This window comes from Ruditapes philippinarum, unplaced genomic scaffold, assembly GCF_026571515.1.
Source record: "Ruditapes philippinarum isolate M1 unplaced genomic scaffold, ASM2657151v2 ctg1914_1_1_1_1, whole genome shotgun sequence".
Taxonomy (NCBI): domain Eukaryota; kingdom Metazoa; phylum Mollusca; class Bivalvia; order Venerida; family Veneridae; genus Ruditapes; species Ruditapes philippinarum.
The window spans coordinates 32,208-154,103 of NW_026853824.1; the positions used below are offsets into that span (position 1 = coordinate 32,208).

The 121,896-nt window shown below is 32.1% G+C and overlaps 6 protein-coding genes across 7 annotated transcripts in view; 3 read left to right on the forward strand and 3 right to left on the reverse strand.

Moving 5' to 3' along the window:
• The window catches only part of LOC132738071 (uncharacterized protein CFAP97D2-like), a 4,890-nt gene extending 2,158 nt beyond the window's left edge, over nucleotides 1-2,732 (reverse strand). Inside the window, exons 1-2 of the mRNA XM_060725497.1 lie at nucleotides 2,474-2,732; nucleotides 1,040-1,110 (exon numbers count right to left, since the gene is read on the reverse strand). Of these exons, the coding sequence (XP_060581480.1) occupies nucleotides 1,040-1,110; nucleotides 2,474-2,576 (174 nt within the window). The 5' untranslated portion in view covers nucleotides 2,577-2,732. The remainder of the gene's footprint in view (nucleotides 1-1,039; nucleotides 1,111-2,473) is intronic.
• A 23,867-nt stretch (nucleotides 2,733-26,599) lies between these two features.
• On the reverse strand, nucleotides 26,600-34,185 carry LOC132738076 (ras-related GTP-binding protein A). Its single transcript, XM_060725501.1, has 8 exons — nucleotides 34,054-34,185; nucleotides 32,698-32,797; nucleotides 31,516-31,582; nucleotides 30,585-30,807; nucleotides 29,839-29,934; nucleotides 29,123-29,245; nucleotides 28,273-28,480; nucleotides 26,600-27,660 (listed from the first exon to the last, which is right to left on the reverse strand). The coding sequence occupies exons 1-8, from the start codon at nucleotides 34,063-34,065 to the stop codon at nucleotides 27,566-27,568; spliced, it is 924 nt and encodes a 307-aa protein (XP_060581484.1). The 5' UTR covers nucleotides 34,066-34,185; the 3' UTR covers nucleotides 26,600-27,565.
• A 1,371-nt stretch (nucleotides 34,186-35,556) lies between these two features.
• Nucleotides 35,557-54,793, forward strand: LOC132738077 (protein AF-10-like). Its single transcript, XM_060725502.1, has 18 exons — nucleotides 35,557-35,786; nucleotides 40,986-41,065; nucleotides 41,361-41,415; nucleotides 42,936-43,045; nucleotides 44,009-44,115; nucleotides 44,714-44,807; nucleotides 45,488-45,580; nucleotides 46,934-47,129; nucleotides 47,685-47,860; nucleotides 49,399-49,517; nucleotides 49,754-49,978; nucleotides 50,494-50,567; nucleotides 51,110-51,199; nucleotides 51,716-51,812; nucleotides 52,264-52,352; nucleotides 52,812-53,074; nucleotides 53,688-53,804; nucleotides 54,470-54,793. Exons 1-18 carry the CDS (start codon nucleotides 35,666-35,668, stop codon nucleotides 54,548-54,550), a joined length of 2,187 nt encoding a protein of 728 aa, XP_060581485.1. The 5' UTR covers nucleotides 35,557-35,665; the 3' UTR covers nucleotides 54,551-54,793.
• Nucleotides 54,794-63,186: 8,393 nt separating this feature from the next.
• Nucleotides 63,187-98,398, reverse strand: LOC132738078 (serine/threonine-protein kinase OSR1-like). Of its 2 annotated transcripts, XM_060725503.1 has the most exons (17): nucleotides 98,261-98,398; nucleotides 87,951-88,063; nucleotides 86,696-86,804; nucleotides 85,329-85,470; nucleotides 84,776-84,831; nucleotides 83,982-84,091; nucleotides 83,054-83,155; nucleotides 82,259-82,392; nucleotides 81,787-81,835; nucleotides 80,897-80,956; nucleotides 80,178-80,303; nucleotides 75,179-75,226; nucleotides 70,045-70,250; nucleotides 69,592-69,644; nucleotides 67,819-67,887; nucleotides 66,979-67,040; nucleotides 63,187-65,182 (listed from the first exon to the last, which is right to left on the reverse strand). In XM_060725503.1, the coding sequence occupies exons 1-17, from the start codon at nucleotides 98,316-98,318 to the stop codon at nucleotides 65,102-65,104; spliced, it is 1,578 nt and encodes a 525-aa protein (XP_060581486.1). In that variant the 5' UTR covers nucleotides 98,319-98,398; the 3' UTR covers nucleotides 63,187-65,101. The 2 variants fall into 2 exon arrangements, with proteins under 2 accessions (XP_060581486.1, XP_060581488.1); XM_060725505.1 differs by lacking the exon at nucleotides 75,179-75,226.
• Nucleotides 98,399-105,401: 7,003 nt separating this feature from the next.
• Nucleotides 105,402-111,133, forward strand: LOC132738072 (uncharacterized). Its single transcript, XM_060725498.1, has 7 exons — nucleotides 105,402-105,525; nucleotides 105,763-105,976; nucleotides 106,377-106,566; nucleotides 106,972-107,153; nucleotides 107,484-107,580; nucleotides 108,194-108,386; nucleotides 110,852-111,133. The coding sequence occupies exons 2-7, from the start codon at nucleotides 105,764-105,766 to the stop codon at nucleotides 111,069-111,071; spliced, it is 1,095 nt and encodes a 364-aa protein (XP_060581481.1). The 5' UTR covers nucleotides 105,402-105,525; nucleotide 105,763; the 3' UTR covers nucleotides 111,072-111,133.
• A 6,268-nt stretch (nucleotides 111,134-117,401) lies between these two features.
• LOC132738073 (adhesion G protein-coupled receptor L4-like) lies at nucleotides 117,402-119,847 on the forward strand. Its single transcript, XM_060725499.1, has one exon. The coding sequence runs from the start codon at nucleotides 117,459-117,461 to the stop codon at nucleotides 119,178-119,180; it is 1,722 nt and encodes a 573-aa protein (XP_060581482.1). The 5' UTR covers nucleotides 117,402-117,458; the 3' UTR covers nucleotides 119,181-119,847.
• Nucleotides 119,848-121,896: the final 2,049 nt, after the last annotated feature.

Here is a 121,896-nt window from a genome sequence, read left to right on the forward strand (position 1 = left end):
AAAGCCTTCATTTAATTAAAACAATTGTTATCCAAACAACTTGTCATTCAAGTAGTTCTGGGTCACTCAAAACAGTTCTTTACATGTTTGATAACTTATATTAACTGATTCTTTTTTTATGGAAACATAAAGAACGTATCATTTTTTTTATTGATGAACAAAACAGAAACTAAATGATGTTATTCGGATTGCCTTTGATTCGGATTGCGTACATATACGGTATATAAGTTGAAATCTTATATCTTAATATATGAGCCGCACCATGACAAAACCAATATAGTTCGTTTGCGACCAGCATGGATCCAGACTAGCCTGCGCACCCGCGCACTCTGATCAGGATCTATGCTGTTCGCTTACAAACCCTATTACAAGTAGAGAAACTGATAGCGAACAACATGGATCCGGATCAGACTGCGGGGATGTGAAGGCTGGTCTTGATCCATGCTGGTCGCATTCCCATTATGTTGGTTTTGTCGTGACGCAGCTCATATATATATATAGAAATTCAGAACGAGTCTCTTCAATTTTCAAGCTAGGCACTAGGCGGATTTATGAAAGTCATCATATTAATTGTTAGGGCCTAATACATTATCCGGGATATGCAAATGTTTTTATTTACTTCAGAGAATACTGCATTTTTATTGTCAACCATATTACACCTGCCCGTGAATAACTAGTTATACTTGCAAATTAACTCTAAAACCAGAAACCCTTATGTCTGAAATAATAGATTGTGACTTTTTTATGTATACGTTACAATTTTGCGGTAACCATTGCGGAGAGAAAATTATATGATGCATAAAAATTGTATTGATTTATGTGATGTGAAATTAGAACAGATGTACTAACAAACAATTATATTGACTTATTTATCATTCCGATGCAAGCTGGAAAACCTTTAGGCATATGATCAACGTAATAAAAGTTCAACCCCGGTTGGCACGAACTACCGATCTCTCGAATAAATTTGCACAGGCCCTCCCAAGTTCGGCTGTACTTCTTATAGCACATGGCTTTTCATTGTAAAGAAATGTCTAACCTGATGTTTTTTAAGTTTGATAATCACATGACGATATTCTCTTGGAGTCTTGTTGTCAATCACAGCCTTCGCTAAAACAAAAATTTGTTTTTGCCATGAAAATTGGAACAAATGGGGCATAATACATGTATAATGTGGCCAGATAATGATGCGTTATCTATGTCAAAGAGAAAATGCAGCAGAGTTTTGCATTATTTCAGAATATTACGTATCATACAGTTCCAAATAAAATAATGTTCGGATAATGCATTAGACATTTCAGTATATTTGTTTAGCTGTCAGTCGTTTTAAAGACACATAACGTTTCAGAATTGCTGTTATTTTTCACTTCTAAAAAAGTTCTTTATTTTTGGTTTGCAAAAAATTAGTTATTGTCCAATTATGTGAACATGTTTTTTTCTATTTGTTGCTTTTTGAAAATAAGGACAGTTATAGTGATTAAGTATTTTGTATAACAGTTAAATACTACTGTGTTAACCTTTTGCTACTTTAATAACACATTATTTCACTTTATAGCTACTTACTTCAGGTACCAAGCCAGCTCTTAAATTATCATTTAGACGTTATAATACTCTTGTTTGCCCTTCCTAAAGTAGTAAAAAAGTATTTGCTACTAAGGCATAATGTGCCTTTAATATGAGAAACGATGAATCGTTAACTATTTTTCTGTACAACTAGTTGTAACTGATTACAGGGATACAAGTGATCTTTTCCGTTACAGGTTGCCGATTATGAAGTCTCTTTTAAGGGTCAAAATGTTATATTTTATACCTGGACAAAAACCGAAACACACCTTGTTTTCAAAATGGAGCTCGACAGGCACACTTATATTTTTGAGGCCTTCTCACCTGTCGCCAATTGATATCATGAATTTTTCATAGTTTAAAAAAAATAATATGAGCCGTGTCACGACAAAACCAAAATAGTTGATTTGCGACAAGCATGGATCCAGACCAGCCTGCGCATCCACGCAGTCTGATCAGGATCCATGCTGTTCGTTATAAGTTTCTCTACTTGTAATAGAGTTGGTAAACGAACAGACTCAGACTACCCGGATGCGCAGGCTGATCTGGATCCATGCTGGTCGCAAACGCACTATGTTGGTTTTGTCGTGACGCGGCTCATATTATTTTTTTTAAACTATGAAAAATTCATGATAACACATACTTGATTAGTTCCGGGGTCAGCTTATTAGATTTTATCCTTAAGGACTATATATAATTTATAGTTTCTATCATTACTATTGCGTAAAATCAAAGTAACAAATTACATTCATGTTGCACAGACCTACTATATTTAAGGTTACTTACTGTAGACTATAATTAAGACGGTTACTTATCAGAATGCACAGATTCAAGCGAACCCAGAATATATTTGGCAGAATACGCGAATATAAATAATTTACATATTGAAGGAAGGAAAAGAAGTATATACCTGCACGAACTTTCTTTCTGTGGCTTTTAAAGACAACATTGTCCCATCTTTGTTTCAGAAGAACACAGGTTACAGGCGAATATGGGATATACCTCCTATGCATGCTCGTCTGTATCCCTGGTGCTATTTCACACGGAATAAATATGTTTTACAGTTGATTTTCAAAATAAATATGAACAAAAATATTATATAGAAATGAATATAAGTAGATTTAACGAAAGGAAAATAAAGTAAACACAGAATGACGTCAGCCGGAACTTTGACGTCAGCCGGAAATCATGGACGTGCTATAATTTCGCGGAATAACAAAGCATTGTTGTCATTTTTATGTAATTCTATTGCTATATACCTCATAAACTATGTCTTCCATATCAGATTATTTATTTATGTATTTATTTATTTATTTATTTATTTATTTATTTATTTATTTATTTATTTATTTATTTAAAACATACATTATGTACATATTTAGTAAATATATACAGAATGTATCCTTTTTTTCTTTCAGTCTTTCTTCCTTCTTTTTTTCGCTAAATGTCCAATAACCTGCAGTACATAATAACTATAATAATAAACTCTTTTTTTAACGAAGGTAACTTATTAAGAAAATACATCAAAGCATTAGATACAACACATATAATGCAAAATCTTATTTTCAACAAGGCCTTCAACAAAACATAAACGTAGCAATGGACATATTATATTACAACATTCAGTAAATCTTAATCAACAAACAAGACAGACATAATATTATAAAACAGTATAGGTAAATTGTCTATAATTCATCTTTAGATAATAATAAAAGTTGGAAATGTAATTTAAACAATTTAAGACTTCAATTTAAGACTTGAAAAATTTCTTTATAAAAGGAATAATGTTCCATAACTCCATGCTAGAATAATAAAAAGTTCGTTTCAACTAATTTCTTTTAGGTCGTTTATATGTGTTGATCTTAGTACGTTTTATTTTGAGATAACAGAATTAGATTAGAAATATATGCTGGTGATAATTTATTCATCGCTTTATATACCATATTTCCAGACAAGTATTTACATCTAGATGGAAAAGATGGAAAACCATTTCATATTTTGAAACATTTAAGAAATTTTTTTTTACGGGTAAAAATGATAATAATAATAATAATAATAATAAACTCTATTTAACGAAGGTAACTTATTAAGACAATACATCAAAGCATTAGATACAACACATATAATGCAAAATCTTATTAACAATGGACATATTCAAGCAATTCTTCAAATGGTATGGTTTTCAAAGTGAGCTGTTGTGGTATAAGTTGCTCTCTGAAAGAGCCTGTTTTATAAATGACAATAAATATTTGATAAATTAGCTGATTTGATACCGACATGGCACAAACTGTTTCTCATTTTTAGTATTTAATATTTTTGTTCCTCTCAAATAATAATAAATTAAATTTTTAAATAGTATACCACATTATAGAAACATTGCTCTACCTTTGTTTAGCTTTGGATTTATTATTGTAACGTTAGAATACAAATTGTTAATTCCCCTTTTTAAATGTTTCATTTTAAAATTTATGAAAACCTTGACTTGAAATTTCACTTGATCTTTAAAATAATGACTTATTCTTTGAATGCAATAATATGATCAAACCCTTGTTATGATGTACCACAATATATTGTGAAACAGTCAACCTGTAATGCAATATATTGGTTGCTATGAAAAATAATGTTATAAAAATGGTTAAGTATTAGCTATGAACAGATGTTTGAAATGTTTATATAATTATATCACATTAAAAGTTAAAACTTTATCAAAAAATAAAAATATTTGGACTATATGTGATATTTACTGGGGCCAATGGCTGAGTTAGGAGTATGTGTATGGTCCATAGACTTACTTACTGAAATTTTAACCCATGAACCGATTTATTATGTATAGAATCAAAAATTCTACATGATTTTGGAATGGAAACAAGTTAAAATGATAAAGAAAATTGAAAAGCCTTTAACCTTTGTTTTTATTATTCTGTTACAGTGTAAAATCAAATTCAGCTGTTGGTTTTCTGCCATTATTAAGCATTATGTTCAAGTCTGACTTTCTGAAGAAAAATTGTAGAACTAAATGTTTTAAGGGTTTTATTCAAAACTTTAAGTTATTAGAATTTTGATTAATATTTGGTTTGAATCAAGATCCAGTGATCTTAGATGTAACAATTATACCGGAACCATATTAATGTCAAGCTCTGAATTTTAGTCCAGTATAAGTTACAGCCCTACTATTGATACATGTATATAAAATTCATCAGTTTGTTGTTTTATTAACACTATTTTTAGCATACTTACACAACAGTATAGGAAATAAACCAATTACAATTTTCAATATCAACAAATTTCCACATTATTTTAAAGTTCAAATATTGAATAATATGACATTAATATAGAAAATTCACAGCTTTAACATGTATAGAACTGTAATTTAATTCTATGTTTAAAATTTGTTAACATCTCTTTCATTTAATCTGGACTGGGTATTGCAATGAAAAATTTAATATTGTGATATATTGTAATATATACAGACATTATTGCATATTATACAAATATGGACTTTTTAGCTGGTGAATATGATGTGTTTTTATGTACTGAAAAAATTAATATTGACCGAGGCGATAGCCAAGGTCAATATTAATTTATCACTACTAATCACATCGTATTCACCAGCTAAAAAGTACATATCTGTTTTATTATATAATTTATAAATAGCTTTTATATGGCTTATTAAATCTGCCATTGCCTACAGCGGAAATCGACATTTTAGTTTGTCTATTTTTTCCATAAATTGGCCCTATCTTTTAAATGAGTGCATTAGCAAGCTTACTTTTAGTGTTCTTTAAAATGTAAAGACTAATTTGACTCTTATTTAAGAATCATCCATTTTTTCCCCAGAATAATATGTACATGGTACAACAAACTTGGCGTGACGTCACGTCATCTTAGTCTCGTATCTTTCAGGAGGAAATTTCCAGAAAATCTATTTTTAGAAGAAAAACTGGTGAAAATTTACTCTGAAAATGTATTTTTTAGCCATCAGGGAAATGCATTTTAATGCTATTTATAGATTATATAATAATGTGATTTATCACATACCCGTGCCGCTTTTTCAACTCGGTAAAAATGATATTGCACCTGACATCATTTGCATTATAAAAACATAGAGTTAAGACTCTCTCTATATATATATTCAATCTTTATTTTAGTCTCATCAATGTACATACATACAACAATATACATAGAACACATATAACATGATTTAAAAAGTACATTGCCACTCATATATTGATTTATAAGAGACTTTAGTAACAATTCAACGAATAAAAAGACTTACGTAATTACTGCTATATATACTACATGTATATGCATGCTTATATCGTTAGAGCTAAGAAGCAGACGCTAAACGTTAAATAAAAATCATTAAAATACACGACGATAAAAAACTGAATGTGGAAAAAAGTCACTATTGCGCAGTTCTAAAAAATGTGTTAAAGAATCAGATATCACCCCGATCAGATCGTGGATGAATAGATTAGCATCTATACTTCCTAGGAGAAGTTAAAAGATATAGATATCACATAAAAAGAAATTACATTATTTACACAGATAAAATTGTCTCTTATTTAAAATATCATTACAGGTTTTGGCACAAATTCTAATAAGTGAATGATTTGAAAATACAAGTTTCAGCTTATCAATATCCTGCATATCGTAGAAGTTTGGTTCTATTGACAAAATTGTATTGAGCAAAGAAATTCTAAGGTCATTGTACAAAGGGCAATCTAAAATAACATGACTTTCAGTTTCAATTGCTTGACAAAACGGACGTGTTCTATTTTCTATATTTAAATTTTCGAATCTCCCAGTTTCAATTCGAATAGGCGCTACCCCACAACGAAATTTACAGTATGCTGAGCGATGCTGGGGAGGCATAATCATATTACAATAGTGCTCTGTGGTAAATTCTGACTTATATGTACAATAATTCTAAGCTTGTTACCACCTCTACCAGTAACACTCGTGGTCCTATTGATAATATCTATCAACAATATCAAGAGTTTCATTACCACATTTGAAAACAAAATCAACCTTTTGTACAGAGGGTGGTCTAAAGTGAACAATATTACTTTTTGTACAATTAATTTGCAAATCGTTAACATTGCACCATTCACTCAAAGCATTTAGCAAAACTTGCAAATCATGTTTATTTTCAACTAACAGAACAATATCATCTGCATATAACAAAATGCTTATAATTTCACTTTCTATAGACACACCAATATTCAAAGACTTAAGATACACAGCAAGGTCATTAATGTACAGATTGAACAGCAGAGGGGACAGGGTGCAGCCTTGTCCAGAATGTACACTGAACCAGTCAGTTTTATAAGAATTTACACGAACACATGACGAGACATTAGAATATAGTGATCTTACGGCTGTTAACATTTTCCCTGATATACCACTATCATGAAGTTTTTTCCATAACTTATTTCTATTAATATAAGCTTTTCTAAAGTCGATAAATGCACAAAATGTTGATTGCTTTAGCTTTTTCCTAGTATCTATTAGATTACTCAATGAAGAAATTTGATCAATAGTTGTGCGTTTCTTTCTTAACCCATTTTGCTCGTCTACCAGTTTTTCATTTTCTTCAGCCCAGGTACTAAGACGATCATTAAGAACCGAACAATATAAGTTGTATACTGCAGGAGCTAAAGATATACCTCTATATGAAAGAGGATCGCTAGGGTCCGCAGAAGAAGACTTGGGAATTGGGTTAATAATACACTTTCCCCGGGAACAACTCCACTGTCAAAAATAACATTAAATAATACATAAAGAAAATACACTGTCGTATCATTTTTCAAAACCTCGGTCGGGATATTATCAGCCCCACAAGCTTTTCCTATTTTTGCACTAGAAATGGCCTTTTTAACCTCAAAAATTGATATTCGTTCATTAAAAGAAACATTATCAAAAGAATCAGGGTCTTGCAAAAAATCTAAAAGAGGAGGTGCATCATACTCTTTAAAGAGAGAACTATAATCCGTTTTCCATTTATGGAGTACATCTGTGACAGTAGACGATATATCACCGTTATCCAAATGTACTTCCATTGGTATTTGTTTATTTTTCGAATAGCCTATCCCAATTTTTCCCATAGATTTCCAAAACTGATTACTGTCAACTTTACAATCGTTTAACAAGTTATTCTGCATAGAATACCAATAAATACGTTTGCAACGCTGAACCTCGTGATCAAAAATTTTTCTACTAGAAATATACACAGATTTAAGATGTAGCTTATCACTTCTATTCTTACAATCAAGCCATTTGCGTTCATTATGACACATAATATTCCATATATATCTATATGTTAGCGTTAGACAATAGGCACATTATTGAAAAATTATTCTTTTTTCAATTTAAACACTCTTTATTTTTGGTATGTGATAAATAGAATATAGATTCATTTAAGTTTAATACTAAATTTAATAAAATAATATACTCACCAGAGGCTCGCATAATATAATTTCATTTAACTTGCCCAATGAATTTCATTATTAAACTTACACTCATTCAATATCCTCTATATAATTGCGATATAATAACAGACATATTGCATATTGTGATACATGTATATTACATAATTAACAGACATATTGCAATAAGTTATGAACTATGTAAAATGCTTAAAATCAAGGGTAAGATCTACATAAACTTGACTTCATAGTTTTATTCTTATAATTACCGTATCTATTTATCTAGAGGCCCTTTTATTTAAGATTTTGCACTTTGTTAAAAGTGATATTGTTTGTAAAAGAGTTTTAACAACTTTATGCAATATCATTTGAAGTCAAGCAGAGAATACTTCTTATTTTTCTTATTTATAAGGGTTTATAAAAAGATAACCAGATCTGTTTTATTATAAAATGTAAAAATTACTTCTATATGCCTTTTTAATCTGGTTCTGAATAAGACACAATTCTAGATTTTTAATTTTCCATAACTTTGGTTAGGGTCTGTCAAAGAATGCACAGGATAATCTAAATTCTTACTAGTCCTAAATTAATATGCCAAATTACAAAACAATGCTTCTTTTTATCTTTCATTTTAATTCATGACACTTATTTGAACAAAACTTCTTTACAATAACAACAACAAATGGATGTGATGTCAAGTCATAACAGCAAAAATTGTAGACTTCTTGAAATAGCTTAAAATGATGTCATACTAATGTATGACCACACTGATTAAAGGCTTTACAATATTCAAATGCTATTGGAGTCATCAAAACTACTTCAAGTTCAAAGCAGGGGGGTACAAATTGTAACTTTAAAGGAATATTCTTATATTGAATGTTGTAAAATTTAAAAGATAAAGAACTTATATACTGTTAATTCATAATATTACTTAGTAAGACAAGTTGGACTAGTTTTGCACTGGTGATTTTTTTGTGGGTTGAAAAAAAATGGTGCAAAACTCATACTAACTTGACTTAATCCAGTTTTGCAGTAACTAATTTGATCAGTTTGACTTAGCATGTTTACTTAATATTTAAATAAAATTACTAGATTTTAATACAGGGAATATGTTCAAAATATTTTCAGAGATAAAGGGATGTTTGATTAGCTTTCAGTATTTATCAAAAAGTCGAATTTGGTGAAATATGGACTTAGCTGAGTTTTGCGCTGAGCCATCGAGATATTTTGTCTTGCATGTTTTACTAGATTAATTATTTCATACTTTAAATAGTTTTATCTCAATGAAGTAATTTGTCATGGAAACTAATGTCATTTCATCCGCAACTATTGGTGATTGACGTCATCATAGGCACACAGTTTCATTCTACAATGTGCCGAAATGTCATCATTTTAAAGCATTTCATTCACGAAATACTATAATATTTAAAAAAAAGAATTAATATTTCGTAAAACGAATAAAGTCTTAAAGAAAAAGGTGTGGAAAATGTCACCATGGGGCTCTGTTATATGTATCAAACGATGGTGGTTTTAAATTCATACTAAAAATCACCAATTGAATCAGTCCGTTTAGTGACGAAATTACTCAAAAATCGCGTTTAAGAGCGCAAAGTGGTCTATACGGATAATAGAGTGAAAAGGTGACCGCTTTCTTTCTCTCTTCATCATAACAAACAGAAAAAAATAGTTATGGTTATATGATCCGGAGAAATAGAACAAATACACTAGAGACATTTTTATTTTTCGACGTCACGAACTCCATTTTGTTTTGTTATGAGAGTGAGCCGGATCGCGTACCCCTAGTTATTTGTAATTTTCACAAAATTGTTATTTGTAAACACAAAGTATTGATTTTTAAAATTAATTTTAATATTCTTCGTTTTCTTTGGACTGCTAGGCTGACAACTTCACCAAATTCGAAGCTGCAGAATGAACACTTCAAGTTCAGCATCTTCAAGTATAAAGAGCATGATGTTAAGAATAAGCATATAATTATCTAAAAAATGTCTATAATGCATTTCCAACCGTTTTCATGTTAGTAATATTCTTACTTTTCCTTAGGCTGTTAGGCTGCTAGCGCCACAAATTTCGGAGCGTCAGAATGGAAACTTTAATGTTCAGCATCTTAAAATATACTAGTAAAGATCAAGATATTACAAATATGCGTTGATGATCTAAGAAGTGTTTATAATGCATTTCCGACCATTTTCGTGTTTGTAGTATTCTTTGTTTTCTTGAGGCTGCTAGGCTTCTAGGTCGCTAGGCTGCAAACTTCACAAATTTCGAAGCGTCTAAATGGAAACTTTAAAGAACAGCATCTTAAAATATAAAGATCATGATGTTTAAAATAAGCGTGTAATGACTTAAGGAAGTGTTTATGATACATTTTTGACTGTTTTCATGTTTGTTATACTCTTACTTTCTTTAGGCTGTTAGGCTGCCAACTACACACATATGGGATTGATTGATTGATTGATTGATTGATTGATTTATTTGTGTGTGTATATATATGTCATATTACAAAACAAATTAAGACAATTTATCACAGATATATCTATCACATTGTTTTTAACACAGTAATTAATTGAAAAATAATAACTTTACATTCATAATTAAATCAAAGATCTTGTTGACTTCAAGACAATATATACAACACAGGATAACCCATGAAAGTTCAATATAAAATAGAGAACTTATTTCCAATGGGGTCCTTTGATGGTAAAGAATATATTTTCTTGAGAACTGGCATTCAGGTCCATACTTAGAGATGATATTCTGGACTGATGTTAAATTTCTAAGATCAAATAATATTAATTTCTATTGCACATTATGTTAATTACATATATCACATATTTGCAGAAATAATACTATGAATATGACTAGTAAACACACCAATGAAAGATATCTATTTATATATATCACAAAACCAATCACAAGATACATTTATATAAAACATACTATATTGATAAAAACAATTATCTCTAAAACTAATAAAAAATAAAATCAGCTTGTTCAAATTGTTTCATATTTTTGCTTAGTTCAGCTTTTACTTTCTTTTTAAAGTTAAAAAAGTTACTTTCCTTTTTAATATCAAGTGGGAGCATGTTCCAATCCCTAATACCCTGGTAAAAAATGTACTTTTTGTAAAACTATTAACATGGGGTATATGAAAGTTCCCTACACTGTTTCTACTATTATAACAATGAACATCAGACTTTAAAGAAAAGTTATCATACATATAAGATGGACACTTTTTGTTAAATATTTTGTGTACATGATTGAGTCTTAACTGTATGACTCTATTTTCTATATTAAGCCACCCAATACTGCTAAAATCAATAACTTTCAATGATTTTCTAGAGGAATACCCATGAATATAACGAGCAACTTTGTTTTGTGCTACTTGAAGTTTATGTTTAAGTTGTTTAGTAAGGCCACTATACCAAGATGAGCTGGCATAATCGAAGTGACACTGTATTAAAGAGTTACATAATAGTTTTCTTAGCTCCATATTCAAACTGTTGCCTTGTCTATACAAAAATTTTAATCGAGAGTTTACTTTTTGTACTATATTATCAACAATAGAAGTGGCTGAGAGATCATTATCCAATATAGAACCGAGATACTTTACTGATGGCTGAGATTGTATGGTGTAATTATTACAGTGTATTTTAAACTGCTCTAGTTTTGACAATTTCCTCTTAGAACTAAAAACAATACATTCTGTTTTACCAAGATGTAATGATAGCTTATTATCAACAAGCCATTTACTACAATTTTCTAGTTCCTTACCCAAAACATTACAAATAACATCTGGATCTTTATGTGAATATAAAATTGCACTATCATCTGCATAAAGAATAAGCTTACATTTTTTACTAATACTAATACTCATATCATTGACATAACATAGAAACAAAAGAGGACCCAATATACTTCCCTGAGGAACACCACATGTAATATTCATAGCTTCAGACATAGTATTATTTACATTTACAATTTGACTACGACCAGTTAAATAAGATTGAAACCATTCTACTGACTCCACACCCATTTTTTGTAACTTTCTACACAAGATGTCATGGTCCACAGTGTCAAACGCCTTTTGTAAATCTAACATAATCATACCGGTGAGCAGTCCTTTGGAAGTTTGACTTTTTACATGGTCAGTGAGATGGATTAGGCAGGAGTCAGTAGAATAATTACATCTAAAACCACTTTGTAATTCATATAATAGTCCCTGCTTAACTAAAAAATTTTCTACCTGATTATATACAGTTCTTGCTAAGATTTTTGAAACAATAGATAAAATACTGACAGGTCTATAGTTGGAAACATCAGATCTGTTATTCTTTTTGAATAATGGTTTGACTTTAGCACATTTCAGTTCATTTGGAACTGATTTAGATGTAATAGAATTATTCACTAAAAAAGTAATATGTATCTTTAAAAATGGTGCAGCATCTTTAAGAAATTTTGCTGGAATTTCATCTAATCCTGTGCTTTTAGAACAATTTAATTTACAAAGCTCTTTATATATATATTCTTCACTAACAGTATGTAATGAGAAAAATGAGAATTTAGTATACAATCGATTTTTTTTCTTTTCAGGTTACAACAAGACCAACACAAACTCTGTTGTACATAACGTGTAATTAATAAGTAAGAATACATTACACTTTAGACAATACATTATCAATTTAGTTCATCAATGTATATGGAAAGTACATGTCTTGAAGCCTGAGATATAGAATGTTACAATTAAGTAATATCACTCCAGTGGTAATATAATGTGATTAATTGTTCACCAGATAAACAGATTCCATACAGCGATAAATTATCCTGATCAGAAAAAAAAACTGTATATATCTATGGTGGCATATTTCTGCCACCAGATAACCTGATAACTAACAAGTAAATTAAGAGGTTAACTAGTTACGTAACTAGTTAACCTGATACCTAACTAGTTAATTAAGAGGTTAACTAGTTACGTAACTAGTTAACCTGATACATAACTAGTTAATTAAGAGGTTAACTAGTTACGTAACTAGTTAACCTGATACCTAACTAGTTAATTAAGAGGTTAACTAGTTACGTAACTAGTTAACCTGATAACTAACTAGTTAATTAAGAGGTTAACTAGTTACGTAACTAGTTAACCCCTTAATTAACTAGTTAGTTATATGGTTATCTGGTGGCAGAAATATGCCACCATATATATCTAACAAAATGCCTCATATTTAGTCAATGCATACATATGTTACGGTTTGAATCGGAAAATCCGTCCCTAGGGTACCCATTCATAGCCGAGTTGCTGACTATGGTCGTGTACCAGAGCGACGGATTTTCCGATCTGAACCGCAAATACAAAGTCATATCAGTTATTTTGTCTTGCATGTTTTACTATATTAATTATTTCATACTTTAAATAAGTTTTATCTCAATGAAGTAATTTGTCATGGAAACTAATGTCATATCATCCGCAACTATTGGTGAAATGACGTCATCATAGGCACACAGTTTCATTCTATAATGTGCCGAAATGTCATCATTTTAAAGCAGTTCATTCACGAAATGCTAAAAAATGACATTTTCAGACACAATGACTCATTTTGAACTCCGGCCCTAGCCAGATGGAATCACCGGCATGGGTAAAACTAACGGAAACACCAGTCTGATATGCAAGAGCAGTGCTTATCGGCTTACAATGTCTAAGATATCAACAGTAAGAATAGCCAGTCTAGTAATCTAATAACATGTATGTAGACAATTGATGTATTCAATTCCTTCAGACATTTTGAACAGTTATGCTATATAATTCCATACGCATTACTTCTATTCTTTTATCAAATATATTACAGGCTTTACAAACAGATCTGAACATTACATATCTGCATTCTTTAAACCTCCAGGCGTACAGTACTGGGTTCACTGCACACATTATCAACATAAAAATAAATGATATGCTGGTGTTTTCTCCATTATTTTCTTTGAACATATTTATACAAACTGAGATAAGCAAAGGAATGTGCACTAACTGAAAGACCGCAATAATGCACGTGATGTTTCTTGTTGAAACGAAGTGTCTGTCAGTATACTGGTTTCCGGTTGTGCGCAGATTTCCAGTTGCTCTCATCAGTTTCTTTACTACAAGAAAGATGGCGATGTAACATACAGTGTTGATGAATATGCAGGCACCAAGGAAACATATTATTAACCGACCATTTTTAATAGTTGCTTGTATGAAATTGAATTCGTCGTACATTATAAGAGGAATAAGTAAATAACGCACAGATAACTTGATGCAAAGTGTCAAGCATATACTCACGATAACTACCTTTGTAATAGTTCGTTTATTTGCTATTCTTGTATATAGGTACGGATGATATAGGCACATGACACGTTCAAGCCACAAGATGGTCACTGATGACCAAGACACTACTGTCACAATCCGTACAAGTTCAGTTAAAATTGCCCAACTAATTGGCTTAGTAAATCCAGCCCCTTGTGCTATCATACAAAAGACGGGAAACAATGAATTGCAAATTAATGTGATACTTATCAAAAGTTTAGCAGCAAACGGGATACGTTTTGTTGATATGATTGCCACTATCGTGAAAACGTCACACATTAATATAATTAAGACTATGCACATCACATATTTTGACATATCAATGCTGAGACAGAATTTATCTATCTTCTCTCTCGGATCAGTGGTAAATATTCGTTCAAAAGTAACACCGGAAATATCTGTTGCTGTTGCATTTCCCACATACATTTTTATCAAAATTCCATTCACAAAGCAAAAAGTCAAGCGTTCAGTAAGATATCATTTATTTCTCCAGCATAGTCCAAAAAAAGGTTTGTTCTCAGAAATTGTAGATTGACACACATGATTCAATGCCGTTTTGTCTTCTATATGCGTATTTAGATATTTTTTGTATATTATTGATATAATTGATATAATATGAGGTTTCCTTAAATCAGATAATAAGGATTAATAACTTTAGCAGCTTTTTGGGGAGGTGATACAATATTAATACGATCCATGCCTAAGGAGTATAAATTTAAAAACTATCTTGAAGTAATGTTTACTAATAATACAATTAATGCAATGGGTTTAAAGCTTATTGACCTGTGTTTGGGAAACGACGTTAACGGTTCATTTACATAAGCAAACAGCCTCGGGTCAAGTACGATTGACTAATTATTATTGAATGATAATAATTTTGAATGTATTGATGATTTTACCGTTCAGCCTTTTAATGAATGGTCGGACCATTGTCCGTTATCCTTCATATTGATTTGTAATCATATAATGTTCAATATTCAAAGACACTATTTAAATACAAAGTAAGCACGTATTCACAGAGATCAGGTACCAAATAATATATGGAACAAAGAGCAGATTAACTAGGAAGTGATAAGTTACATGGACCAAGTGTTGCCTTTTATATACCTAGTTAAATTGTATAAACATTTTTTTTATTAACATCTGACTTTTTTTCTTATACCAGCATTTATAAAACAAAATCATATTATAACTTGTAATTACTACATTTTAACTACATATTTTACATAGTCTGATTTCTCTTTTATGATTCGACCAATTGTCACATTCTATAAATCAAATGTCAGATTCGGCTGTCATATTTGATGAGATGTCTTTCGACGAAATGTCATGAAAGCCGTTTTAATATGTACCAACTTCAACTTTAATTTATGAGGACACAGTGTAATATATGAGAGCATAGTTTTAATCTAGCTAATTGATTTCTTAAACTACAATTCCGTGTATTTTTCTAAAGATAAATAAGCGTATATTTACAACAGGAGTTCAGTCATGAAAGTAATATTTGATCGCCATTCTTGAAGAAATTAATCCCTCTTTCAAGACCAAATAATGACAAGATATCACTTCTGTTGTACATTATAAGAAAGAGTTTTGACAAGTCATTACCACATTTCGACAAGATATCACGATTATTTCACATTATAAGACTATTTAACAAGTCAACAAAAAAAGCACTCAGTATATCATAAAACGGCATGATTAAGTCCATTCAACACCACATTTTTGAAAGATGATTGAGTATTTGACATAATAAGAAAAATTCAACAGTCGACGTTGGCTCATAAACACTTCTGTAAATTGACACAATAAGACAATGTTGTTCCTGGCATATACACGTGAGGGCTTTGTCTGCCTGTCATTACACGGGAGGGCTTGTGTCCGCCTTGTCATTTTTGGACGGAAGGCTTTTGTCCAGGAGGGCTTTTGGCCTACACTCGAATATAAAATGGGTAGAAAAGTTTTTTTTTGCAAAGTTATGTACCTTTTTTATTTAGATTTTTATATAATATATATACCCGGGTATTTTGCACATACTTATGGTCCTGTACATAACTCTTAGCTGGGACATACGATAATTATCGTATATCCCAGCTCTTAGTAAAGTAGGATGCTTTGAATCTTTAAAAATCTTCAAACATTTTACCTGAAATTGTATTCAGTTTATGCATGAGTTTCATTTGCTTTCTTCCCATTAATTTAAGGTGAAATAATGTTTTTGTTTGGGTTTTTTTTTGGTCACAAAATGCCAAGAAGTTTGAATTGTGATTGTCTCCAAAGAATTTTGAATTTTGTTTTTATGGAATAGGTGCTATATTTTTTATCCTAGCCATATGGTACAAGATTTATCAAAGTTTATTTTAAGTCCTGAATGTCATGAAAATTGTTCGAGTTCATTGAGTGTTTCGTAAACAGACTTATCACCCTAAATCTAATCAATGAAAAACAAAACTTATTAACTGTAATGTGATCTAGATATTCTTGAAACTTGAAAACTGCTATACGTATTTCTATAAAATAATGCTCGTGGTTAACTTGTATCCTATCATGCCAGTTTTGAACTAAGTTATCTTTCGATCTTTGCTTTACCCATTCTAGAAATATGTCTGCATTTCCTACATTTAACCAAACTTCATAAAAGCCTAAAACACATAAAAATTTTCAATCGTGAACACCAATTACTTTTGGTTGGATTTGATATATCTTATAAAGATATAACAGAGCAGTGGGCTAATTATTTGTAAGATCTGTATAAACCTACAGCTTCAGAACAGTTTGATAAACATTGGTATGATTTTGTAGAACAAAATGTGAGTGAGTCTTTTAATAAAATGAATCTCAGTTATAATGGGACTATAGTCAAGGAAGATGTAAAGTCAGTCATTCAGACTTTATCGAGAGGTAAGGCAAGCGGACCGGATGGTATAGCCCACGAACACTTGTTATATGACGCGGATATATTATCACCGGTATTAGCGAATTTCTATACATTGACATTAAGAGGTGGTGAAATACCAGATTCGTTAAAACGCGGTAAAATTATTACTCTTCATAAAGGTGGCAATAAGAAACACGACGACCCCAACAGTTATAGGGCCATTAGTCTGACTTCATCAATACTTAAAGTGTATGAAAAAAATTTTGCTTAGGGAATGTAAAAAACACATATTATTCTCCATTAGTTCTCAACAAGGTGGGTTTCAGGAGCACCTCGGCTGTTTAATGACCTCTTTTTCATTAAGGGAGTGCTTACATTTTGCACGTGAAAACTCTTCATCGGTCTACATGTGTTTTCTAGACTGCAGACAGGCTTTCGACCGCGTCTGGACAAATGGTTTATTTTATAAATTACTACATACTATTTCTGACAACGAGGAACACATTAATACCAACATTTTAAAGTCGTTTTACAATATGTTTAAAAATGTATACAGTTATGTACAGTACAAAGGCACAGCTCAATACTGCAAGGTACTCGACATGGGGGATCAGTTTACCATTAATGTATCTTGTCTTCATAAATGGATTGATACGCGAGTTGAAAGACAGCGCGAATGGCGTTTGCATTTACAATTTAAATATGTCGTGCTCCACCGTTGCCGATGACATGGTACTGGTATCATTCTCAAGCGCTGGTCTAGATAACATGCTGAAGATTTGTAACATTTACTCGAGAAAATGGCGCTTCCTATACATCCCTTCAAAAAGCGCTGTTATAACGTTTAACCCAGATATTCTAGTGCATGACTCGGTGATATTTTCTCTTGGAAATGACGTCATACCTATTAACGTCACATATAAGCATTTAGGTGTTGAATGTGATCAGCATTTGTCAACGATGAAGTCAATGAAAGACGCATGCGTTAAGTTACGTGGTACGTTACTAAGCATTTGTAGCAGTGGATTGCATCCAGGCTACACTCAGAAAAATATACATGACAGTTGTTGTACCTAAATCGCTATATGGTTGTGAAAACTGGGCCTGTCACTCAAATAAAGACATATCCAATTTAGAATTAGCACATAACTTCTGTGTTAAATTTATACAAAATTTTCATAAATCTATTTCCACAAAGTTTGCATTATGTATGTTGAATATACCAAACATACTTACTATGATAAATTACAGGAAATTACAGTTATTTGGTCAATTATGCCGATTGCCATCTAAATATCTCGCTAAACAGATATTTGTTAATAGATTGATTAGATATGTGAATGTGGATAAACAGAAACATGGATTTATTCCAGACATATATAGAATACTACAGAAATATGATCTGTTGTACGTCATTTATACTTTTATTAATACCGGTTTGTTTCCATCTAAATTAAAATGGAAGAAGTTTTTTCGCAAGAAGGTAATCAATGAATCAACAAAAGAGTTATTCTTAGAAACTGTAACACGACAAGTGCCAGCATTAACATTTCTACTTCATCCATATAAGATTTCACCTTTGTGGGTTATTATTCGACAAAATCCGGGTCTAAAATGGGTTGCTGAAATACTTGCCAAGGCAGTTGAACACAGGATGTGTTTTTCATATGTGCGTCGTTGTAGCATTTGCAATCTTCTTACAAATGACATTACAGAACATCTTATGTGTTTTTGTCACAGGAAAGAGACTGAAAGACGTGCCTTCTGGAACGCTATTATATCACATTTAGGTTTTGACCAATACAGCACATTTATTTGCTATGACTACAGATATCAATGTGAAATGTTTTTATATATCTCATGTAAAATTATTGATAATGTACTTGTCAACTTTCATATTGCTATCGCGCTTGCAAAACTTTTATCTTATCGTTAAAAAAAAGAAGCAGGCAATTTAATCGCTTTATAGTACATGTAGTATTTTTCTCAGACATAAACTGTATAGTTATTTTTTTATTTACCTGCTCCCTGTTTTTTTGTGTGTTTTTTTTTTCAATAATTAAGATCATTGATTTATTTAGGAATAATGCTAATGACATCCGTCTATTGATAGTCATTTATGAAGCATGGACACAAAAACCGTACCTTCACTTTCTCTTAATTTTTTCGTTTTTTCGATTAAGATTCAGTTATTGGTACGGAACTTAGTAACTTTGTTTATTTTTGTCACCTAGGATGAATATACCAATGTTCATGTTTAAAATGAATGATTTAAAACATAGTCTTAATTTAAGACAACAATATACACCCATAAGTAATAATTTTACAATTGTAAAAGAATTTCATGTTATTGTATCTTTTATATAACAATGTAATGCATTTGTATATAATTCTCTTCTGTTGTATGTACATTATAAATACTTTGTAAATATGTTACGCTCTCCAATTTTGGGGGAAAATAAAATATAATAAAAACCTATTCTCGTTACTTCTTAAAATTTTTATCCAGTATTTAACTATTTAATGATATTAAACATGTGCCTACACTGAAAAAATATTCTTCCAAGTTCGTGTCGTTTTGGGTTGTTAACACCTAAAACCTGTTTACAAAACTACAAATGTGTTCTTTCTATTGACTGGCTTACACTAAAACCCATAACTTTAGTACCATAATTTAATAAAGGTGCAATTAAAACATCAAATAACTCGAACTTACGTCTTGGTTTAATGTATGTAAACTTATATAAATACTTATTTAATTTGAAAATGGCTTTCTAAGCCTGGCCTGATAATTTAGTTTGTGCAGTGGCAAATGAACTGACACACGTAAAAACAATACCTAGATATGTAAACTTATTTACAACTTCAATAATAAAAGATGAGGTTATCAGGAGGTCTTCCACCTTTCTTGAAAATCATTATTTTTGGTTTCTCTACATTAACTTTTAACTTCCAAGTGTCACAATAATCACTTAAAAAATTGATACAATCCTGTAATTCAACTGCTGAGTTAGCAAAAATAACAATATCATCAGCATATAAGAGCAAAAATAATTTAAGCATGCTTATATCAAGGCCTTCAACATCACTATGTATACAACTATCTTCAATGTCATTAAAAGCATAGAAATAAGGAAAGGAGATAAACATTCTCCTTGCCTTACACCAACAACACATGTGAATTCAACACTTAATTTATTTAAATATTTAACCCTTGATTTAACATTTCCATACATTGCCTGAACAATATTCAAAATTTTACCACGTAATCATAGTTTTATAAGCCTATACCACATATTTTCTCTAACTACATAATCATTTAGTTTGCTAAAATCAACAAATAAACAGAATAATTGTTGATTAATGAAATGTGAAATTAAACCATTTAGTACAAAAACATTAATTTGAGTGCTCATTTCAGACCTAAAACCAGCTTGCGCTTCAATATATACGTTATATTGTTCAGCCCAACATTTAAGCCTACTTTTTACTAACTTGTAAATAACTTAATAATGTTATGCCCCTGTAGTTTTCAGCATCATCTAATTTTTGCCCTTGTCATGTAAAGGAATAACGTAACCTTCGGGCCAGCGCTGTGGAAAATATCCTTAATCAAAACTTTTATTAAATAACATATGGTGCGAGCACGTCACTGCCAGCAATAAAACATTCATTAAGTAATAAATCCGGTCCGGCAGAGCAATTATATTTTAATTTCTTAATTGCTGCTACTATCTCGTCCCTAGAAAGTTCAATATTTAGCTCTTCAAAAATGACCTTAACTCATTGTTCTTATATCTGTTATAAATATCTAAATATCCTCGTCTGGTACAAAAAATCTATTTTCCGGATTATTTACAGCTTTAAAATATCTCTCAAAAACTGACTGGAATATTTTTATTTCTTACACATGTTCGAAGATTCCTTAAGCATGTTCCAATAAATTAAGTCGTGCATGTTTTAGCCTACAATTTTCAAATTCATTGTTTTCTGCTTATCGTAATCATACCTACATTTCTCAATAAATGTTTATAATCTGATATAATATTATTCTATTTTCATCACATGGATTAATGCGGAAACAATTCAAACAACTTAAAAATAGATTTTGTCGTGACATTCCTCTGTATACCAGGATGTATCCCTTTTAGTTGTAACATTTACAAGGTACCTATTTACAACGGTAAACTACGGTGACGCGACACTTCTATTATGCTTTCAAAATTACACAAACATGCGTCAATATTACTATTATCAGTGCACAATTATATACTTATTATTAGGGTAGTGGAAACCGAAAATACAAATTGCCAACCTGTTTAAAATAGTCGGATTTGTTTAAAATTGTACATCGATCAGAGATTATATTCAAATTAAAAATGGTTGTCAAACATATTTTCAATCATAATTATACTTAAATAGACTTTATTCTCCTTCGTTTTACATTATCGAAGATTACACTCTCTGTTTGTGTTTATATCTGCAACCACGTGGTAGAACTACTTTCAATCCGTATTGTTTCCGAGGTTATTATAGATAATAGCCGACAACGTTCAAATTTCTAATTTTATTATGCTTTTCAACTTCGTGCATTTCGCTTACCTCCGATAAAAAAGTATGCCCGCGTCGGATCTAATGATTGCTAGCCGCTTGTTTTCAAACCCCGTCAGGTGCAAGTCGTTGTTTCTTTGAGCAAGAAACTTTACACTCATTGCTCAGTACTGGTTGCTTCCAGGTGTGTCTATAAGTTTATAGCTTCCTGCACAATCAAACTTCAATAAATTTTGTATAAAGCAAAAGGGCTGTTATTTCAAGTGCCCAGTAAGTTATCAATGGAGGCAAATAATTTTCATGTAATGCATGGTTTGATACAACTTCCTATTATTAAGACATAGAGAACATATTTAAAGTGAGGGAAACTCCTTAAACTGTCCACAGCGCCTCGATCTATCCATTCTCTCAAATAATGGACAGTTTTCGGAGTTTCTTCTTAACTTATAAAAGTGAAGTATTGGGTTTACTTACGGCAAGGCCGTACAATGCTTACATATGCAATTATGCAAAAGACTATTAGGAGTAAAGAAAAACACACAAAACGACTTTATTTATGGTGAATTAGGAAGAATGCCTTTACAAAAATATGAGATATTATAACATTATAAAATTTTGGATAAAATTGTTGGCTACAGATGATTACAAATACCTGAACTTATTACGATCGTTTTTCAACAGTATCTTGATTTTGTAAACGTTAAATAATTCCGTGGTTGTTTATAAGTTGACGCTTATCATCACATAGACTTTTCATTGAAAGTGGCCGATGGATTAACCCTGCAATCACTCCAGTAAAAGAACGGAAATGTACTTTTTGCGATACATTAGAAGTTAATTAAATACTATTTTGTTAAGAATGTTTTTATGTAACACAGAAAGCGATTTGTACCAACCCGTTATTACAGACGACCAAAAATGCAAAAATGTGTTGATTTAATTATTACAGAATGTAAGCGTGTCATAAGAAATTTAAGTACATAATAATGTACAAAAAAGCATTTACATTAAGAACAAACTTTACGTAAACAATTATTCTTAAACTTATCTTTCAAGATGTAATGATGTGTGTTTTGTTTCGCATGACTATTGTATTGTATTGTATTCAACTTGCTACTTTCGTTTTTGAGCAATTGAATAAGACTTCATTAGAATGACATGTTCAACCTGTAGCGAGACATATGCTATGCTTACATGTAAAAGTGCATATTGCGTTTATCATTTAAAAAGTTTATAAATATATGAAATGAAATCCATTGGTCACCAACTTGTCACTTTCTTTTTCGAGCAAGTCGTGATATATATGAACACATAAGTTCATTGAATGTTAAAGTGTATTCTGCTTATTATGTTATAAAAATGATGGAGGCTTTATCCTTGGCATATCAATATTACCATTCAAGTTTATTTATCAATGACATAGGAATATATAGTATTGGTATATAAACATTTAACCTACCTTTACAATCCTTCCAGCAATTTATTGTTTTGACACATGGATTAGCATTTCAAAAGAATCGCCATAGAAATAAGTACTTTCATCATATCATGTGTGTTGGAAAAACAATAATTTGCAATAACTAAATGTGATAGTAGCAAGTTTTAGTTTGTTCTAGTCGTCGGCCGCATGCGTATGTGGCCTTTTGGTGTTTTGAAATTAAAATCTTGAATCTTATTATTTTTATTCATTTCATTTATACATTTTGTACAGTTATGTCATACACTTCAATACGCATTACTTCAATTTTTTTATCAAATATATTAAAGGCTTTACCAACAAATCTGAACATTACATATCTGCATTCTTTAAACCTCCAGGCGTACAGTAATGGGTTCACAGTGCACATTATAAGCATGCAAAGTGCTGATATTCTGGTGTTCCATGCATTGTTTTCTGTGAAGGCATTAACACATACTGAGATAAATAGAGGATTGTGCACTAACTGAAATACCACGATAATGCACGTGATATTTCTTGTTGAAACAAAATGTCTGTCAGTAGATTGACTTCCGGTTATGCGCAAACATTCTATTACTTTCATATGTTTCTTTACCACACGAAAGATGGCGATGTAACATACAGAGTTGATAAATATGCAGGCACCAAGAAAACAGATAATTAACTGACTGTTTTTAGTTGCTTGTATGAAATTGAATTCGTCGTCCATTATAACTGGAATAAGTAAATAACGCACAGATAACTTGATGCAAAGTGTCAAACATATACCCACGATAACTACCCACGTGACAGTTCGTTTATTTGCTATTCTTGTATATAGGTACGTATGATATAGGCACATGACACGTTCAAGCGACAAAATGGTCACTGATGACCAAGACACTACTGTCACAATCCGTACAAGTTCAGTTAAAATTGCCCAACTAATTGGCTTAGTAAATCCAGCTCCTTGTGCTATCATACAAAAGACGAGAAACAATGAATTGCAAATTAATGTGATACTTATCAAAAGTTTAGCAGCAAACGGGATAAGTTTTGTTGATATGATTGCCACTATCGTGAAAACGTCACACATTAATATAATTAAGACTATGCACATCACATATTTTGACATATCAATGCTGAGACAGAATTTATCTATCGTCTCTCTCGGATCAGTGGTAAATATTCGTTCAAAAGTAACACCGGAAATATCTGTTGCTGTTGCATTTCCCACATACATTTTTATCAAAATTCCATTCACAAAGCAAAAAGTCAAGCGTTCAGTAAGATATCATTTATTTCTCCAGCATAGTCCAAAAAAAAGGTTTGTTCTCAGAAATTGTAGATTGACACACATGATTCAATGCCGTTTTGTCTTCTATATGCGTATTTAGATATTTTTTGTATATTATTGATATAATATTGATATAATATGAGGTTTCCTTAAATCAGATAATAAGGATTAATAACTTAAGCAGCTTTTGGGGGAGGTGATACAATATTAATACGATCCATGCCTAAGGAGTTTAAATTTAAAAACTATCTTGAAGTAATGTTACTAATAATACAATTAATGCAATGGGTTTAAAGCTTATTGACCTGTGTTTGGGAAACGACGTTAACGGTTCATTTACATAAGCAAACAGCCTCGGGTCAAGTACGATTGACTAATTATTATTGAATGATAATAATTTTGAATGTATTGATGATTTTACCGTTCAGCCTTTTAATGAATGGTCGGACCATTGTCCGTTATCCTTCATATTGATTTGTAATCATATAATGTTCAATATTCAAAGACACTATTTAAATACAAAGTAAGCACGTATTCACAGAGATCAGGTACCAAATAATATATGGAACAAAGAGCAGATTAACTAGGAAGTGATAAGTTACATGGACCAAGTGTTGCCTTTTATATACCTAGTTAAATTGTATAAACATTTTTTTATTAACATCTGACTTTTTTTCTTATACCAGCATTTATAAAACAAAATCATATTATAACTTGTAATTTACTACATTTTAACTACATATTTTACATAGTCTGATTTCTCTTTTATGATTCGACCAATTGTCACATTCTACAAATCAAATGTCGGATTGGCTGTCATATTTGATGAGATATCTTTCGACGAAATGTCATGAAAGCCGTTTTAATATGTACCAACTTCAACTTTTAATTTATGAGGACACAGTGTAATATATGAGAGCATAGTTTTAATCTAGCTAATTGATTTCTTAAACTACCATTCCGTGTATTTTTCTAAAGATAAATAAGCGTATATTTACAACAGGAGTTCAGTCATGAAAGTAATATTTGATCGCCATTCTTGAAGAAATTAATCCCTCTTTCAAGACCAAATAATGACAAGATATCACTTCTGTTGTACATTATAAGAAAGAGTTTTGACAAGTCATTACCACATTTCGACAAGATATCACGATTATTTCACATTATAAGACTATTTAACAAGTCAACAAAAAAAGCACTCAGTATATCATAAAACGGCATGATTAAGTCCATTCAACACCACATTTTTGAAAGATGATTGAGTATTTGACATAATAAGAAAATTCAACAGTCGACGTTGGCTCATAAACACTTCTGTAAATTGACACAATAAGACAATGTTGTTCCTGGCATATACACGTGAGGGCTTTTGTCTGCCCTGTCATTACACGGGAGGGCTTGTGTCCGCCTTGTCATTTTTGGACGGGAAGGCTTTTGTCCAGGAGGGCTTTTGGCCTACACTCGAATATAAAATGGGTAGAAAAGTTTTATTTTGCAAAGTTATGTACCTTTTTTATTTAGATTTTTATATAATATATATATCCGGGTATTTTGCACATACTTATGGTCCTGTACATAACTCTTAGCTGGGACATACGATAATTATCGTATATCCCAGCTCTTAGTAAAGTAGGATGCTTGGAATCTTTAAAAATCTTCAAACATTTTACCTGAAATTGTATTCAGTTTATGCATGAGTTTCATTTGCTTTCTTCCCATTAATTTAAGGTGAAATAATGTTTTTGTTTGGGTTTTTTTTTTGGTCACAAAAATGACATTTTTCAACTAACACAGTTGTCTTCAGCAAACTCAACTGAAGTTTGTGAAGGCAGTGATTTGAGCGAAGCTAAGCACTAGGCACTGTAGTTGCTGAGAAGATTTATTAAAGTCTATTTTTATGCACCAGACTGACACCATTTATATAACTTTTGTAGAAGACCACCTCATGATCATTCCTGTGAAGTTTGATCACAATCCATCATGTGGTTTAGGAAAAGATGTTGTTTAAAAAAAAATGCTGATTCCAATGGACTAACACACTGCCATCACAAAAAGCTCACCTCTGAGGTGAGATAAAGAATAAAATGCAACATTTTGTCATTCAATTTTTATCTATTTTCATACAAATGTATTTACATATTTAGATTTTATATACAAATATAGCAATATGTGTAAATAAATTCAACATGATTGTGGTAGCTTATTAGAAGCAAATTTTTAACAAAAATTTCGCACTTACACAAAAACAACAAATGTCTGTCTGTAAGACAGCACATGCGACAACTCACAGAGACATAGATGTTACATACATCTCTGCTATACAGTAAGAAAAGGGGCATAACACTGTAAAAAAGTAACTTAGAGTTATGAAACCTGAAGATTAACTGTATATTATTCATAAATTTAACAGCACAGTAATGCAAACTATTTGATTGAATATTAATTATTATAATGGTTGCATTATCAAATTTCAAGCATGATTACCATGTAGGTTTCTATATAAATTTCAAAAGCAAATACAATAGCTTCCTGCAATACAGAACAGGTGTTCAAAGTTTTGGCTCAAATCCTAGTCTAAGTGCTAAAGTTAGTAATTATTCATACTCAACTTTTAGAAAATGTTATTATACATTCTGTAATCTATAGTTGATGACTGTGTAAACAATGCATTGGCTGAACAGTGCTCTTGTTAATTCAATGTGGCTTACTGCTGTTATCCGGAGGAAAAACTACCAACACAACCACCCAAATATTTGGGATTCAATAACAAAGCATGCGTGTTGTAATATAAATGGATATCATGAGTTAGGGAATAAGAAAAGTGAATGCGTTGAGGCGAAATAATGCATGTCTCCATCTGTCTTTCTTGACATAGGAAAACCTTTATATAGTTCACATGTATAAGAATACATATTATAATATCTGACTCTTTACACCTGCTATCAAGATGGTCCAATTCAACATAAGTCAACCATACATTGCCACTAGAAGCCAACTTTAGAAAACTTTGCTGTCAAACTATCAGGTTGCTATTATTCAGGAATCAAGTAGTCAACTACTAGGATGTTATTGAAGGATGACCGCCATCAACTCTTTCCAGTTTTTCAAAATGTTTGCGAGCATTTTTTATGTTGATAAGTGTGGCTGCCGATGCTGAAATAGAGAACAAACGTTTGTGTGTGTAACTTCTCTTTTTTTTCTTTTTTTTAAGTTTTAAATCATCTTACTCTAGAAAAAGTTCAAAAGTTTACAGCTGCATTAAAATATTCAATGTTATCAGTGATGCCTATACTGGTATGACTGACAAATATCACAACATAAAAATAAAAAGGTTCATAGAGATTAAAAATCTTACTAAATGTATTTGTTAACAAGAGGATATGGATGATAATTATACAATTTACATATACTCGTAATAGTTATACAATAAGGTATCTAAATATAACCCTGATGCATGATGCATCAATATATAACTTTAAAAAAAAATATTTTATGTATAAATAACTGTACGTTTAAATAGAATAATTACAATAGAAAACAGAGAACTTAAATCTTTCAATCTGAAACGTGAACAAACCATTCTTATTCCTATCCAGAAACTTAACTTAACCTTTAATCTGTTGGCGACTATATAATCTGCCCATGTGACCAGTGCAGACCATGATCAGCTGGTACAACCGTGCTGTCTGATCATGGTCTGCACTGTTTGCTAATCAGTTGGTACATATAAGTATAAGGAAAAAAAATCAAAAATATAATACTCACGAATTCCTGGATCCGACATAACTACCATTATATATGTGTTAGGTGTGAACACGTCAATAAAGGCAGCAAAATGTGCATTCCTCACTTCCATACTTTGAAACGAGGCAGCTAATTTACTACAACTCAGTTTGAATTGTTTAATTATGTTACTTATCTTCTCAAACCGGTGTATGTCTTTGTGTTGTTTTCGTTCACAATGTGATATCACCTGTTAAAAGACAGAGACAAAAATTGCTTTTAAATTAAAGAAACTGAAAAAGATGATTTAATATGATACAAAGCTTTAAAAAAAAAATCAGCTATATTTATAAAAGGTCAAAATGACCAATGCATAGCAAAATGGTATTGTTATTTCATTTTGTTTTTTGGTGGCCTTTGTTCTGGCTAAGTGGTGAAAGTTTCTAATATAGAATCACTTGCCTCTCACCAGTGTGATTGAGAATCCAACCAGGGGCATTGAGATTTTTCATGTGACCTAGCTTAAGGAAGGTTGGCAAATCTACTCAGATGCCTGCTTGAGATCATGCCTAAAATAATACACATATGAGCACCTGAGGTCTTCCTCCACCAGTAAAGCTAGGGAGTCACAGAAACCTTCTCAGTGTTAAGCTAATGTAAGTAAACACAACTTAATAATGGCTGTTTACTATAATTACATAGAACATGCTCATTTGATGCTGCATTTCTCTAAAACAAATAAATTATTTTATTACTTGTTTTGACACATTAACCACTCAGCCTTGCTGATGCTCCAACTACCAGTGTAACAACAGGTAAATTTTATTGTTTTAATTATTCAAAACACACAAAAAAAACAAATGACTGAAAAATAAGCGAATACTGTACATACCAAAAATGTTGCTTTTTCAAAGAGTAAAACTTCATCAGCATCAATGATGCCTGTAAAGTTAGCTAACGTGTCCTCAAGTTGTTTAACATTAGGTATCAATTGATATACCATTGATGACCATGCCTGAAAACATACAAATACGGATATACAAATAAACACCACAAATAGCATTACATAAAATTGTTTTTTGTATTATCTTCCCGACCTATTGACATGTATTGTAGCAGTTTAAGTCATAGTATATGAACTGATGAAACAAAAACACAAAATTTTAATGTGTCTGTTCACTTCATCTTATAAAATTTATTTATGCACATTAGAGTCTGTGCTAGCTCTTGTTATATCAAAATGACTTGGAATGCAGAAAACTTAGAAAGAATTATTTTTTTGGTAAAAGATTGTTTCTTCTTCTTAAGCAGATACATTTGAAAGCTGAATTAGACGGTCTGGCCTACTTTATTCTTCCTCTTTTACCAACTAGTTTCAGGAAGTTTGTTTCACTCAAAATTGCTTAAAACTGGCCAGACTACTTTTATTTCTTATATCCAGAAGAAATTTGAATAAAGTAACTGAAATTATAAAGATTTTCTACCCTTTTTGAAAATTCAGCTATGGTAAACAATGTGTCTATATGTTTGGCCAGACTCCATATAAATTGTTGACCAACTTCCAAATATGGAGCTTGTTAAAGTTTCAAATAGATTTCATTACTTTACCTTGTACAAAGTCTCGTCCCATATTGATGTTGCGAAGCAAGTACAATCTAATGGTTTTGAAAGACGTTTTAAATCATCTTCGCGCTCTCTTATAATCTATGAAATAAAACAGTATTTCAAGTTTTAAACAAAACATATTCATTAAAGTTAAATCACTTTAAATTAAACAAACATGTATTAAGTTGAGCATTTTTTACCAAAGTGATGTTGTCATTGGAGGAATCATGGCCTTGATCGCAGCAAAGCCCGAACCAATGATCCGTGCGTTGAAAGGCAGACACTCTCACCACTAAACTACCCTCCCACTCACCTTTTGGGGGAATCAAACAACACAGATTTTCAAAATTAAGTCTGTTATGTAAGTTTTCTGTATTAATCAATATGAAGGAAACTTGAATGAAATGAAACCCATTATTCCTTTGTTGTCGCTATCCTGTCCTCATCATCTTTTTAGATCAAATACTCAAAACATGTGCTTAATGATTACTATTCTTTAACTAATTCTTTATCATTTGAAATACTTGACAAACTAAGAATTTACTAAATTTTAATTACTATTAAATCTGGAATTATTTGGGGCCTGTAATTTACAAGTACTTGACAAAACAGAAAATAAACAGTTTAAAGACTAAGTTAAGAACTTGCACAAACAAAGAATTAACATTAAATAATGACTAACACTCAGAGACACTACATGTGACCTATATTCAATATATTATTCTATGAATGCAGTATCTAAAACCTACCAAATCTCTCTGATCATCTTGGACGAGATCCATTTTATGTATGAGACAGAAAACTTTGGCTTCTGGTGAGTTTTGAAGTATCGCCTCCAGGCATGACTGATAATAATGCATGTCTTTTTCTAGCTCACGACTTTCTACATCAAACACATATATCAAAACTTCAACATTCCTGAAGATATTGTCTCGTTGACTAGCAAAATAATTCTCCATGAATGCCTCTTGACTGAAATAACAACAACAAATTAAATGACATGTAGGCCTATTTAAAAGGCAATGTATTGTAACCATACCAATATTTGTAAGTTACGGTACTTAATTTATTGAAAAAAATCTCAAAAGAAAGCATGAATATTCGGCTGCTCATGGACATGTTAATATTTATTATAAAAGTTTTCTTATTAAAATACAATGATTGTCAATAAATAAAATTCTACTATTGACAAACTTTTCAACAAAGGCCACCAAGGGGAAGTGTAAAAGTGACCTTTGTCCAGGGAGATAATACCACTATTTTTAATGAACATGTTTCTTTGTTTCTAAAAGACCTTTTCAACATTGTGAGAAATCAATAATCATGATAAAGGGCAGTAATCCTGCATGTACTTAAATATCTGCTATCCAAACCCTTTTCATTCTTATAATATACTTATATTTTCATACTTCAATCTGCCAAACTGGTTTAAGTATCACATAACATCTAAAGATGAACTATTTTCTATCAATTTCATTATAAAGATTTCGCTTGATTGCATTTAACTATCAAAATTGCCAGTTTTTTTGGCTAAATTTGTTTACACTCTAGTCTCTATGATAACTCTATAATAACGAAAAAGATATGTTATGCATAAATGTTCATAATTTTTGCTATAAGAAATATAATCATATGTTTTTACACATTATTTAAAAATGAATACAGTAAATTGACAATTACCCTCCACAATCCCACAAATTGAGGACAAGGTTTCCAAGGAAACGTACATGTGAATGCTCAACATCAACTGAAATCATAAAGGTTAACTATTATAAACATACTATTTCAACCTACAACTAATAGTACAAATAATCAAGAAGAACAAGGGCAGCTAGACAGACAGCCTGCTTGACTACCTGTATTTACAGTAAAACAAAGCAGTAGAACATTGGAATAGATAACAGTCATGACAAGCGGTTAAATCATTTGTGCAAGGTTATTTTAAAACTATTAATTTGTGTTAGTTATTGAGCGGGCACAAAATATGGCCTTTTTTACATTTTACCTTTAACAGTAACCTTAACCTTGGGAGTAGCAACCTTGTCATAGTGGTGACTATTTGGGGCAAGTTAATTAAAAAAATTCATTAGTCTAAAAGTTATGTAAAAGACTTAAGAAATGTGGACTTTTTTACATTTGACCTTTAAGAGTAACCTTGACCTTTGGGAAACAACCTTGTTAATGTGCTCTGCACATTGTCTTATAAGGGTGTTCATTTTTGTAAAGTAATTTTTATTAACTTTTCATAAATTTAAAAGTTATGGAGGGGACACAACACAGTTTTTTTTACATTTGACCTTTAGTAGTGACCTTGACATTGGGGGTAGCAACTTTATTGTTTCACTCTGTATCATCTCATAATTGTGGTCATTTGTGCCAAGTTAATAAAAAAATTTTCTTTAACTTAAAAGTTATGGGGATGGTGACCTGGTTGTTGCACTCTACACATTGTCTGATAATGGTAATTATTTTTGCCAAGTTATTTTAAAAACTTTTCATTAGTTATAACTTATATAGTTATGCAGTGGACACGACAATGTTAAGGACAGACAGACTTTCTGTTATCGCCTCCCAAGTTCCCAACTATGCTGCAGGGGATTAAACTAGAGAGAGAGAAATAGGTACAAACTCTGACAACTGCATCAGAAAATCAATTCTTTGGCTCAGCTGTCTAGAGTAAGAGGGGAAGGGCAAGTTATTTAATCACAGCCATGGCTGCATCATTTCTGATTCATTTGTATCTTTCTGTTACAAATTAAAAATGTAAGAAAACCACTGTGTTTTTTGTTTGTTTTTCTAAATGTATACTTACTTATACATATTAGGGTCTGCAGAGATAACTTATTATAGTCTTATACTTACTTGTTGCTCCAAGTCTCCTTGTATCTCTAGCAATATAGTTTGCAAATATAATAGACCTCATACTTGTCTTTCCAGACCCACTCTTCCCCATCAATAACACCTGTAAATGATACATACACATGTATACTTTAGTATTTTTAATTTCTTCCATTGTTTTAACAAAGAGGTGGAGTACTGTATGTGACATGAACTTTGTTAAAGAGGTTTTACTTTACTGTACCATATTACATTGTATGGGCAAATAAGAATACATAAAATCTTAAATAAATTGTAATGTGCATGGTGATATTGATACATGTCAATGTATTAACAAAAGTCAGTAGACTTCTATTTCTATGTGAACTGAGATGGACTGCCTGCAGCTTTCTTAAATCTGTCTAGAGTAAGACAGCAAGCTGCTGTTGGTCTGTACAAGGCATTTTGTTGAAGCATTGTCAGGTTTTTCTGAGAAAAGAAACTTTAACTTTAAATTTAATCTAATTTACAATGTTTGAATCTATAAAATTCAATTTCCACAATTAGGATATCTGCCTCTGGACAGACTAAAAAGTAAACATGTGTAAAGTATTTGCCAGTCTCCAGGATTTGCCCCTCTGGACAGACCAGCAAATAATGGGAGAAACCTGTGATAGTACATCTTATAGCTTTTTTCACCTTTTAGCCATAACTCAGCCAAACAATTTTTCAACCAGAAAACCCATTGAATATGGGAAAGTACTTAATGTATCAACCAATCCTGTAAAGTTTCACTTGAATAACATTAGTACTATAAGTTGTCTGGACAAAAAAAGTTAAAGGGCCATAACTCTGACAAAAAAACATTGAATGATATGCAAAACTCATTTTAACTGATAATACTTAGTGCTGATCAATCCTGTAAAGTTTGGATAAAATTGCACTAGTAGTTTGTGAGAAGAAGTCCATACAAGTTTTGTGACAGATGGACAGACAGACAGATGGACAGACAGATGACTAAGAAGAGATCACTACAATGCTTGAGACTGAATCACTGATTTTCAAGCTTTTTTTTTAAACTTTAAAATGGAGGTATTTTAATGACAGCACATGATGGTGATATCACCTTCCAAAAAATAATAATAATTATTATATATTTTCTTCTTCTTCCAATACTGTACATAACCCACTCTGGGCCATTAACGTGCACTTTTTAAAAAAAAATCATGTCACTGTGTGTGACTGACTGGATAAGACCATATAATAGCAACTAAAGTGACGTGCGTAATACTTTACAATATTTTAGACGTAATAGGCCTATAAACAGTTTCTAATTCAATTTCATTTAGAATAACAAAATAAATTATGCTTTAAATCATTCCCATTTATCATGTTTCTTACCTTCTTCTTCATATTTTTGTGTTTCAGGACGATTTTAACAAACAAAATATGTTTTTTGCAGTAATAAGAAAAACGACACTAGTTTTCAGACATCCGCCATTTTGTTTGTCACATGACAAACAAGCTTAGGTTGAAGCCTACTATTTTAGAATAAAAAAATAATATAATTATGGTACATTACAAAAATTTCATATACTGGTTACCTGTCCAACTTAGCGTACCTACGTGAGTATTGTAGATAGTTTAGATGTATGAATTAGAATCTAGTTGGTTTTTATTTAATAGAAAATAACAACTTCAAAAAATAACAACTTAAAAATCATAAGATTTATATATAAAATGACATAGGCCTAAGACCCAGAGAAAGTGTCTTGCTGATATACACGTCAAGGTCTCTCAAATAAAAAAGCCCCTGGTTAAATGTAGAAGTCAAAAATTAGCAATTACGTCTTAACCATGTATTTAAAATTATTAATAAACAGTGTCGTTCATACATGAAAAAAAATAACCATCTTTTATAGTACGTGCAATTAAAGATCCTGTAACTTATTTTTTTATGGTTTTATATAAAATAAAAAAAAATATAATGCTCAAATAAAGATTTATCAATATTGTAAGTTCCAAAAAGCGTTATTTGTAAAGATATTAACAAATTTACATTTCATGTTAATAAAGGGAGGTAATTAGAAATCTATTTTCTATTAAGTCTAAGTCATTTTTTTTCAAAAAGAAATGAATGCATATATTTTAAAAATTACATATATTGTGGACAAATATTTGCAGTAGATCTACATATTTTACATATTCTTCGATGTTTGAAAATTGTTTTAGAAGCATAATTATATAGGCCTACATATATAAAATTTCACGTGTGGTAACAACCTTAATTACAATATACATGATCTTTAATGACTGGAATTCTTTGCATATCTATACATAATTTTTTTTACAAAAAAGGCCATTTTAAAAGCCCTGTAAAAAAACATTTACCAGAAAAGGCTGGGAACTCGTAATTATTTGCACTTGTTTGACTACATATATACATTGTATTAATGTTTGTTGCATTGTAATGCATATCCAAATGTGCTTGTGTCCAAGAAGCCTTCGGGCTTTCGTGGGCAATCTAAAGATATGCCCACTACTCCATATATGCATCTAAATAAAAGCTGTCCGGCGACAGCAAATAATTGCTAGAGTACAGAAACTAATTTGAAAATTTCTCATGAGGATTGCCCAGTTTCGGAATACATTGTGTATACGGAATTGCAAGCATTTCTGTTAAAGAAGTCAGGGATAGCTCACCAACTACTTTATCCATGAAACCTTGAACATAAAGTTATTTAATGAATATAATTTTGGTCCCAGATGAAACCTTCTTTTTTAGATTTCATTAATTAATTAATTTATTCATTTATTTAATTTTGAACAATAGCACGTAAATTGCGTGCTTACACATCACGAAACTAAATTCACAAAAAATACGTCGTACCAATTCTTACAGAAGGCCGTTTGATTGCACATGCGCAATGTATATGAAAAATATGGCGGAATCAAAACAATTTAACTTCTTTTGACAAAATCTACGTGATTGTGTCAATACATAGATTATTAAATGCGCGCAAAAATGAAAGAGATGGTAGGAGGTTGCTGCGTTTGTTCAGATGAGCGGGGTTGGGCCGAGAATCCGCTCGTCTATTGCGATGGACATGGGTGCAATGTTGCCGTCCATCAAGGTGAAAAATGCCTGACAGCTCAGTCACTGGTCCACAATCTACTTGAACATGATTAATTTCTCTTTTTTCTAGCCATAAAATTATCTTTTTTAAATCTTTTAACAAGTCTCAACTGTTGATTGTCCAGAATAAACATGTAGATAACTAACATATTTGAAAAATAAACTTAAGTCATTTGGGTCAGTGGCTGGCCTAGTCCTATAACATAAGATGTTTCCGTTCATACTACGTACACTCCAACGATACAAAACCTCTAGTAGAGTTCTGGCTTCCAAAACTTTATAAGCCCCTTTTTAATATTTTTGTTTTTCATCTGATGCGGCATTAAAGTTTTGGATAAGACCCATTACGAAACGTAACCAGAATAACATAAGTTGATTTAACCTTATTTTTCACTTGCAAATACACTTGACCCAATCAATTCTTGTGCATTTTATGATAAAACAATTATTTTAATATCGTTTTATACCAATTAAAGTATCAAAATATAAATACTGTCATTAAAATTGCCTATTTATAATTTAACTGTAAAACATGAATTACACCGACTATAGTCGGCCATGACATTTAGGTGCCACACGAGACTTGTATGACGTCATTTGTGGGAAACGATTAGAATAGAGTTGTGTAATATATGTAGAACATCTTTGTTGACATGATTTCGATATTTTTATTCAAGATAATGTTTTTATTTATTTTCATTAATAATTTTTTAGTATTTAAATATGATTTTATTGAATACAAAAGTCAGTAAATCACCTTTTTCAATATCTTTAAAAAGAATAATTTAGAAAAATATTGGAAGCACATGGGTTCATAAAGGTCAATCTCGTAATCACGTGGTCAAACTTTTTGGCAATATGGCAGCCAAGTGCCGAAATTTTTACCTGCCGGAAACTATTAGGTACCGGGTAGTTTATGTTCGTAACAAGATTTTTATTTGTCCATCCTTGGCTTATCAACAGATTATATATAGTTTTATCAAGGTATGCTTCACTTTACTTCATGGCATGTTCGATGAATGAATACGAGTGTGTCAGATTCCTGGCACGAGTATTTGTTGACTTTCCCTACGGGGTTGTCTTCAGCGTTCACGTCATGTCATAGTATATAAACGGGTACCCTGAAGACTTTAAGCTAAACCTCTAGCTGAGTCTATCCATCTTACGATTCCAGTAATTTCAAACCCCTTGCAGTCTGTCTGCCAATAATGTTGAACCACACTCAGAGAGTTAGGCAATCACGTACAAGCAGATGACAGTTTAGGATAATGACAATACATGTGGATCTTAAGGACTATTGCATATTTATTGCATATATTATTATTTAAATTTATGGGTTTTGATAAGCATTTTAAAAAAATCAGTTGCATATTTTGTAAAATGAATGGCGTAAATAAATGAATGGCGTAAATAGGCTACTTATCTGCGCTGAGCATAGCAGGGTTTTTTTCCAGTATTTTGGGAACATGACCCATACCCTTGAGATTGGGATTTTTAGCGGCATTTTGCCAAAAATTGGGAAAAAAACAAAACATTTTCAAGTTTCCTGTGGCAAAAATATTATATTCCTTGTCTAATAGGATTTAGTTCACTAAAGCAGTCTTCGAAATTAACGCCAGTTCGAGGCCACTAAATTCAGCATCGATCCGGTGATTATTGCAAGGTTGGTGGTCCGATGGTCCAGTAGATTTTTTGTCATGAAAAATTATTATAAGAAAAATTCATCAAAATAATAAAGCAGGGTTCTCTAAAAGATTGATCTTTTTGCCTTTTTTGCAAATAAAACCCATCAGTTCTGTCCTTAATGTTCAAAACACTGCAAAAGATGTCTAAATTGTATTGAGTAATGGAGGCCGCCATTTATTTTTCTTGGATATTTTCCGTACCGCACCGTACAATTACGGAAATTAAACCATTGTTTATTAAGGTCATTATTTAGCTATGATTTTGTGATTATTGAGTTAAAGTAAATATTTTGTGTGAAAGTGATTTGTTTGAAGAAAATTGCGTTGTTCATGTTCAATTCTAGTCAATTTTTGCCTGAACATTTGGTCCTTAATGATTTTTCAAAGCCCAGAATACAAGATGTATTATGCTTCTTTCAAAATTCAAGAAAAACAATAAAAGTGGAACAAACAATCAACACAGGATAAGTTTTAAGGTTTATTTAATGATGATAACCAACGTTTCAACTCTCATGAGTCTTCATCAGGGTTATAAAATCAGTCTTTCAAAATTATCAAGGGAAGCATGATAAAGTGTTTTCCTGTACCCATCAATTTATTACCTATCTATGTATTTGGTCCGGCTAAAAATCACCAGGTCCAGTAAGATTTGATATTTTACTGGCCCGAATGTCCTGTGCTTTTTTGAGCTTTTCGTGAAGACTGCTAAAGTAGGTCTCTGGTTTTCATATTTTTAAACTGTGTTATTGTATAACCTGTAGTGTACCATTCATGAAGATGTTTTCATCTGTAGCTGAAAAAAGCTTGCACAATTTGCAACGATACCCAACTTTTGCACCACTATAATACAACAATTCATACTTCAACTCATATTTTTTGGAACTAAATAACCTTTGATCAGTGACAAGGACAACTGTATCTGACTTAGACTTGTCGCTAGAACTTTTAAAACCCCCAAGAAGAAACATCATAATTGTGGTAACTCACGGTCGCCGTTGAAGGCAATTTCTCACTAGTACTTGCAGTTTCATTTGCCGTTACTGTTTCCGAAGTACAACTCTTTTCCAAGAGCGTCCCTTGCTTAAACATTAAATCAATTTTTCTGTCTTTATCAGTGCTTTTTTAAGTTTTATAACGTAATATTTTGAATTGTGATACATTTTGATCTACTTTCACTTTTGAAGGTCGTCGATATCGTTAGACGCTCGATAAACTTATACTGAGAAATCAAGCGTCTACTAACACATGGGTTGTTTAGACGCCGGCTATTCACACAATTTTACGTTCCCCAAAGATCGATTTTTAAATTATTTTTTTTAAGTTTTCGATTGGGAATTTTTGTATCAAAATTGGGAAAAAAACATACTATTTTCAATTTGGAATATGGCCGAATAACGGCTATAAAATCGGCCAAAAAAAAACCCTGCATAGTATTAATATAGTAGCATGCACACACTCATTTAGTACTAGAGGAAGACTATTAAATATTATCCAAACCAAAGGTGCTAGTGGCATTGATTTGACCTAAAACGTGTTTAACCTTGTTATTTATGCAATAAATATATTTTTTTTACTGTAATATTTTTATAGACAAGGTATGCAACACCAGAGTACGAAATTGATAGGTATGTCAGTTCTCGGTGTAAAATTTTTCTACAGGGTGCTAATCTCGTCGAATTTTCGCATGTAATTAATGCAATATATATCATTATCAGGGATATTTATAAGGATTTTGGGAACATGACCCATACCCATGAAATTGGGAATTTTAATTTCAGCAGTGTTTTGTTAAAACTTGGGTAAAATGCATGGCTGAAATTTTACAGTGATTAAATGGATACAAACAATTACTGTCTATGATGGCATCTTCAAACATTTAAGCACTATTACAGTGAAGGAGCCCTAATTTTCGGATTTTTTATTCAATAATTTTATTTTGTAACTTTCAATTGGGAATTATTTCCTGTGGATTGGGAAAATTATATACTATTAAAAGTATTTTCAATTGGGAATATGACCCAATATCGGCTATAAAATAAGCCCAAAAAAATCCCTGTATATTTTTCTATCAAAACTAACTATGAACAGATCTTTACTTACACGCAAACTACTGCAGTAAAGCCCGAAAGTCAGAAATCACCCAGGTTCGAAAGATGAGACCGTCATGACATGTACATTGTAGCCTTGTATTTACACTTGAAATGCATCAACAAAAAGATCAAATGAGTCCAACACATGCAAACAACTGGATTTTACATACTTTTAAATGGTTATATCAGTCAATGCTAAAGTCAAAAAAAAATTCCAGCCACAAGGACTGGGATCCTTAGATTTATTTCCGGCCCTGATGATTTTTTCCCGGCCCGGACTCTGAAAGGTATTTTTTGTAGGGGTGGGGGAAGGATACTGCCATAATTATAAACACAAATATTTAGCAAATATAAATTATCAGACTCAACTATAAGATACTATGAAAAAAATATACAGAAACATAATAAATAAAATAAAACATTAATTAGCATAATTCAAAAGAAAACGATACATTTTTCAAAGATTTAATTTTGAAGATTGGAAAGAATATATGTTTCATGGTAAGGCAAGATGGTGGCTTACATTACAGTACTTAGCAAAAACTGGTCGTATCCTGCAGTGATTTTGTTATCTGGGTCTGTGAATACAAGCAAAAATGCAAAAAAAAGATCAATCTTGGAAGTTTTGCATATTTTAGAAGGCGAAACATTGTTTCAAACTGGCTGAAATGTTATTTGGACATGAGGACTGACTGTATCAAAATTTCTCTCGGCCCTCCTGATTTTTAGTTGGCCAGGTCCGAGGACCGAAAGACTTTCGCACTGACTGGTTATATCCTCCACGAATGGCACTAAGTCCTATGCTATGTGCCTGTATTTAAAGAAATATTCTACATGTAGACAATATTTTTAGAAGGTAATTCCTACCGGAAGTATTTTCTGGCTTCCGTTTCACATACATTTACATAGAGCGGAACCGGGAACCATGCACATGTTGCGGAGAACACTTCCGATTTAGGAATTACCGTCTACATGTAGATTTTTTTCTTTAAATAAGTTGAACTTGTTTATCAATATAAAGAAATGCAAAGTGTTTTTTTTTTACATATTGTACACCTTATGTTTTTCAGAATTTGCATTTTACCCCTCGCTCTAGATTTTGAGGGGTAAAAACCCCTTGACCAAAAAAAATATCTGGAGCTCTGTAATATGTGTGGGTTAGTGCTTTAAATAAAAGACAATCGTCCCAGGTGATAATTACCCAATTAAATTTTGAAACATTGAGTAAGAATTGCATTTATAATCAGATGAATATTTGAAATATCAAATAGGGTGGTATTACCCATTTACACGTGAAAGCTTATCTGGAGCTATTTATAAAACTTCTCAATTCACTTACATACATGTACAAATATTTTTGCACTGTAAATATAACATTTTCTCATCATGAATGTAAAAAATCTATGTTCTGAAATTTTTCAGCCTGTTATGGAATCATTCAGGTACCAACAGGACCTTGGTTTTGTAGAAAGTGTGAATCACAAGAGAGAGCTGCTCGTGTTGTAAGTTATTCAGGGTTAGGGTTAGATACCACAAATTACATTTAAATGATCACACCTTGTCACTTAATATGCTTATTAATTGATATGTTTTTTCTCACATTTGATATTAAAACATTATTAAAGTCCTTCTCTGAAATTCAAAGTAAGCAGAGTCATGGTAGCAACTTTGGTTTACATAATTATGAAAGAAATAAATAGTAGATGTAATATCTTATGAGCATAGTTAACTTTTTAGATATATATGCATACAATATGAATGTCACAAATATAATTAAGTTTTTCTTTTCTTTTTCAGAGATGTGAGCTGTGTCCCTTAAAGGATGGTGCTTTAAAAAGGACAGATAGTGGAGGTATATTTCTTTTTTACAATAAAAAAGTAAATTTAAGAGTGATTTTCTAGTTGAAATGCTCAGAGTTTATTAATTTTTTAGCTTGACTATTCGAAGAATATGAGAGCTATTGTAGTCGCCCCGGCGTCAGCGTCCGCGTCAGCGTTGGTTAAAGTTTTTTGTAAAGTCAATTTTCTCAATTATTACTTGAGATATTTAATTGAAACTTACAATACTTATTTATAGTAACAAGCTACATCAGATTGACAAGTTGGATAACTCTGCCTACAATATTGACAGAATTATTCCCCTTTTTAACTTAGAAATTTTGGTTAAAGTTTTTTGTAAAGTCAAATATCTCAATTATTGCTTGAGATATTCAATTGAAATTTAAAATACTTTTTTATAGTAACAATGTACATTTGTTTGCAAAATTGCATAACCCTGCCTGTAATATTTACAGAATTATTTGCCCCTTTGAAACTTAGAAAGTTTGGTTAAAGGTCTTCAAATATATTTACTTGAAACTTTACACATGCACTTAGGGTCATAATTTGAGGGTCATAATTGTATGTCACTGACCAAGTTCCATAACTCTATCTTGCATTAAGGCTGATTCATATCCCCTTTTCTACTTAGTCTCTTGGTTAATGTTTACATGCAAGTTTTACATATCTCAGTAACTATTAAAGATATTTATTTAAAACTTCACATATGCATTTAGGGTCATAATTGTTGGTCACTGACAAAGATCCATAATTCTATCTTGCATTAAGGCTGATTTTTCTCCCCTTTTTCAACTTAGAAATTCATGGTAAAGTTTTGCTTGTAAGCTGTTATCTCAATAACTACTGAAGGGTTTGTGCCTTTTTTGGGACAATTTTATGCATTCATAATAATAAAGCAGTTATTTACTTGATAAACATCTTAATAACAAGCCTTTGTACCTTTTCTGTCAAATTTATGTATTCATAGGTAATTAGTATTATTATACTCAATAAAACACCCTCGTGACATTACCTTCCGAATAGTCAAGCCAATACTGTATAATTAGACTCTCTCTAAGGCCTATAACATGAATTTATAAAAAAAAGTTTGTGAACTTAAAAAATTAGACATTATCAAGGCTCTTTTACTATCAAGCACTTAAAATAGTCGAGCGTGCTGTCCTACCGACAGCTCTTGTTATTTATCTATATTCTTTTGAGAAAAATTAAAAACAAAATGCTTTTCAGTACCTTTGCCAATCTTGGTGTTGCTGCAGTTTTGAAAAGTTTCATAATGAGATTTTTCTGTCTCAATTTGGCTTTCTTTGTTTTATAAGTTAAAATATATGAAGAAAATATCTGGTTTTCTAGATCATTATAAAGTTGACTCTAGTTTATGCAAAAAAAGTGTTTTGTTTATCACAAAGATCAGGTTTGATTCATGCATCTTGTACTGTTACTGTCCTGAAAGTATTTGTTTTTAAAAAACTGATTTCACAGCATTTAGCAGTGATTAACTTGTAATACAGGAGATATGTTAATCATATATTTTAGGATGGTGTCATGTTGTATGTGCTTTATTTATTCCGGAGGCCTGGTTTGCTAATGTACAGACTATGGAACCTATAATGCTAAAAAATGTTCCGCCAGACAGATTTAATAGGGTAAGCATTGTTTTAACTTTTGACTTGCTGGAATTAAAAGTGAGAAGCCTTTGCCACACCAGCCTGACCAGGCTTAATACTTTTGTTAGCTCAATGTTTCAGCTTGTCTGTTTTAAAGGAAAAGTCAAGCTATATTGTTCAATGCATTATTGTTGTTGTTGTGCAAAAAATCAATCTAGCCCATTACTCAAACAATTTAAAGATATCAGTTTGAAATTTGGAATACTTGCTTATCATGACAAGTGGTAATTATAAGACAAGGGGCATAATTCTGAAAGCTTTATTTTTGGAGTTACTGCCCCTTTTTAACTTTCAATTTTTGTCAAAAGTGGTTATTTAAAAAGACAAGTGTTAACACTGCATGCGGTGCTCTTGTTATATTTTGATATTGAAATCATGTAGACTTTTAATGGACTGTAACAAATTTAAAGCAGGGCAAATCTGTGACACAGATTCAGCAGATTAAGGGTTAAATAAGAATTTAAGAAAATTTTAACCGTTTACGAAAACAGCATGAAAATGCAAACTTAAAATCTATTTCAGCAGAATGTTTTCAATAACAAAGTGACCATTAAGCTTGTTCGCTAAACAGCGTGTGATATTTGTAAATTATTGTGTGTTTCAGTTTCCAATTATACACTGAAGTTGTATCAAATATGTAATTTTTCCTGTTTTGTCAAATTTAAGGTATTTCCTAGAGCAGGAATCCAAGAATTCCAAGCCACTGTTTCAAAGTTTTAAATTTGATACAGTTATGAAAATGTAAATATATAATAAAGCTGTTGGTGCATGCATGAAATACCACTGACCATATTAAACAGATCTTGTATGTAAAATAAACAAAAACACCTTTTATTAAAACTGTACAGACCTCACATGGATTTGACCATTAAATTGTCAGAAACAAGTGATGATTTTTTCTGTATATTTCTCTAGTATAAGTGGTACACTATTTTATTACAGATGTGTTATATATGTGAAGAGCTAGGGAAAGAAGTTTCAAAGGCCTCTACAGGGGCTTGTATGCAGTGCAATAGAAATGGATGTAAACTTAATTTTCATGTTACATGGTAAGCATAAATTAATTATCTACAAATCTCATAATCTGGTATAAATTAATCTCAAATTTAACTTAACAAAAATAAGGTATTTTAATGATAAATTTACATGGCATACCAATGTCTTGGTAAGTGTCCTATTATTTTTAATGGCATTGTCATACTGACACAAACAATCTTATGGTAATTAATATAAATATTCTCTTGCATTTCAACACTCTTTTTCCCTTCTTCCATTTTCATACTGCAAGAAATTAACCCGTTCTTAGGCCCAACAATCCATGGTTTTACCATGTTATCTCCTTTTTTATGTGCAAAAACATTATTTCTTCATTATCCCTCTATCTTTAACACAAGTGTTCCGTTTTTATGCAGAAACTAACCCTTCTAAGACCCAACAATTCTTTGTTATACAATGTAATCTCCCTTTCTATGCCCAAAACATTCTTTCTTCATTATCTCTCTCATAAACACAAGAATTCCATTTTTATACAAAAACTACATCCCTTTACATAAAGTTTTGCCATCAGTGTTTCCTCTTCATTATATACTTACAGCCAGCCTTTAATATTTGAATGATATAACCTGACTTTATAAACCTTCTTTTTAGTGCCCAAGCAAATGGGTTTTTGTGTGAAGAGTCTGGTAGTTATGGTGACAATGTGAAGTATTGTGGTTATTGCAGCCATCATTATAAGAAACTGGTGAGTTACGAACATCTGATTTTACATTAATTACATTAATTTGTGAAGTAACTATGAGATTTAGTTAGGACGGGACTACTCTTTTGACCAAGAACTTATGAAAGTCAGCGGATGAACGCATGATTTGAGATTTTAACTTTTACTGGATCAGGAAGGTTAGTCAGTTGTGTTGCAATATTTATCTTCTTTAGAGACAAATACATCTGAGAAAGAGAAATATGTGTATGCTATGACAATAAAAGTCTAGATTTACCAATAAGAACTAATATTTGAATATAAACCTATAAACCACTAAAACCAAAAAGTGATGAGCCTTTGCCACCAATGTAGAGCCAGGCTTGCCTGCAGTTTCACAGAGTCAGAGCATGCTCTATAACTATTGGCATACTTTGTTAATGAAATCCCATAGAATTCTAATAAACTGTTCCAAGTTAATAGCAAGGCCATCTATTACACAAAGCATGTTAAAGGTTAAATTACAAAGATCATAAATTATATTATTCATAATGATTACTTGGAATTAATCATTTTAATGGGTCATTTGATGAAATTATATAACTTAAAAGGTAAGCATGACGATTTTTACCAAATACAATGGCATATTAAGGAGCCAAACTTTAACTAAACTTGTCTGTCAGTGTCTGAAATGTGTTTGAAAGGAATTTGTCTTTGGATTTCAGAAAAAAGATTCCAACATAAAGACCATTCCAGCATTTAAACCTATCCCAGCTGATAATGCTACCCCAGACTCTACGCCAGAGAAAATGAATAGTGTAAGTTGTTGACTAAATATGATATTACCTTTTATTATCCCTACAAATTATAATTTATAACATTTTTGTAAGGTGTCCTTTTCCACTATCTTTTCTACAGGGTTCATACAGTCTTAAAAACTTAAAGTGCTTAAATTTGAGTCCCTTTCTTAAAAAATGCTTGAAATTAAAAAAAAAGTGATTTAAAGTCCTTGAATTTTATTATTCTCTTGAAAAAGGCTTAGAAAGTGCTTAAATTTGCTGCAAATATGCTTGAAAATGATTGAAGGACATAGTGTCGGTAAAAGTCGACAGTTAACTAAAACAAAAACGGTCCAGTTTAGTACTAAAATCAATGAAATATTTGTTCAGTGGTAACAAAGGGGAAGAATTGGTTTGGGTACAAATAAACATAGTTGTGCCTCTTTTTTGTTCTTTTATAGAAACCGTAATATGGAGACTAGAAAATATAACAATCTATAAAATGAGGGTAGATATGGTATATAAGGTTAATGATTATAGTTGCTAGTCATATTACTGATATTTGTTACACTATGTATGTATGTAAAGAGAGTAGATGAGCAGTGATAATAGTTGAATTTGCTGGTCATACTAGAATATTGTAGTGAATACATGAATACATATATTAAATCACATATTGTACAGTGCATGTTATTAACCACAAGAATAAAGTTTTCAATGTTTTATAACTGTTTTAAAGTTACTTTTTCATTCCTTACAAATGATATATTTGCAACAAATTTTGATTGAAATATGGGAAAACATGCTTTAAAATGCTTAAATAGTGCTTGAATTTTGCATTGTATGTCTGTACGAACCCTGTAATCTACAATGATTATATATTGATGAATTCAGTCTGGTCATGTTATTCTGTCAAGATATTAACATTCTATGGCATGTGCTTAGAATTGGCTGTTACTGGTAGAAAAGATTGAAACATTTAAGTATGTTTACTAAAAACATAAGCACTTACATTGGTAATGTCCTGTGGGTATGTGACTCACAACTTGCCTTTCACAGCTGTAAATTTGAATCCTGGCAGGGAGTTTGGATTCTTTCATGTGAGGAAGCTATCCAGCTAGCTTACAGAATGTTGGTGATTCTAATCAGGTGCCCTGTTGTGCTTGAAATAATAATGCACAAAGGGGCACCTGAGCTCTTCTGCAAGTAAAGCTGGAAAGTCACAATATGATCTCTACTATGTTGGTGCAATGTAAACCCAACCCCGCAAAAATGTTTATGACTAAAATATGATAAACTACAATAGTCAAGTACTGTCGAATATCATTATGAAAAAATAATATTGATTAAAACAGATTTGTGAACTAATAATGTAATTATTCATTATAACAGGACATAAAGATCAATATATCAGCAGAACACAAGAACAGGGAATCATTGGCTGCTCGACAGTTGTCGGGTTTGTCAGGACCCCCGTTTGATCCAAAGGGCAGAGACTACAATATGTCTATGAGGTCATATCATCATAAAGGTCAGCCACCACAAGTACAGACTGTCAACAAAACAAATACTGAGACAAAATCAAAAGGTATATTATATAGACCTTGGCTAAGTATCAGGAATGCTAAGAAATAGGTTTTGAATAAGGAACTATCCAGCTAGCTGATGGCAGACTGGCTGCTGTATTTGATTGCCCAATCTCTGGTTATATATCACTTCTATTGGGAAATTAACCCTTACCATGCTAAAGATCTTAAATGGACTTGTCAATCTTTCAATATGGAAAAGACCATTCAACATTTAAAGAAAACATTTCAAAATGTGTACAAACTGAATAGGAAACAGTGTAGGCCACGATGAGAGGGTATGAATGTTCAAGCTGATCTTGGTCTGCACTGGTCTCATGAGTAGATTATGTAGCCACCTACAGACTTAGGGCATTAATGCTTTAATGTTTTGTAATAGATGTTTGTAAATCCAGAAGTTTTGTCAACCTACCATTTACCAAATGAATGTTAGACACAAAAATGTTTAATATATTCAAACTACAAGTGTATTGCTTTGGGTTTAAAGTCTAAAATGAAGTTTATAATTTTGGGAAAATGAGATAAGTGAGATTTTGTTCCGATTTGTCAATTTACAGATAAAACAAGTGATAAATCATCAACATCATCATCGGCTACAGAGACCCCTACATCATCATCCTCATCATTGACACCAGGAACAGTAACTGAGCCTAAACCAGTCACAGAGACTGGCAAGTTATTCTCTCCCTTACCTGAAGGTCAAGTTACACTTCCATTACCTGTCACCACTCATGTAAGTAAAAATATGTATTTTTTCTTTGTAACTTATGTAACTGAATAACAAAGAATTATTTAGCTTTTGTTTATTCACCTTAGCTTGATTTTTAGCTCGACTTTTCTATGAAAAGGGGAGCTATCCTACTCGCCCCGGCGTCGGCGTCGGCGTTGGCGTCACACCTTGGTTAAGTTTTTCGTACCACCCCACTTTATTTCAGAAGTATTACAAGTATGGCTTTGAAACTTACCATACTTGTTCACCATCATAACCTCCATCTACAGACAAGAGTACATAACTCTGTCAAGGTTTTTGACAGAATTATGGCCCTTTTTTGACTTAGAAAGTGTATTGAGCTTGGTTAAGTTTTTGTACCACCTCACTTTATTTCAAAACCATTGGAGGTATTGCTTTGAAACTGACCATACTTGTTTACCATCACGACCTTCATCAACAGACAAGAGGACATAACTCTGTCAAGGTTTTTTGACAGAATTATGCCCCTTTTTGACTTAGAAAATACATTGAATATGGGTAAAATCCACTTATTGCCTTAACCCTTTTAGATATTGCTTTGAAACTTTTAATGCTATTTCACATCATTACCCCCATCTGTACGCAAGAGAAGGTAACTCTGTCAAGGATTTGTTTTAAAAATTAAGGCCTTTTATCGACTTAGAATCTTGGTTAAGTTTTTAGTACCAGTCCACTTTTTGACTGAACTGTTTGAGATATTAATTTGAAAGTTGGAATACTTGTTTACAATCATGATTCCCAAACATGTCCAGGAGAAGGTAATTCTGTCAAAGATTTTATTTGAATTATGGCCCTTAACTGTCAATGTTTTGTATTATAGGCAAGCACTAAAAAACTTAAAAAATCTAAAAAAATTCAGTAAAATAATTCTTCACTAAATATCTTAATGCTCATGGCCATTGTTCACTTTAAAAATACAGAGATTCTTGTATTGCCTTTTACTGCAAAAACTTTTTTTATTGGCAAGCAATAAAAAAGTCGAGCGCGCTGTCTTACGGACAGCTCTTGTATATAATTTAGTTTGTTTTTTGCCTTCATAATATGGTTTTATCAAATTTAGATTCATTTAATGATAGCTTTAATGTATTTTTTTACCCAAGGTTTCTTGACCTAACCAGTTTTGGTTCAGGGTTTGAAACTAGGGTCAAAAATTCATTATCCTTTGGCTGAAAAAAAAGGAAATTATAATTACTGATCCCCATAGTTATAGACCTTTCTAAGCCACTGGTTAACCTTAAAAATGTGGATATTTACTATACACAGTGCTGTATGTAAACTTCATCTAGTGGCTGTCTGCTGGATAATTTACTACTGACTTTTTTTGGTAAACCATGATATATATAAAATGCTTAAAATTCACTCAGAGTTAATTGGTCTCAAATTCCAGAGGCTACTTCAAAATGTTAGTTTGTTGTTTCTATATAATTTAAAGGTATTCAGAATGCTTAAAATTCCAGTACAAAATTGATAGGAATTGACCATATTATAGTATATTGTACATGTTGTTTTCTTGTTTTTAGGTAGCATTCCCAACTTCCCTAGATGGTATGATATCCAGTATGGTGAATAGCACCACCCCAACACCTACCACTGATACTGAAAGTATGACTGTAGGTAGACCTAGAAAATCCAGAGCAGGGTAGGTGAACATTGTTTCTAGTGCTTGTTGACTGTAGAATGGATCTAAGCAAGAAGAAAACTGCATCTATTAAAAATTTCCTGTATACGATACAAACACTTAATACAATGATATGTTTAAAATATGTTAATTAAGGATAGCTGCAAAAATGTCCAAATGAATGGAAAATCACCGTAGACAGGAAAAAACTTTATTTAAACATTGTTGTTTACAGCTGTCAGTTCTTATAATTTCAGTTCTCTAGATAAGGATAAGAAATCCCGCCGTGGCAAGGCTAGCTTGTCAGCTCGACATCGAGCAATGAAATCTTCATTAAGTGAGGATAATGAGGAGGTGTCGCCACCTACAAACAAACGTACACGGAAGAAATCTGAGAGTACTCCTACCATTTCTGTCTCCACATCGTCCACAATTGTCTCTGTTTCATCTATACCATCCACAACAACTGCAACACCTCTCGGGTAATTACTTTAATAACATCTTTATGGCCACAACATCGACAAGTTTAAGGACAAATAATATTTAATATATACCCAGTACTGTATATGCCTAACACATATGTAATGATTGGAATGGGAAGTGTAAGGTATATAGATTTGCCTTTGACCATCAATAGACTGCCAAACCAGTGGAATGTGAGGGCTTCTAGGTCACGGACATTTCTAGTGTCTTACTTTTTCTAGTGTCTTACTTTGTAATGTTTTACTTTTCATTTATGTAACATCAATCGAAGTAAAATACTGATATAATAATAAGGCAATATCAAGGAAATGTATACCGTTTCTTGTTAAAATGTTCTTTTAAAATAGAGTGAAATTTGAAGTTAAAAGTTAAATATCCTTGTGACCTGTTTTATGTCAAGTAGACATTGCAAGTGTTACTAAAATTATTACAACCTGTCATAGTCTGTTTTCAGAAATAACAAATTGCTTGACATATAAATATGTAAATTTAAAATTAATTCTTTTCCTTCCAGACCTCAGAATCTTAATGTATTTGGCGGGGAACCACATTTCCCGAATCCTATTTCCAGAACACCTTTCTCTCACAGTAAGTTTTACTTTCTGTAAACTTATCATCAGACTGATAGAATTTTGTGACTTATATTGTAATGTGGGGGAGTGGGGGCTGAAATTTTACTTTGACTTGGCTGTTGTCAAGTCATCACTAGACTCGATACAGCAGTTGTTCTAGGGCATCGTTGCAAATGATTTGTGCAGTACAAGTTCAAGCTTCAAAAGGTTTCATTAAAGTTTTAAATTGTATAAAAGAGCACTTTCAGAATAAAATTCACTCAAGTGGCTGGAACTGAGTTAAAGTAGAGAGAATAACCGTCTTCTGTAAATTAATTGGGCCAAATTTTGTTTGCAGACATATTCTTAACAAACTTTAGTTAAGATTTGGCATGTGCTAATAATAGGCCTGTTCTTGTGCATATACATATATATAACTTAAGTTTTAGCGATTATCTTCCCTCAGACAATATTTTGTAAATTGGAAAACATTAATATGGTGTTGTTACACCATAAGATATGCTCTTAGATATTTCTTTTGTAACTACATAATTATAATATTTTATTTTCCTCTTGCAGCTGAGACTGGTACATTGGTTTCTCATTTACCTAAGATGGAGACTAGTATAACTGAGGGAACCAGTCAGGTCTCGCCCCTCCTCCCTACAGGTTGGTGTCTTGGAATGTTTTTTTTAATTCGTTCTTAAGATATATTGTATTATATGTGTCTTCTAAATAGATAGATAACATTTATTGGTCTGTACAGCTGAATTGCAAGTGAAAATAAGAAATTGAATAGCTATGAAAGCAGTACAGTAGATTTTATAGATGCAAATTTAGAAAATGATCATTAAACAAAAATCAGTAATTTAGGATCATCGTTTCTAGATCTTTCAATCTGGATAAGTAAATAAAAACATCAAGGCCATTACCCCATTATTTCTTATTTTATAAAAGCAGTACTCTCTGTAGATTTTTCAGATGCATATGTTCTTTACAAGAAGGCTAATTTGTAGGTAGCAATACCCAAAATTGTAAGATGCAAAATTTTGAGGCTATGTCAGGGAAAAAATCTGTTCAAAGTAATAAATAGTAAAGAATTTTTTCTTGTTTGGGAAAGATAATTGAGCTGTAGTAAATATAGTAAAATTAACATTTATATGGTTATTTATTTATTTATTTTAGGTTTAGTAGGGACAGAGAAGATAACAAATGGTCCACTAGTAGGTCCACCTAAACCTTTTACCTCCTCATCTTTACTTGCTACTGGCTCTAAATCTAGGTAACTATATCTATTTATTGAAGTTTTATTTTGTTGTACGCTGTTTAACACATTTAGTTGTTAAAAACATTTAAGCTTGTTATTTATAGCAATTTAGTTATTTGATTGTTAACAGCTGTTATTCCCCATTGATTGTTAACATTGATAATGACTGTAAAATAATTTATGTATAGTCATAAAAATAGTCCAAAGTATCTATAATAAAGAAATAAACCTTGTAAAGTTCTGTGAAAAGGTGCATCATTTTGTTATGTTTTGAATATTTTGTTTAGGAATAATCTTATATTCTGGTTACTCATAATATTCACAATTATAAAATTCAGTAAAAATTGATCATAAGAGTAAATAAATACACATAATCCAAGAAATTTATAGTGTACCTCCCCAGTTATAGCTGAAGTAGATTTTCATGTTATCACACTACAGTATGGTAATGATTTTGTTTCTCCAGTGAGACACCAGGTAGTATGGAGGAGCTTTTAGAACGACAGTGGGAACAGGGCTCCAACTTCCTTATGGAACAAGGGCAGCATTTTGACAGTATGTACATTTTTACTTAAAATCTTTTTAAGTTATCTAATCTCAGTCCCCAAAAGACTGAACATTGTGAAATGATGTTTAATATCATATTACAAGTTATGCTAATATTTTTCAATAACAAAAAAATGGATTATTTTTTTGGAGTGAATTATATTGCTTTTCATGATAATTTTATTTGGATATGTTTAGTTAATGATTGTAATAAGTTATAACAAGCAAGTAGCCCATAAATTGTTAAGAACATAACCATGTTAAATGATTTATTGAGGAGAGAATGTTTTGTTTGTTTAAAATATAAGAGCAAAATTTAGCAAGTTTGCCTACCTTAATATAATAGGCAATGTATGGGTATACAGTATAATAATAGATGAAGAGCATTCATTGTGTGCAATACATGAATTATTCAATACCTGAAAGCATTATATATTTAAATTATTAAACTTCACTGTCTTATTACAGTTGCATCATTACTGAATTGTCTACATCAGTTAAAAACTGAGAATACACGTTTAGAGGAGTATGTACGGAACCTGATGTCTCGCCGCGACCACTTGCTAGCAGTAAATGCTCGGCTGTCTCTACCTTTCAACCAGAATCCAAACCCTGCAGGAGTCCAGGGTGATAGCATGGATGTTCCTGGGAGAGGGGAGGTTACTCCCAATCATTTAGAACCAAAGATTGATAATATTTCAGATGACGAGGGAAGCCCGATAAATGTCGTGGTATGTTTTACCTTTGTAACATATTAATTAAGCCGTGCCATGACAAAACCAACATAGTCCGTTTGCGACCAGCATGGATCAAGACCAGTCTGCGCATCCGCGCAGTCTGATCAGGATCCATGCTGTTTGCTATCATTTTCTCTACTTGTAATAGGGTTGGTAAGCGAACAGCATGGATCCTGATCAGACTGCGCAGATGCGCAGCTGGTCTGAATCCATGCTGGTCGCAAACGCAATATGTTGGTTTTGTCATGGCATGGCTCAATTATTTACTTAATAACGAAACTTTATGATAAATGATATTGAAAATTTAAAAAAGAAAAAGATATTTAAATGGAAAAAACGATTCTTAACATGTGTTTTCCAGTAATTCAATCAATTTTGAGATAGATGAAATAAATTTGGCCGTTAAGCTAGGTGAATGAGTGTAAACAACTTCTTCTATGAACAAATTCTACATTTCTTAATGGAATTAAAACAAATTGTCACTGAATATTTGAAGTCGAGTATCTTGGCACATATTTTCAAGATTTTGTGAATTGACTCAACCTTCGAAATTTTGTATAAAAAGAGTGGTAACTCAAGTGTATAAAATGTTAGAATATTGTTACAGGATACACCAGGAGACGGTACATGTAGAAACAGCCCTGTGGTTGGTGTAGGTCAGGGTGGACATGACGCAGCATTACGTAATCAACTCTTCTCATCACAGACTGGTGTAATGCCACAGGTATATACATGTATATCATGTAATTAACATGGAAATTGATTAACGTCATTCTGTATACTTGCAAAGTTAGGCTTGTGCCTATTGGATACAATAGAGTCAATTGATACATCATGAAATACAAGGCCAGATCCAAAATTAATCAGAAACAAGAGCACTGATTTATTAACAAGTATTCATTATTGTATATATATATATATCATAACATGTATATTAGTTATTTACTAATTGCTTTATTTCTTTTTGGTTTTGCTAGTTGATTTATTTATGTATTTGATTCATTTGTTAGCTCGACTATTTAAGAGTCTGAAGAGCTATTGTAGTTGCATCACCTTCACGCAATAACTATTTGCATGTAAATTGGTATCTATGGAATGTGTTTAAACTTCACACATTTATTTGAAAGCATAAGAGGAGGTCTCTGTCTAATACTCGTAACTTTAACATGGAATTGACAGAGTTATGGCCCTTTTTTGAACATAGAAAATGCTAAAAAGCTGAAATGGCAGCCAGAGAGTGGAAATTTGTCTCAATGGTTATTCTACATTAATCAAGCTGTTGGTTTACTATCAAGCACGGAGATTAGTTTAGCATGATTTCTTACTGTCAGCTCTTGTTTTTTTACTTATTGATTGATTGTTTATTTATTAATGTAGTATATATTTCAGAATACAAATGAACAGCTGACAAACTCTACCTCTACTAACGGCTCATCTGTGAAAGATCCGACAGCCAAGGATAAAACTTGAACTCATCTTGTGCCATCATATGTTCTATATATAAATATATCGAAACTTTTTGTGTGTTCCTACATGGAAGCAATATGGAGTCAACGATAGGCAATACTTGTACAACTGAAGACAAGTTATGTGTCACATGGTATCATTTTGAATGATTTACTGTGAATTCAACTTGCTGAATTTGTGTAATTGATTTACCCTGCTTATAATGAGAAACAGTCCATTTGAAGCTAAAGGGATTTCAGTATCAAACACAAAAATTGAGCTACCATCAGTATAGAGCCAGTTCAAAACTTCATGGATTAACTGGCTGGCCTGGCTCTATACTGGTGGCAAAGGCTGATCATGTTCCAGTCTGTTAAGGGTTTGAGAATAACTTATTATTTATGCTCCTGAAAAAAGAAATTTTAGTCACAAGTTTGACCTGCCCTCCTTCACATTGGCATACTGCTCTTCACTTCAATTACTTACAGATATATCTGAGATGTTCTTTTCCCTTGCACAAGAATTGAGGTCAAGCAGATGTCACAGTCAATGAGGATTTTTCTATTTTCCCATACAGCATTTATTGACCATCAATTTAAGATGCTTATGAATTTTTTTTATATGGGGTCCTTACATAGACTTACACCCTAAGTTGATGGAATCAAAAGCTACAAAGGTTAAAAATACATGTTGATATATTTTCAACCTTTTCTCATAGAACCTACCTTGCAGGGATCCCTACACTTTGGTGGCATTAAAGTTGGAGACTTAATAATAGTTTACCAATATTATTGTCAGGGAGCATCTATATGCTTCTGTAGAAAGTGCAGATTTTATACATGAAATTTTGAATGTGTCGCATATTAACATACTGGTAGAGTACATGTGTTAAGATCGTCTGTAAATTATCTCTGTCTCCAGTGGATAACAAATTTGGCTATGTAATGGCTTAACCCACAAAATTTATATATATGTACATTTATATATATGTACAAAGTTACCAATTTTAGATTTTTGAGCTAAATTTTGCAGTGAAAGATAAAGACTTTAGGCAAGGGAATGAAATTACCAATTATTAATTCACTGTAATATGTGTGCTATATTACTGTATATATATTTATATTTATAGAAACATACAAAGTTTTCATTATTTTGTAAGAAAACAGTTTTAGCGAAGGAAAAGAATATAATTCTTTTTTTTATTGAGGAATAAAATAACAGGAAAAAGATTCTGAATGTTTTGATTGGCTTTATAATGAAACACTCGAGTAACTGATTGAAAAGTTAAATACATAATGTATGTATACCTTGGTTGGCAAGAAAATGAGCCAGGCTAGGTATTTCAGACAAGACCTTGGTACACAGATGTGGCTTAGTGATAAACATTGGTCATGCTACAAAAGTTCTTCATTTAGGTAACTGGCTGGTATAACAGCCATGTTTCCGGGTAAAATTGCCAGTACAACAATGTATTGTGTATCACTCTAGGAAGTTCTAAAAATAATATTGGCAGCTTTAATTGATCATGGAATTAAATGAAAAATGTTTTGCCTTACCATAGCTATTAATGATTAGCGTTATAGGACAAAAGTATAGGGCCTAACTTAGGTTCACAAACGAGTAAATTTGTACAAAAATACTCAGGGCAGATAACTTTATTTGTTGCCTTTGATGTTTTAATGGTATTAATGTTATTGTCATGTGTTATGTTTGTATTGTATATTGTAAATTCTAAATTTAGTGCTATTAACGAAATAAAACTTATTGATGATTCTTTTTACAATTGTTTTCTTTATTTGATACTTTGATGTTACAAAGAAAGTCTATGATTGTATTCTCTAGAAATTTAAATATTTCTTTAACCCTTATATAAAGGGTTAGTGATTGTACTGTAGGAAAGGTGTGAGTCAGTATTTGGAAATTAAATAGCCCATACCCTTGTTTCATCACACAACAAACAGGTCTGCAAAAATAAATCTTAACAAGCCAGTGTACAGTGTTAAAAAGATGTTGAATGATTATTCAGTATTTGAATGAGAACATGGGGAGTGTTGACCCTATATATTGAGCTGTTGGAGTGAGAACTGATGTTTGGCCGTTGGAATCAGAATTTGTAGTGGTTGCCCATTTTGAACGTGATTGCCCCATATTTGGTTATTGGAATGAGAACTCTGGTACTGATTGCTCCTAACTGATTGTTGGAATAATAACACTGTAATTGATTGCCCAATATTTGTCTGCTGCAATAAGAACACTGCTTGCCTTATGTTTGGTTGTTTGAATGAGAACACTTGGGGTGATTGCCTCGTATAGGTCTGCTGGAAGGAATGATTACCCCACGTTACGCTCTTGGAATGAGAACACAGGGAGTGATTGACTCATATATGTATATGGCTGTTAGAATGACAACTAATGATTTCAAACATTACCTTTTCTGACAATGAAGACAACATGGTCAATTTCAAAACAGTTACATGTGCACAAATTTATTAGGATTATCTACAATAGTACACATGTATGTTGAAGAAAATCACTGTTCCGTAAAGTGACGTGGAATCTCTGCAGCCAAGTAGTAAAGGTCCATAACTTTGAATATTTTGCCCCTCACCACAGATTACTAGTATTTCACTCTGGTTTTTGGATTTTTTTCACAATATGCTAGTTTATGTGTCATCTAATAAGGTTCCTACTCGTGCCTCAAACCATGCATGGATTGACACCAGAGGTCTACCTCCTGTTTGAAAGTTGTCACATGACCTTCACAGTGTTGGTGTGACCAAATAACATTAATCATGACAAACTATATTAACAAAAACAACATTAAAAATGTCGCTATTTCACGATTAAACTGGCACAATATTAAAATTAGAATGAAACAACAACACAGTTACTTTTTTACTGTTTTTATTTTATTTCTTTACAAAAACAAATTTGACAACAATTCCTTCTAACTTCCTTAGTTTCTCATCTTTCAACAAAATATTCTGGAAAATTAAATAAAAATATTCACATTTTACATGATTTTATTTTAAAGTAATTATAATAACAGATATAACAGTACAACCCTCTGCATAGCAACAATTTAGGAGACACAGATTAGGTTGTTGCTATGAAGTTATGCTCTCAAAATGGTCTTGCAAAGTTTTACTGTGATCCTTATGCTGTAGAGGTTAGTGCTATATAGAGGGTTGCTTTGCAGTTGTTGTAATGTATAATTAATATAAATACCATCTTAACAGTTTACTTCTTGCAAGAAAAATTCTCTACATATAACACTTTTCCTGGTAAATTACTGTCAAAATAATTTTATTTTTATTTTAGTTCAACATGAAAATTGTGGACCACACCTGTCAAGTAATGGTTACATTTTCGAACTAATGCTAATTAACATTTCAAGGGATTTGGTGCAAAAGGGTTGAACTCATATTAAATAAAGGAGTTACGACCCTTTCACACCAAGCTGTTGATTTGTTCTTGAAGAAATGCTATAAATGTATTACAATGAAATCAATTTTGTTTTACAAGTACAATATAAGCAAATTGTGTATTCACAAATGCTATATAATACAGGCTTTTTGGTGTTAACAAGTCGATAATAATATGTACCTTTAGGGTGTAAAATGTAATTATAACTACTTTTTCATTTTTTAAACTTTTATCCTGTGTTGATTGTTTGTTCCACTTGTACCATTTTTCTAAGAATTTTAACATTCAAAAGAGAATTCCGTGGAGGGGTTGGTTGCTTTTACAGGTTGAGGCAGCAGAACTGCAGCTCTGTTTAACTCGGCATGATCTTAAGAAGCAACTAAATGAGTTTGAATAACTGGAGTCTGTGCATCTCTTACCTCCAGCAGGTGAGGTTGTTTTTACACCTGGTATTGCTTTAAGTTTGTAATACCTGACGTTAGCCAAAAACATCTTTCCTGTTTCAGCGCCATATGACCTTAATTGTGTTGGTGCACCATAAAACCAAACAAAAACAAAACAATGTCGTAACAATTGCTTCTTGTAAATGTAGCGTTATGTTAAAAAGTTCTGGAAATAAGTAGCATTTTTTACACACAAATACCTTATTGGTATTGTGAAGTAAATCTATTGTATAAATACATCATGTATGTGACCTTTTAGCACTGGGGAAAAATTCGCTTATAAATTAGACCTACCGGGTATATCTGATTAATTACTTCGCAATAGATAGATAAACAAGATTGTCTAAATGCAATTAAATTTCCAAAATATACAGATAACTGGTACAAGAGATATAACTTCAATAAATCTGTAATATATGTAGTACTATGTGAATAGAAAAATAATGAAGAAATGAAATCCCTTTTTATGCATTTGATACAACAAAAGATTCCATTTTGAACATCTCAAATTTTAAATGTCTAAACAAGAATCTTGATAATATTAATATTCTTCCAAGACAGGTGTAACCAACAAACATGTAACAATATTATCTTTTTTTATTATACAAGTTTTTGAGGTTATGTTTGATTTTTTTGGTTTCTTTGTTTTTACAGTCTCACTAAATTTAAGAACATTATTTCATTATCTGTTTTATCAGTAATTTACTTTTCAATGAAGACAAACAATTTCAAGCCAACATATGCTTTAGACATTATTTTTTGAGAAAAAAAAAACAACAGAAACTTAGAGGTAGATTTTGTGAATACAAAAAATACACATTACAAAATAAATGCTGACCAATCATTCAGGCTGATATAAATTCCAATGAGGTTTAAACATTGTGAAAAAAAAGGATGTGGAAAAAAGCTAGGAATTTACTGTTACAAATATAAAAATTGCAGGTATTTGCTTAACCAAAAATACATTTTTTTTAAAAAATGCATGCATGCATTAGGAAGCCCAAAACAACTGATATAAATATGGGATAACAGCACAAAGCACTCTTTACTTAAATGAACCATATTTTAACCTTAGCCATCCCTTATACTTGATATTAACCTGTACCACACTAGATTTTTAAAACTTAAGACTTGTATGGTCTTGATGATGTCCGTTGTTCATGTTAGGGAAACAAATATCAAAATTCTATAATTAGAACAAGTCAAAAACTAGAAATGTGTCCATAGGACACGGGTGCCCCCACCGCGACACTGTTCTGTCAATCTTTTTACTAAGTCAAGGGAAATAACTCTACAAATACTGGATAAATCCACAAGCGAAACCCCAGGTGCAAATCTAAAATATGCTGAGCAACCTGCCCATAAGGTTTATTGACTATGTCAAATCCTTTTTGAGAAACTTGCGACACAAGTTGAAAATTGCCCAAATTTTTTTAAGTGAAGGGCAATAACTCTAAAAATACTAAATAAATCCAGACGAAAATACCTGGTGCACAACTGCACATGCTGATCAATATTCCTGTAAAGTTACATGACTCTAGGTCAAATACTTTTTGAGTTATGTGCATCACATGTTGAAAATTGCCAATTTTTACTAAGTCAAGGGCAATAACTCTGAAAATACTAATAATATCCACACGAAAATACCCAGGTGCACATTTACACATGCTGATCAACATTCCTGTAAAGTTTCATGACTGTAGGTCAAATACTTTTTGAGTTACATGCGACACAAGTTGAAAATTGCAAAATTTTACTAAGTCAAGGGCAATAACTCTGAAAATACTAAAAATATCCAGACCAAAATACCCAGGTGCACAACTACACATGCTGATCAACATTCCTGTAAAGTTTCATGACTGTAGGTCAAATACTTTTTGAGTTACATGCGACACAAGTTGAAAATTGCAAAATTTTACTAAGTCAAGGGCAATAACTCTGAAAATACTAAAAATATCCAGACCAAAATACCTAGGTGCACAACTACACATGCTGATCAACATTCCTGCAAAGTTTCATGACTGTAGGTCAAATACTTTTTGAGTTACATGCGACACAAGTTGAAAATTGCAAAATTTTACTAAGTCAAGGGCAATAACTCTGAAAATACTAAAAATATCCAGACCAAAATACCCAGGTGCACAACTACACATGCTGATCAACATTCCTGTAAAGTTTCATGACTCTAGGTCAAATACTTTTTGAGTTACGTGCGACACAAAAGTGAACGGACGGAAGGACAGACAGACAGACGGACGGACGGACAAGGGTAAATCTAAATGCCCGCCACTAATGTGGGGGCACAATAAAGAGCTCAGTCACGCTGCTGGGATAAGCAGGATGGTCTGGTTCTATTCTAATGACATTGACAGCATATAATCTGTACAAAGTGCTATAGCAATAGTCCGTTCTGAATACGAAAGTACTAAAATCAGTGCCGTCTGGTCATGGTCGGCACTACAACAGTCAGTACATTTTTTTTGAAAATTTCTCATACAGTGATGATTGTTTTGTCCAGATTGAAAGATGTTTAGCGTGTCCATTAAAGTTATCTAGCCTGGTAAGGGTAAACTGGCTTGATATCTAGCTCATGTAAACAGATGATCCATTCTAGAACTTAAATAATGGAGGAATACAACTTGTTAGGTTTGGTTTTGATGCCATATCATGCATAAGTTATGTAAATGGCTAGGTCTGAATTCAACAAACATTAACAATCCGCTATAATAACTAAATCACATTCGTAAAGCAAAATTAAATATATATTTAAAGTGGTTAGTATAAAAAGCAAATGATAAATGGTTATGGTATCAATCATATATTTTTTATTTTCACATCAATTTCCATGTATCATGACTAAAGGTGACACTGGCGGGCAAAATAACATTTCTGACAAAGTATTGTTGAAGTTTAAAATATATGATAACAAATGTCAGAATGAATACAGAATAGTTTTACATGTAAATGAAAAATGGTTACTTTTATTCTTTACAAATGTATACCTTTCAAGCAAATCAACAATTATCATGAAACCATAACCAACAAGTAATAGCAAAATCCAAATCCTTCCACTTTTTATCTTTTGATACATAAAAGTATTAATGTAGCACTTTTTTATAAAATAAATAATCACCTTAGTGCACGTGTTAACAGTTTATAGTATAACAAGAATTAACCAATCACTGCAGTGACTGCACTAAGTTGACAAAATATTGTTTAAATTATGAATTATTATTTGACTATTGTAAAACATGTATAGTTCATAGAAAAAAATGTTTGACTATTGTTAAACATCTATAGTTCACAGAAATAAATGAAGAATTTCATAGAAAACAAGGACATCTACATCAAGTCTACATTTTCTTGGCAAGAAGACAGGTTACAGAATCTTAAAGAAAAATGTACACACAAAGTAAGACTAACTGCATATGAAATGTATATGTGCCACACATTCACAATAAAACTGAAATTTTGTCTTACTACAATGTTGGTAATATCTGCAGAAGTGAAAGTGACTAGTGCAAAAATTCAACTGAATAATAATGTGAAAAAATATATATATATACACTAATGATAGTAAAGCGAAAAGCAATTTTGTATATCTATCTCGTTTAAGCTGATATAACTAGAACTGCCACTATCATGGCGTGAAAACCCCCGCATACCACTTTGTCAGAATCAACAGTGGCCATTTAGAACTCAAGGACAACCACCCTGCCAAATCTGAGGTGACTAAGCCAGTGCATTGCTAAGTTATGTATTCTACATGCTTCAAATGTGAAAATGTCAAAATCAATACACTCTGGACAGGCATTGGGGAAAAGCTTTATTTTGACAAGGTCCCTGTAACCTTGACCTCTGACCCAGTGACCTCAAAATCAATACGGATCATTTACTAATCATGACTAACCTCCATGCCAAATATGAAGACTGTGGGTCATAGGAACCGTTAGTTTTTGGGCGGACAAGCTTTTTGAAGTCAAGGCCCCTGTGACCTTGACCTTTGACCTGGGGATTTCAAAATCAATAGGGGTCATCTACTAATCTACTAATCATGACTAACCTCCATGCCAAATATGAAGACTGTGGGTCAAAGGAATCTTAAGTTATTGGGCGGACAAGCTTTTTGAAGTCAAGGCCCCTGTGACCTTGACCTTTGACCTGGTGACCTCAAAATCGATAGGGGTCATCTACTTATCATGACTAACCTCCATGCCAAATATGAAGACTGTGGGTCAAAGGAATCTTAAGTTATTGGGCGGACAAGCTTTTTGAAGTCAAGGCCCCTGTGACCTTGACCTTTGACCTGGTGACCTAAAAATCGATAGGGGTCATCTACTAATCATGACTAACCTCCATGCCAAATATGAAGACTGTGGGTCAAAGGAATCTTAAGTTATTGGGCGGACAAGCTTTTTGAAGTCAAGGCCCCTGTGAGCTTGACCTTTGACCTGGTGACCTCAAAATCACAAGGGGTCATCTACTTATCATGACTAACCTCCATGCCGAATATGAAGACTGTGGGTCAAAGAAATCTTAAGTTATTGGGCGGACAAGCTTTTTGAAGTCAAGGCCCCTGTGACCTTGACCTTTGACCTGGTGACCTCAAAATCAATAGGGGTCATCTCACTAATCACGACTAACCTTCATGCCAAATATGAAGACTGTGGGTCAAATGAATCTTAAGTTATTGGGCGGACAAGAATAAACCGACGGACGCCGGACGGCCAGACGGCCGGACGGACAATCTGATTCCAGTATACCCCCCTTACAACTTTGTTGTGCGGGGGTATAAAAACTTAGCATAATGGAGTATAATAGATAAACACAAATATCAAAAATGAAAAAAAAAAAACCCAACACACATTGTAAGTATTTGTATTTCACCATAAATTAATCTCGAAAAATTATTTCCAGTCTCGTCATGTCAAAAAACCTCAGTAGAGTCCCTTTAATATCAGGTATTAAAATTTAAGAAACAAGTATTATAAATATTAAAAATATTGGAAATAAGTGGTTATCATGTAAAAAAGATTTACAGATTTATGCAATTATGCCAAAAGCAACAATCTGCAGAATTTGTTTGATGAATAGCAGGAAAATGGAGACAATGTCTTGCATAAATGCACAAGCTAATCAAAAACAGGCAAACTGACTTTGTTCTGTTTTGAACAAATTAGGCCCTAAATGATATCAGGAAGAAAGAAAACAGTAAACTAAAGATATATAACAAAAACACTCTACAGTCATCATTTTTTTCATGATTTTTAAGCTATCATGGCAGATTGCGGAACAACCCAAAACCAAAATGCTTAAATTTTGCAATGCACCAAAAGTTTTAACAAATATAAAACATGCATTATAATAAATAAAAACAATTATGAGCATATTAAGCACTTATAGAGCATTTATATGTCAGGCATGTACCACAACATGAGTTTTGTACAAAACTTTTCTGCAGGTTTCATTACAAATACTATGATAAATGCATAATGTCCCAGACTTCTGGGATTGTCCCAAATGTCCAGGATTGTCCCGGACAATACACACAATATAGTTTTGGTGTTCAGATTTCATTTTGCCCTGATTATGTAAGCTGCAGAATTTGTGATAACATGTGCACCAAAATGTATTATATACATGTACCTTTGAACGTAATGTTTCAAATTCCCAACATCCATTTTCTATCTCTTGGTTATATTACCATCCTCCATAAGTTGTATACATGAATGATTTTACACAGTGTAATAATTTATGTAATATCCTATGATACACATATAAATATGTTTAGAAATGAAGTTTTATCTATCATTCAACTATCTGTTTACACAGTAGCCGTTAAAAATACAGTTAAAGCAAATTCTTTAATGTCTCAACTTAGTGACAATTCTTTTTTCTTTTCTGTGATGCAACAAAAATTACTTTCAAAATTTTAATGGTCCATTAGTTATGACAGCTGTAAAATAAATTTTGTGCCATTCTACTTTATAAATTAGATATTTTTGAGAGGAAATAATTTACTCCATTTTTAGCTTTCTTAATGGAAATTCTATAAATTCCCTTTGGAATAAACATTTTTATTTATCATTTTTCAAGAACAGTGTATTTTCAAATTCCACAATTAAAATATGATTTAATATATGTATATCTTTATAAAATAAATGGAAGAAAGGTTGTTTAAGTAGCAAATTATGGGACACAATAATAAACAAATTGTATTCAAACAATTGCCCCTGTGCAAGACCATTACACATGAAAATACTAACAATCATGGACGTATCCATCTCAATACTTCTGTACAGTAACAATATATCAATTCCCAGACCTAAATTTAGTGACAATGTGACATATATCAATTTCCAGATCTTATCATTGTAAAAATGTATCAATTTCATACCTAAATACAGAACAATGTAACAATTTTTAGACTTAAATTTTATCAGAAATGCATACAATAGCTAATTTATTGGACTGCCCAGGTGTACACTAACTACTTATTGGACTTGGCTGGCATTCAATAACTGTCTTATAAAACTAAACAGGCATGCAAAAACCATGTTGGCATCCAATAATTGATTTATTGGACTATACAGGTGTACAATAATTGATTAATTCGACTGTACAGGTGGACAATAATTGATCTATTGGACTGAGCTGGCATACAATAACCGGGTATGAAGCTGCATTGGTTATTTGATGTTTCCACTTATCCATCATTTATGGTGAGCTGAGCAAATCCTATCAGAGATTTATCACATGGGGCTTCGTTTTGGGCACAACCAGAATTCTGTAATATAAAGAAATAACAAGAAACATGGCAATGCCATGAAACCAGGTTTTCAATTATCACCATAGTAGATAAATATGTTGTAGTTGAAATACAAATAAAAGCAACAAACAATGTAACTATGTGCAATGTAAATCATGATTAATGAATTTTCTATTTTTAGTAACTGTAACCTTGACCCTAGGAGGCCAAAAAGCCATCCCAAGTGAGGTCTTCATAAAAACTTGCTTTACCAAAAATTTCATAATTCCAAACAAGTTATTGACCTGAAACCTATTTTCTATTTTTAGTAACAGTAACCTGACTGGAAACAGATTTTCTACTTTTAGCAACAATGACCTTGACTTTGGCTCTACAGGACCCAAAAGCAGGCAGATGAGCTGGCAGGCATGCAACAACCTAGATAGTTTCTGTTTTATAACTAAATAAAGTTTGTTGTGATTAATAGGATATATTACACTTATAATTAAATTTTATGGAGAAACAAAGGGCCATAATAAGGTAAAAGGTAAAAACTTATCCAATCATTAAACCCTGACAATACACAGCAGGGCACTTGTAGATAAAGCTAATCTGTGAAAATTTGAACAAAATCCTTTGAGAAATGTAAAAGCAGTTGGGCAACAGAAGAAATTGTTCACTATATACTCTATATAAGGGGAAAAAAAACAAAGGGCCATAATTAGGTAAAAAATTATCCAATCACAAAAACCCAAGAATATGCATCAGGGCACTGGATAAAGCTTCTGTGAAAGTTTGAACAAAATCCCTTGAGAAATGTAGGAGGAGTTTTGCACAGAAGAAATTGTTCACTATATATTCTGTATAAGGAAAAAAAACAAAGGGCCATAAATAGGTCCAAAATTATCCAATCACAAAACCCCAACAGTATGCCTCAGGACACTTGATGACAAAGCTTCTGTGAAAGTTTGAACAAAATCCTTTGAGAAATGTTGGAGGAGTTGCGCACAGAAGAAATTGTTCACTATATATTCTATATAAGGGATAAAAACAAAGGGCCATAATTAGGTCAAATGTTATCCAATCACAAAACCCCGACAATATGCACCAGGGCACTTGATGACAAAGCTTCTGTGAAAGTTTGAACAAAATCCTTCGAGAAATGTTGGAGGAGTTGCGCACAGAAGAAATTGTTCACTATATATTCTATATAAGGGATAAAAACAAAGGGCATAATTAGGTCAAATGTTATCCAATCACAAAACCCTGACAATATGCACCAGGGCACTTGATGACAAAGCTTCTGTGAAAGTTTGGTCAAAATCCGTTGAGAAATGTAGAAGGAGTTGCGCACTGAAGAAATTGTTCACTATATATTCTATATAAGGGAAAAAAAACAAAGGGCCATAATTAGGTCAAATGTTATCCAATCACAAAACCCTGACAATATGCACCAGGGCACTTGATGACAAAGCTTCTGTGAAAGTTTGGTCAAAATCCGTTGAGAAATGTAGGAAGAGTTGCGCACAGAAGAAATTGTTTACGCCCGCCCGCCGACATACCTCAATCTAATAACCAGATTTTTCCTTCGGAAAACCTGGTTATTAACAATTATGTTTCAATCAAAACTACATATTTTGACTACAAAGCAAAGTGTTTTTTTTTCTTTCATTTTGTTATACATTAAATGTATGAAATAAAATTAAATGTTTTCTTATTGTTTCTCTTTAATCCATACCACCTATATGTTGCATGGGAATTTATTCAAAACAAAGAGTTCCTTTTTTAAATATATTGTGAGGTTAATGTGGATAATAAAAATTTTAAAAACTTACTAAAGCAAATGTTAGACTTTTTAACATTCTATTATCAAGAATTTTCTGCAAATTGGCAGCAACTGAAAAGAAAACAAAAATTGATAATTTGTAATGTGTGTTTTTTTCCCCGATATGCTTTCTTTTTTATTTTGTTCAGGTTATTATGAAAGGTGTAAACATTTGATATGATCTATTAATCATACTAAATATGTTATCAAGTTGTGGGACTTGTCCATTTTGTAAATAAATTGTGAAATTGCAAATTGAAATTGACTACTTTACGTGTATTTATTTTGGTAGGTTTTAATTAACTGATGATGACATTAGGTACTACTGTAATATGAGGCACAGGTATTCTTTAATAACAGTCAATTGTACTTGATATAACTTCAAACAGGGCCAAGTGAAATTTAAATTGATCAAACCTTTTGAGGATTTCATAAATTTTATCAGTTTCATATTTTTCAACATGTCTCAATATAACAAAAGCTATTATGTATAAACAAAAAAGACATTTATTCGCTTTCCAAATAACCAATGACTGTTTTACTGTTGTACTGTGTCTGATCACTTCAGACTTCTTGTTTCCAGAAAATTCAAACATTATTGGCTAATGAAAATAGCCCTATTAAGTATATGTGTTAAAATTTTTGAAGTTATACTTTATGATTCTTAAGTTTATTTTACTACTTCATTTAACTAAATAAAAGCAAATGTAACAGGGGCTAACATTTACGGTCCCCCAGCCGCCCACGGCTACCAGGCTAAAATAGTTAACATTGGAATAAAGACTTACCAACTCTACCAGGCTAAAATAGTAAGTTACCAGTCGTGTGTAACATTGGAATAAAGACTTACCAACTATCATATCCTTCCCATCAACAAGACCAGCTTCCACCAACTCTCTAGACACACTGTCTGAGGAATCTGTAAAATGATAGTTACATTATGCTTAGTTTATAAAACTTTGATGCTAAACTTATAACCAGAAAACCTGGTTTTGCAACTTCTTCACTATTAAAAGTATTTTGCTATATGCAATATTTTCTTGCATTTTTTGTTTTTCTGAAACCTATTTGGTAAAATTTTAAATCGCACAGCCATTGTTAAGGTCATATGGCACATTTCCACAAAATTTTAAAAGAAAATGAAGTAATACTCAACCATTTCTTATTCAAATTTAAAACAAGAAACATGGCAATGCCATGAAACCAGGTTTTCAATTATCACCATTGTAGATAAATATGTTGTATTTGAAATACAAATACAAGCAACAAACAATGTAACTATGTGCAATGTAAAACATGAATAATGTAGGAGGAATTGCCACTGAAGAAGTGTTCACTATAATATTATGTATAAGGAAAAAAACAAAGGGCCATAATTAGGTCAAAAACTATCCAATCACAAAACCCCGACAATATGTGCCAGGGTGCTTGATGACAAAGCTTCTGTGAAAGTTTGAACAAAATCCGTTGAGAAATGAAGGACGAGTTCAGCACAGAAGAATTTGTTCACTATAATTATATTGATAATTCTGTATAATGAAAAACAAGTTACAAAGTAGACATGAAATAATATATCATATCTTTTTTAAATTACCTCCAAAGATGATATGACCTTTGACTGCCAAATCAAGTTAAAATCATGTAAACAGGATTTTCAATGTTAATGTCACTGTGACCTTGACCTTGGAGCCAGCCATGCGGAACATGCGTTCTGCACGTCATCTTGATGTGGTAAACATTTGTCTGAAGTTTCATCAAAATTCTTCAAAGGGTTGAAGAGTTACAGAGCGGACAGGATTTCAATGTTAATGTCACTGTGACCTTGACCTTGGAGCCAGCCATGCGGAACATGCGTTCTGCACGTCATCTTGATGTGGTAAACATTTGTCTGAAGTTTCATCAAAATTCTTCAAAGGGTTGAAGAGTTACAGAGCGGACAGGATTTTCAATGTTAATGTCACTGTGACCTTGACCTTGGAGCCAGCCATGCGGAACATGCGTTCTGCACGTCATCTTGATGTGGTAAACATTTGTCTGAAGTTTCATCAAAATTCTTCAAAGGGTTGAAGAGTTACAGAGCGGACAGGATTTTCAATGTTAATGTCACTGTGACCTTGACCTTGGAGCCAGCCATGCGGGACATGCGTTCTGCACGTCATCTTGATGTGGTAAACATTTGTCTGAAGTTTCATCAAAATTCTTCAAAGGGTTGAAGAGTTACAGAGCGGACAGGATTTTCAATGTTAATGTCACTGTGACCTTGACCTTGGAGCCAGCCATGCGGAACATGCGTTCTGCACGTCATCTTGATGTGGTAAACATTTGTCTGAAGTTTCATCAAAATTCTTCAAAGGGTTGAAGAGTTACAGAGCGGACACAATTTCGTTTGACGCCCGCCCATCCGCCCATCCGCCCAGCCGCCCATCCGCCCGCCATACCCCAATCTAATAACCAGGATTTTCAAAATTGAAAACCTGGTTAATAAGTACTGACTAAGTAGGAAACAGTGCAGACCATAATCAGAAAGCATGACTATGGCAGCTGATCTTGGTCTGAACTGGTCTAATGGGCAAAATTTGTTGCCGGTAGTCTCATTATTATAATTATTAGTAATAATACTTACCTTGTCCAGGAGTGAAATCAAATTTAATGTCATTCAATTCTCTCTTCTCATTTCTGAAAAAAATAAATTGCGACCATCATAGTAAATTGTGTATAACTAAACTCTTAACCTGCCGAATATATTAAATAGACTTATCCAGGTTCTATTTTAAGACTTGTCCATCATCAATTTTGAGGATATGAAAAGTGAATTTAAAGTTAGTCAAGCAACAGAATAGAGCCTTTCTAGAGACTTACAGGGTACCAGAATGGGATTAAAACCTTCAATAAACTAGTGGCATAGCTGCCTCATATTGGAAAATCTGAAATTCCTAGTGGGATTTGAATGCACAGTAGTGAAGGTCAAGTAATTCTATGTAGGTGATCTTAACCAATCAGCCATGAAGTTTCTACGTATACATGTACTATGAATGAATGACTTTAAAGGTTTAGATGTGTACGGCTAAAATCGTACCTTAATCTCAGCACCAGGTTAATCGCTGAGACTGTTTCTGCTTTTGTAACAGTCCCTTCTGCCACATCATTAACCGTAGGCTCCGGCTTACCCTCTACAGGTGGGCTCGGTTCTTGCGTGTTCGTCACCGACATTTTGGCCGCACCTTCAGCAAGCTTCTCTACCGCCTCGTCATCTTGGTCTTCTGAAGGCCTGACACGTGGTGACTGATAAATGAAAACAAAAATAAATATCAAAATCAGTTTATTTAAAAAAACTCGTTTATTTATTATACATTTTGCTAATTTTTTTTGACAACTTAGTAAAATATAAATGAATCTCGTTAAAATAATAGGCACATTTCTTTGAGTTTTGCTTAGGTAACTTAACCAGAATTTATCAAAGCTTTGTATATAATAGATTAAGTTAAGATTAGTAATATATTATGCGTTTATATATTTATACAAAGCAATTAAAGCTTTAGCACAAACAATTTTTAGCATTTTAGCAATAAATAAATACAGACAATATAAAAGCAAAATACAAAGCTAAAAAATTATATAAAACTTGAATTTTTGGTCAATGGAGAAGTAGGCTTTCATAATTTTAAGGAGTAAAATCTTTTGTGACATAATTCTATTATAAAACTGTGTAACTTATTGCTTACACAGTAACATTAATGTTTTCTGCCTGTCCCACACAACTAATTTAGACATTTACCAGTTATATCATATTTTAATGTCAGATATACATGTATATATCAGATGTGTAATATAACTTATACTTGGCCTTAATGATAAATGAGCCGCGTCAAGACAAAACCAATGCAATGCCTTTGCAACCAGCATAGATCCAGACCAGCCTGTGCATCAGCGCAGTATGATCAGGATCCATGCTGTTAGCTATCAGTTTCTCTACTTGTAATAGAGTTGGTAAGCGCACAGCATAGATCCTGATCAGACTGCGTGGATGCGCAGGCTGGTCTGAATCTATGCTGGTCGCAAACGCATTGCGTTGGTTTTGTCATGACGCGGCTCAAATTGTTTTTAACTGCTTTTCACATGATACATACAGTGAAACATAAAATAACATACAATATAGTCCTACAATATAAAAATACATAATATATCCTATCAAATAATTCCTGAAATGTATGAAAGAATTTTGACAAGACAGTATCAAATTTAGCTTTTAAAAAATACTAATAAAACTCCACAATACATAAAGTAGGTTCACCAACAAATTTTCAATAGGTAATTAATGAAAAATAGTTTTTAAACCATAATGATCAGACTTTATTGCACTAAAAGCTCCAGCACAATAGGGAAAAGATCTTGGCCCAATGAACTGATTCATTAACAACATATCTAATGCAATTTGTCCTCCCTTGCTATTTGGAGTTAATTATGAATTGTAAGTAAAAAAAAGATGAAAAAAAAGACAAAACATTCATTCCATGCACAGTACTTAAGAACTGTTCAACACTTACTTTTCATTATAACAACAATGCCTGCTAGCATTTGACTTAATAAATACTGTTTATTTGGCAATAAAATAAACAAAAATTATTTTCTAGGTAATCTATTAGGCTATACAGGATAACATGCAGGGAAGTTTTACTGTTATAACATGATTAAAATAATCAAACTTTGTTAGGGACCTATATGTTCAACTTATTTTTTAGTAAGCTATGTATATTAGTAAAGCTGACTTTTATGAAAGGTTTTAATTCTTGTTAAACTTCAATTTTCAAATGAGCTATAAAATGTGTGTTATACTAAAAATTAGGCAAGCTTTTTCATCTGTATGGAGTTTATAAATAATTAGCTATGAAGTTATTAAACAATGTGAAAATCAAAGCCTTGAGATGCTTATAGAATGTTAGTGCAATTAGTAAGATATTAAGCTTCTGAATGAAAATGATCCACTAGTAAACTATATCATTCTATAAAGATATTATATAATATTTAAATACAACTGAACTAGTAACAATGATTTGCAGCTTAATTTGCAGCTAACACAGTACAACATTAACTACTCTATAAAATGCATGCTTTATTTTTATACACTAAATAGCAATAAATTGCATGTAATTTTGTTATATACATGTTAAGTATTTAGTGGCTGTATATATAAGCTGCAATATGCTGTCATCTGTAGAAGTAAACTTAATATTGTATACTGACAAGAGTAAACTAGAAACATTTAGCATTTTGATTTTGAAATCCAAGTAAATAACAATAGACAAATCAAAATACTAAACAAGGCATTTCATTATACAAATTACAATAAGGCAAAATGTAAAAATTAAAATAACTTAGCTTAAAGTCATATATTGTATAACTCTAAGACAACTGATTTTGTTTTTGTTCTAAAAAATAACTGGCCAAAGAATATAATGCCAACCCCCGCTCAAGTTCAAGCAGATCAGGTAATTATACAACAAAGATTCTGAAAGGCAGGGAAATTTGCAGGGAAGGTCAAGTTTAAGTTTCTATACTACACAAAATATACAGGGAATAATTGCTTACTAGTATTAGTTATTCATAACCCTTTCACTGCCATAGGGACGGCTTAAGCCGTCCCTGATATTTTCGGCGTATTTGCCATATGGACGGCTTTAGCCGTTTCTATAATAATCTTAATAATAATAATAAATTATTAATAATAATAAAAATAATAATAGCTATAAAGAAAATTATACCATCGACAATAATTATTATTATACTAACATATTTGGAACATATATAAATATTATAATACTAATAACAAATAATAATAATAATTATATTAATTAATAATATAGTAATTTCTTAGAAAACCCTCTGGCAAATAGGTGATCAATAAAACAATAACCCTCTGGCAGCGAAAGGGTTAACATAAAGTTAAAATGATCATACTCTGATATGACTTAAACCCTGTTTCTTAGTTGAACTATCTACTTTTGTTATATTATCATATCCACCAGTTTTTACAGGTTATTTTTAGTTTCCAGGAACTGCTTGTACCATTTAAATATTGTGAAATTTTCTAAACATTCAGTACCATGCATTATTAAATTTACTACAGGATTCTTAACTGACCACCAGTTACTATACACTACATGTACATACTTAATTAAATTTACTACATAACATCATATTTATCACACATCATGATACAAACTAAAATACCAGTAAACTAACAACAAACTTATAAACCTACTGCACATTACCAAACTTAACCAGTTACTGCATACTCCAAAACAAAATTTACAGTGCTCAACATGAATATCTTACTTTCAATAAAGTTAATTATAGTTCCCTTACTAAACACAACTTTACTTTATACACATGAATTGAAAAATTACATATCACTTCTTTCACAAGACTTTACTTGCTTACATAAAATGCTTAACTTATTACAAATTACTTTACATATTACACATTACTAAACTAACTACACATAACAACTCTTACAACAAGTTTCTATGTTTCTACACAATACTTAACTAACTACACATTTCTTAACTAAAGACATGTTACCTAACTTACAACACATTACCTAATTTACTACACATTACCTAACTTACTACACATTACTTCACTTATTACACATTACTTAACATACTACACATTACTTCACTTACTACACATTACTTAACTAACAACATGTTATCTAACTTACAACACATTACCTAATTTACTACACATTACCTAACTTACTACACATTACTTCACTTACTATACATTTCCTAACATACTACACATTACTTCACTTACCACATATTATTTCACTTCCTACACATTACTTCACTTACTACATATAACTTAGCTATCTACACATAACTTCACAAGAATTACTACACATTACTTAACTTAATACACATCATTTAACTTACATCACATTTCCTCACTTGCTACACATTACTTAACTTTCTATTTAACTTACTACACATTACTTCTCTTACAACACATTACTTAACTCATTACAAATTACTTAATTTACTACACATTATTTCACTTACAACACATTATTTCACTTACAACACATTATTTCACTTACAACACATAACCTCACATACTCAACATTACCTAACCTACTACATTTAACTTATAACACATAACTAAACTTATAACATATTACTTCACTTTACTTATTACACATTACTTAACTTACTACACAACACTATACAAAACTTATTTTACTTCACATTTCGTCACTTCTTTATATATAACTTAACTCTAATAATTACAATTACATCATCCAGGAGCTATACCCAAATGACCTTTAAGACACAAAGTGACATTACCTTTTGACATCACCAATAATAAATTGTCACATAAAATTATACTATACCTACCGTATATACACATTGTGTAATGTCACAATGAAACCTTGTACACTAATTAAACTACAAATTTAACAAATTACACATTTATTACTAACAAAATTTCTTGATATTACCACCAGTAGCTAAATTCTTCAGATATTACCTACCAAGTATTGTGACATTAATAAAGTTATTTTTATAATATTTACTTGAACATGTGACATTGTAAACCAATACTATGCTATAACCAATAAAATATTGTGACATTAATCTGCACATGTTACATTAGTAATGAAATGCATGTATTTTGACATTACCAACCTCAATGAATTATGTAATTCACTTGGATATGTGAAATAACCAACCTCAATGTATAATGTAACATTACCAACCTCAATGAATAATGTGACATTACCAACCTCAATGTATAATGTGACATTACCAACCTCAATGTATAATGTAACATTACCAACCTCAATGTATAATGTGACATTACCAACCTCAATGTATTATGTAACTAACTTGGAGATGTGACATTTCCAATCTCAATATATAATGTAACTAATTTGGACATGTGACATTACCAACATCAATGTATAATGTTACTAGCATGAATATGTGACATTACCAACCTCAATGTATAATGTATCATTACCAACCTCAATGTATAATGTAACTAACCTGGACATGTGACATTATGAAACGCAATGTATAATGTGACATTACCAACCTCAATGTATAATGTGACATTACCAACCTTAATGTATAATGTAACTAACCTGGACATGTGACATTACCAATATAAAATATTGAGACATTACTAGACAAGACTATATATCTTACCTCCACATCTTCTTGAATGTCCCCTAGCTCTGCCTTGTTGTTCAAACGCTATAATTACAAGGGTGCGTGTTAGCCTTTCTACTCTAACACTGTTAAATTCTATTTATTTCCTGCAGAATTCAACCAATTCTAAAGGATTTCATATATTCAGTCTTTCAATATTAAGTGAATCCCAACAAGTAATTATTTAATTCCAGGCTTAACAGGGTGCCGATACTGCATGATTTTTTTGTGATCTGTAGGGGACAAAGAATCCAATATTATATAAAGCAACGTTCAGATAGTATTATCTTCAAACAGGTTTTAATATTTTATTGTTTTGGGTGACTTACTGGAATGAGCAGGTTCTTTAGCCTCATGTAAAATTATGAAATATTAAAAGAGGCAAATACTTCCATATGCGTTATATGTATCAGTATTTAGCCCCACACAGATCACAAAAAAATCACATGGTATAGGCACTGTGCTGAAGAAGAACTTGTATGTGTAAATAATCCACTTTACCACTTGTCAAAAACTTGAAAATACAGAAAAATTGACCATTGCTTTTTGTTGCTTTTTTTTTTTTTTTTTTTTTTTTTTCAGCACTTTAATTGATATTTACCAGCTTACTTTCATTTCCTTGTTTATTTTAGCATGTAGAAGATTAAAACAAGGGCTTACTAAAAGAGGACATTCCAGTGTTCCTTCAATTATTAACATCATATCTAAAAATTAATCTTAGTAGAAAATCAGGCATAAATGTCCAAAGATTTCATTGAAAGCTCACTTGACCTAATTAAATGATATGTATGTTAAAAAACAACTAAAAATGAAATTCAGCAACAAAAGTCTATAAATTGTAAAATCAAAACTTTAAATACATGTACAGTAATGATTTATAATACTGTCAAGCATATAGGGTGCAGATTTACCATAAAGTAGAACTTAAGTATAAGCCCCACAAAAAAAATATATATAAATAAATAAAATTAAATTTAAAATTAGCCCAAAATAATGCACATCAAACTAACCTTAGTATAGAGAAATTGAAGTGTATGGAAGACATTTGAGCCGCGTCATGACAAAACCAACATAATGCGTTTGCGATCAGCATGGGTCCAGACCAGTCTGCGCAACCGCGCAGTCTGATCAGGATCCATGCTGTTTATTTACAAACCCTATAACAAGTAGAGAAATTGATAGTGAACAGCATGGATCCTAATCAGACTGCGCGGATGCGCAGGCTGGTCTGGATCCATGCTGGTCGCAAACCCATTATGTTGGTTTTGTCATGACACAGCTCATTTTTTCTTCAAATTCAAATCAGGATATAATTCAAATTTAAAGAGGAAAGGTCTTACCAGCACACTATATTCTTATAATAATAAATTTCAACAGCTTGGTGTGAAAGGGTCCTAACTTTTTCTTTATCTAATATTAGTTACAACCCCTTTCACACCAAGCCCTCGCCATTATGTTGAAAACAGAGATTTAAAATAATAAAATATCTTCTTTTTTTTAATTCAAAACAATAATAATTTTTATCCTACTGTTAAATTATATAAAATAATATAATATGCACAAGTTGTGCAGGTAAATATACCCTCTATTCAGGCCATGCTAAATCAATTGCTAGTTTATTTAACTAAGACAATAAAACAACAAAATGAAATATTCTCTATACTCGTTTCATCAAAATCTTATACTTAATTCAAGCAGCGAAATTGGAATAGGTTTACAAGCAGTATAGAATCTCAGACCAGTCTTACAGATAGCTTCTAATTTAAGTACATTTTTATATTTTAATATTGAACTAAACATACCTAAATATCAAAGTTAATTAGAGTATAACACAAAATAGCAGAAAAAATGCTTTAGTATCAATTGTTCCAAAAGATATTTAGTTATAAAGTGAGTAAATGGAATATGAATAATACTCAGTGTTCTGTTTACTTTTGTACTGATTTTTCACCTGTTTGAATATTTGTTTGTTTTCAACGAGATTTAAGACACCGCAATACAATATTGGTCATGTGACAACATTCCAGACCTTAGATCCACCTGTGCATTGTTTTCTGAATTTCTAGCTTTAAAGCTACTATCCCACACATTGTAGTTTGGGTGTTTTGAAATAAAATGTCATGACAACATAAAATTTCAACATAGGCTCGGACATTTATATTTTTTACTAGATGATTTATACATATGTTGTTCGAGAAAAAACATCAAGTTATCAAAATGTTTATCATACTGTAATTTTAAACCGTTGCAATGTTTAATTTGTAAATATCAACTTAAATTATAAACACACCAATTAATTGGTTGCATGTAGATTCGTTGGTTGCAGGTAGAACAGTTGTGCGCTTGTAAGTTGTTTTTTTATCCTGCAATCGATTGCTGCCCATTTTGTGTGGGACGTATAAACAATCCATCTGAAAATTATTTCTGAATTTCAAATTTAAATGGAATTAGATGAATAGACAGTTTTCTTGCAAACCATCCAGTATATCATAATATTATTAAGGTGACAGTCACTTCATTTCTGAGGTGATATTTTTTTTTAAATTTTTTTCCATAACTTATCAGAGAACTAGCAATTGATTAGAGATGGCCAGTTTTACAAGAACCATTATATTTATTTACCTCCTATTGCAGCAAAATAAACGGACATAATTTTATGTTATAATATCAACTTAAAACTGAACATACCCTACGAAAAAATCTATTATCATACATGTATCTGAAAGTAGGCAATGCATGTTTTTTAATGAGAACAAGAAAACCCACCTTCCCATGTAAAAAAAAGACAAAATAAACACTAAATCTAAACCTGCATGTACCGGAAATGATCAGTCTTTGACACCAATTCTGTGCCGTCTGACCATGCTCTATATTGTTGGTAACTCAAGTGTTGTATTTTAATATTGAAATCACTTAAACTTTGAATGGACTGTTCTGAAATAAAAATACGGGAAATTCCATTGCACAAATCAGCAGGATTAAGGCTGAGCTAAATTTTACATGTTTCAAAATGATATGAAGAATTTATAGGAATGGGGTTATATTGCAATTGAAGTGCAATAAAAAAAAATCCTGATTTTCAAATTTTCACTATCAATACATTTCTGTTTCATTTAAACCTGGATGAAAAGTAAACAGACAGAAATTGGAAACCACTCAATGAAATGATGACATGCTATTGGTCATATGCAAATTAGCATTAAAAAACAACCAATCAGATTCTTACAATTTGGTCTGGTTTTACAATGGCAAACTTTTGAAAAACTACATATACATGTATTAATGAAAAAGAAAGCTTCAGAAATGATACCTAATGGCCTATAAGCCTTATATAGTTGTCAAGCTAGCCTCAAATTACAACAAGCTTTTGTTATAAAGCACAGATATCTCAAAAACATTAAAAGAACAACCCCCCTTCCCCACCACCACCCACTAACCAAATAGTTATTTATACTCGAGATGATAAAAAATGGCTGTACTTTTAGCATGTGCGCATTTCATGCAGTACACCATAATGAACAATGCTATAGAGCAGAAAGCCTCAAATATTATCCTACTTAAATGGCAATACAAATTTGGTGTTTTAAAATATGCAAATTATTAAATTAAGAAAAATGTACAAAAGTTATATCAAACATAAAGAAAATAACTTTTGTTTGTTTAATTTCACTTTTTTTTACAGTTCCAAATGTTTTGCTTGTTCTACAATATACCAGGGCTTTCTTTTACAGATGTGGGATACATTTTGGGAAAATATTCAAGATATTTTTGCAAATCTGAAAGCGAAAACTTGGTGTTAATTGAATTTTAGCACAAAACTTCATGATTTTAAAGAATTTTCATGAGGGTAAGACAACCTAAAATGGCCCAGTTATTAGAAGAAGGGAAAGCCCTGATTATGTTAAGTAGCAAGCTATAATGAACAATCAGATTAAAAAAAGTAACATCCAAGTCTTGTTATTCCAAATCATCATAATATTTTACTGCTTTTAAAATGTAACAGTGTTTCCTGAACTGTACATTTATCAATTTGTTACCTCTTGAATTCAGTTAAACAATATTATTTACTTTTCCCCCAGAAATTTAAGAGTTTTTTGTATATTTAAAAATTGAAGAGGGTCAAGCTTACACCAAAAAAAAAAGCCCGGTTGTTTCAAATTTCATTATCTAAGTCAGTAAGTGTATTCTTTTATTACCTAAATCTAAAATTGTAAAATGAAAGTACTTAATGAACATAAATAAGGTATATTTCAAAAACTGAAAGTGGGTCAAGTTTTTCGTTTTCATTACCAAAATTGAAAAATAATGAGAGTACATAAATAAAGTAATTCTCAAGAAACATGTTTGCAATGATAGAAATAATGTGGTCTTGGGTCAAGAATAAAAACTGAGGGTATATCCAGGAAATAAGGATCAAACATGTGCTATATGCCTAACTAAATCATCATGCTTTACCTAACTTTGGATATTACAACTGACTGTTAAACATGCCCTAAAACATCAATTGTAACTTAAAAGCACTAAAACAACAACAAGTAAGTTAAATATAACAATGGATATATCTTAAATCTGGTCAGTGAAAAATCAGTCCTCATCATCTTACACTTTATTACAAGTTGCATGGAGTAAGACATAGTAAAACCTGATTATAAATCAAGGTATTTAAGAAGTCACTAAAACCCTCAGATATTTCTTGTAACAGTTTTTAAGCCGAGGGCCTCCAGATTAACATGACAATTTTAAGAAATGCAAAGAAAAAAAAGTTAATAATTACACTCATACAATCAATTAAAATAAATTTTTATAAACTAAACTAATTCAGAACTAATACTTTTCTTTGTAACATACATTATTGGAGGCATTCAGCTTTTTAAAACTGGAAAACATTAACTACTAACAATACCCTATCCCCAGATATCTCGGACAGAACGTAAGGACTGGTTAATTACAAACCAGAGTCAAGATTCTAACATTATCTTTGAATAATATAACCTACCCTGCTTGCTTCGGCAACTGCCGCCATTCCTTCCTCCGACTCTGCGTCCATTTCGTCATCTGACCACTCCCATGTTCCGTCTTCTGTCTTATGCAGACGCCCACTTGACCCTGGAACTCTTTTGACCTTGGTTAAAGAGAAGCAAATAATTTCTTAAAAATTTATACAATCTTTATGCCTTTAAAACATGCAAATCTTAATTCTTGACAAAACCATTCAATCTTGCCTTTAACTCTTTACCATCTGAAGTTGGGTTATAGATTTGCATTGCTTTGAATATGAAATAGTCCTGATTTCAGTATCAAAATACAAAAATTGAGCTATCAACAATATAGAATCTGGCCATAGATGTGCAGACTGGCTCATCTATATTATGGTTGCCAAGGACTTTTAGAGGTAAAGTTAAGTTTTTACAATATTCCTAAGAAATGAATACTTATTTCATTCCATAGAATGGGAAAAAATGTGTCTAATAATGTTGTAATATTAGATTTAGAACAGGTGAGATTTTTACCACCTGAGGAAAATAGCATTGAATGTGAAATAAATTGTAATAAAGGTGGCAAAATGTAAACAAAGTGGTAATTTGACTTTCATACAAGATACTAATTCACCATAACTGTACCAACTAACGAATCTCAAAAGACACAACATTGAACTTGCCACAAGTTTAATATTTGAGTAAGATATGGTACAACGGTAAAAAAAAACCCACTCACTTTCTGTGGTTTCACTGAAGATCCCTCTGACAATAGTGATTTTACAAGGTAAGTCTTATCCTGGAAGAAATGAACACTATAGATATACTAGAGGAAGATCATAAATGAGCTGCAACACGACAAAACCAACATAATGGGTTTGCAACCAGCATGGATCCAGACCAGCCTGCGCATCCATGCAGTCTGATCAGGATCCATGCTGTTCGCTTACAAACCCTATTACAAGTAGAGAAACTGATTGCGAACAGCATGGGTTCTGATCAGACTCCACGGATGTGCAGGCTGGTCTGGATCCATGCTGGTCGCAAACCTATTATGTTGGTTTTGTCATGGTGTGGTTCAAATGAGACAAGAGCACTGCAAAGGCAGGTAAATATACACCTGAACGTAAATTTGAGTAATCAAAAACAATCTTTCAATTAGGGTAGAGACGTAATAAAGAAACTTGTCTGAAAAATATTTTATCTTAAATTATCCTTATGATACAATATGACCTCTAAGGTGGAGGTATTTTTTTACCTAAGTGCATGATTCATTAAGATTTTATAGAAGTCTACAATGCAATATATCACATAATGACTGTTTGAGTAAGGTTGTCAGTATCATACTAAAATAACATAAATAACATTTTAAATTCCTGCTTATTATTTTCAAAATGAATAAGAAGTATTGTTAAGAAAATTCTTTTAAAACAGATGGTATAATGTTTAATTAATACCACCAGGAATATCACACAATTATAATGGTTCTATAACTTTGAATTCTGAATTAAGCAGGAAAACTTGGCTTAATATTTAGGCTATAAGTAAGTTAAAGACTCATGTCTGCCATTGTGAAGTTTAAACAAATGTAATGGTGAGTGATATTTAAGGTATTTTTTATAAACTTACCTTTGCTTTCCTCATGAATTCATGCTTCAATAACTGTTTAGCTGTAGGCCTGTATAAAAGACAAAAAGTTTAAATATCTTTCATGTAAAGATCCAGTTTTTTAACAATTCTAATCAGGTAGTTTTAGTAAAAAAATAAAATGACATTCAGTTTATCTTAAACAAGCACTAAGTTCAAATGTACACCATGCACTTGACATTGACCTAGACCTTTGACCCTATGACTTCTAAGTGGATCTGGCAGGTAGAACTTACCAAGGTGCATGCACCTGTAAAGTTTGGTGGCTGCAAGTGGAAAGACTTCCATGTTGTAATTAAGATTTAAACTATCCTGACAAATAGACCAACTAAAATCAATAAATCAATAAGCCCTCCTGATCTATTGATCTTTACCTAATAATAAGTTATTCACTGAAGGAGGTCACCCTGGCTTACCACAGGCTATTTGACGGTAAAAAAATTATTTCATTTACCTTTTTTCTGGTTCCTTCTTTAAACAGTCGGAGACAAATTTTCGGAAAACTTTACTATAGTTTTTATACTGATCTTTATCCTCGGCCCCTGCGTCTAATGATGGTGGATCATTTTGTAATGTCAACATTAATACCTGTAATAATCAAAAATATAATCAGGTGTTGTTTTGTTGTTTTATTAAAATCATACAATTTATAACAGAAGAACCAATCATTTTCTTTGACCCTCAAGACTTAAGCTGCTAATTTGAACACTCCGTTTTAAAGGATTTAGTTTAAACATATTTTATTTTATCAATTTTTACAAGCATGTAACATTTTTACATCACAATATATATGGATTGGAAAACAAGCATAACACTTATATTAATAATAAAGGATTTAAATAGCAAAATTCAAAACTTGAGCTACAAAGAGTAAAGATCCTGGTCAGTTTTAATTGATGTGACTCTATACTGAAGGCAAATGCTAAATGATTTTGGTTCCTTTCTTTAAAGGCATGTTAGTTTGGAAACAGATTATCCTTGTGATGTAGTACAATAAAACATGGTTTATCATTTAAATGCATCATTATTAATAAATCAAGCCCATATCAGCCTTTGTAACAATATTACATCTAAATACATAGCATGTATTATTCAACAACAGCATGCTCTCATAACTATGTAACATGAAATCTGCCATGACTAAATCTCTTGGTTTTAGAATATTTAAACATAACATATCATACATACAAAGGCATTGTTTACCAGGCAAATATAGATACAGAAAAAAAAAAAAGTTATATCTGCCTACTTTCATAGGAGGATATTTATGATATGGTGCTGTTCCTGTCGCTAGTTCTATGGCAGTGATTCCTAAACTCCAAATATCTGCTTTAAAATCATATCCAGTCACCTGCAATATGTACACAATATATGAGTCACGACATGACAAAACAAATAGTGCGTTTGCGACCAGCATGGATCCCGACCAGCCTGCGCATCTGCGCAGTCTAATCAGAACCCATGCTGTTCGCTATCAGTTTCTCTACTTATAATAGAGTTTGAAAGCGAACAGCATGGATCCTGATCAGACTGCGCGAATGGTCTGGATCCATGCTGGTCGCAAACACACTATGTTGGTTTTGTCATTGCGCGGCTCATATCTGTTATAAATGAAGAAATCATCCAACATATTTCAATTATACCAATTACTTATTTCAAACAAAACATAAATAGAAATTGTTCTTCAAAATGTCTTTCCAATAATTTTATTTGTATTTTATTGAGTATGCCAAATAAACCTTAAAATAAAATCACTAAAAGAAATAAGTCTTTCATCAACTTTTGCTCTTTTAAACTGAACTTACAATTCTGTAAATAGTTTGTTCAGAAAGGCCATATTTCTGTTTTAGCATATTTACAATCAGAAATGGGGTCAACTTTAATACCATGGAAAATTTTGAGATAAATTTTACATTTAACTAATATACAGTCTTAAACTTTACAATCTATGAATCTTCACACTTCTAGTAAAAAGTAACAAAAACAATCAAGATATAGATCTATATAATACATTGATGCGCCTACAGTATAACGCTAACATTTAGCGCGTCTTTACACTATGTTTGTATAACGCTTATGATGTCACGTCAAAATATATGCACGACCGTGCAATACCATATTTACGGAGTCGAAAATCGGCACGGGTGTGTGATAAATGTATTTATCAAATTTCATACCTGCTCCATGACTTCTGGTGCCATCCAACAAGGGGTACCAACAAATGTGTGTCGCACCGCATCTCTAGTTTGATCCTTCCCTGTTGCCAACCATGCAGATACACCAAAGTCTACAATAAATATTAATCATCTACGATCAACATTTATTTTCACTAAGGTTAAACAAACACTGACACTGAAAGAGGTTTTAAACACTCATCTTTCAGGTCATATTCAAAAGTATCAACTACATTGTGTTTGATTTTTTTAGCCATGTTTAAGTAAAACTGACAATATTAAAGGTGATATGGCAACTTTCAGCAGAAGAGGAAGACCTAAGGTGTCCCTCCCTGTATTATGTCAGATCAGGCTCCTGAGATGATTTTGGCTAACCGTGGTGGTACAAAGTTTGCTAATCAGAGGGAGCCTATTTTGAAATTTTCCCTCAAAATGACAAGTGGTTTTGCCCAGAGAGAAAGATGGGATAGGTCCATTCAAGATATTTTAAGTGACAAGGGTAAAAGTTCTGAGGTATGATCTTTATTAAGATACATCATGCGATCAAACGTCCATTCAAGATATTTAGCATGGTAAAGGTTAAAGCTCTTTAGTATGATCTTTATCAAGATACAATCAAACATTCTATTGATAAAAGACAACAAAATATAGCTTTATACACTTTCATAAATAAATGAAAATTAATGGTCAAACATGTTGTATGAGATGTGTTCAAAAACGCATGTTTTCATCGTCATCTCTATCAATTAACAACTCCACACTAAGATATTAAATCAAGTATAAAATATAGTATTAACCTGCTATATATACCATCCCATCCTTGCCAAGTAACACATTTCCTGCCTTTATATCCCTGAAATGATGTACACCAAATATATATTGAGCTGAGCATATTCTATAAGAATTTATTAAAACAAGTAAATATAGCAATTTACTGATCATTTGCCAGCATATGTATTTTCTTAAAAAGTCAATTATACATTTATGTTGCATTTAAAAAACAACATGTGTCCAAAGAACATGGATGCCTCCATGACATGGGCTTTAAGTTGGCAAAACTTTTTAAGGTGTTTATATTTAAGTTTTAACGCAAATTTATTATGCACCATTGCACTGAGGCCACATGATATGAACAGAGATTAGAACTTGGTTATTAATAATATAGGGTTTTACAATGTGTAGCAAGTAAAAACTACACACAAGAATACATCAGGAAAAACACTAACAACCTGATATGTGACTTTTATTTTACAAAAAAAATACACGTAAACAATATTAAACACAATATGTAAATTACATCTGTATTATTCTATCCTTTGAAGATAATAATTTCAATTTCAGGTAACTTACCTGTGAATTTGTCCGTTACTATGGAAATATTCAAGTCCTCTGAGAACTTCTTTAAGAATGGTTGCTATGGTAGCCTCATCAAAAACACCATTTGTACAATTACCTGTTCTCATCTTGGCTTTAATTATGTCCAACATAGAACCTGAAGATAAATATGCTTAAAATCTTCAAAAAGACTGAATCAATGGATAGATTATGTTGGGGGAACAATGGTACAGTGGGCAAATGGTTAATTTGTCTGCCTCTCATCAAAGGGATCGGGGGTTTGAGCCCTACTTGGGTAACAACCTTGTTTCCTCATATGACAACCCTAGTTCTGGTCAGTCTCAGAAAGTGGACTCAAGATGGCTTCAAATTACTTCAGCCTTTCATTTGTTATTTGTTTGCTTTCATGGCACCCCAACACAATGCCATATGGCACCAAAACAGGAAAAAGATGATTTTGGCTAACCTCAGGTGTTAAAAACTTAAAGCAACACCATGGGTCAAAACCACCTCACATGCTGGAGCTAAGAGATGCATAGACTCCAGTAATTTGAATCCATTTAGTCATCTCTAACAATAACACAGAGATAAATGGTGGTTGCAAATCTGATGTCTCAATTCTTAAAGGCAACAGCTCAGCCATAAGGGGATTCAGCCTTTCATCACAAATGATCTAAAACAAATTTAAATGTGTTAAAACTTACATACGATACCTACCAACTACCTTACATGTTTCCACCTAACCCATTAAAAACAATTATGCTATTTTCTCAGCTACTATTATTATTACAATAAATATACAATCTTAAATGTTTATAGGAATATGATCAATAAACTTATAAAGTTATGAGCATGAAAATGTTTTATTATCTGAGAAACTTCTAAAATAAATGTCTAATATATTTATATACAACAGCTGATCCTGGAATAAAATACTTCAGAAAACAAGAGTTTGAAGCTCTTCAATCATCATGTGAAATGTACAATTTTAACATTTAGAATATTTATACACATTTCTATTGTTTATCAACACTGCTAAGGTCATATGGTATTATTCCGGTTCTAACTGGTTAAAGAAACCAACTTGATGACCCATTAAGCGATATTGCGGTCACGGCAAGCATCATTGTATAACTAACAGCATTTTTGACAACGAGTTCCACAAGATAACAAACAAAGTTCACTATCTTTGACATTTTTTTTACTGAATGTTACAAATACTGGCTAGAAGTCCTCCATGAATATACTGAATGTTCCCCCACAATATTGATGGCCTTGTGGTAAAGGTGTCTGCTTTGCTACCCAAGAATCATAGATTATTTTGAAAAACTTATCAGTAATTTAACAGTTAAGAACATTCAAAGTTAAGAACAAGAAATCACCTCCAGCACACAGCTTCATCACCACCCAGAGTTCATCCTTCACCACAAATGATGTATGATAGCTGACAACATTCTCATGTTTACACTGGCTCATAGCCTGGATCTCTTTCTACAATATAAGTGTAATGATATTATTTCACTGGCTCACAGTCTATATATCTTTACTAAATAAGTGTAAAAAATAAGATTTCACTGGCTCACAGTCTATATATCTTTACTAAATAAGTGTAAAAATATATTATCATGTTTACACTGGTTTACAGTCTATATATCATTATACAAAATAAGTGTAAAAATATATTCTCACATGGGTGAAAGTTGGAAATTTTAAAAATCCTGAAAATCCTGAAATTAGCATTTTTTCTATAGTTTTACATAGGAAATAGACGGCTTTCAGGAGATTGAAAATCCTGATGTTCTCATGTTTACACATTTTATAGCCTGGATTTCTTTCTACAAAAAAGTGTCATTTTGAATGTTACTATTCTAGAGTTGAGCTGGTATACACCATGAATTATATCAGTACAAAATACATGGATACATGTAGGACTTAATTATCAAAGTATACAATAGATTTACTCAGATATTGGTAGCAAACTCATCAGACATATTTATATTTTTTTACCTTGGCTGCCAATTCATTGATTTACTGAAGAGGGCCAATTAACATTACCTGTAATTTCTGGGAAAATCACTAACACTTGTTTGGTTTGAAAATTACACAGTACATGTACATTGTTTAAATTTATACTGCAGCATCACATTATCTGATCTTTTTCTTGTAGAAAAAAGTTTTACTTCAAAACAGTCTGATAATTATAAAAACCAACAACAATTTCATTTATGCAAAAAATGACCTTTTCAATTTGTTTAATAATTTTAACCAATCATCAGCTATCATGCTTTCAATTTTCTCTAGTATATTTTATAACCTCAGAAATTTTATTCAATAGTTTCTAACCAGCATGTCCTTAAATTAATTATTGTTTGTTTGTTTGTTTCATTTTACGCCTTTTCCCAACAGTATTTCAGTCATATAGGCGGGTAGTTTTCTAACCATCGTTCCTGGAGAGTTACACCAGTACTAGACTACCTTCCTCCATGCTAAACTACCAAATCATCTCCCGGGGATCAAACCAACGCCAGGGAGGTAACTGGATTAGAAGTCATCGACTCTAACCCCTCGGCCACGGAGGCGGTAATTATTGTTTGATGATGTTAGATAAAGTTAGGAGTATTTTCTTCCTCAACTTACCAAGAGTTCTTCTACAGTGGTGTTGCATTTTTCTAAGTTGATACGCTTGATTGCACATAACTCATTCCGTGGCTTACAGACTGCTGCTTGAACAACAGCAGTAGCTCCAGCACCTGTAGTCAATAATAAAATCATTAAAATATAAACCTTCCCATTACAGGTTAACTTAGTTGTAAAACAAGTTTTCACAACTTGTATAAATCACTTTTGAGTATGCTTCCTGAAACTAACCAGTACTGGAAAAGACAATAAAATGTAAATGTAGATTAAAGGACATGTTAAAATAATAATAAACTTTCAGTTCCTTACATCCATGACCAATGAGTGACAAAATTAAACTCACACTTTAAAATGTTATGACAGGTGCTTTTTCCAGTCTTTTGTGAATGGGGCTTAGTGCCATAAGAACACAGTCCTTTATAATGCTTTTCAAAAATTAGCTATTTATTTGGGAAAGTAGTTTAAATATTAGTTGGAAAATGACATGATTCATGATAACACCTTATTGTTTTAGTCTCATTGTTTAATGACTCTATTTCTAATGTTTTTATTCATTTGCCAATTTATCAGTAACTACATTTTGACAATTGTGGATTTCCATAAAACAATTGTGAAAAAAGATATGTTTTAGCTTTGTGAATGGGGCCCTATTTTGAGCCCTAAAAGTATTTGATAAAATAACCCTGTATGATGATTCCCTATTAATACATGTTGCAATTACAGACATAAAAACAGTAAGAAAATACTACTCTATAAAAATATCTCAGTAATCAAAGAATAATTGCAATTTGTTTAAGTGACACTGATAACTTCTTTACTTGTTTCATTTGTCACTAACTCTATATACACATTTAACTTGATGTACTCTATAACACGCACAAAATAAAGTCATCAATTCTTAACACAAAAATATATTGTGTTGTGGAAAAAAATACTACTCAGTTAAATTCTATCCATTTTTAAATACCTTAAATTATGTATATATTGTTGCTGGTCCTATAATGAACAAGATTTATCATTTTCATTTCTACAATAACAGCATTTTAGTTGTTTCTTATAGTGATTTAAACAGCTGCTTATGGTACCAATACAATTTACAACTAATGAATGTGTCTTTCCAAAGAATAAATTCACTATGGCGGGGAGTGGGTGGTGGGGGGCATGAATCTCACAATACTGATTGAATGATGGAGCTACATCTATAAGCAGCACCTTAATGGTATGTTTTCTCGTAAGGTATGCTTAATACTCATGGTTTTGGCACTTGCGGTTCAGAAATGAATCTACTTTGTAGCTCTGATAGCCTATGACAGAATTCAAATTTAAATGCGATAAAAAAGATAAATATCTGTTGTTCTTTGTATTTTCCTAAATATTAAAGTAAATCCAGAAAAATGTGTTAAAATTTCTTCACAAATTTAATCATACTATAGTATAGTTTAATTGAATCATAAAACACAAATACAGATAATGCATTTTAAACACTTGATTGGCACTTATGATTTGAAGTGATATGTAGCCTAAAATCATTACAATATAGTGACCAGTCTGTAGCAACCAATCAAATTCCCAGATATTATGAGAAAGTTCATCCATAGGTTACAAAACACAGGTCAGTATACACTTACTGGTATTCAAATATAAACTAGAAATGTGTCATCATGCCACGGATGCCCCCGCATGCAGCCAAAATTTCAGATGGTGCATTAATTATTTTTTTCATTTTAAGTTCAAAGCCCTTAAAACTTTTCAATGTTAACACAAACCATTTCCATACAATGTTCAAGGCACTGAAATTATTCAGTCTTAACCTTTTAGAAATAGCATATTGCATATTTGTAGCCAAAATAATTGCTAAAAGAATGAGTGCTGAAACTGAAAGTTCAAAATTTTTCCAACATTCAAGAAAGATAAGTTTGTCCAAAATCATTGAACCACGACCAAATTCAAACTTAAACTGCTTATTCCTAAGATGTATCTATATTATTTTCAAAGTGAAAGGGACATAACTCTGCCAAAAAATCATCAAACCATGACCAAATTCCAACTTGACCTGCCCATTCCTTTGACATATCCATATGTCAAATTAAAGTTGAATATGTAACACTGTTGGGTAGATAATGAACAGAAACTGTAAATTTCATATTATTTTCAAAGTGAAAGGGGCATTACTCTGCCAAAAATCATTGAACCATGACCAAATTCGAACCTGGCCTGGGCATTCCAAAAACATATCCATATGTCAAATTTGAGTTGAATGTGTTGTACCATTGGGGAGATAATAAACGGAAACTGAAAATTTCATATTACTTTCAAAGTGAAAGGGGCATAACTCTGCCAACAAGAGCCACCGCCGGGCGGGGGTTGCAAACGCTCGACTTTTTACTTTTTCTAAACGCAAACATAGAAAGGTTTGAACATATCTTAATGTTTCCTTTTAATAAATTTAGTTGGTCTGTCTTGTCACATAAGTTTTGTTTATATATTTTGTATATATATATGAATAGAAACATTAAGCAAATTTCTAAAAATAGCAACATTAGGCAATTTCTTAAAATAGCAACATGAAGCAATTTCTTAAAATAGCAACATGACGCAATTTCTAAAAATAGCAACAATGACGCAATTTCTAAAAATAGCAACAATGATGCAATTTCTAAAAATAGAAAAAATGACGCAATTTCTAAAAATAGCTACAATGACGCAATTTCTAAAAAAAGCAACAATGATGCAATTTCTAAAAATAGCAACAATGATGCAATTTCTAAAAAAAGCATCAATGACGCAATTTCTAAAAATATAAAATGACGCAATTTCTAAAAATAGCTACAATGACGCAATTTCTGAAAATAGCAACAATGATGCAATTTCTAAAAATAGCAACAATTACGCAATTTCTATAAATAGAAACAATCGCGCAATTTCTAAAAATAGAAAAAATGATGCAATTTCTAAAAATAGAAAAATATGACGCAATTTCTAAAAATAGCAAGAATGACGCAATTTCTATCAATAGAAACAATGATGCGATTTCTAAAAAATAGAAAAAATGACGCAAATTCTAAAAATAAAAAAAATGACGCAATTTCTAAAAATAGCAACAATGATGCAATTTCTAAAAATAGAAAAAATGACGCAATTTCTAAAAATAGCAACAATGATGCAATTTCTAAAAATAGAAAAAATGACGCAATTTCTAAAAATAGCAACAATGATGCAATTTCTAAAAATAGAAAAAATGACGCAATTTCTAAAAATAGAAACAATGACGCAATTTCTAAAAATAGAAACAATGACGCAATTTCTAAAAATAGAAAAAATGACGCAATTTCTAAAAATAGCAACAATGATGCAATTTCTAAAAATAGAAAAAATGACGCAATTTTTAAAAATAGAAAAAATGACGCAATTTCTAAAAATAGAAAAAATGACGCAATTTCTAAAAATAGAAAAAATGATGCAATTTCTAAAAATAGAAAAAATGACGCAATTTCTAAAAATAGAAAAAATGACGCAATTTCTAAAATTAGAAAAAAATGACGCAATTTCTAAAAATAGCAACAATTTCTAAAAATAGCAACAATGATGCAATTTCCTAAAATAGAAAAAATGACGCAATTTCTAAAAAATAAAAAAAATGACGCAATTTCTAAAAATAGAAAAAATGACACAATTTCTAAAAATAGAAACAAGGACGCAATTTCTAAAAATAGCAACAATGACGCAATTTCTAAAAATAGAAACAATGACACAATTTCTAAAAATAGAAATAATGATGCAATTTCTATAAATAGAAAAAATAGAAAGAATAGAAAGAATGACGCAATTCTATAAATAGAAACAATGACCCAATTCTATAAATAGAAACAATGACGCAATTTCTAAAAATAGCACCAATGATGCAATTTCTAAAAATAGAAACAATGACGCAATTTCTAAAAATAGCAACAATGATGCAATTTCTAAAAATAGAAACAAGAGGGCCATGATGGCCCTGAGGTCGCTCACCTGTATATAGCCCCCCCCCGGGTCAATTTTTACCCAAGGGCTTTTATTTGAACAGACTTGGTAGACACCCATAAGAAGATGTTTCATGCTAAACATCTAAGTTCTAGCTCATTGGGTTTTTTAAAAGAAGATTTTTAAGTTTTTACTATACACATATAGTTAAAAACAATGACACCCCTGGGGCAGGGCCAGTTTTGACCCCCGGGCTTTTATTTGAACAAACTTTGTAGATATTTACTTAAAGATGTTTCATGTATAATATCTAAACTCAAGCTATTTGGGTTTTTTCAAAGAAGATTTTTAAGTTTTTGCTATACACATATAAGGAAAATCAATGACCCCCGGGGCAGGGCCAGTTTTGACCCCAGGGCTTTTATTTGAACATACTTGGTAGACACCCATTAGAACATGTTTCATGCTAAATATCTTAGCTCTAGCTCTTTGAGTTCTTTAAAAGAAGATTTTTTAAGTTTTTACTATATGCATATAGGGAAAATCAATGACCCCCTGGGGCGGGGCCAATTTTGACCCCAGGGCTTTTATTTGAACAAACTTGGTAGACACTCATTAGAACATGTTTCATGCTAAATATCTTAGCTCTAGCTCTTTGGGTTCTTTAAAAGAAGATTTTTTAAGTTTTTACTATATGCATATAGGGAAAATGTATGACCCCCTGGGACGGGGCCAATTTTGACCCCAGGGCTTTTATTTGAACAAACTTGGTAGACATTCACTAGAAGATGTTTCATGCCAAATATCTAAGCTGTAGCTCTTACGGTTCTTTAAAAGAAGATTTTTTAAGTTTTTACTATATGCATATAGGGAAAATCAATGACCCCCGGGGCGGGGCCAATTTTGACCCCAGGGCTTTCATTTGAACAAACTTGGTAGACACTCACTAGAAGATATTTCATGTCAAATATCTTAGCTCTAGCTCTTTGGGTTCTTTAAAAGAAGATTTTTTAAGTTTTTACTATATGCATAATTATAGGGAAAATCTATGACCCCCTGGGGCAGGGCCAATTTTGACCTCAGGGCTTTTATTTGAACAAACTTGGTAGACACTCATTAGAAGATGTTTCATGCTAAATATCTTAGCTCTAGCTCTTTGGGTTCTTTAAAAGAAGATTTTTTAAGTTTTTACTATATGCATATAGGGAAAATCAATGACCCCCTGGGGCGGGACCAATTTTGACCCCAGGGCTTTTATTTGAACAAACTTGGTAGACATTCACTAGAAGATGTTTCATGCCAAATATCTAAGCTCTAGCTTTTACAGTTCTTTAAAAGAAGATTTTTTAAGTTTTTACTATATGCATATAGGGAAAATCAATGACCCCCTGGGGCGGGGCCAATTTTGACCCTAGGGCTTTTATTTGAACAAACTTGGTAGACACTCATTAGAAGATGTTTCATGCCAAATATCTAAGCTCTAGCTCTTACGGTTCTTTAAAAGAAGATATTTAAAGATTTTTCTTTCGGTTGCCATGGCAACCAGAGTTCTGCATGAAATGGAATTCTTTGAACAATCTTGATAGAGCTTCATACAAAGAGTATTCCTGCCAAGTTTCATTAACATTGGCCTTGCGGTATCATAGAAGATGTCCTTAGAATATTTAAAATGTGGACGGACGACAGACGACGGACGCCATTTGGTTGGCCATCCTAAAAGCTCACCTGCACTTTGTGCAAGGTGAGCTAAAAATGACGCAATTTTTAAAAATAGAAAAAATGACGCAATTTCTAAAAATAGAAAAAATGACTCAATTTCTAAAAATAGCAACAATGATGCAATTTCTAAAAATAGAAAAAATGTCGCAATTTCTAAAAATAGAAAAAATGACGCAATTTCTAAAATTAGAAAAAAATGACGCAATTTCTAAAAATAGCAACAATTTCTAAAAATAGCAACAATGATGCAATTTCCTAAAATAGAAAAAATGACGCAATTTCTAAAAAATAAAAAAAATGACGCAATTTCTAAAAATAGAAAAAATGACACAATTTCTAAAAATAGAAACAAGGACGCAATTTCTAAAAATAGCAACAATGACGCAATTTCTAAAAATAGAAACAATGACACAATTTCTAAAAATAGAAATAATGATGCAATTTCTATAAATAGAAATAATAGAAAGAATGACGCAATTCTATAAATAGAAACAATGACCCAATTCTATAAATAGAAACAATGACGCAATTCTATAAATAGAAACAATGACGCAATTCTAGTTGTTGTTGTTGTTGTAAATATATATATATACAGACACACACACACACACACCAATAAATATATAATTATGGTCATTTAATGCACAAATCTGAGAAAATTCAGTAATTTAACCTTCAAGGTCAAGGTCATTAAAGAGCCCAAGCAAATTTGGGTTTGATAAACAACAAGGTCTGGTCCTTAAGAATGTTCTCTTATAATATGAAGTTAATCCCTTCAATAATAGCAAAGTTACAGTCAGTTACCGCCAAAACAATGAAAATTTCAATAATTTGACCTTCAAAGACAATGTCATTAATGAGTGAAGGTCAAGGTCTTTCGGTATATTTTTAACAGTAATCTTTGAAGATTATTATGTTCAAGTTTCAAGACAATCCATTCAAAAATAACAAAGTTACAGCCAATAAAAGCCAAAAAAATGAAAATTTCAATAATTTGACCTTCAAAGTCAAGGTCATTTATGAGTGAAGGTCAAGGTCTGGCTGGTTATTTTTAAGGGATATCCTTAAAGATTATTATGTTCAAGTTTGAAGACAATCCATTCAAAAATAACAAAGTTACAGCCAATAACAGCATGAACAAGCAAAAATTGGACTTTTAACCTTGAAGGTCAAGGTCATTTATGGATGAAGGTCAAGGTTAGTGTGGTCTACTGAAAGATCTTGTCCCAAGGGTTGTTGTGGCCAAGTATGAAGACAATACACCAAGAAATAAAAAAGTTATGATCCAGGTACAAGTTTGCGGACGGCAATGGCAACGGCAATGTCAACGCCGACCTGACTATAACAATACCTCTACTTTTTTTTTCAAAAAAATAAAAGTCGAGCTAAAAATCATCGAACCATGACCAAATTCGAACTTCACCTGTATTTTCTCATGACATATCCATATGTCAAATTTGAGTTGAATGTGTCCAACCGTTCTTAAGATAATGAACGAAAACTGATGATGACGGAATGACAGAATGACGGAAGGATGGAAGGACGGAACAGGGTAACACTATATGCCCCGGCCATTACATGGCGGGCCGGGGGCATAAAAATCTTCCTACTGATCATGCATTGCTAGTTATGATGTTTTCCTTGTTCAGAGTGTCTTAAACAAGTGTGCTTTTTGTCTATAGGGCAAAAACTACTACACAGAAATGTTACGAACAGTTCATTCACGCCAGTTTAGTCCTCAGCCTCACGATAATAAGAGGAAAACAGGATACCCGGAAGGTCTGTGATACATATACAATTAACTGTTACTAATTAACAAAAAGTTATTATATCCATTGTCTGAGAATAACTAGAATGATGTCAGATTTGGTCTACTTATTGTTTTACAATATATGTCTTCAGCATTGATGAAGAACAAGGGCTGTCGGTAGGACAGCACGCTCGACTATTCTAAGTGCTGGTAGTAAAAGAGCCTTGATAATGTTAAATTTTTTAAGTTTACAAAAGGGCTAATTTTTTTAATAAATTCATGTTGTAGGCCTTAGAGAGAGTCTAATTATACAGTATTGGCTTGACTTTTCGGAAGGTAATGTCACAAGGGTGTTTTATCGAGTATAATAATACTAATTACCTATGAATACATAAATTTGACAGAAAAGGTACAAAGGCTTGTTATTAAGATGTTTTATCAAGTAAATCACTGCTTTATTATTATGAATGCATAAAATTGTCCCAAAAAAGGCACAAACCCTTCAGTAGTTATTGAGATAACAGCTTACAAGCAAAATTTTACCATGAATTTCTAAGTTGAAAAAGGGGAGAAAAATCAGCCTAAATGCAAGATAGAATTATGGATCTTTGTCAGTGACCTACAATTATGACCCTAAATGCATATGTGAAGTTTTAAATAAATATCTTTAATAGTTATTGAGATATGTAAAACTTGCATGTAAACATTAACCAAGAGACTAAGTAGAAAAGGGGATATGAATCAGCCTTAATGCAAGATAGAGTTATGGAACTTGGTCAGTGACATACAATTATGACCCTCCAATTATGACCCTTAGTGCATGTGTAAAGTTTCATGTAAATATCTTTGAAGACCTTTAACCTTTAACCAAAATTTCTAAGTTTCAAAGGGGCAAATAATTCTGCAAATATTGCAGACAGAGTTATGCAATTTTGCAAACTGATGAACATTGTTACTATAAAAAAGTATTTTAAATTTCAATTGAATATCTCAAGCAATAATTGAGATATTTGACTTTACAAAAAAACTTTAACCAAAATTTCTAAGTTCCAAAGGGGCATAATTCTGTCAGTATTGTAGGCAGAGTTATCCAACTTGTCAATCTGATGTACCTTGTTACTATAAATAAGTATTGTAAGTTTCAATTGAATATCTCAAGCAATAATTGAGATATTTGACTTTACAAAAAACTTTAACCAAAATTTCTAAGTTAAAAAGGGGCATAATTCTGCCAATATTGTAGGCAGAGTTATCCAACTTGTTAATCTGATGTACCTTGTTACTATAAATAAGTATTGTAAGTTTCAATTGAATATCTCAAGTAATAATTGAGATATTTGACTTTACAAAAAACTTTAACCAATGCAGACGCCGACGCGGACGCTGACGCGACTACAATAGCTCTCATATTCTTCGAATAGTCGAGCTAAAAATGAAAATGTCATAAGAGATTTCAAGTCATTTTGGCCCAAAGACATATCAACGGCCCCAAATTACCAAAGACGTTTTGGCCCTGGACTATGGCCCTTTACCAAATTGGCCCCATATTTTATTAACAATAAGTCTTACCTTTACGTGTTTTATACCAGAGTTTTAATAACATTTCTTAAATGAATGAATAAAAGGAATGAGAGACTTAATTGAATAATGAAATTATGATGTTGTAAAAGAATGAGGCTAAAATAGTAGTTATCAAAACAAACAGAACATAAACCTTATTTAGCAAAACAGTACACAAACACTGAAACAGATTTTTATCTGTTTATTATCAACAATATTAAAAAAAATTTGAACGATTAAAAAGCAAGACACAGAACAATACATGAAACAAACATTTATTATCAACAACTATTAAATTAATAGTAAGTGACCACTTTGACAACACATAACAGTTAAAAAATTATACTTGTACTTTCATGAAATAAAAGAAACAATACAAATGTAACCACACATTTTTATAAATAGCATTTTTTATGATAAAAGTGACAGATTTTTAATCAGAACATTACAATAATAATTCAAAATATTATCAAGAAATAATAACAAATCATAACTTAATTTTTTTTGGAAGTTTTCTTTGATATTATTTACCGCTAATTAGCAATAAGCTATAAATAATTCATTTGTTACACCCTGAAAAAATAACATTTATGATTTATCTTAATAGTAAAATTAAGAGATCCAGTAGATAATGTATTATTAATTAAGGATTAATTAAAGCTAGTGTCTTAATTGTTTGTGTGCCATCAATCAATCAAAATTATAACCATTTTAAGTATGAAAATTCCTTTTTAAATGTCATAAAAAGGGGCCGAAACATCTCGCGGAAAAGGGCTGAAACGTCTAGGGGCCAATTTTTGCACAGGGCTGGCACGTCCTGTTTGCTCTGACATGGTTTTAAAGTTGTTTAATTTATATAGAGATAAAACTGAAAAAAACTTGTCACCATTATTTGAAAACGCGCATTACCGTTACCTGAACCAATTTTTGCATGAATTTTTGTAGCAACCAGTATCTTTGTTGACTGTCCTGTATTTGGTGCAGTCAAAATCTGGTTCCATCCAGTGAAATTTGTACATGTGCCAGTTTGATTTAAGTTCAATTGTCATAAAATTTGTGATTGTCCGCTTAATTTTTTGTACAAATCAGAATACCCAATACATTAATTATTATGTGAATCATTCAGTTATAGGACAATGCACTAATTAGCATGCCATGTAGTCCTAATGAGTATGATAAATCAAGGAACATAATGATAAATGAAAACACATTATGAAAGTTATGCATGCATGCATGACAAATAAAAAAAGTTTCTCTTTCGTAAGAAAATATGAAATGACATTCATTTTGTATAATAGCAAAAGTTGTAAATAAACATTACCAATAACGTCCTTTAATTCATAATCTTCTCGTTTGTTCGACCATGGTACTTCACTCATGGTGAATTTGTGTTTGAGGAAGTTCACGACTGAACAACCTTGACCCTGAGACGGTGTCTATGTAAATTACGCGAAACAGGTAAAACGCCATTAAATGTTGGCTTTCTTACACCGCTAAATAATTCCGATCTGCTTCACAATGGTCATAATTAATGATTTGTTTCGCTACTTTGAGCAATGCCAATAAAATCACTGTGATATTGGTTTTATAAACTGCAAAAATAATATGCCAATTTCAATTTTCAAAACCTGGAAAACAGAAATAACGTTATATTCTGGTCCAAGATAAAACTTGAATCGAAAAAAAAAATATCAATCAGGCCTGCATATTTGAAAAGAGTGAGACTAAATAAAAGGATTGGAGCACCACACTAAATAACCGGGTATTCCGGTATATAATACCGGGTCAAAGGCGCTTGAATCGTAAAAATGCCAAAATCTTGCTTTTTTTACGCAAAACGGAATGAAACTTTAATAGGTCTAGTTCATCTTTTCACACTGATTTATGTATGATAATGCATGAAAAATGTTAAAATCAGCGACAAAACGATATTTATCTATTTTGTGATCATGATTTCTGCAAGCGTCTAGAGGTACTGCTCCAATCCTGTATTGAGCTAAATCCTATTTTTATTTGAAACACATATTTGATTGCTAATTGCCGTAATGTTTGAATAATACCACAACCGTAAGAATTACTATTCGAAGCGTGTCCACGGGGCAAGACTGTCCCTACATTCACCTGTTCTGTACATAATTCTGTATAATCACTGACAGATCTAACAAAGCAGACGAAGTTAAAGACAGAAAATGACTTTTTTTCTTATTTATTAGTATAGGGGATTCTATCGATATTCAATATATTTGCGTTCAAATACACAGGTGCGCAAGTAAACATAGTTAAATAATATTTTATTGTATAAATATACACACAAATCGGGTTTACGAAAATTTTTGTTAATTATCGAAACCTGACACAACAAAAATATAAAATTTTTTCTCAATTATACAAACATAACGATGAAATGTACATAAAAAGGGGGTTTAATTGTCCCAAAAGTTCAAAAACAACATTTTTCGGGGGCCCCTTCCTTTGGGGTTTAAACTAAAATTTAAAAAAATTTAAAAAAAAAAGTCTTAAAATGTTTGTTGTTTTTCTTTACTTGAACAAGAGTAGCTCTGCTAATGTCCAATGAATTTGCGTCAAAATACACTTGCACTTAGGTTTACATATTGACAACTTCACCCTGGATGAACAAGTTTTGTCACGTGACCACAAATGCAAACGCCGGTTTTCCATTTCAGCAATTACGGACCCGATTTCAGGTAATTATTTGAAGATATCTTTTTTTCTACTGCATCCACAAAATTAATATGAAATTAGGCAAAGCCTATGAACGGGGAAGTCGTTAAAAATTTCTTTCATTTTTTCCGTTTTAAAGGTGTCATTCGGTATTACATGCACCGCTTCCGTTTTCACTCGGAATACTCGACGATTATCATTTATCCGAAAAGTTGAGATTTGTTCCGTTATCGGAATACCCCGGCTATTATCATTGAGTTACATTGTAAATGGCGGCGCCCGACTAGAACTGACACCGAAAATTTCATCGATAGGTATAGAATTCTATATATTTTTTAATTGTTTTTTATTTGATTTTCTTTTAAATATACACGTGTAGTCTATAGCCGGGCAAGCGAAAGCCCGGACCCGCTTCGCGGGCCCGGTCTTTGATTCCCCTGTATGACCTAGACCTTAGGACGCGGCGTTAATTGAGCTTTTATTTTATGTATGTAGTAATTGCGAGGCTTCTGTGATTTTTTAGAACACTTCGAAACAAATGTTCTTTTTGGTAGGCAAACGCCGATAGGTTTTACCTTTTCTTATCTTTTTTGTTCACTGGAAACCTGTGTTGAGGAAAAATAATAAAAGATATATGTTTTTTTTACAAGTAATTTTCGTACCTAACTTATTCATAATTTCATTAGCAAGGTTATATTCGAGATAAACCCATATTTTCCACTTGTTGTCGATTTTGCAAACGTTCGTTTGATTATGTAAAATGGGCAAGACGTCGGTGTCATTTGAAAAATATATGCAAGCACCCGTTGATATCTTTTTGAAACGCTGAACTATATTTGTCTCATGTCCAGAGTTCCTCATCATATTAAAAACATTTCATTGCAAAACTGATTCTAATAACATTCTGGCCACTACGCCCCATGGTTTCCAGATTTATTGAATCTGTCGGAAGCTCAACCGTTAATTATGTCTTCTATGGTTACAAACGTGTTAACAACAACCAAAAATCTCAGATATGTCATCCAAATCCAGGTGTTCTGAAATTGACTGCATGGTTGCCTATCGACAGACAGCTTTTAGAGAAAAAAGTTTTTTCAAAACTTCTTACATAAACCCAGCCTGGAGAACTGGTACTTTCAGAAAGATTACTCCAGTAAATTAAGACAATTTATGATATGGTGTCGTCAAAAGAATATAGATTCATTCACAGCATCCTTAAATACTTGGGTGCTGAACTTTTTATCAGATTTGTACAATAAAGGTTTACAGTAGGTTACCACTGCTAATTATCTGCAGTTTTTTACCTCCAGTAGATAGCACACCTATTGGTCAACATCCGTTTGTTATCAGATAATTAAAAGTATTCAATTTTAAGAACTCCTGTAACAAAGTTGTTGCCTGAATGGGGATTTGCCTAAAGTTCTTAGTTCACTAACAAACATTTTCCTTTTGAACCTTTGAGAAAAAAACATCAATTGAATTTTTAACATATAAAGTTGTTTTTCTTACAGCTATCACGACATTCAGGGGAGCCAGCCACCTTCAAGCGTTAACATTAAAGGAGGAGCTATTTCTGTGAAGGCAGATGGGGAAACTTTTTAGCAGACAAGGTTTGGCTAAACAGCATAGACCGCTGGTCATTCATCAGCAAAAATTTTTGTAAACCAGCTTTTTAAGAACCATCCAAGAAGAGCAAGTTGCTATCTATCTTAAAAGAACTAAAATCCTTCAGACGTAAAGATTAAACAAGTTTATTTCTGACAATAAAATGTACCTCATTTCTAAAGCTTCTTCACAAACTTTGGCTTCAATATATTCTTAAAACTATTTAAGAGGCTTATGAAGATAAACATAAAAACCGAAACAGCACATTCTACAAGAGCTTTAGGTCCAAATTCTCAAACGGCTGCAGATTGGGGTCAAAAGAAAAATACCTTCGTTTAAAATTTTATTTGAAACAAGTAACTCCAAGTGATCTCACTGTGTATTCAACTGTTCGCTGTATAGTTCAACCTAAGAAGATGGAATTTTTTTCTACATTTTTAAAATCAAAGTTTATTCCCGACGGATTGTGTGTGGAATTGATTTTTGAGAAGATTATATGGTTTTATGTATACATGTATATATGAGATATACAGAAGTTTATAAAAGTTTGTTATTCAAGAAGAAGAATGTTTTAAAATAAAAAAAGGAGAAAAGAGAGAAGTCTTTTGTTCAGAGAATTGTAATATTTGCAACTTGACTTAAATAACCACCGGTTTATAAGAATCTTACACCGGCTGCCGGTACGGACCGGAATATCTGTCGAGTTTCCGCTTAATAGTTACCTGAGAGCTAGATATTCCCGTCTGTACCCACAGCCGGTGTTTGATTCTTTTTCTTGCATATTACATGTCAAATATTTTCGGAACAGAAATTATGAAAACTGATGTATATATCGCACTTTTTTCTTATTTTAGCGAATAAACATACAACTACATTCATAAAGGAAAAATGACGCCATCATAAGAACGCGATTCGTTCATTAAAGGCGCGTGTCAATGACGTCATTTAAAGCACGCGACTTGTCTTACATGGGGGTGTAAGACAGAGATTTCCAGCACCGGTGTAAACGGTAGATTATAAGAATCTTACACCGGCTGTCGGTACAGACCGGAATATCTAGCTCGAGAGTAACTGTTTACAGCGGTGACGAGGCTCTGCTGCCGAGTTCCCGCTAAACAGTTAACCGAGAGCTAGATATTCCCGTCTGTACCGACAGCCGGTGTTTGATTCTTTTTCTTTGCATATTACATGTCAATTATTTTTCGGAACAGAAATTATGAAAAAACTGATATTATCATTACGCACTTTATTCTTATATAGCGCATGAACATACAACTTCATTCATAACGGAAAAATGACGTCATCCTAAGAACGCGATTCATTCATAAAAGGCGCGCGTCAATGACGTCATTTAAAGCACGCGTCTTGTCTTACATGGGGGGTGTAAGACAGAAGTTTTCTAGCACCAGTGTAAACGGTAGATAATCCTGTCTGAGAATGCAAGAATATAAGAATCTTACAACCGGCTGCCGGTACAGACTGGAATATCTAGCTCGAGAGTAACTGTTTACAGCGGTAAACGAGGCTCTGTCGAGTTTCTGCTAAACAGTTACCAGAGAGCTAGATATTCCCGTCCTGTACTGACAGCCGGTGTTTGATTCTTTTTCTTGCATGTTACATGTCAATTATTTTCGGAACAGAAAATTATGAAAACTGATATTCTCATTTACGCACTTTTTTCCTAATAGTAGCGTATGAAACATACAAACTTCATTCATAACGGAAAAATGACGTCATTTAAAGAACGCGATTCATTCATAAAAGGCGCGCATCAATGACGTAATTTAAAAGCACGCGACTTTTCTTACATGGGGATGTAAGACAGAGTTTCTAGCACCGGTGTAAACGGTAGATAATCCTGTCTGAGATGCAAGAAAATCCTGTCTGAGATGCAAGAAATATTATATATCAATATGTGTTCATATCCGGCCGGCGTTGCATATTTTTACATGTTCAAAACGACGTTTTGCAAATTAGACAATACTGGGAATGACATGGGATTACGTCAAATATAACTTTGCTAATGGAATTATAAATGAGTTAGGGACGGGAATGGCATGTAAAAAGACATATCCTCTATTATTTTACCTCAACATGTATTTCCAGTGAAAAAAAATGATAGGAAAAAGTAAAATTATCGGCGTTTGCTTTGCGAAAAAAACATTTGTGTCGAAGTGTTCTAAAAAACTACTAAAGTCTAGTAATGACTACTCACATAACATAAAAGCTTAATTTACGCCGGGTCCTAAGCTCTATGTCTTATTTTTGTGCTTGCAGCGGAAAAAAAGATATCTGCAAATATTTGCTGAAATGTTAAATCGGCGTTTGCATTTGTGGTCACGTGACAAAACTTGTTCATCCAGGGTGAACTTTTCTTAGGAAATTCCATGGATCTTGCATTACATTTTTGGAGTTACACGAACTAAAAACATTAATCACGGTTTTTAAATCAAGCCGTCAAAATACACTTGCACTATTGACAACTTTTCTTTTGAACGAGTTGAATAAAATTTATATTATGCGAGCCTCTTGCGAGCATAATATTATTTTATTCAACGAGTTGAATAAATTCAGTAATGAACTTACACGAATTTAATATTCTACTTATCACATACCAAAAATGAAGACCGTTTAAAGTGAAAAAGAGTCATTTTTCATTGACGCGCCTATACTGGCATGCGAGCAGTTCCCGTACAAAAATCATAGTTACTTAAACATTATTTTTTATTACGCTCACTCACCAAAATTTGAATGTTACACATCAATATTCGGCTCGTCACACAAATCGTGGAAATTCCATTATGTTCTAAACATAGAATAACCCTTACTTATGAGGCCTCATATGGGGTACAGAAATTATCAATTATTTTGTATGAAGAGAAGTAGTTCCCGTACATAAAATCTAATCCATTATAATTATACAATTTTATTATATCGGACCTATTTTTCATTTACAATTGTTCAACAGACCATTATCTAAGAGAAAAATAGATGTAATTCAGGAAATAGAGCGTAGACTAAACGCGGGTATCTATTACCCGGTACCGTTACCCCAACGCATTCACAAGCAATAGCATGCTTGTATGCATGATATTTTACGCATCAAAGCCATAAAAATATTATATATAGTAATATTGGTCAACATTCTGATAATTAAACAAGTTTTCATCACATTGCCTACTTATTTGTAAACAGGTGGTATTAGTGGAAAACCCTTTAACAAGCCTCACGTGTAAGTATTTTTGCGCATGCGCGCAAGGACGGAATCCCCCAGAGAAAACAAGGTCACGTTTTGACGACGCACAGGTGAAAGTGATTTAAAATGAGACTTTATATACGTACTGCTGAACTGACACTTAGATTTTGTCTCGTTTATGTATCTGCTTGATTTGAAATGAATTTTTAAAGAATGCAAGTAAAAATCAAGCGTTTAAATGAAAAATACGGGTACTGCTTCTGTACGGGAACTGCTCGCATGCCAGTACAGTATAACGCTTACATTTACACTATGTTTGTATAACGCAAATGACGTCACGTCAAAATATATGCACGGCCATGCTATACCATTTATACGGAGTCGCAAATTCGGCACGGGTATGTGATAAAAAGCGATTTTTAAGTCACCTTCAAGTATATATTTAACAAAAAACTTGGAAAACTTACCCAAATACAGTTTTCTTTAAAACGTCTTATTAGTCGTTGAGAAAAAGCGTCAATAAAAAGATGTCCAACTGGCGTAAGATTATATATCAGTCCTTTCGTATTTAAATGGTCACATTTAAATCACACCGTATTACCGACACAAGTAATAACATATTATTAATGTAAAAAGACAAAACCAATACATTTCCAGAAAATAATTTACAAAAGCGGTATGATTCAATACTTTCATCAATTAAGGTACCGATAAAAGCATCGTATCTGTAGTATTTTCAGAACTAATTTACAAGGTGTTTTTTTTTCTATAGTTCCTTTATTTCTACATTATTTTTTCGCAGAAGACTATGACAATGTGAAGAATTTCATAGATGACAGGTTGCAGAGCCATGAGCAGAGTTATTCTTGCTAGGAAACGTAGACTTGTGTACATAATTATAGAAATGCAGAATAACGGGAATAATTATTTGAATAAGGTGAAAAATGTCCTATTCGAACTACTTAGATACTCTTATCTCTTTTTGTGTCAATCATACTTAATTGTATCGCAGATTTTTGTCAGATAAACCAGTTTACTCAAATAAGGTCAAATTGTCACTAATCAGTTTTCACAACACGTTGTCTCCTTCCGGAAACGAGAAGGTACTCTCTTTTTAAACTATCGATATGATGTTCCTGTTTTGTTTTTAGCAATTTTAGTGATTTCATTTATAGATTTTCAGTCAATCAGCAGTAAGACATTATTTAAATCCACCACATTTAGTTGAATTATCAGTTTCAATACCGCATACATTAAGAACAAAAGAACAATTTTCATTTCGATACAAATAGAATTGGTGATGTTTTTGTTTTTATTGTTGTTTTTTTTTTCTTCTCTAGAATGATTGGTTTTGTATTACCACTGCTCTTCGTGCTCTTCTGGTCTTGTAAGGCAGCAACATATGATGGAAAACTTCGCAACGCTTCAGACGGAACTATGGAGGCGTACATGATACCTCATTTTAAATCAAGCCACGCCTCCTTCATTGAACCGTCTCCTAATGGTGATTTGGTCATGGCATGGTTTAGCGGTAGTGCTGAAGGGGAAAGTGATGTAAGTCAATATCCAATCAAATCTAGAAATTACTGAAAATGAGCTACACATCAACCATGATGTTCAAATTGCATGCTTTTGAAAAAGAAAGATAAAACACCAAAAGTGTATACAGAATTATCTAAAATTGCTCCAACAATTTGTTTTTGGAGTTATAATAACCCCTATTCAGATCTTGGTTACTGCATGATACGTAATATTCAAATTAAGATAAGCTTTCAATTTAAACTTTACTAATTCGAGGGATAACACGTTATACAAGGGAGTAATAACATGTTACAAAAACATAACTTGATTAGAATGTTTTAATGGTTTTTATACAATCAAAGATATCAATCATTTTTTTATACAATCAAAGATATCAATCATTATATACATGTACATGTATTTCTATCTGAAGGTTGCGATTGTTGTAAGCCGCTTGCCAAATGGGACCGACCAGTGGACCAGTCCAATTGTTGTTTCACAAAGGAAGGGATACTCTAATCAAAATCCAGTTTTGTTCTTTGACAACCAAACAAATATTTTGTACCTCTTCCATACCCAGCAAGATGCAAAGAAAGTCGGTGATACTGGACTAAATGGAGAAGGTTATACATGCATTTCCGTCTTTAAGCTGTACAATTCCGAAGATATCGTCGGTTTAGGTTTTTTTTTGTACCTACCAACTAATTTCTTAGAGAGAGTGGTCGTCAGAACCGTTTGTGGAACATTTGTTTAATTATTCGTGAATTTCAGCTTCTAAGTTTAGGGCATTGGCTGATGCAGCCTATATTGGATATTGGTTCTTCTCAGTAACAGCTGACTTGAACCAGACAAAGTACGGCACGAAATACTAGGGCGATGCTCTGTACACATGGTAACGTGGTACTCGTGTATTATAAGGTTTTGAATTCAATCTTCAATTAATACTTTTGATATATTGTACATCGTTCACCGGAGGGCATGGGCATAACATTAATGTATATTGTGTTCTTCATTCTCGTTTTCATAAGATTCGGCAACCATCTGGGAGCTACAATCTACAAATAATGGCATGAATTGGACATCTCCTAAAATCATGTTTGCAAAAGCAGGGTCATTTGACCGGAACCGTATAGTTATATCCCTGAAAAACACCTGGCTGTACCCTATATATTATGCTGGTGGATCCCGGAAAGACACGTCATACATAAAAGTAGGTCATTAAATTTCTGATAGAACTATACATGTATGTCTTATTATAATAGCATTTTTTACTCACAGAAAGTCACATTTTTGTGTTTCTCATTAAAAATAACACTATATATCATTATAACGTTTTACATGTATATCAAATTGTTATGATCAATCAATCAATCAATTTAATTAAGTATTAGTGTACATAGCATCTGTAAGATCATTAAATAATTTGTCTTCTCCTTCATTTTTATTCTCCAGTTTAATTCAGCTTTTTAAAAGAAAATTGTTCTCGTATTATATCCCATTGCTCTTTGGTAAAGTTATAACTTCAAAGACGTCATTTCAGGAAAGTGTCTCGCATAAACCATTCGACACGTGGTTAGAACATTCTTTCACCGACTCTGACCATCTTGTACAGCCTACCGTCGTGCGTCCAGTGAAAAGTATATTTATGTCAGCCTTTTATTACATAAAATCAAATTACAACAAAATAATACATTAATTGCAGGCTCAATTTGATTAAGTCTGTTCTTATACGGTAGTGATAATGAGCAAGCTACCGCCCATGCCCCTTAGCACCGGCTGAAGTAGAATTCAACATTTTAGTGTAAAATTTTGAATTTAGAAATATCGTAGATGCACTCATTTTGCAGTTGATGCGACAGATTCATCCCGTTTCATGTAAATTTGCCAATAATTAAAATGAATGGTGCAGACCCGTTTTTATCGAACTTTTATTGGGTGGCGGTTGGAAGCTACCGTCCATGCCTTATAGCTATAGCGCTGGCTTAAGTAGAATCCACTATGATACAATAAAAATAAGCAGATTGGCTTAGACATGATATAGCATACACTTTGTAGCCTATCAGTTTTCAATTACTTTCACTTAAGTAACATAAGGGTTCCAAATAACAAATATAATAATAATAATGTAACATTTTATAAATTAAATATCAATTTACAAAATGTTTAACTATTTTACACACGTTTATAGGTGTGAGCGTCTAAAAACCAAAGATCTTTAATAAATGTTTTTAAACATCTCAATTCAAACAGATTCAACAAGGCTTGTATCGTTTTTCCGTGACAGACGTGCCGAGCATATTTATCGTGCAGTCAGTCTGACAGACGGGGTCACGTGGACAAAACCGTCTAAAACAACATTACCGAACAATAACAGCGGGATAGAGGCAACCACTCTACAGTCAGGCCACATTGCTATTGTTTACAACCCTACAAATAAAGAGAGGTACAGAATGTATATACTTTATAAAATAATATACACCATTTCATTAACTCTTCAACATTTCTTTAATTTCAGTTGATCTTTTATCCTATAAATCTTTTCAGGTTTTCATAAAACAGTACTATAACACAATGTTTATATGTAAAATTAAATTTACATGTGCAAGTAAACAAAACTTCTGGAAAAGGGAAGCTCTATTGAGAATCAAAGGGCTGCAAGCTCTGTGGTATTTTCTGATCTTTGCAATCTAAATCATACTGACTATCTGTATGTATTTTCCTATATAGGTTTATTTTTATATACTATAATTCATCTTACGCAGCGACTGCGTTAAGATTTTTTTCTATAACAGTTTGAGATTGATACATATGGAATTTTGCATGACTAGAGTTGCATCAAAAATCATTTTTTTATGACAGCCACACTTTATCCTTGCATATCGTGGCTACTTCCTTAAAAAAGACACTTTAAAAAAAAGTTGCCTCGACTAGGATTTGAACCTTAAGCCTCTCACACCCTAAACAAGCGCGATACGAGCGCGATACTCCTGCACCACGGTGAAGTAATACGTAATATGTAGCCTGAATAAAAACAAATACATTGTAATTCTAAATTGAGAATTTCCATTTCGTGTTTGTAATCCTTATCAATTTCGAGGTATTTCGTTCACGATAAACCTGTTTAACACTGATAAAAATAATTTAGCGAAAATCTTCTCGCCAAAACAGTCCGACATGTATATATTCCACTACTCGGCAGTCAGATTTATTTGTATACTACGCCCTGGAGTATTCAGTAATCGACATAGCTAAAAACAGGCCTCGACACTAACTTTTTTATCAGGTGGTAAGCCGGACCACTAGATTTGAAATTAAGGTGGTCCTTCCAGAAGTCAAGTGGTCAATTATTATTATTATATCAGTTTACTGTAAGTTTAGAAAAAAGTATGCTTAAAATTGATGACAAAGATGTATTTTTAACCTTTAAAGAAAACAGACATTTTAGATATATATTTTTATCTGAGAGCAAGTTAGTAGGTATTCTGTCGTGAAGTTATTTGTTGTTTTTTTTCATAGCTCATTCAAAAATACACAACAGGGCTCTTATTTGTGTTAACTTATATATTGAAGTGATTTCTGTCTCAACTCAAGTTAGGGAATAGTGAAACCATTTGTGTCTGGGTTTTTTTCTTACTGTTATTCAAATATACATTGCTGATACGTGGTACGTCTTATAATCATGATAATTACATGTATCTTTTATAGATTAACATTTTAATAAAAACTAATAAATTATCTTAAAACAAGGAAATATCTAAAGGATAAAAAATAAAAACAACTTTATATATAACTATAGTTTAGCTTATTTTTCTCACAGATTTATTATGAATACAGAATTTTTACCGCCCCGTTGCTTGTTGGTTGATTTATTTTTTACATTGAGTATTTTTAACCTTTTATTAAAAATTTAAAAAAGGTAATTTTAACTCTGGAAGAAACGGATCTCTTAGCGTTAAAAAGTTAAAATAAAGATAACTAGCAAATAACTTGATGTATTTCTCAAGTTCCTTTAGTTTGCTGCCATTATTCATGTATATGAAATTGAAAGTTCATACGGTATCCCATACAATATCATAATTACCATCGTCGGATACCCACGTGTGATTAACATGTAACATAACATAAATGTTAAAGGTTCCACCGTGGTAATCCGACGATGCATCACTACTAGCATCATTTGAATGCAATTTGTACCTAGCTTAATATCACAAATTCTAAACTCTTTTAACTTGCATAGACACAATTTTAGCGACTTAAAATGAAAGTTATTGATGATTTAAGACCTTCTTTAACTTATCAGATTGATCTATTAATGAACCATATACATGTTCATAGGACAAGTGGTTTTAAACAAAATATATATAACATGTTTTTGACCAAATCGCCATTCTCCCAAATGAGCCTTGCACAAACCAGAAAATTCAAGTGGTCCGACGGACCAGTGCATTTTAAAATTAGGTGGTCCTTGCCAAAATCAGGTGGTCTCGGACCAACGGACCACCGCTAATGTCGAGGCCTGAAAAATAGCATTTTCATTGATTAAAATGATATTCATCCGTGAAATTTGTGATTGTAACCTCATATTTCTATTGACTAATCTGAACTTTCAATGCACTGTAATTCGTTAAATGCCTACATTAAAAATTATTCTGTCTTTTAAATTGCTGGTTTTTAAGCAGTTTTGAGTAAGAACTACTTTGCGTTGTTAGGTCTGTTAGGAAAAGGTGTTAGACCGTGAGTGTTAGCTATGTATTTACTGATCTTGCGATCAGAAAATACAACAATAAAAATAGATATCTCCATCTCAGCACCGGCCGAAGTGTAACTGACATCAAAATATGAAAAGCTGTACCATTAAATGTACATTATGTTTACAAAACGTTGTTTACTTATATATTACTTGTATAGGAATCCGATCGTGATATCAGTCTCAATGGATGAAGGACTAACCTGGGCACACACGAGACCCCTAGATCACGAAACCGGCTTTAATGGTATAGAGCTCAGTTATCCCACTGTATTTCAAGATTCACAAGGGAGAATTCACATCTCATATACATATAACAGGGAAACAATTAAACACAAAATTCTTCCGAACGAAGCTTGGATTTCTCAAAGACATGATTAAAATCATTAAACGATGTCATATGTGTCTGTTAGATTTCATTCAAATAGAAGATTAAACATGTTAATATATCTCCGTCGTCCTTTTTATCAACACCCTCAGATAAAACCTGTTTCTCGATGTTGCGAAAACTTGTGAGTCAATACTTTTTCCAAACATTTTATAACTTTATGTATGTCTGTATTTTAACTGTCATTAAATGCCATCCCATGTACATATTAATTTTGGGCAATAAAATGTGTTTTAATCTTGAAGCACCCCAACCAATCAACCATACGCGAACACATACATTGTCTAGGTGTGGCTGACTTAAATGTCCATTAGATATGCTTTCAATACTTCAAAATTATTGTACATTTTTTTAACTTATTGCATACATCACTTTTAAAAATATTAACTTATTTACTTTCATTTGTTTTGTTTTTCTTGTTTGTATAATACATCGTCTGTTAAGAACATACATGAAAAGCAACAACAAAAACAGAAGAAGAAAAATCGGCGACTGTCTGTCCACAGGGAACGAATTGTTCAATGTCACATATGTTACCCTAGCACCGACTCATTCTATATTCAATCCTCGCTGCACACTGAAATGAATGATATAAAATGATAAAAGTTACAACATTTAGAAACATATAGGTAAAGTATAAGGAAACATTTTGCAGCTGCCTCTAACACTTGACAACTTTAGTAAAAATGCTTATTTATCATATTTTGGCAAATACATGCTCTAGTTGTAGTCCAAATAAATAAAAATGATAAAAATATAAAAAAAAAAGATTATAACATCAACAACAATCGTATTCATGGTATTTATCTAGCATTTATGAGAGTATTGTAATATTTTTCTTCTTTCTCTTATTATTAACTTTGCTGTGCATAGTCTCAATTCGATTTTTTCTGATAAATATCTATTAACATAGATATTTATCGGTTTTATATTTCATTTTTATTGGTACTAATTGTCTCTTATTTTGTATCGGTTCAAACTAAATTTTTGAACTGATTATGATATTATGAATAATTGATTGTACTTAATTGACTGGTAATTTAATGCTTAGCTTCGGGGAGTGCTGGGATGGGAATCCATCGGAAACAAGTCCTTTTGTTTTAGATATCTGAAGCTGAAATGTGGTCGCTGTTTTTATGCAAAAGAGCGGCGAAGCTTCTGGATTAGATAACCTTCCAAGGTGGATGCAAATGTACATTGTTTTGGTGATTTTGTGAATTTACATTAATGTTTAACGCTATTTTGACAACCAATGAAATTGTTGCAGAAAGTGTACAACTTCAACAAGAGGCATTTGGTCAACCAAAATGGTTCCTTTCTTTCGCATTTCAGTATTGTGGAATATTGACACAAAACATTTTTACAAAAGTTTTGTAAATACCGTTTATAGACACGAAAGATCGGACATAAAACAGCGCTTACGTGAAATGATAGACCACTTGAAAATATTGTCGCTACAAAGCACTTAATCCTAATTGCTGTAGGTGTCTGGATATGGACCGTGTCTATCTTTTCGGTCATCGTAAGTGGATTGTTTCAACATAGCACGATTGCCTTACTTGATAAATTTATTATGAGAATGATTTAAAGTCTCAAAGGAACTAGCATTAATATGGGTACATTAATTTAATTATTGTCGAGGGTTAAATACTTAGTTAATTGCATGTTATGAAGTGTAGAGATATTATTCGTTTGAGAGGTTTGGTAGTTTCGTAATTATTTACATTTCAGTGATTGAAGACATATAAAGTTTCCGATAACTCTATAAAGAGCAAAAAATATGTACTGGAATGTGAGTAGTTCCCGAACAAAAATCGTAGTTACTTAAAATCTATATTTCAATACGCTCACTCCACGCCTGGTAAACGATAGAGTTACCTCTTTTGGAGGTATACAGTAAATCGCTTTATCGTTACTTTCGAGCTAGTGCATGCCGCTAAATCAGGTGTCAACAAAGGTATAGGGTTGTTATTTTTTATATATTTGAAAACTGCACCAAATATCGAAAATCGAAGAATGCTATACCATATAGATTTGAATGAAGTTTCCAAAGAATGTAAAGTTGATGAATTTGAGTTTGAAGTAAGTTGTAGCGGCGTTTACCAGTTAGCGAATTTAGCGTTGCAATGGACCGATTCATCATGAAACTGATTATTTTTCACACACTTTTCATCTAAACAGCGATCCAGATTAAAAGCGAATACGTTTCCACTAGATATAAGGTCTAGAAGTCAAATAAAATTTAAGTGAGAACAAAACATCAACTCTGTCATGAAGGAGGTACATGCCGCCAAGGAGATAGCTCTATGGTTTCAAAGGGGACCAAAATGATATGGGCAAAGAATGTAAAAAGTCTTGGGTGTAAAAGATCTTTTGGATGTTGGTACAAATATCCAAGCACACGCTGCACCCGATATTATTGCATCTTTCTGAATTTCAATGTAACTGATTCAAATCTTTAATCTATTGATTGTAAAACTGTATACTCAGCATGACCGTAACTATGTAGGTAAAATTACGAAAGTACAAACTTCATGGCGAGACGATTAACCATGTGTAACATTGTTATTGTTGTTTCTGAGTTAAATAATTACCATTTTTTATTATGACCCCCTTCGAAGAAGAGGGGGTATATTGTTTTGCTAATGTCTAATGTTACTATTTTCACAATGTCTTCATATTTTACATATTGATCGGTCATACCTAATAGATGACCCCAATTAATTTTGGGGTCACCAGGTCAAAGGTCAAGGTCACAGGGTCTTTGAATGTTATTATTATTTCAGCTCATCTTGAAAGATAATTATCACAAAGTCTTCATATTTCAAATAGTGATTGGTCATAACAAATGATCTGTATTGTAAGGGTTCACTAGATCACAGGTCAAGGTCACATGTGCCTTAAATGTCAGAATTGTTTCCGCTTATTATCTTTAAACTATTTATCACAAAGTCTTCATATTTCACATACTGATTGGTTATAACTAGAAAGTGGCCCCTATTGATTTTGTGGTCTCTAGGTCAAAGGGCACAGGGTTCTTAATTGTTAGTATGGGTTCTGCTCATTAAAAGCTATTTATCACAAAGTCTTCATATTTCTAATATTGATTGTTCATAACTTTTAGATGACTGCTATTGATTTTGGGTCACTAGTTCAAAGGTCTATGTCACAGGGGCCATAAATGTCTCATTATCTTAAAAACTATTTATCACAAAGTCTTCATTATTTTTCTTTTTTCCATAACTGAACACTGCCATGTACCCATTTATGGCAAGTTTCTATAAAAAGATACCAATAATGTGAGTCAATGGCTATAAAGGGGGGGGGGCATATGTGTCGTTCGACATTTCTTGTTAATTTTATACAGACGTGAAAATTCAAGAATACAAAGTTATAATTTTATTTACATGTTTATTGTAAACAAAAATATTTTTAAAAAAAGCAGAAAGGTAATGAAGTCTTGTTTTGGCAGTTAAAAGACTTCAAACGGCTTTGTAAGGCCTATTTACTTCAGCTGCTGTAGAAATTTAGATATAACTTGTAACAACAAAGATATTGTGGCAATCTTTATTTAAATATACGTATATCGACCGCATCTTCTCGGCCCTTTCCGTCAAACTTCGGATAAGGACCTATGATTACACAGACCGGGTATTACCTACCATGTAAACAAAAGTAAGTAAATGTTGGGAGTTTTTGACTTTAAAAGTCAACATAAATTAAATACAATAATAGATTTAAAAGCAAACAGTCCATTATTTATATACAGGTACTTATTACTTGGTTGTAGCAACCGAAAGTACAAAATATACATTATCGGTATTTAGTCCGAATTTATTATAAATATTCGATTGCAATATATTCCAGATAGCATACTAACCTTACTTCATAAATTTTATGACTAGAATTAAATTCACAGGGGAATGATTTTAGAAACTGGTATTGACTTGGAGATCATTAATTTAATCACTGCCATATATCAGTCACTTAGATAATTGTATTAGATAGTGTTGACAGAATATTTGTCTGACTTAGAATTGTGGCATTTGCATAGTTATTTCCATTTCTGTATATATAGACAGATAGATTTCCTAGCATTGTACAAACTATTAACGAAGAGAACTATTGAATAAATTTCGTTTCAACACCTTAATACGAATACAACTGAAAATGAGTGTGTTTCTTATGATACTCTTGATTGTGAAACTGTCGAATTCATTAGACCAACAGATATGGACAACTGCCGAACAATCGCAGGAAACAATAACTCGCAGTTTGTTTGATGATGACACTACCAGTTACACCCCGGAAAACTATAAAGATTATGGCGAAAATAAGGAACCTGGAGAATATGGATATAGTTATTATGGAGAATATGGTTATAATTATTACTACGGGTACCCTTACACAGACACGAATAACGAAAAACTGTCGTTTGATGTTATTGACAGTTACCTCGACATGAATGAAACCCAAGAGTTCCTCTTAAGTTTCCAGAACACTTTACAGCGTGAAACCATAAGGAAACAATTAAGATATTGTCCGTATGTAAGTTTATGTAGCTTTTCTTTCGGTCTTGTCAACCAGCAATACAAACAGTCTTGTTGCGCACCTTGCAGCTGTGATATTACTACTTGCTTGAGGTACCAGACGTGTTGTCCAGATATTCTTGATTCTACGATGTTTCATTTGAATTCAACAAATGGACATGTAAATTACACGGCAAACGACGACATGAGCCAAGATAAACCTGTTAGTTGTACATTGCTCCACGCAAAGAGGAATATTTTATTTCATCAGATTAGTATGTACCTATACGTAAATTGTCCTCCTAAAGCAATCTCCAGCTTAGTATATATGTGTACTCGCCAGTACACTAAAGAAACTGCATTTGTAGAAGATATGATACCCGTAACAACTCCCGGTAACCTGATCGCCTACCGAAATAAATACTGTGCATTCTGTAATGGAGTATCCGGTGATAATATCACATTTTGGAATCTTTATCTTTCGTGCAATAACATCAGCAAGACAGAAATATCAACATTTACAAACCCTGAAAAGCTACTTATAAACTTCATTATGTCTTCTAAAAAATGTGACCTCGGTTTTTTACCAAACAACACAGACAATCTAATCAATGATTGTGAAAGTGCAATAAATGTGTGTAATGAAACAGGCTTGTGGACACATTATGAAGCTGAATTAGAATTAAGCTGTTCTCTTTATACATCAAATATTAAAGCATATTCGATGGTATTCAAGAACGTATTTTGTCTTCTGTGTAATGGTTTCGAGGCAAAGCTACCAGCGAAAATATGTGGTGACAAAACACCTGGATTTGGTTCAAGCTTTTCGTTTACCGGTCTCATCAAAAGAGTATCACCAACTGGTCAATCCAAGGAGGGGCATGTTACAGCAACGTGTAACGAGTCATCAATACTGGATACAACAACAGTAAGTTGGTATATTATTTCCTGTACATGTTTGCAACTAAACGTTTAAAATACAACGATAATAAAATATAAAGGGGCGGTATTCTTTTGGTAAGGGTACCTGCCTTTCAACCCTGGGGTCGAGAGTTGGAGCCCTTCTTGTGTTTAACGTATAACTACCGCGAATGTTCCAAGTACAGGAAGTGTATATGCAAAGATATTTTTGTCAAATTCATTCAATCTTTGGAGAAATGTGTCTTAACTAAATTATAATGAATGTGAAAATGGAATCCACAGGCTTAGTCATTGACTATTGCAAGTGATTCAAATCAGCAGATAAGTGTTACGCATATTCTTCGGACAATGACAGATGTTCTTTAAGTATATGTCAAACTTTCATGAAAACTGAAACATTTCCTGAACTTATACTGTCCGCAATATGTAATCAGTAATGTTCGCGTTTATGTCGTCTTCAGTGTTTTTGTTGAATGTTACATTAGGCGATGCTAGGGGTCTGTATGGTATATTGCATTTACCGCTAGCGTTCATTAAAGGTATAAACTATTGTTCGCTTTTCATGATATGTAGAAGTGAGCACAATAACGATTTAATTCAAATAGTTAGCTTACTCCTAATTAGACTTTTTCAGGAAGTAGAACATTTCATCATAAAAGTATTATTTTGACTAAGTGTGTGCAGAAATATGAAATTAATGTGTAACATGTTTATTTTCATAATATCAAACATACGTGTACTTTTAAAAAAGAGTCATTTTGTTTTCATAAAAATACGTGTACAATTCCGAGCAATTCAGCCAATTATATTATTGAATTGTTATTTTACCCTTCATTTTTTTTTCATTTTATACGTTTTATATTTCAGGGAAAATGTCTGCCATTTTTCTGCAATGAGCTATACAGCCTCCAACATGGAAAATGTGTAGAGATGTTCGATTCCGTTATAGGCGTCACTTACAATTTATATCTCCGAATTGTCCCTCTTTCAGCTGTTACTGTTTCTGAAGCTTATTCAATGACTGAAGACATTCTCGACAATATGAGCACGGATGTTTTTGGCAAGTCTATTCCTAAATCTATAACAACTACTGCATGTGGTGTTCATGTTCTATATAGAGCAAACGTTTCTTTCAAAGCTGATAACATTTCTGCGATTACTGGGGAGAGTGATTTACTGAGTATAGATGCACGTTTCAAATTGACGGTAGGTCAGAATGATCCGTACGAGACTGCAAACATTCTGAATTCTATTGACATGTATAATATTTCTTCTAGACACGGTTCGAGAAAGATTCTTTTCAAAATTATTGTACAAGATGATAGTTTAAATTTTGCATACGATATCGTAAGCATGTTGTCAGAGTTAAGCTTTGGACAATCCTTTACACCATTACATTTCCTTATTCGTCATGCTGCAAGGGGCATTGATGGATTTGCTATAATTCCTTATATACGATACAGTACAAACTTCTGTACAAACTCTAGAGAGTTAAATGCCGCGGCAATTCGTAAATGTACCATGGTGAAACTTGCAATCAAAGGAACATCTACCAGACAAGAAAATAATACAAACATATTTATGTATAAAAACTTTCCTTTCCTTCAAACAGAGTTTAATTTTGATAGTAATACAACAATCAGAGTCTGCGTCGAGGCTTTTCTTCGTTTTCTAAAACAAAATCGTAATGGACTGGCCAATATAGATTCAGCAGACGACACTTTGGAACTTTTATCTATTTTATGCATCTCTATTTCTATCGCCTGTCTCTCTATTACACTGTTCACGTTTATGTTGTTTCCAACGTTACGAACATTTCCGGGTATGAATACTGTCTCTCTTTCTTTGTTTTTATTGTTGGCCCAGTCATTATATCTTATAGGAAGCTTTGGTGGAATCGAAATTGAGACGGTCTGGTGTAAAGTACTGGGTATGTTAATTCATTTCTTTTGGCTAACAGCTATGTTTTGGATGAACATTTGCACGTTTCACATGTTTCAAGTACTGACTCATACACGAGCCAGATCTGCTAAGAGGTGGAACACATTCGTCGTGTATCACATATATGCGTTTGCATTATCAAGTGCTTGTGTTGGTGTCAACGTCGGAGTTTCGTGGTATTTTACCGAAAGCATTGGCTACGGACAAAACATATGTTACATTTCAACAGAATTAATGAAAACGTACACATTTGGTCTCCCTGTCTTACTGGTTGTTCTTGCAAATGTAGCCATGTTTTCTGCTGTTATAATATCAGTTAAACGAAAGTCATCTATTCATCAAACATCTTCAGTCGAGCGCAATGACTTTCTGATCTTCATTAAATTGTCCTCACTGACTGGCTTCACCTGGCTATTTGGATTCATATTTTACTGGACAGAATTATCGGTCTTTTCCTACATCTTTACTCTTCTTAACAGCTCCCAAGGTGTATTCCTGATGCTTTCATTTGTTATCAATAGAAGAATTTTTGATTTATATAAAATCAGTTTTCACAATTTCGGAAAGCCACATCTTAGTGTATCAGGAACTAAAACATATAAGGTTAGAACTCATGGAGATGACAGTAGATCATCTGCAGACAATTGCAATCTTACACGGCAGAATAGACCGACCGGAAGCTCTGGTACCAGTCAGACATCCTCTCTATAATCAACAATGTTGGTACAAGCAGAAAAAAATGGTATGAAGGAGATATCAGAAGATAAACATCTATTAGTATTCTTTGAAATAGTGGAATTTCTTCAACGGATCAATTATTGTTTGTCAAAAATAAAAGTTCAGATAGTATACACTTTAAAACTTGAATGATGAGATTGCTAAATCCAGATGGCAAAAAAGTCTAGGAAAGGGTGATCGCCTGGAAGCAGTGAAACAAGCTGTTTAAGTTTTTGCATACTTGTTTAGAACTGTATGAACTATATCTACATAATTATTATTGAAGATATAGCAACGTCATAAATATATATTACAAATCTGACCGGTTTTCTGAACACACTCTTTCTATTGTATCAAAATTGAGAAAAACTTGTTTAAAAAGAAATAACTTTTTTTAAAACATGCTTTTCTTTGCTTTTTGCTTGATAATATTTCAAACATATGGTTCATTTTTACCACTTCCATTAGTTGAAATAAAGAAATACCGGAAGCATTAAAAACAGCAAAATTACATGAAAATTGCAGACTCGGTTTGATTGGGTCTGTAAAAGAGGGATAATGAATAAGTGCAACATCAATCATGTCCCCTAGCGCCGGGTTGAGCGGTACTCAATTCTCAACACTTAAAAGTGCTGGACTCAATGATCTTGAAGGACCAGAAAAATATATGTTTGTTAAATACATGTTTGTTGTTTTTGTTGTTCTACCGACATAACTGACACAAAATTTTAACTAAAATCGCCAATTTTCATTTTCGAACAAAATGGTATTTTTTTGTATTTTTGTTAAGGATATAATAAAGTTTAATACTGCTAAATTTAAAATGACTTTTGAAAGTTTTAAAGCATTGACAATTATATATCTAATACCTTAAAAAACAGGACAAGATTGAAAATGTAGCAGACTCGGTTTGATTGGGTATGTTCATGAACGGGAATGGTAAATGCGAGGCAAGGCCCATCGCACCGAATTATGCAGAACACTCCAACATAGAAGTGAATAGAAGTTTTAATCAATCAAATACTATTGAAGCCAATTTCTGATAAAGATGATATTTGAATTAGATTTCAGGTTTACAAACTTGCTGATGATCACTTGTTTTTCTGAAAAGTATGTGGTGTTTGAACCTGAAAGCCAATGGAGACCACTTCCAACATTCCATGTACCTACTGTTGTAATGACGTCATAACCGTTCAACACGAACTTATTTAGAAATATGGATATAACATTACAAGCAGCATATGCCTCGAGATTCATGCTATTTTTTTCATGAAAGTTTGAATATGTACTTGAAAGTAAAATATTGTGAAGTGAATAAAGAAAGTAATTTACACATTGCAAACGGCATGTATAATCCACGTAAATTACCAAAAACAGGTCATATCATTTTTTTAAAAAATCAAAACAACAGCGCTTACTGCGTTAAGCATGCCATTGAAATCTGGTGATATATACTGCAAAATCGTTCATTATACAAAAATAGCTATTGCATCTTGAATCGTTTTTCTTTTCTTACGTTAAAATCTTGTAATAATTTGGCTCTTCTGGAGGCATGCACCTTTAATACCATATTGTTTATAGCAAATATTTTACATTCGTTTGTTAAAGAGATTGTAAAGTTACTTAATTGTTGTATGTTCTGTTTAATATGCTAATTGATGTATTCTCGTTGTAAACGTCTTCAGTTATGAATGTTAAATGTATATTATTTATGTGATATTTATTTAGATGCCTCACTGTATATTTTCGTTAATGTTTTGCTTCGTTAATAAAGAATAAGAAAATATAATGGGTTAAATTTCAATTAAACTCGTCATGAATTTAATAATACAGTATGCTCATTAAATATTATCAAAATCTAAATAGTTATGCATTTTAGTTACGGTAATGGCACAAGGGCATTTTGATGAAAGAAATATAACCATTTTGAGCCATTTAAATTAAAAGTAAGTTAATTAGTCAGCAATTTTAATGGCGATTTTTTTTTTCAACTATGACACTTTATGTGAATTTAAGATATGCACTTAAGTTTTCTTTGGAAATAATGATGCCTTAGATTTGTTTTTAACGAAATAAAAAATTCCAATTACTTCAAATCAATTTTTATTGAATTATTAGCCCTTTTTCAAGAAAACTTTTAAGAGCCAAATATTGAAGTGCTTTGTTAAAAAAAAGATATCAAAATTGGCATTAATGTGTAATGATGTGGGTATAGTGAATTCTAAACGCCACCATAATCCGCATGTTTCAATATGGACAGTTTGTGTTTACAGGCATATCTTAGTATAGAACAGGAACTCCGCTGATGCCCGATGGCAAATTTACATGCATCTCGACAAAAATGTACCTTAATTAATTGTTGTAAATGGCTCAAATAATTACTATTCTATCAAATGAAAAAAAAGCAACACAATACATTCTATTTTTCTAGGAAACAAATTAACATATAAGTAACAGAATGAACATTATGACTTGATTACATTTGGATAAAGAACAGAATAAAATCAACGTCGTTATCAGTTGATTGAAGTAAAAATCAAACTTGACCTTTGTGTTTATATTACATACTAATTAATGCAAAATATAAACATAGTCAGTGTTAAAATGTATTCCTTTTAAAGTTATTTTGTGGAAAAAATAATTTCACAGGAAATTTGGCTGGGTCAGGTTTCTGTCGACTTACACTTGCGGTGACTTCGAGATTACATAT

What these genes read in the sequence shown, in the direction of transcription:
- LOC132738073 (XM_060725499.1), top strand. Translation starts at nt 117,459, where the DNA reads ATGTTCGATTCCGTTATAGGCGTCACTTACAATTTATATCTCCGAATT.
- LOC132738077 (XM_060725502.1), top strand. Translation starts at nt 35,666, where the DNA reads ATGCGCGCAAAAATGAAAGAGATGGTAGGAGGTTGCTGCGTTTGTTCA. An exon ending in CAATGTTGCCGTCCATCAAG is followed by an intron (nt 35,787 to 40,985) that starts GTGAAAAATGCC and finishes GAAATTTTTCAG; the next exon opens with CCTGTTATGGAATCATTCAG. An exon ending in AAAAAGGACAGATAGTGGAG is followed by an intron (nt 41,416 to 42,935) that starts GTATATTTCTTT and finishes CATATATTTTAG; the next exon opens with GATGGTGTCATGTTGTATGT.
- LOC132738078 (XM_060725503.1), bottom strand. Translation starts at nt 98,318, where the DNA reads ATGAGTGAAGTACCATGGTCGAACAAACGAGAAGATTATGAATTAAAG. An exon ending in GATGAAGCTGTGTGCTGGAG is followed by an intron (nt 85,471 to 86,695) that starts GTGATTTCTTGT and finishes ATTTATCTTCAG; the next exon opens with GTTCTATGTTGGACATAATT. An exon ending in AAAGTCTAACATTTGCTTTA is followed by an intron (nt 65,183 to 66,978) that starts GTAAGTTTTTAA and finishes TTTATATTACAG; the next exon opens with AATTCTGGTTGTGCCCAAAA.
- LOC132738076 (XM_060725501.1), bottom strand. An exon ending in AAGATGATCAGAGAGATTTG is followed by an intron (nt 29,935 to 30,584) that starts GTAGGTTTTAGA and finishes TTTATTTCATAG; the next exon opens with ATTATAAGAGAGCGCGAAGA. An exon ending in GGGACGAGACTTTGTACAAG is followed by an intron (nt 29,246 to 29,838) that starts GTAAAGTAATGA and finishes GTATGTTTTCAG; the next exon opens with GCATGGTCATCAATGGTATA.
- LOC132738072 (XM_060725498.1), top strand. Translation starts at nt 105,764, where the DNA reads ATGATTGGTTTTGTATTACCACTGCTCTTCGTGCTCTTCTGGTCTTGT. An exon ending in GTGCTGAAGGGGAAAGTGAT is followed by an intron (nt 105,977 to 106,376) that starts GTAAGTCAATAT and finishes TTCTATCTGAAG; the next exon opens with GTTGCGATTGTTGTAAGCCG. An exon ending in AAGACACGTCATACATAAAA is followed by an intron (nt 107,154 to 107,483) that starts GTAGGTCATTAA and finishes ACGTCATTTCAG; the next exon opens with GAAAGTGTCTCGCATAAACC.